General features: G+C 37.1%; 4 protein-coding genes across 5 annotated transcripts; 2 read left to right on the top strand and 2 right to left on the bottom strand.

Moving 5' to 3' along the window:
* Window positions 1–65914: 65914 nt before the first annotated feature.
* Window positions 65915–87951, bottom strand: LOC134541334 (splicing factor U2AF 35 kDa subunit). Of its 2 annotated transcripts, none has more exons than XM_063384751.1 (8): window positions 87777–87951; window positions 82280–82367; window positions 81474–81540; window positions 81257–81357; window positions 81078–81149; window positions 79460–79593; window positions 69720–69818; window positions 65915–68806 (listed from the first exon to the last, which is right to left on the bottom strand). In XM_063384751.1, exons 1-8 carry the CDS (start codon window positions 87818–87820, stop codon window positions 68608–68610), a joined length of 804 nt encoding a protein of 267 aa, XP_063240821.1. In that variant the 5' UTR covers window positions 87821–87951; the 3' UTR covers window positions 65915–68607. The 2 variants fall into 2 exon arrangements, with proteins under 2 accessions (XP_063240821.1, XP_063240822.1); XM_063384752.1 differs by having other exon boundaries at window positions 81257–81339.
* A 2968-nt stretch (window positions 87952–90919) lies between these two features.
* On the top strand, window positions 90920–106141 carry LOC134541424 (acylglycerol kinase, mitochondrial). The gene is made up of 8 exons (XM_063384866.1): window positions 90920–91049; window positions 92945–93064; window positions 94148–94319; window positions 97338–97553; window positions 98243–98549; window positions 102079–102240; window positions 104935–105071; window positions 105735–106141. The coding sequence occupies exons 1-8, from the start codon at window positions 90940–90942 to the stop codon at window positions 105843–105845; spliced, it is 1335 nt and encodes a 444-aa protein (XP_063240936.1). The 5' UTR covers window positions 90920–90939; the 3' UTR covers window positions 105846–106141.
* Window positions 106142–107762: 1621 nt separating this feature from the next.
* LOC134541423 (coiled-coil domain-containing protein 134-like) lies at window positions 107763–121054 on the bottom strand. The gene is made up of 5 exons (XM_063384865.1): window positions 120514–121054; window positions 117954–118075; window positions 115593–115680; window positions 110780–110958; window positions 107763–108026 (listed from the first exon to the last, which is right to left on the bottom strand). Exons 1-5 carry the CDS (start codon window positions 120635–120637, stop codon window positions 107850–107852), a joined length of 690 nt encoding a protein of 229 aa, XP_063240935.1. The 5' UTR covers window positions 120638–121054; the 3' UTR covers window positions 107763–107849.
* Window positions 121055–121073: 19 nt separating this feature from the next.
* LOC134541422 (protein YIPF6) lies at window positions 121074–140795 on the top strand. The gene is made up of 7 exons (XM_063384864.1): window positions 121074–121260; window positions 123783–123902; window positions 124990–125068; window positions 126354–126396; window positions 129264–129392; window positions 131587–131744; window positions 136666–140795. Exons 1-7 carry the CDS (start codon window positions 121231–121233, stop codon window positions 136776–136778), a joined length of 672 nt encoding a protein of 223 aa, XP_063240934.1. The 5' UTR covers window positions 121074–121230; the 3' UTR covers window positions 136779–140795.
* Window positions 140796–144179: the final 3384 nt, after the last annotated feature.

Here is a 144179-nt window from a genome sequence, read left to right as displayed (position 1 = left end):
TCAATTTTTATCCACTTATCGACGTCCGAATGTGTTGAAATTTTGCATACACGTAAAGGACCTCTGACAATACAATATTTTGATAACTTTAGACCTTAGTGTTAAGGGGGGAGTAGGGTCAGAGGGTAAAACAAAAACACTAATTTCGAACAATGGGTAAATAACCAGGCTTTTTGTATATCCATGAGGTCGGGACATGGTGGGAACTTTCCCCGGGGTCAACTGTTATCCTGGGGGGGGGGGGGGGGGATGTTAAAAAAAATTCAAAAATTTGAAAAAATAATGCTTTTTTCGATTTGGTTTGTTTCCGATCCAAAAGGTCGTGTTATGGTGGGAAAATGTGCCCGGGGTTCGTTGATGTCAATATACAGAATTAGAACAACTCATCCAACCTCAAGAGTGTTTTTAAATTCGTTTCATAAGCAGAAAGCATTCAGGATTACGTTGAGCGGTTTTCAAATCAGATTGTTTCATCTGAAGATCTGCACACAGAGTGTGTGTGTGTGTTTGTGTGTGTGTGTTGGTGTCAGTGTTTGTTTGTGCCCGGGCCTTATATTTCGGGGGGGAAATAAGGGTGATTAAGGATCCCGAACTTACGTCAACAGCTCATCCAAGCTTTCCCCCCCCCCCCCCCCCCACCACTTGAATGGATCGCACACAAAAACAAGGTGACGTCGTAATTAAAACCGCCTTGTTTCTTTCCACGTCGCTTTAAATTGACGTTCCCTAGGTGGGTTGTGGGGGGGGGGGGGAAGTGGGGTGATGATTACGAAGCCGGTGGATGATAAAAATTAACCCGCTCTGCCGTAGCTCATAATGCTGCGTAATTAACGCCCGTTCGGATACCCGCGTTGATGGCAAAGCTTAAGCTCGTCACTAATTAATCGCCTCCTCGCGGAAAATAAAAATAAACTCTGGAACAATGGCTCCAACGAAAGCTGTTTTCACCTGGGGAACAAACTGGAAACAAGTTGCAAGGCAGAGGAATAATGCTTTGCTGGCGAGGGAAATTTATTATTCCGAGCCTGCTACGCAGCAGAAAATAAAAAACGTGAATTTTCTATGAAATTTTTCGAAAATATGTTTGCCAAAAAAAAATTTTTTTCCTTACTTTCATGTGGGACATATAACTATACATACCGTAAATCAATTTTCGTCATAATTTTTGGGACTACAATAAACGCTTGATTTCATCAATAAACAGATACGTTAGCTGAAAATATGACATTTGCGTACTACTTTCCTCTGCCTAGTACGAAATTAATTTTTTGGATTGAAAGTTTTTAATATTGAAATTAGTGCTTCTTTAGTAATTGGTTAATTTTTTTTTCATACACATTCAGATACCATTCATAACAATATTTGTTTGCGATTTTTTTTATAGTATAGTACCCGGCGTTGCCCGGGCTGAACACAGGATGATATATTGTCCGCGAGTTAAAGCAAAAAAATGGATAGCGCTGTATGACAGTGTGGTGCACGTATAGAAATGAAACACAGTTGCTGTTTGTATGTCTATAGCCTATGATCGGTTGAACAGTGTAGAAGTTGCTGCGCTGCAGCGCCATCTAGCGGCGAATTACCAAAAAAAAATGGATAGCGTAAAAAACCTTCACCATGAAAAAAAAACCTTCTACATGCCAATTTTCATGGTGATCGGTCAAACGGTGTCGGAGTTTATCGACGTCATACATACACACAAACGTCCTATTACATTGTTACGAACGCAGACAGGACCGCGACTCGCGCCAGGTTCGGAGCTGGCTGGCGGCCCCGCACGGCCACTGACGTCACGCGTCGTCCGCTGACGTAAGGCATGCCACGCGTGCCTGGCCGGATTACGAGGGTCGTCGCAACCCCCTTCCCCCCCCCCCCTTTCCGCGCCCCGCGCATCGTCCTTACCCGGCGCTTTTATCTATCGCTGAGCGGCCTTGAGAATTCCGCGGGGCCGCCGCGCGGAGTGGCGCGAATGGACGCCGCCCTTCTGGACTGTTCTAGCGTCGGGTCGCCCCCGGGATTCACGCGACTTGTTCACAGCCGCTCTCGTCGGTTCTGGAAAGACGACCCACTGGTACTTAAGCAGCGACGTTGGCCTCCGTGGGTGGTTCCGAGCGAGTTCGGAGAGTTCCCGCGAGTGAAGGGAAGTGCGACATCGGCGAAGAGGTGAGAGACCACCTCCTCGAGAGTGGCGCGACGCGGAGTTCGACGGGACCTTGAGAGTGCGACTGAGTGGTGCGAGACCGTGTGTGTGAGGACAGGCGCGAGGTGAGGGGCGAACCACTGTAGAGCCTGGTTCCAGTGAGGAGTGCGAACTGCGGGAACTTGACAAGACATTGAGTGATTTGCAATTAACATTTCAGAACGTTGATGCCCTAAAAGGTAGGTGTGTATGTATATTATTTTACAGGTTGGCTGAAAGAAAACATTGTAAAATATCCAGTGAAACATGTTTCCAACAACATTGATTTTTAGAGTTCATGGTTAACAATCGTACGTAAAACAAAAGGCTCAACCATTTTTTTTTTTTTTTCAAAAAGGCTTCGATGATTATTTTTCATGCAACATGCGTTCATGCCACGTGTTCGCTGACGAAATTCTGTGTGAGCGAATAAACGTTAACGCTTCGGTGCCGAACACGTATCGTTTATTGCCCGTTCGCGTTTCTGCGTCTCCATCCACAGTGATTACAACCCACACATATGTGTGTACATATATATACACAGTATACATATGTCCTCTCTAAGTGCATCTGCACCGACGAAATTGACGACATCGCGTGGATGAAATGCAAACGATATCGTAGAAAACTTATTGTAAAAAAAAAAAATTCGTTGTCTGTAAAGTCGGTTTACGGACGATAGTTTAACGTGACAACGTCATAACAAAACATTGATGAAATGATTGCATACTTTTATGAATAAAATTGAATAGTTTTTATTGAATTATCACTATTTTGTATGGATACAAAGGAGTGAAATGAAATCTACAATTTAATTGATAAATTTACATTTATTTGCACTCATCAATTCAAATATGTTTATTACTTTAACGAACAGATTATTTCCACTATAACTTTTATAAATGTTTGCTATTTAACTTCTTCCAATCTGTGTTATTCTGTTAAGGATATGACGATGATAGGAAATATAGGAAACTAATGGGAGTGTTTCAAGTTTAATGTGCCTCGAAAAAGTCAAATCGAAGGTTGTTCCAATCGACTGAAAGAGAGATAGATGCGATTTCGCGATAGGCTAAAATACAAATAGTAATACCTCAGTGCTGCCTCTGCTATTGGCTCGCAACTCACCTGGATGACTCTGGGCCAGTGAGAAACACCTGACCAAAGCTTTATCTAATCACAGGCTGCTACGATGGGACTTCTCACAAGACAGCAGCCAATGAGTGGGTCACATTTGACCGAGTGTACGTAGAACTATGGAGTTCATCCTAGAGGTCACTGATCCCGCGAATTTTTCCGGTCCCTACAAATAACTTACTTTGAAGGAGTTGGGGATCCGCCAAAAGAAAATTCAATCATAGGGTTCCCTGGCCGAAAGAAAAAAAAATTAGAACCGCTACGCTATAGACTAATACCGGAACAGCTCTCTACTAACAACACCGGCGATAGTGTGAAAAATAACCTAGCAGCAAGAGGTGAGACTACAAAAATTGTTTATGGATAAATCTTTAAATTATGTATTATATTTTCCGGTATCAAACGATTCACTTCTTTTTGAGAAATTTTAAGCTCTGGAGGTTTAACTCCCCCTTAATAATTATTATTTTTTTAATAAGGATTTTTGTCATGATATTGGTACCATACCTACTACAGTAGAAAACTGCTCCCTGATGATGGTGACTGCAATGTGGACCAAAAGGTCGGTGAATTATTCGCTAAGGACACGGCTACAACCCAGAAGCCAAGCTACTTCATATATATATATATATATATATATATATATATATATATAGAGAGAGAGAGAGAGAGAGAGAGAGAGAGAGAGTGTGGTGAAACTTGTTGCTGTTTGTCCATTATCATACTTCCAACAGCATCTGACAACCTGCAACGTCACCACGTACCACTAGTGGTTTACGCGCAACCACCGGTTGGTAACCCTGCGGTCCGGCGTGGTTTGACGCGGGTGACGTCATCGTGACGTGTCGGACATGTGAGGGCGGTAGCTCGCTAACCGTGACGACCCGACCGTGGGAAGACGAAGAGGCCGGAAGTGGATGAGAGCCTTGCACGGACAAGCCCGCTGGAAAGCATTGAAGTCCGTGTGAAGATTGGGGGAGGGGGAGGGGGGGGGAAGAAAGACAGTTTTTTGTTTCTGGAAAGCACATCATCTGCGCGGTTCCTTGGTAGCGTTTTATTTATTTATATTTATTTTACTGCAGTGACCTACACCGTGATTTTCTTTTTCCGTTTCTTTTGTGTATGTATATATATATGTATGTGTGTGTGTGTGTGTGTGTGTGTATCTTTTGTGCGTGTGTATGTCACTGACCTCCTCCTAGACGGCTGGACCGATTTTGATGAAATTTTTTGTGTGAGTTCACGGGGATTCGAGGATGGTTTAGATTCACAATTTGGTCCACTGGAAAATGTTTATTTAATTAATTTTTTATTTATAAATTGTTGTTGATCTTTGAATGGCTTAGGTTTACAGTATATATATTTGTGTGTGTTGTGTATTTATTTATGTGTTGTTTTTAATCTTTGGATGGATTTTATGAATTGTTGTTATTACATTAAAATTAAAATAGAATTGGTTATTGAGATTATTATATTATTATTTATTGAAATAACATTTTAAAGTGTAATTAAAAATATAGGTGCAAATTTGTGAGGTGCAGTATTGAAGTGAGTATTTTACATGATTTTTCGTGATTTTAATTATGTATACACGTGAATTCAATACCAATCAACTTAACCTCCAAATTTAAATTGTCAGTTCTCATTTTATTCTACATATTAAATAATGTAATAAAAAATATACATTGTGCAAAATATGTAAGGTGCAGTATCAAAGTGAGTATTTAACACGATTTTTCATTACTTTTAATTATGTATAGACGTGCAAGTAGTAGTATATAATAGGGCATACTGGCACAGGATTCAGGTTGTGGAGCCTGTGGAGCTAGACGCTCGAAAAAATGTCACGTTCCGGCGGCCATCTTGGACGAGTGTAACGGGACACAGCGTAACGGGACATAACGTAACGGGACAAGTAGATCACGGCGGCCATTTTGGATCCGCCATCTTGGATCCGCCATTTTGGATCCGCCATCTTGGATGACGTCATTTTGTTTTCTCGAACATTCCAGCATTTTGTTTTCCGCCATCTTGGATTATGACGTCACCGTTGCAATTTCCGTTACGTCCGCCATCTTTAACTTTTTTATTTATTATCCGATTTTAATGAAAATTTTTTTAAAATTTATAAAAAAAAATTAAATAATAAAATTTTAATATATTTTTTTAAAAAATTGTACTTTTTAGACACGGAGTTCGGAGTCCTCGGTTCGAACCCGACGGGTGCAAAAAAAATTAAAAATGGCAACAGGCTCCTTCCCCCGCGGTGGCTGCTGGCAGACTGACTTACCCCCACCACTTTTTTCAAAGCATATATATCGACAGTGAGCATGACGTCATGTCCGCCATCTTGTCTTCGATGTTGGAAACCATCATCATTGTATCGGCGGCGAGAGTGCGCTGACGCCTAGTTAGTTTGATTCTTACCCGCTAGAGTGCAGTAATCATTAATTACTGTGACACCCACCATCTTGAAATTTGGCCACCATCTTGAAAATCCGTAATTTTAATGCTAGAGATTCGGGGAAAAGTTCAAAATCCATTAAATAAATTTGTAATCTATATACTGATTGATTAGATCGACTAAGGTCCTTGGTTTGATCCCTGGCCGATACAAAACAACTTTAATTTAAAAAATACCACAAAAGTGACAGGATTGAGAAAATAAAAAACACCGCAAGTACTTTTAAAAAACATTTATTACATAAATTCAATACACTACTACAAGTACAAAAAATAATACACAGACATAGAACTAAAGTCTTGTGGATTTCTCGATTCAAACAGTCTTCTTATTGTATGGACTAAGTCCTTTACATGTTCGTAAATGTCTATTCAGTCTATCAGGTCGACATAATGGTACACCACAATTTTCACACAAAACCGAATTATCGACTTCATTAAAAGGACAGTGATATATTTCGTGTCGTTTTGCAATTTGAATATTTGCTAATGTTTTGTTACAAAATATACAGCTTGATTCTGATGAATGTACAGACAGTCTATCACAATTCCTGAGGTGACGTTTTAATCTTCCATAACGTTTAAACTTGCTTAAACACCTGTTGCACTGATATTTAATGCGTTCAGAGTTATTATTACAATTGTGTATTACATAATCACGTAATTTCAAGTTTTTGATCTTGTCACAGTACGTACAGTTGGGCGATGGAACACTGTTGGATGCTCCTTCCTTTATCAATGACACTGGAACTGTTGACAACCATTGTAACACTGCTGTCATGTTAACTTCTGAAGCCGTTGAGGTCTGCTCTGCAGAAGATGTTGCACGCGTCGAAATCTCCTGCTGTGCGGAGAGAGCAGGTGTAGCTGTAGACGACGTAGTCATCGTGGTCTGCACTGATGATGGTAGACCTTCGATCCAGGTCGGTGTTGATACTGGTAAAGACGCCATCGAGGTCTCAAGAACAGCTAGATACTGGTCTATTTTTCAAGGCTGACTACCCGATGCGTTCATCACCGCAGCCAGAGACGGACTAAATGTTCATATCACCAGGGTCTCACTTATATATATTCTCATCAGCTGGTACAACACATGAGTCAAAACAATAACCATGTTCATTATACTTGCACTTAACTGTCTCGGAGCATTTTATATAATGACGATGTAAGCTGTCGAGGCGTGAAATTAGTTTATTACACTTATTGCACTGAAATTGTATTCGTTTCAGTAAATTATTCGGACAACTGCTTCTTTCATGTCTGCGAGCGCTTGAAGTTCTAGTAAATGATGCGACACAGTATTTGCACTGATTCGAAGTACGCTCTTCATTAATTGAAGTCTCCTCTGCAGTCGGTATCGAGATCTCCGCAGCTGTCGACAACGCAGGCATTGAGTTCTCCGCTGTCGTGGTCTCCTCTGCATCCGGTATCGGAATCTCCGACTCCATCATCATTGCTGTCATCGAGGTCCCCGCTGCTGACGGTAAACAGTCTATCCCGGTCGACATTGGAGCAGTAACTACGAAATTTACTGAAGAGAGCAGGTCCGTACTGCACCGCGGCCAGAGGTATACTGAGGCTCCACTCGTCTGAACTTCGCTTATATACCCGCAGTCTACTGGAATACTACATTAGTCAAAATATTGTCTGTATTTAAAATTAATTTTTATTGGGCACCTAAAAATTGTAGAAATAAAAAACATACACAAGTTCAGGTTTTACACATTTATTTATAAAAATTACACAAATGCATGTTAGGTTAAGGAATTAAGCATTTTCGCAAGCAAAGTCTTTAATGCCGCACGAACTGCCTCTTCGACTCCGGTTCCAACTGGTTCGCAGGTCACGGGATCAGGAACACAGGTTTCCAGCTGGTCATCTTCTGCGATGTCGTCATCTCGAGCGAGACATGGTCGATGGCGTCTGTGACCACGTCTGCGCCTTGGCTCTACTGCAGTGCTAGTTGGGACAGATTCACTGCCTGAACTTCGACGACGAGACGAACGTCGTTTGGACGTCTGCGTAGAAGCATCACAGGTAGCAACAGGTTGCAACACGCTCATGTTTGGTGTTGCACGTGCAGACGAGGCGACTACCTCATCGATGCTAGCAGGAAGGATTGTGTACGGTCTCATGTGATAGACGGCACAGTTTCCAGGTTCGCAACAGTCTAATAGCTGCTGGGTGGGTTTGTAGGACACAGGAAAGTGCGCAAACCGCCAATGCTGAGCACCTCCATCACAGGTTTCTGTATATGTACGTAGATACCCGGAATCCCAGTAGCTGTACTCGACACTGCTGAAGCTAGGTCTTGCGCTCACGTACACGTTAGCAGGATGAAACGTAAACATCTTCTTGCAGGTCGAACGTCAACTGAAGACACGTACATAGGTACGACATTTATATATGCAGACTCCTACTAACACTTTGTGTGCCATTTCTGCATTAACTGCGAGTTTGTACAGGCACAGACACGTTCAAACTTGTCACGTGGCTGCACGTCGTATATTGCACTAAGCTTGCGCAGGGAAGGACAGCCGTAGTCGGTCTGTAAGTCTACAATTTCAGCTGCTCCGTCGTCACACAACTTGCTCAGCCATTTTTTCTGTTCAGATCCGGCAACGTATATTGTTTCGTTTTGAACTAGTAAATCTTGAAGTGTGTTTTTCACTTGGTGGTATGGGATTTTTCCTTCGTCCCACTCTAGTCCGTGATAATATTTGCATAGCCATTCGTTCGAACGTTTACTTTTTTCGTCTAGTAGTTTCCAAGGATACGGAGGTCGGAAGCTGCGGGTTCGAGTCTTGTCTCCGGAGGTGACGGCAATTTCTTTGAGAACAAAGCCGTTTTGACTCTGGAAACCTTGCAGGTTGCAGTACATCTTGTCGCTAGCAATGCTCGATCGTAACTGAATTATTATCGCAAACGAAACAGTATTTAAGTCAGAATTTTCACAAGTTTGTCTCGACAATTGTATGATGCAAGCCGATCGTGAAGTATCAGACAAAAAGCATAGGTGTTTGGTGGAATATTTCCGCTAGTCGATATCTCGATCCTACAGTCGATGATGTTTGAATTTAATCGATCATCCTGTTTGGAAACGTCAAACACCATTAACGGAGCCTTGTTCTTGAAACTGTCGGGACTCAGTATCGGTGACTGTCTCCGCCCATAGTAAGCTTGCTGAAACTTGGCATACATTTGATATGCGAGAAGAAATCTTCCACTTTCAAAGTCCATGTTCATATCAACGTACGGATAACTTTCGCTGTTTAAAAATATTTTTACATTACGTAATTGACAGTTATCGAATAAGGAACGACTTACTCCTGCATTGAGCTGTCTTCCGGTCTGAAGCCCGACGATGATGTATCTTGGTTTTTCCGTAGCGAAGCTGGACTTTACTATCCAATTGATACGCTGACTATGAGACAAGCCAGGATAAGTTTCCAGGCTCCAGGATCGGAATGGCACATCGAAGGTCTTGCCATTTTCTATGTTCTTCAACATCTTGACTCGTTCAACGGTGCTCACTTGGATGTGGGGCAGCATCCACTCGATAGACTGTAGTGTTAGCGAGACATCTTGAGGGTTTTCTGCAGCGACGACAATTGCATTAATGTGCGTGTTGGCTAGAAGCAGTATGAGCTCTTGTTTCGAATTAATGATTATATGCCTCTAGTCCTCAGCGAATCCAAGAAGCATGGACAGAGGAACACAAACTTCGAACTTTCCTTCGGCATAAACCGGAAGCTTATATTCATCCTCGAGAGCCCAACCGGCCATCTTTGCAGCAGTCAGTTCATTTGGCGTGAGCGAAAGGTAATTTTTCATAGCAGATGTTATGCCTACATCTCTTGTCTGGTCTACCTCGACGCCATTGAGTACATAAGTAATGCGCTCGATGAGGTGAAGAATACCATTGCAGGATATTGACGTCGTTGTCGGATGCGTACCATCCGCCTTTGTAAGCATGCCTCTTATACGTAGAAATGACTGTGAAGGTAAAGTACAAATATCTTGGTGCTGTACAGCAATGCGTACTTCCGATGGAAGTGCGTACGGTCCGAGCAGGAAAGGCTGGTACTCGTGCAATTCCATTTTCGTAATGCTGTCATCAAAAATGACCGGATCTTCCACGTTGAGGATTTCGTCTTCCATATTTATTCGGCACTTGACCAATACTAAGAAGATACTTTATGTTGTCAGGTGTTAATGCACCGATGTCTGGTAGAGAACTGTTCTTATTCACGTCAATACGACTTCTTTTATAACTGTTCGGTGTTACGAACTTTATGCCCATCGCTTCAAGTGCAACCGTAATGTAATTTCTTCGTCTTGAAAATTCACCAATCGTCCTCGCTGGTCAACGATTCTGACGACGACTTCGTGTGCACACTTCACGACGACTGGAACGTAAATGATACATTGTGGTACTTCGACCAGTTTATATCCTGGCGGGACCATCGGCGAAAATTCGTGCAGCATGTTGCTTAGTCTTCCGTTGAGATACGTTCCACTGGCCAAATTACAGTTTATTCTTATGACATTCACAGGCAAAATGTTTACTGCGCGCGTAGATTTGTACGTTCTTCCTGCTTCATACACCTTTGATTCGAATCCTAACATCGAACCTATGGACCCAGGTTTCGTAAAGTCGACAATTTCACTGCATGTTAGAATGCTTTTTTGAGTGGATTTCCACGCAGTTGAAAGTCTACATCCTGTGGTAACATATCCCTGATGTAATTTGCAATGTCGTCAATTTCGTAAGATCCAACAGGTAACTGTATTTCATGAGCGGTCCCATCGCTTTTCAGGAAGCAGATCTTGCAGTTTTCTTCGTCGATATTCGGTATGGCATTATACGTTTGAAAATCTACGAGTCCGATACACCATTCTCCGTCTAAATCCAGAGGCGGGAAATGAACCGCCCGCAGCTCAGATGCGTGACCTGTCAAGGTAAGTGTTATCGACATGACTAATAAATTATCATCACTGCACAACCTTTAAGTAGCAATTTTTATTTGTCAGCTAAATTATTTTTTTAGTTAAAAAGCGAAGACACAAGTGTCCGCAGTTTGTTTGATTAGGCCTCTGTTCCGTTTCGTAATTGTAGAACAGTGTAGTGGTCCGGCCCAGGTACCGCCTAAGTTCAGGCGGAGGTCTCAAATTACCGAAACTGTCGTAGTAAGTAGCTTTTTTTCCAGACTTTATATACGCTACCCAGTGCGTGCCGCGACCTGCAGTCGTGTCTAAATTAATTATGGCGCGTTCGTTGGTTTTTGGTTTGCTGGGTAAAGTGTCTCGCATAAACACGCCGCGGAAATTTGGTATTTTCAATTTGCGTGCGTACTTTATTAAATCTACGTTGGTGAGCGGTCGTTTCGGCAGAGAACTTAGGATTTTCGTTTCTTTTTCATGCCTCGGCCTGATTTGTGAGGACGTAAGTACAGTCCTGCGCCGTTTTTTTTTACCTATGGCAATGGCTTCCATGCTTGCATTATGTCGCTGTGCTTCTTTTAACTGCTTTCGCTCATTCTTCGAAGTGTTGACTGCCCGCACTATACCGCTCGTTGCACCGATGAGGCCGCCGAGAGCACCCAATGCAGGCAAAAGCAAAGGAAGAAATCCTCCTATAATCTTCTTGTCGAGAGTCTGTAATTTTTGCTTGGCTTTTTGTATGCCTGCTCCAGTCTTGCGTTTGGTCTTGCGTGAGTTAGTCTTTGACTTGATGGAGCTGGGTCGACGAGCACCCAGTCCTAATTTGGTCTTTGCCTTCATGATTTTAGATACGCCCCAGGCCGCGATTTTTTCTCCTAGACCCGCGTGCGACGATTTACTAATATATTCAGCTTCCTGTGCCAATATCTCGTCGGCCTGGTGCCTGGATTCTAGATCCTTGCTGAGGGAATACGCAATATCGTGCTGCTTGCACTTTTCGTCGAGAGAATTAATGCCCACGTCACCGCGAGCTAACCTTTTCGCTAGTTTGGTGCCGGGGCCGCAAAATCTGAATCCGGGAATGTGTAGCTCGAATGGCAGATTGTTTATCAGCGAGTTCACGAGTCCTGCACCGCTGTGTTTTTTATTCTTACCTCTTCGAGTCATTACGCGCAACTGACCAGAAAGTATAAATGTGTTTGATTATATACAATTTATTTAGTACAATGCAGGTCGTCAAGCAAGATGTTTGTTTGCCCGTGCGCATTACGCAAAACGATGAAACTAGCGGTCGCGAATCGCGACATGGCTTACTGTTGCCTTCTGCTGTACGATGCATAATGGCGGGACCGTCAAACTGTGGCAAGACGTGCGTTCTACTGAGTTTACTGGAGGAGCCAAACGGTCTTCGGTTCGAGAACGTTTACTTGTATTCCAAGTCGTTGCAACAGCCAAAGTACCAGCGCCTAGCAACTTTTCTACGCTCGGTGGAAGGACTGGAGTATTTTCCGTTTAGCGATAATACCGATGTGGTGTCTACCGACGAAGCAAAGCCTAATTCCGTGTTTGTGTTCGACGATGTAATGTGCGAGAAGCAGGGTATTATACAAGAGTACTTTTCCATGGGCAGGCACGTCAAGGTAGACTGCGTATACCTGTGTCAGACGTACAGTCGTATTCCAAAACATCTCCTACGAGATAATGCGAATGTTATAGTGCTTTTTCGCATGGACGAACTTAATTTACGTCACGCCTACGACGACCACGTAAACACCGACATGTCGTTTCAGGAATTCAAAGACATGTGTTCCTTGTGTTGGAAAGACGAGCAGGGATTCATAGTCATCGTAAAGGACTGGCCTCTATATAAGGGCAGGTTCAGACGAGGTTTCGATCAGTTTATCGTCAAACATGAGTCATAGCATTTCCAAATTCGGACGCAGCAGCAGACATACTGTATGCCACGACTCTGATATCCGCAAATACATTATACTGCTGGCTCAAAAAGTAGAAAGTGTGAAAAACGAAATAATAGAGTATCTCGTTGCCATCGACCTGCGTGTGGAAGCCTCGGATTCTCGCATTCGCGACATGATCGACGTATCGAATGCACAAAGACGTGACGATTTGAGGACTTTTCAAAGTAGTCTGAAAGCATCACTATCGCACTTGACAACTAATTAAGATTTTGCCACACACAAGAAAGAAGTTTCTGCGAATGAATAAAAAAGTATATAAAGAGGACTTGCAATAAGTTTTCAGCCAGTACAATGTCAGACCTGGCCAGTGACCTTCATCGAGCTATACAGTCTGTTCGTGAAAAATATTTACTTGCTAGACGAACCAGACTTGCACGTGAGATGGAAAATGAGGAGATATTTAAACCAATCACTAGTCGCCTCGACGAACTTAAAAACATGGAAGAACCAGCTATCATTGTGAAGACAGAAGTTGAAAATGAAATGCCAACTGTAAAGAAGAGAAAGTATGAACCAGATCGAGAAGAAGAAGACTTAACAAGTACAGAGACCATGCACAAGAAAAAAATACCGAAAAAGGGACATCAAGTGAATGCAATGGTCCGACCATACCTGATATCGTTTACGAGTCGGAATAATGACACGACCTACGGAGTGTACAGAAAACATAATAAGTGGTTCCTCGGTGCTAAAGAAATAGACTTTCTACCAGGAAATATCGTTCGCGTAGAAGAGTTCAAAACGCGCGGGACTCCTGGTCTGTACGAATTGCTGTTTCGCAGGGAGCCTAAAGGATATTCTCACAAAGACTTACAAGAGTACAAAAAACTGCTAGAGCTAACCAATGCACATTTTCGCGATAACGATCCAGATAGTGGTGTATATAAAGACGTAGATCATGAAAAAATCGACATTCTCGCTAATCTCTTCAGTGAACTAACAATACATGGCGAAGGTTTAAAAAAGCTAGAAAGTGGTCAGATATTTGACTATGTATATTGGGACGATCCTAATGAATTAGTTGATCGCCTTAGAATTCTACATGCTTCGCTTAGCGTAGGAAACTATTCGCACATCAACGAAATAGTCTCCATACTTGAAGAACTGAGGGAAGCCGGCTACATACAATGAGTCGAACCGGAATCGCTCACGAACTTCATGCTCCTGCTAGACGAAAATACCTTCGTCGCAAAGTCATAGTTCGTGGAATTGATGATTTATTCCAGGCGGACCTTGTTGAGATGATACCGTATTCCCGATTGAATAAAGGTTTCAAGTACATGTTGACAGTCATCGATGTTTATAGCAAGTTCTCTTGGGCTAGACCTTTCAAATCAAAGACTGCAACTGAAGTAGCCAAGGCCATGAACAATATTTTGCGTGATGGGCGTGTACCGTCGCACCTGCAAACGGACCTCGGGAAAGAATTCTACAATGCAACCTTCAAGGCTTTGATGAAGAAGTATGGCATCAAACACTACTCTACATTTAGTAACGTCAAAGCCTCCGTTGTCGAAAGGTTTAACAGAACTTTGCGTTCCAAGATGTGGCGGCAGTTTACGGCTAACGGAAATTACAAGTGGCTTGACATCTTGCCGAAACTAATAAACGAGTATAATTCCGCGGTGCATTCTACCACGAAAATGAAGCCAAAGGACGTAAGGGACAATCGCCTGCTTCGAACAGTGTTTTCCAACATGAAGAAGAAAGATCCACGAAAGCGTAAAGCTAACGTCGGTGACATTGTGCGAATCTCCAAGCAGAAAGGTATCTTCGAGAAAGGTTTCACTGCGAACTGGAGTCCCGAACTTTTCCGTGTGACACATGTTCGTGAATCAGAGCCTAGGACCTACTACCTCGAAGATTTGGACCACAAACCTATCCGTGGCGGCTTCTATGCCGAAGAGATTCAGCCTACGTTGTATCCTGATATGTACTTGGTGGAGAAGATTATAAAACGAAGAAACGGACTGTCCTACGTCAAGTGGTGGGGCTTTCCACCTCGCTTTAATTCGTGGGTGGCAGATGCAGACATCGAGAAATCCACAAGACTTTAGTTCTATGTCTGTGTATTATTTTTTGTACTTGTAGTAGTGTATTGAATTTATGTAATAAATGTTTTTTAAAAGTACTTGCGGTGTTTTTTATTTTCTCAATCCTGTCACTTTTGTGGTATTTTTTAAATTAAAGTTGTTTTGTATCGGCCAGGGATCAAACCAAGGACCTTAGTCGATCTAATCAATCAGTATATAGATTACAAATTTATTTAATGGATTTTGAACTTTTCCCCGAATCTCTAGCATTAAAATTACGGATTTTCAAGATGGCGGCCAAATTTCAAGATGGCGGGTGTCACAGTAATAAATGATTACTGCACTCTAGCGGGTAAGAATCAAACTAACTAGGCGTCAGCGCACTCTCGCCGCCGATACAATGATGATGGTTTCCAACATCGAAGACAAGATGGCGGACATGACGTCATGCTCACTGTCGATATATATGCTTTGAAAAAAGTGGTGGGGGTAAGTCAGTCTGCCAGCAGCCACCGCGGGGGAAGGAGCCTGTTGCCATTTCTAATTTTTTTTTGCACCCGTCGGGTTCGAACCGAGGACTCCGAACTCCGTGTCTAAAAAGTACAATTTTTAAAAAAAAAATATTAAAATTTTATTATTTAATTTTTTTTTATAAATTTTAAAAAAATTTTCATTAAAATCGGATAATAAATAAAAAAGTTAAAGATGGCGGACGTAACGGAAATTGCAACGGTGACGTCATAATCCAAGATGGCGGAAAACAAAATGCTGGAATGTTCGAGAAAACAAAATGACGTCATCCAAGATGGCGGATCCAAAATGGCGGATCCAAAATGGCCGCCGTGATCTACTTGTCCCGTTACGTTATGTCCCGTTACGCTGTGTCCCGTTACACTCGTCCAAGATGGCCGCCGGAACGTGACATTTTTTCGAGCGTCTAGCTCCACAGGCTCCACAACCTGAATCCTGTGCCAGTATGCCCTATTATATACTACTCGTGCATTCAATAACAATCAACTTAAACTACAATTTTAAATTAGTTCTCATTTTATTCTATGCAACTTATGACGTATTGATGTATCTTTGAAAATAAAAATATAAGTTTGTAAAATAACATTTATAGTATCTTATAGTAATTATAGTAATTTCAGTTCGACCCGGCAGATGACGCTGCGATTAGATTCAGGGAAATTTCCTATAAATTATCGAATTTAAAACGTTTAAACAGAACAACGTCTGTTGGGTCCGCTAGTATATATATATATATATATATATATATATATATATATATATATATATATAAAATAGTTGAGTGAAGCTCGATTGAACATCGAATGAGCGTTGGTATATTTATTGGGATAAACATTTGGGTAGCACATGTACGTATTTTGGTAAAATGGGTATTTTGATAACATTGTATTCTTACAAATTAAAAATGAAGTAGACTAGGTATATTCGGGTAGTTGGGTTTCCTATTATTGGCATAGTTATTTGGGTAGTATAATTTATGCATGTGCTTTACCGTAAGGGTCATAATGTGCCTATAAGCAGATGTATTCATGGCAGATATCGTTCCTATAGGCCTATTTTTAAGCAACACTTTTTTTAATTATTTGAAAATATGTAATTTTTTTAGTTGAATGCAAAAACAAGAGTCAAATTCGTACCTTGAAATGTCAACCGTACAAATTTATTTCCAGCTATTAATTATTTTTCTCCACTAAAAGGAAACTAAGCCCCGCCAAATGAATGATATTATTTTTAGGAATATTTCTCTCATAAAAAAATTCTTCCTCAAAAATGGATATATATATATTTTTTTTTGGAAAGGTTTATAAGCAAATTGGGGCCAAAAATGGGAAATTTTAACGTTAAATATGGCAGCGCCAACTTTTATATCTGACTCTAAAACTAATACAACAACACAGAAAAATGTTCTAGGACACACTCAATTATACTACTATTATAACTTACCATTTGCAACGAACTCATTATTTTCATCGTAGATTCTGACAGTAACTTTAAGTCTCAAGAAACCTGCTATTGATACTTTTAGTTCGATTTCGGAGTCACACATCTGTTTCTCTCTCTCTCTCTCTCTCTCTCTCTCTCTCTCTCTCTCTCTCTCTCTCTCTCTCTCTCTCTTTCCTTCTGGTATAGGAATCGAAAGACGCCATATTTTTTTCAAAAAAAATATACCATAACAATGTTTTAGCTTTTAATATTAAAGTTTTGCCTTCGTTAAGGCATTAGTAGTGTATAAAGAAAGTAACATCTCAACTATTTACAAGGTCGTTATCTACAGTTTTAGTAATTCACAAACAAAATTAATTCACATGGGAAACTATCTGTAGAAGCCAGTCAGTCATAACACCGAAAACTACATTAAATTACAAACTGTGCTTTAAATGACGGGGGGAAAGAAAAAGGTTGTATAAAAACTGTTTGAAAATCAAAATGGCGCCTTTCTGTTCGTATCTTTTCCCCTCTTGACTGACGGCGCAGAAATCATCAACTTCCTTATCTCGCTCGCACATCCTCATATAATATATAAATTATCCGTGTTTCGGTGATAGGGGATGAAGAAAAAAAAAAAGGTGGTGGGGGGATATTACAAAGGCCTTGTCGAAGTCAACGAACCAATGGTGTGCAAGCCACTGAGCAGAACAAGGGGAAACAGACGCTAGTCCCCCCCCCCTTTTTTTTTATCGTGTACCACATTACTTCTCCTTCATATCTCGACCCGGCTAGTTTATTGTTTGACTGGCAACTTCCTAATGCGTTATCTCTTCGCGCACAATGTGTACCATGATGTTACAGGATGAGTCGAAATTCGAACAATAATTTTTCGGCAGAAAATACATTGCAAAAAAAAAAGGATTGGTTGTCTGTAAAGTCGGTTTACGGACGATAGTTTAACGTGACAACGTCATTACAAAACATTGAAGAAATGATTGCATACTTATATGAATAAAATTGAATCATTTTTCTTTTAATAATAAAAGAATAAATACTTGAAATTATACTAGTAATCAAATTTTTAAAATGCAAGAATAATTAACCTTTATTGCCGAAATGGTTGTTGTAATAAGCAATGAAAACCACATTAACTTTTCACTTCACTTTATAAACAGTCGACGAAACAGTTCACGTGTAGATGTAAGTTGTGTGTTGCCTCTGTCTTTCTTCTCCTCGGACACATAGGCCAATCGAGTGGAAGAGATAGATGCGGTGCAAGCGTACAATGTGCGTAACGGGACACAGCGCAACGGGACAATGTGCGTAACGGGACACTTTTTCGTGTGTGTAGCCGGCGTTCATCGATTTATTAGACGTCACGTCAAAAATTAAGTTGAAAACATATAAGAGCCGGCGACTTATAGTCTAAAATACTTCTCAAGGCTGGAATACGTCTTTGAAGTTTGACGTTCCTTTTTGTTGCACACAACTAAGAAAGTAATTAATATGGAATACTGGGCGTCTAAATAATGTGTGGAAAATAATGGCGATCACCCCCTGAATATTGCAATTAAATACCTAATATTGCGACAACTTTTTTTTTAAATTTTACGATGTTTGTACAGTTATTTGTTTCTTAAACACCAGCGAGTGCGCGGCATGCGTTGCTATGCCACTCAAAAAAAAAAGTTTGTGTTTTGATTCGGTTTTTTGAATTTCAATTGGATATTTTTTTTTAAATTTTTGTACTAATTCAAAAAACCTTCGCGGGGCGTGCGCACAACAAACCAGTTTCATCGCAATTGGATGAATGGTATAGGAACGCATACGCACAAACAAAGAAACATTCGTTTATATATACCTATATAGGCCTATTATCCACACATTCAATTTTCCATTTTTAGTACTTTATCTATTATTTGTAACAAATAAATTATTCAGCTCCCAACTTCAAAGGCATTTAGCAGCCATTGAAAGTTGTTTTAGACCATAAGTGATAAAAAAATGTTTTGATCCTTTTTTTTCCCCTCTCCCGTGTTGAACCTTGTAGGTCGAATTCAGACTCATCCTGTATTTTTTTTTCCTTCCCCCTGTCGCGTATAAAATTGCGTGATGTGCTCACAATGTGAATGGAATACCACTGAGAACTTTTATTTTACGCAAGGTAATTTCCACTTTATGTCCCTCGTAAAGGGAATGTCTTTGTTTGTGGTAGTAAAAAAAAAAAATTCACGAAAATACGACCATGGGGGAGAGATCAAAGTCACTGTGAATGTGATAGGCCATTAGAATTTCCAGTTTGGAAGCCTTGGTAAAGATTTTTCTATTTTACTTTTTTCCTTTTGAAAGCAAGATTTATCACTTTCTAAGACTACATTTTTATTTTTGGGCTAGTATTTCATATTCTTCTTCTCATGCTCATCGGAAATGCGTGATAGGTTTCTTTACCAATAAAATAATAAATCATATTACCATTTCCGAAAACAAATTAAGACGAATCATTTTAGTTCATGAAACTGGTTTGTTGACTTTTAGACCTTCATGAGTGGTAAGTAAGCCATAATGTGATGAATGAGTAGAAAAAGTTCTAAATCAGTAGGACTCGTAAATATATTTCTTATAAACTAAATTGTCTTTTGAGTGTGAGATCCTTCGAGTTTGGTAGATTTTTGCCGATGTTTCGGTATGCGCTGTAGAAGACATCTACAGGTTTGAGGAATCAATAGCTCATACCTTGTACCTCCCTTGGCTCTTTCCCACTTTTGTCCTAATAATTATTTATTTATTTACAATTTAAGTGCTGCCAACAGGCACATAACAAATAATACAATAAAATACATCATTAACATTACATTTATAAACTCAGCATAACATAAAAATGCAGCACACCACAGGGGAAAAAACATGACAGCCAAAGACATGAAAAAATACAAGGGAAACAGTACAACAGAATGAAAAAAACACAGAAAAAGACAGATATAATTGTTAAATTTTCATTATATATATTACTTAAAACTATTAATTTTAATATCCCCACTATACAAAAGAAATCATTATGTCTTTCATTAAACATTTTTTTAGTAAAAGGTCGAACACGCAACTCACTCTCTCGCCTTTTCGGAACTCCCGTGGAGGTCGGCGTCGCCGCTTTTATACCCGTGGTCCGTCTTTCTGGAACCGACTGGAGTGGTTGTGACGTGTCGCGTCTCTTCCCGGGTCCCCGACCCGACGATCGAAGCATCCAGAATAGCGGCGCGTCATCCGCGCCACTCCACGCCGGCGGCCTCTGTAAAGCCCGCGGGATTCCCAGGTCACCAAGGGATGGATGACACGTAGCCGAGGAACGTGGGCGCTCAGTCAGGGCAGGGGGTTGGTGAGGCCGGGGATGCTCTAATACCCGAAGGTATGCGCGCGTGATGTCATGTTATTTATTTATATATATATATATAAATGTATATGCAATGTCATGCGAGAGGCTGGAGAAGTGACGTGCGGGCGTCTCGGCGGCGAACTTGCTCGGGGAAGAAGGGGGGGGGGGACTTGAATCGAAACGGGCGTACCTTCATTTCACACATACTGCATACGATATGTATTTCGAAACCCTCGCCTGTGTACCTTACTTCTTACTGCCACTGTGCGTACCGTACTTCCGGCATAACGTACCATACTTCCACTATAACGTAGCATAACTAACGGGAGACCTTCCAAAGAACACAAATTTTTTACAGTTCGTTCAGAAGTTGTGTAAATGTTTTTTTTTTAAGTGAAACATTATTACGACTGATAGTGTGATATCAGAATCACGGGGCAGTGGAAGTGAGTAGGTAATGGAGCTAATGTATGCAACATATGTAATGAATATTGCTCAATGGCATGTTGTTTGAAAAATTGAAATGAATTGAAAAAATTTTTCAGTAGGTTAGAGAGGGCAGAAGCAGCTCATGATCTTGTAAACATTTACATACTTTCTTATATTTTTACATACTTTTGCGTACCTATGCATACTTCTTCATGCTTTTGCATACTCTTTACATGTGCATACTTTGGCATACTATCTCATACCTTTGCATACGTTACATACTTTTGCAACTCGTAGTTCGCAACTCTCAAATCTCAACTTTGAGTTTGAATCAGGTGTTAGCATTAGAATTGTGACAATTAACAATAGGGTTATTTATCATATTTTATCTATCAATTCATTCTTATTTTCCATTGAAAACATGGATATACACTAACATATAAAGGTATATTTCCAACGTTTAATTACGCACATTTCAAATGTTAAAGTAAGGTAAAAAAAAAAATCCTATCCCTCTTATCTGTGAATTTTTGACTTCTAACGTGTGTGGCGTGCACGCATGATTTTTTTTTTTACTCCTTATATTCAAACCCTTCGCTCCGCTTAACCCAGGGCTGCGATTTTTGTCTGCAAGGCATGCCCTTTGGTGCGACTTCAGCTGAAGATTTCGCACTCGGTACCTTTCCCTCCCTCCCTCCCTCCCTCCCTCTCGTGATACTTTCCCCGGCAGGCAACAACCGGAGAGACCCGCTGCATTTGTATTCAGACGCACGGCCCTCGCACCCTGGAATGAGATCCCGATATCGCCCTGCGTTGTAGCGCTTCGGAGAAACAAATGCACGAGCGTCGAGGGCTCAAAGAAAGAAAAAAACAAAAGCTACGCGATGGTGCGATTTTCCTTTTCCCTTCGATCGCGCAAGAAAACCACCCCACACACACCCCCCCCCCCCCCCAACCCACCATATTTCCCCACCATCTCATCGAACGTAACTTGCCGGGAGATGCCATCTTGTTTTCGATAATCTTTGATGAGTAACGTCTTAGCACCCGGTACTGAAATGTGCGAAACACGGTGCTGCCATCTGTGGCGGATGGTGCGAACCAAAATCCACAAAGTAACATGAAAACTTTATAGTATCAACTGGTCCAAAATAGGGTTCTTGAAATTTTTTTTCCAAAGTCTTATTCGTTTTAATTGAAGCCGTTTTTCATCGACTGATTCGATAGTCGACGTAGCTGTTCCGGCAGCGAATTCTAGCGGCGGTTGCGGAAAGTACACGTGATCCGCGTCCAGAAATGTAGTTGAAAACATAATTTGCGTAAATTAATTAAGCTCGGCATAATTTTAAAGAAATCTGCGTTAATTTTCGTGTCCAAGTTTCGTAGTGCAAGTTTATTTGCATCATGAGCAACACATGAGTTTGCTCGTTACTGAGGTTAGATGTTACACATCACTAGCGAGTTCTAAAAGACTTGCTTACAATTTGTTTTAAAATTTAATTCGTTTTGGCGAATGACTACAGCTGCATTAATACTGGCAATGGACATTACCTCAGTCTTAGCAAAGGCAAATTTTGAATACTTCACAGTAGCATGAAATAGGGAAAGCCAGCGCAATGTTATTCTTATGGGACTATGGCTTGGTGGCTTACTCAGTTGTGGCTTACCAATCGTTAGGATTCGGCTATGTTCGGGCGTTTCCGTCAGTAAATTAATGAGATTTTTTTTTATGAACTTTGGAATTTTTTTTACAAATTTCTAGCTAAATAATTACAGATTTCCAAGATGGTGGAAAACAAAATGGTGGACGTAACGTCTTCTAATATGGTCGACAAGGTCCCCATCCCCGTGATCATAGGCAACACGAGCGGCGGACACGTCCGAACATTGACGAAACCGTACGATCGTCAAGCCACAACTGAGTAAGCTACCAAGCCATGGTCCCACAAGAATAGCATTGCGCCAGATTTCCCTGTTTCATACTACTCTTTACTATGATTTATTTTTTTCTGATACAAAACCTGTTGAAACCAATATGGCGTATTTCATTTCCTACACCTCCTCCTTAACATAAAAAATATTAACTTCGCTAGGAAGACGTGAAAATAGCATAAAATTACTTCTCTTTGTTAACACGTGCCATTAATCTAAAAATCAGTCTGTAATTTCCTGAAACAACGACTGTTTTCTAAAAAATAAAAAGATAATAATTAATACAAATGACATCCAAACTGTAAATAATTCAAAAACGTTCGCACCTCGGCCGGGGGAGGAAAAAAAAAACACGCCCCGGCGGGAACAGTCGTAACTCACGCAGTTAAATCGCGTCTCGGTGTAATTGATTTAACCCGGGAATAACCCGTGGGCGACAGAACGTGAATAATTAATGGTGTTAACAACGAAACAAAGCGCGTGACGGGAATCGCGAATAACGTTAAAAAAAAAAAAAAAAAAAGTAGGAGGAGAAACTGCAGGGGAGCCAACATAAAAAAAATGATACCGTGTAAATAAAATGGCAATCCGTGGACGGAAGGGATGTGTAGGGCATTCATCTGCAGTCGCGCGGATACAGAAATCCGTTTAGCGAGAGTAGTCGAGTGGAGTGTGTCTAGGGGGTTGGCAACAGTGTTTAAGAGGCACGGGGAGGGAATGAAATACATCGGTAGGGTGGAAATTTCCCTGCTTTGCCCAAGGAGTAAAAAAAAAAAATTACGTCCCTCCTTCCTCACGTACCCCGGGGGCAGGAAAATCCGACGTCATTTCGATATAATTCCGTTCCCCCCCAGGAGGCCATTTCATCAATTTTCACACACTGGGAGCTGTCGCCAATGAGATTAAGTTTTTTTTTTTTCCTGCCATCATAAGATCGCTCGGACGTTCGCGTCAGGAGAAAGAGCTTAACTTCCAAGCAGCAGTGCAGAAAAATTTCAAAACTTGTGATAAGAAACACAGAGCTAGATCCATTTTAGAGAATACCATAACATATTTACAGTATTTAATTTATTTATTTATACTTTTGTTTGGCGCAGTTCAAGGCGTGTACGCACTCTCTTACACTGAACCATGAGACGTAAGCAACGTATAATAGTTATGTCTAGGATTCAAACATAAAATTACATAACAACAATTTACAGTAATTACTGATTAATCATCTACCAATTTAAAAATTAAGGTTAGTACTGATATAAACCATATAAAATAATGTATTAAATATGAAAAAAAAAATAGTTATAACCAAATACAAACCTAAAACATACTAAATATTGCTTTCAAATACTAAAATATAATTCAATACTAACCTAAAACATATTAAATAAGCTTTATTAAATAGAAAAAAAATTAAATTGTAATTAAAATTCTTATTACGATGATGTCATTCTCTCGCACACAAAAAGACACACATAATCATTTATTCAATATTCTTTTGGTTACGAGTCTGTGAATTTAGCCAATTTATTTTAGTAAGATTTTTTTAATATCTTGGTAGACCTTTGATAAGTTACATCCAGCCATAACTCATAAGTAGTGACAAGATTATATGGTGAATTGAGATAAAACCGAAATAATGCCTAAACGCATCAATGTAACATAAAACACCGAAATGCATGTAGGTCAATAAGCCATTTAGCACCGCAATAAAACTAAAAACGTGAACTCAATCAGCAATTTTACACAACTTAACTCAAATAACAAAAAAAATGTTTATTTTGAGTATGGAAAATTTTTCTAATGTTATTAATTTCTCATGAATTTTGCATCAAAATTATGTACTACGTGGTTTGGATAAAAAAATAATATTATGTTGTTTGATCTTTCTTCTCATTTGTTACATGATATTGCATTAATGATATTTGTAGTTACAGTATGTTCTAGACATGCTTATTAATAATGATTTTATTGTTTAAGTGCATAGTGTCAGTCAAAATGAGTATATTTTAGTTTCATATCTGATGAATAATGCACTATTTTTATGAATTAAGACAATGTGTGAAAATAAATCAATTAAATCGAATTATCCTGTTTGAAAAAATAAATTGGCCTAAAAAAACATAAAATATTGTCCCTACTCATAAGAAAATGTATTGTACCCACAGTATAAATTTGTTGTATGAAAATGTAACCAATTATTTCTTTATCACATTAAATGTTTTTAACATATAATTATTTGCGTTTCCATCGGGTGAAAGCCTAATTTTCAAATAATTGTACACTCGAATGATCCTTGCCTTTTTTTTTTTTTTTTACAATGTCACTTTCAAACAAAGTCCTGCGTTTCAAAGACAGGAACTTGGCTATAAAATAAAAAATAAAACTAATAAAATAGCTTCCTTCACAGCCTACAGGCGTAAATGGATTTCGAGGTACTTACTTATTTTGGAAATATTTTAGCAACTTCTATATACTTCCGAAACATTTTAAGAACTTAATGTACATAAATTTATGTTCTCCAATATTACAAAATTACCCGATTACATATATGCTCATTTTACATGCAGCGTAATATTTTGAACTCAGTGTATCCAGCATTGAATAGCTTAGAAGAATTTCGTATTATATTATGTCAACTAATTTAGCTTTTTTTTTACCTTCAAACGCTATTGTTTTCCTCTCCTGCAGTAATAACGTGGTTATATAAAAATTTGCTTTGCACCAAGGTTTAACATAATATTAAAATGGTTTAAAATAAATTCTAACAAATTTGAACTAAGAAAGTTTTGAATTTTTTTTTCAATTTTAACCCCTGTTTTAAGGTAATAATAATTCGTTTCACTAAAAAAAATTTCAGTCAAAGTTTGGATGAAGTTTAGGATCCATACAATAAATTATAATGGATTTGATAGTATGTATATTAAAAAAGTAATTATTAGTTTATTTTTTTACTTTCAAACCTTGTTATTTCCACCATTTTCATTAATAGTTGGTTATATCAAAATTTATTTTAACAGCAGTTTTATACAATATTTAGTATGTTAAACAAAAATAAGAATGAATTTGATATTGTACATAGCGGAGAAGTTTTTATTTATTTTCTTATTACAAACCCAGGTTTTTTCAACCTCTTGCAATAATTCTTTGTATTATCAAGATTTTTTTCGTACAAAAGTTTTAAATAAAAACTGTAAGTTTTACAAACAATTTGAACGGATTTGATAGTGTACCCACTAAAGGAATTATAAACTGTTTTCATTAAACCCCTGTTTATTTCGCCCATTACAGTCAAGGTAGAACGTATAAAAAATTATTCCAGACAAAAGTTTTAGAAATTAATTCAAGGTTTCACAGTAAATTAGAACGAATTTGATAGTGTACATGGTACGGAAATTATTATTTTTTTAAATTCTACCCTTGTGTTTTTCAGCCCCTGCAGCAATGGCTCATCCTATCAAAAAATTGTTTCAGACAAACATTGTAGATAAAAAATTATAAGATTTACAAACAATTCGAACGGATTCGATTGTATCCTTACTAAGGGAGTTATGGATTTTTTTTTGTCTTCCAACCCTTGTTTTTTCCACTCCTTGCAGTTATGGCTGGTCGTATTAAAAATTGTTTCAGACAAAAGTTTTAGATAATATTTATACGGTTTACATACAATTTGAACGTATTTAATAGTTTGCAATTTTAGAGGGTTATGAATTTTTTTCTTTCAAACCCTTTTTATTTTACACCCCTTGCAGTAATGGTTGGTCATAGAAAAAAATAATTTCGGACGAAATGTTATAACTTCGAACTGTATAGAAAAATTAGAACTTTCAAAATTTTGAAACACGATGCTTAGAACGTGTTTCTAAGTCAAGTTTGGTTCTAATTCACGTGTTTCTAAGTCACGTGTTTCTAAGTCACGTGTTTCTAAGTCACGTGCTTCTAAGTCACGTGTTTCTAAGTCACGTGCTTCTAAGTCACGTGTTTCTAAGTCACGTGTTTCTAAGTCACGTGTTTCTAAGTCACGTGTTTCTAAGGTGCGTGTTTCTAAGCTGTGTGTTTATAAGTTATGACAGCACACCGATCTCCCCCTCCCCCTCCTTTTAAAAGTAAGAAAGCGTGCAAGCTATAATAACTAAAGTAAACCGAATGCTGATAGGTCGTCTCGGAGTTGCCGCGTTATCAAAAGACATCTTATTCAATCCGAGCAGACGCCTTATGATCAAAAGCGCTTCTATGATCTGTTCGCAATGTGCAAGCAGAAAGACTTGTCTCTCCCGCTGGAAGGGAGAGGGGGGCTGATGAAGATGGGAAGGACAGACAGAAACTGAAAATTCGGCAGGCGACGAAGGCTGGGTTGGGAACGATGAGTAGTGGGAAACGGTCTGTCCGGGTACACGAAGAGGCATGTACTTATGTTGCCACGGCAACGTTCGTTTCTGTTGTTTTAGGCAGATTTCGACAGGCAGATGGCCACGCCTGCGTGATTACATTGTAGCCGGCTGAAGCCGCTTTCTTTCCAGCTCATAGTCTACGCCATGTTGGCTCAAATCTATATTGTTTACATTGTGGAAGCAGTTTTAAATTATCATATTTTATTTAAATGACAGTGTTAATGACGGAGGTTCTAATTAATATTACTAACCATCATTGGACGTAGTCTAACACTTTTACCGAAATGGTTTGGGCGTTACAATATGGCGATGGCGAGGTAAAACAAAAAAAAAGAACTTCAACTAAGTCTACGTCATGCCGTCTCCTGGCGTTACCTGGACGTGGGGGATTTGTTTTTTTTTTTCCCCCGCTCGTGGAATAAATTTCCCTTCCCAGTTCCAGTAATGTGCGTCGCGTTGCCTTCGGCAACCTCCGTACAATTGCGGAAGGCGACGGCAAAACACGGCAGCATCATCTCGCCTAGAGCACCGATGGTCATCTGTCAGTAGAGACGAGTTTGCACGGTTACAATTTGAAGGCTGATTTCGTTTTTTTTTTGTTTTTTTTAATAGTATATTATGGTTGTTATCTAATTTTACTCATAGCATATTCAATTGTGTTTTAACGTTAAATACTGAAATAAAGCAAGACTTTGAATGTGTCTTTGTGATACGAAACTGTACAATAACCAATATTATTATTTTTTTAAATTTTATTTTGAAGGTATGCATTATAAAGCTTTGATGTAAACTGGATACGCAATAATGAACAATTACCCGGTGTTATTGGTTTTTTATTGAACAAAATATATGCTACTTAAATGGTTCATAATAAATATTTCATAAAAATACATTTTCATTTTAACTTATAAATGATACACTTCCACAACATATAATAAGCATGTGTCCAACTACACGGAACAACAACAAAAAATCAACTTATTTTTTTTTATATTTGAAAAATTTTCCAACATCGAACTGTATAAATGAGTAACTAATAACTTGCATGATCAAAAATTTTCCTATATATTTAGTACACACATTTTGGTACAAACTACGTGCTTAATAAATTACATTCTTCGACTGTGCTATTGTATGTGATTCGAGTTAATTATTTAATTAAAATGCTTATTAGTTTCATGGTTTTATCTGCATTTCGTTACTTTTGGGTGTATCATTATGCATTTCGGTGTTTACAAGGTGCATTGACGTGATTTTCGGGGTAATCGCAATTCGCCATGTAATTTTTTTTTTTTCCCCCATATCCGTCAGTTGCATTTCGGTGCTTAAAATAGTGCATCAAATTGCATTTCTTCGTCGAATGGTGTGTTGACATGTTTTTCGACGTGACAACCTCTAATAAATCGATGAACGCCGGCTGCACGCACGAAAAAGTGTCCCGTTACGCACATTGTTCCGTTACGCTGTCGGCGAGTGCAGTAATAATAGGTTATGTTACAATTGACTAAAAAATTATGGTGATTCGTATAATTGATGATATATATTTGAGAACAACTTTATTTATATGAAAACTTGTTCATAATTATATTTAAACTTTATAGCTAAACGCCAGTTTTTAAAATTAATTACAAGTCATCTACACATGAACTGTTTCGTCGACTGTTTATAAAGTGAAGTGAAAAGTTAATGTGATTTTCATTGCTTATTACAACAACAATTTCGGCAATAAAGGTTAATTATTCTTGCATTTTAAAAATCTGATTACTAGTATAATTTCAAGTATTTATTATTTTATTATTAAAATAAAAAATGATTAAATTTTATTCATACAAGTATACAATCATTTCATCAATGTTTTGTCATGACGTCACGTTAAACTATCGTCCGTAAACTGACTTTACAGACAACCAATTTTTATTTTTATTTTTCGGTATCGTCGTAAAAATGGCCTGAGCAAGCACACCAAAACAGTGGGGAGAAAAGAGGGGTGGTGGTAAATGGCCGAAACAGCAATACCGTTGGGGATGGGTGTCGTGGGCAGGGAACACACCAGCGCAAGGGGTCACGTTTCCTGGTAATGCCCTTCACTCATCGTGCGTTGGACGCCATTTGTCCGACGGATACAGTCGTTAGTTACCGCTGACCAACAACGCGTTCCCCCTCCCCCCCCCCCATTCATTCGCAAACTTTTTTACCCCCACTCCCCCCCTACTACAAACCGTCTTCGGGCCGGCAGACATGCGTTGCGAATAGCCCCAAAGCGGATTTCGCAGTAGGGGCTTAGCCCGTACCAAACAACGAAAAGCCGGAAAACAGAGTTTGGTACGGAAATCGGTGAAGGAGGGGAGGTTGAGGGGGATCGGAATGGGAGGGGAAACAGTGTTGCCAAAGCTACGAACCCCTCCCCCCCCGCCCCCCCCCAGCAAACCCTTGGACACGATCGCAAAAAAAAAGAGTTGCAATTTAAGCCGGCTAGATTGGCAGCACACGAGAGCACTCGTAACGCGAATCGCCACGTTGCGTTGGTAGCCGGTCTAAACCCCGTGTTTGGATGCGAGGCCGGGGAGTTTTCGACTAATCGATTCCTACCCACCGGAAAGTCGATACGTCCAGCTGGGCGAGCGTAAACATCTGACCTCGGGGGAAACGAGCGCAAATCCACGTGTTCTCGGTGTTGCAAATGCACTTGTAGTGCGAAAATCAAGCAAGAAATTTAACGTGCACGTAGTTTCCGAAACCCGCCGCTAGAATTCGCTGCCGGAGCAGCTGCGTCAACTATTAAATCATTCCATTTTCAGACCGGTGTTTCAAACAACGCAATGAAACGGCTCCGATAAAAGCGAAAAAAAAAAAAAAAAAAAAAAAAAAAAAAAAAATCTTTGGACGGCTTTGGACCTGATTTTCGACAAGGAATTTTATTTAAATACTGCCCGTCTTGTTAAAAAAAAAAAATTAACCGTTAATACTTTAAAGATTTAATTTGGCTTTGAGAGCTTTTGGTTCGCGCCAACTAGCCACAGTATGCAGCACCGTAGTTACGTATTTTCCGTTCCACGCGACTTCCGTTCCATTCACGAAATTGCTCCGGAAGCCTAAGATGTACATCAAGTTCTGTTCCTGCCCGAACACGCCTGAATATTCACCTTCGGCCAACCTCGGGTTCATTTATATATATTTATATTTCTCTGTTTATTTTAATGTAGCTGTACTAACCTAACTAACCGTCCATAGTGTTTTAAAGTGTTTTAATGTAGCTAACCTAACCGACCACTTTTAATATTTGAATTCATTTTTCCTGCGCGAAAATAAAACAAATCCCGAGGTTGGTCGAAGGTGAATTATTCGGGCGTGTTCGGGCAGGGACAGAACTTGATGGACATCTTAGGCTTCTCGAAATTACTCCTGCCAAATGCCGTGTGCCAAGATCCAAGCTGTCACACATCAAAAGAACACAAGCGAGTGCATGGCTGGCCAGAATTCACACGTCTGTCCACAAAAACCTGTGCGCAAATCCGGTTCACGATTGATTTCTCGTGCGTTAATTTAAGCCAATTAAAATTTCGCGATAGATTTAACATCTGTTGGTGGTGTTAAGTAGATCAGTAATTAAACTGTGACCTCCCACCATAGCTGACCATCAGTTTACAAAACACTAGTTTACAACACACAGTTTATTCTAGGTTTTGATACGCAATTAAAAAAATATTAAGGAATAATATCTGTAATGATCATAATAAAACATTTTTAGTACTTTTTAAATACTTAAATCGCAAGTAATGTATTTAGATAATCACGATTATTGTTAAATGAGGACGTTATATCTCAACACTATATAGTCACCTCATGTTAGATACGCCCTAAGCATAAACAGTTCCTAAATCACGCCAAATACAAACCAAATTTAGAGCTCTATTCTTGACGTACGTTATAGATGATTCCTCTAGAGTAATGATTTCAGTCCGACAGAAATTGGCTGAACTCTATCCTTGAACACTCAATAGGTGAATTAGGTATCGGAATAATGTCACAAACAGTCGGAATTTTTTCCGCCATTTCTTTTGCTAGCGGGATCTCAATTCCTCTTAGAGAGTTTAGTTTATTGCTTTTTTTAAATTTGATTTTGGTATAAAAAAATTAATGCTTCTTTGCGGTTCCGAAATGATTTAACTCTTGTAAACAGTAAATTAGTTTAGCTACATTAAAAATTCTTAAAATTTAATAAAGTGTCCAACAGGACTGTTCATTTCGACGCGCGCTTTTGTGGAGCATGTACCTGCCGCCACAGAGGAGGAATTAGGCTACGGATAGTAAAAATCACAATATATCAATTTTCATAGCTGCAGTACCCGGCGTTGTCCGGGCTGAACACATTGTGATGCATTGTCCGCGAGTTAAAGCAAAAATGGATAGCTCTATATGAAAGTGTGATGTACACAGAGAAATGACACACAATTGCTATTTTTATGTCTATGACCTATGATTTTCTGTTTACCCATGGCGATCGGTTTTAAACGGTTTAGAAGTTGATGGCACTGCAGCACCATCTAGCGTAGAAGTTATGGCAAAATGGATATCAGGAAAATATATTCCGTGTTCAAATATCTACGTATACAAATTTTCATGGCGATCGGTTGAACGGTTTAGAAGTTGATGCTCTGCAGCAAGTTTAAAAAAAATGGATAGTATAAACCTTCTCCATGAAAAAAAAAATACACTTCGATGTGCCAACTTTAGTGGTGATCGGACAAAACGGTGTCGAAGTTTATCAACGCTATACATAACAACATCCCATTTTATATGCAGATAGATAAACGAACTGTAAATTACAAATCTTTCACCTTTGTAAAACAGGTCCCTAGTGACGATTTCCGTCAGCAAACCCATTAAACCCTGGCTTCGTGATTGTGATATTTTTTTTTTCCTTCCAAACTTGCACGCAGGGTCGTATTACGTCGCCAACTCACGCTTGAATGCACGTGATTTACCGTCGTTCTAAAACGAGCACAAGGTGGTTTCAAGAACCTCGTAGTGTTTACAGTCACGCCAAAATTTTTCATAGCGCTAACTGGGAGTGTGGGAGGTGTTGTGTGACGGGAAAACCAGACCCCCAAAAATCAACTAGGTCAGAAAAACCTCGCACGTGTACAGCCTTTAAGGCCCCCGCCCACCCGGGCACACACGCGGTGCGCAGAGCTTCAGGGAAAACAACGCTATTTCAAAACAACACAAGATATCCGAGTGGGGTCTGCTTACGGAAAGCATTTAAGATTTCGCTGATGACCGAAAAGTACTTTTGATTCCGGATTAAGTTTTTTAGCTGTATTTTTAGAAGAGTTAATATGGCTAAAACGCATGTTTTCAAAGTAATTTAAAGGGAAAACAACCGGTACCGATTCTTGAAAGCACTTTAAGGGGCTTGCTTGCATTACACATTTATCTTCATTTCTCCGCCGTGTAATGTTACGGTCACCGCTCATGTGCACGACGAGAAGACTGCGCGCCAGTCCAGAGGAGACACCGCGCTAGAAGCACCAGCGAGCGTCGCGCTTATCATCCCGCATCGCTAGCACCGATACAGCCCTGACTAGAATATCAGTTACTTTCTCGGTGCACACGATGTTTTTACATGCTTTATATTAGCTTCACCTGTATGTTTGTCTGTCCGTCTGTAACTCTGTCTGTCCGTCTGTAACTCTTTCGACTAAGAGTGAGTGTATCATCACTGTTAAATGGCCCACCCATTTCATTACGTTCGTTAGCCGAGTGGTCTACGGCGCGCGACTTCTGTAGCGTCAGCTTTCAGATACAGCGATCGTGGGTTCTACTCACGGCTACGCCGAAAAAAAAACTATTTTCTTTTTTTTTCCAGTAAATTCTAAGATTATATCCATACATCTAACTGTAAATGATTCGGAGAGACTTTACCATTTCTTTATGACGTTGCAACTCCAAATAGTTATCTCAGATGGTAATAGGTAGTGTCGGTAACTCATTTCCCTATGATAATTATACATAAATATACTTTAAAAAACTAAAAAACATGCTTTTAAAGAATATCAAACTAAAAAGTTAAAAATAAATATAGTTTAAAAAACTAAAAAACCATGCTTTTAAAGAATATCAAACTAAAAAGTTAAAAATAAATATAGTTTAAAAAACTAAAGAAACATGCTTTTAAAGATTATCAAACTAAAAAGTTAAAAATAATTTTAAAATTTAATTTATGACAATAGTATATAAGCAATACTAGTATAAACGAGAAAAAAGCATGGGGCGCTTAATATACAAAAAATATGGCACAAAGCGCCTCAAGCTTTTTTCTCGTTTATACTAGTATTGCTTATATACTATTGTCATAAATTAAATTTTAAAATTATTTTTAACTTTTTAGTTTGATAATCTTTAAAAGCATGTTTCTTTAGTTTTTTAAACTATATTTATTTATTAAGTATCCCCACATAAAAGAATACCATTTCGTGTGACCTCGTGTGACAGAGAGGCTAAAACGTCGCATGCCGCAGGGAGTTCAAGTGTGGCTACGAGACTACGCTGTTCACCACTTTGGGTCCATTTTACTCACGCGTTTTCATGCTCGAACACTGTTGACAGCAGCTGTGGTGACGTTAAAAATTTTTTTTAATTTCCTAACCTAACTAAAAACTAAGTGTATTCGGGAGGGGTCCGGGTTAGGGGAGGGACCTAGTTGCGTCTCAGGCCGAAGCCTATACGCCTAGTCATGCTGGGATTAGCCATGCAGGGAGAGGGTCGCATGCATCATGTGCTAGGAGGGGATTGGCCAGCCATGGCAGCGATTGATGCCATGACTAACTACCCTGACTCATAAATCTAGACTATAACTAGAGACAGGTTGGGCTCAGGTAAAACCTGCATAGACACAAGGGAAAACCCCTGGGCACTGCCATGCGGGGTGCAAACTTGCATGCACTAAGTGTAGGAGAATACAGGAGACAGAAGTATGGTCTGGATGAAGAGTTGGACAGAGTAGAAAAGAGTCTACCATGCGGGGGGGTTGGGCACTTGGACTCGTGGTCCGCTTTGTATCTTATCCAGGGCTGGATTTAGTGACCAGGGACGCAAGCGCCCCTGGTGGTGAGTGGTTGCACTGACCACTCACTCCGCTGCCAGTCAGCACCTAAAACTAGAGAAGTAAAGTTAATAACACAAAAATATGTTAAAATAAAATAAACATGCCGCCGTGCAGGGCGGAAGCAAATGGCTTATTACATTCTAGGTGATGTTTCTTCTAATGCAGTGAAATTAAACACACTTGAGACTAACACCGGACTGCTCCAAGAGTTTTTTTTAGTGAAAACCTGGCGTTGGTTTCACATGAATCCGGTAGATGGCACACGGTATGCCTGATATGAACAATGTATCTGTTAAACACTTGTAGTACCAACATTATAACAACAAAATTTACTTTCTCTTCTCTTGAATTTTTTTTTATAATCATACATTTTTTATGGGAGACACAAACATACAGTTCTTTTAGTTTTTTTTTAAAAAAAGACGTTACTATTGTTTGATACCAGATAATATCATACATAATTTGACAGTTTATCTATAAAATATTGTTTTATTCACACCTTATTTTTCCCGCTGGGTTATTTTTCACACTCTCACCTGTGTTGTTATTATAGAGCTGTCCGGGTATGTCTTAAATTCCCACGTTTTTAAACAGTCTTTAAAGACGTTATTCCAAATACACGGCTTCAATTTTATCTCGTTAAATAAAACATTTGATCGTCAAATGTACCGATTTCGCACCAACTTACTTCTCGGTACGAGTCCACTCCAGACAAAAAAGCACAAATGAAACTGTTGGACGGTTATTTGGGGGAGGGGAGTGAAAAATTATTTTTTTTTTGTTTATTGGCTACCCTGCACGGGTGATCGCAGCGCTGCGAATAAAAGTACGCCATAGAAAAACACAAGTGTTGTTGGGAAACGCTCAAGCTCTGTACTCATCGTAACTACCGGCGTTCCTGTTTTTCGAAACGCGGCGTTTGCTAATAATGGATAAAAAAAAAAAAGACTCGTTCTAACCAGTGTGGTTTCGAAAAACGCGGCATTCGAGTAAACGCGGACAGGAACGAGTGAATATACCGGGTGTCCGTGCGGAGATGCGCGCTACTGGGCAAGGACCATTCGACAGAAGGCTCAGTTTGAGTTGTGGTAGGCCGAACTGAAATAGGGTGTTTTTATTTATTTTACTAGCTATTGTCCGGGCATGCATTGCAAAGCCTCAATCAACTTTTTTTTTTTTTGTAATTTCTTTGAAGTAGGTAGCTACACATACACACAGCATATCTAACTCTCTCTCTCTCTCTCTCTCTCTCTCTTTCTCGCTAATTATCTATATCTATTTATACCTCTATTTCTTCTATCTCTATATATCTACCTATATATATACATCTCTCTTTCAAAATATATCTATACATCTCTCCTCTACACACCGATATATATATATCACTCTATAGCAATTTTTATGTCACAGGTGTGACATAGGTATGAAAAAAAACACGTGCGTATTCGAATGCAAAGTTGTTTCAAAAATTTCAAAGCAATCGTTGGAGAACTTTCGGACATGTAAAGGTTTTTTTTTTGATCGAACGTTTGTATATTTCTTTATATAGATTTTTTCGGCTTTTGTAATACATAAACAACGTGTAGATAATATGTTATATATCTCAGAATCAATCATGAAATTAAATACTAACAAATTATAGCAATTACATACTGATTAACCATATTTCAATTTAACATCCAAGTTTAGTACAAACATAAAACATTATTGAAATATAATCAAGTACTAACTAAAACATATTAAATGATTAAATATGTTTGGAATTTGTACTATGATATTGTCATTCTCTAACACACCCACACATACATACATTCATTATACCCTTGTTTACGTGTCTATGAATTAAGATAGTCCTTTTTTTTTTGTTGAGATTATTTTGAATACCTCGGTAGACCGTTGGTGTCTAGCATCATGCAGTTACTGTGAAGAAAATGGTGACGGTTGCATCCACGAGAGAGAAAAACTCCAGATGACCGAAATCGGAATCGGTGGCTAAAACAGTTCGTGTAAACTGGTAGTGTTGAGAATATAAAATTTTTTGGCCGAGCAAAACCATCTGAGGATCAGTGGATCGACTAACGCAATCCTGTCCAAAGAAATTAATTGTTCGTGGGAATTTTAATATTGGGATTTTCAAATCGAAATGTTGGAGCAAACGCTTACAAAATTCAGCTGCTACATTAAATTAAACCGAAATGCGGTCTTTTTTTCCGGGTGCTCTGTTGCCAGACATACGCCATAGAGCACAAACGATTTAGAACGCAACAATGAAATGGAATTTTTTTTTTAATATCTCTGTACCATTGGGTTTTTTTAAAAGTAAATGCTGGAATAAGAATTGTGGAAATATATTTATTTGTAATATTTCATCAAGCAAAACATTGGACCATATTTATTTCTATTTGGAAGGAGACGTAATTGAAAGACGCCATCTTGGTTTCAACAGTTTTTCTCAAATATTTTAATATCTTTAAATATATATATTTTTAAATGCTATTTTGAACATATGACAAATCGTTTCTCCTGTTTAGCACTGAATTATTCTTGTTTCAGTATGACTACAACTCTAAATGTGTCAAAAGACACTGATTTATGGTTTAAGAAAAATAAAAATAAATCGTACAATCTAAAAATAAAATTCGGGTGTACATATGTGGGCGCGTTAGAATTATTTAATTTATTTTTATTTGAACATTGAACTATTTTGAATTTTTTTTAATAAAAATAAATTCAATAACCAGTATCCAATACCAATATAAACACATGTATAATATCAATTGTTTCTTTCGTTTTACAATAATAATCCATTGTTATATCATATGCGTTTGTAATTTCAAGAATCTGTTGATGCACTAAATTAAAACAGAAAGCATCATGTACCACAGGATCATTTCATCAGGATCAGGGGATGTACTTGAATATGTGATATGGAACTATTAACATATAATCTTTACCAAAAATTTACTAAAATTGTACGTAAATACGCAGAATAATAACAAAAACACGTAGTTTATAAACCCGGGTACAAATTTATTGCCAACACCGGTCACAGGTGGCACTCTATACAATCCATACATGTTGCACACGCATCGTAAAAATTCACTCTCATAATTTTATCAATAACGTACCTAAAGAAATATAATTTCAAAAATATATTAAAACTTAATATAAATAACGAAAGTATACAAAATTATATTGTTTAATGTTAACAAGCCAGGTGGAATCAATCTGACAACAGTGATCGCCAATTACTCTGTACTGCAATCTAAGCGTGAGACCAGCTGTAGACAAGCTTTCCAACGTCAACCTCCAAGAGACTCCTCCTGTACTGCAGTCTAAGCGTGAGACAGGCTATAGAGGAGATTTCCAACGTCACCCTCCAAGAGACTCCTCCTGTACTGCAGTCTAAGCGTGAGACAGGCTATAGAGGAGGTTTCCGACGTCAACCTCCAAGAGACTCCTCCTGTACTGCAGTCTAAGCGTGAGACAGGCTATAGAGGAGGCTTCCAACGTCAACCTCCAAGAGACTCATCCTGTACTGCAGTCTAAGCGTGAGACAGGCTGTAGAGTAGGTTTCCAACGTCACCCTCCAAGAGACTCCTCCTGTACTGCAGTCTAAGCGTGAGACAGGCTATAGAGGAGGTTTCCGACGTCAACCTCCAAGAGACTCCTCCTGTACTGCAGTCTAAGCGTGAGACAGGCTATAGAGGAGATTTCCAACGTCACCCTCCAAGAGACTCCTCCTGTACTGCAGTCTAAGCGTGAGACAGGCTATAGAGGAGATTTCCGACGTCACCCTCCAAGAGACTCCTCCTGTACTGCAGTCTAAGCGTGAGACAGGCTGTAGAGTAGGTTTCTGACGTCAACCTCCAAGAGACTCCTCCTGTACTGCAGTCTAAGCGTGAGACAGGCTATAGAGGAGGCTTCCAACGTCAACCTCCAAGAGACTCCTCCTGTACTGCAGTCTAAGCGTGAGACAGGCTGTAGAGTAGGTTTCCAACGTCAACCTCCAAGAGACTCCTCCTGTACTGCAGTCTAAGCGTGAGACAGGTTATAGAGGAGGCTTCCAACGTCAACCTCCAAGAGACTCCTCCTGTACTGCAGTCTAAGCGTGAGACAGGCTATAGAGGAGGCTTCCAACGTCAATCCTCCAAGAGACTCCTCCTGTACTGCAGTCTAAGCGTGAGACAGGCTATAGAGGAGGCTTCCAACGTCAACCTCCAAGAGACTCCTCCTGTACTGCAGTCTAAGCGTGAGACAGGCTGTAGAGTAGGTTTCCAACGTCAACCTCCAAGAGACTCCTCCTGTACTGCAGTCTAAGCGTGAGACAGGCTGTAGAGGAGGCTTCCAACGTCAACCTCCAAGAGACTCCTCCTGTACTGCAGTCTAAGCGTGAGACAGGCTGTAGAGTAGGTTTCCAGCGTCAACCTCCAAGAGACTCCTCCTGTACTGCAGTCTAAGCGTGAGACAGGCTGTAGAGGAGGTTTCCAACGCCAACCTCCAAGAGACTCCTCCTGTACTGCAGTCTAAGCGTGAGACAGGCTATAGAGGAGATTTCCAACGTCACCCTCCAAGAGACTCCTCCTGTACTGCAGTCTAAGCGTGAGACAGGCTATAGAGGAGGCTTCCAACGTCAACCTCCAAGAGACTCCTCCTGTACTGCAGTCTAAGCGTGAGACAGGCTGTAGAGTAGGTTTCCAACGTCACCCTCCAAGAGACTCCTCCTGTACTGCAGTCTAAGCGTGAGACAGGCTGTAGAGGAGATTTCTGACGTCAACCTCCAAGAGACTCCTCCTGTACTGCAGTCTAAGCGTGAGACAGGCTATAGAGGAGATTTCCAACGTCACCCTCCAAGAGACTCCTCCTGTACTGCAGTCTAAGCGTGAGACAGGCTATAGAGGAGATTTCCGACGTCAACCTCCAAGAGACTCCTCCTGTACTGCAGTCTAAGCGTGAGACAGGCTATAGAGGAGATTTCCGACGTCACCCTCCAAGAGACTCCTCCTGTACTGCAGTCTAAGCGTGAGACAGGCTATAGAGGAGATTTCCGACGTCAACCTCCAAGAGACTCCTCCTGTACTGCAGTCTAAGCGTGAGACAGGCTATAGAGGAGATTTCCAACGTCACCCTCCAAGAGACTCCTCCTGTACTGCAGTCTAAGCGTGAGACAGGCTATAGAGGAGGCTTCCGACGTCACCCTCCAAGAGACTCCTCCTGTAGTGCAGTCTAAGCGTGAGACAGGCTGTAGAGTAGGTTTCCAACGTCACCCTCCAAGAGACTCCTCCTGTACTGCAGTCTAAGCGTGAGACAGGCTATAGAGGAGATTTCCAACGTCACCCTCCAAGAGACTCCTCCTGTACAGCAGTCTAAGCGTGAGACAGGCTGTAGAGTAGGTTTCTGACGTCAACCTCCAAGAGACTCCTCCTGTACTGCAGTCTAAGCGTGAGACAGGCTATAGAGGAGATTTCCAACGTCACCCTCCAAGAGACTCCTCCTGTACTGCAGTCTAAGCGTGAGACAGGCTATAGAGGAGATTTCCGACGTCAACCTCCAAGAGACTCCTCCTGTACTGCAGTCTAAGCGTGAGACAGGCTATAGAGGAGATTTCCGACGTCACCCTCCAAGAGACTCCTCCTGTACTGCAGTCTAAGCGTGAGACAGGCTATAGAGGAGATTTCCGACGTCAACCTCCAAGAGACTCCTCCTGTACTGCAGTCTAAGCGTGAGACAGGCTATAGAGGAGATTTCCGACGTCACCCTCCAAGAGACTCCTCCTGTACTGCAGTCTAAGCGTGAGACAGGCTATAGAGGAGATTTCCGACGTCACCCTCCAAGAGACTCCTCCTGTACTGCAGTCTAACCGTGAGACAGGCTGTAGAGTAGGTTTCCAGCGTCAACCTCCAAGAGTCTCCTCCTGTACTGCAGTCTAAGCGTGAGACAGGCTATAGAGGAGATTTCCGACGTCAACCTCCAAGAGTCTCCTCCTGTACTGCAGTCTAAGCGTGAGACAGGCTATAGAGGAGATTTCCGACGTCAACCTCCAAGAGACTCCTCCTGTACTGCAGTCTAAGCGTGAGACAGGCTATAGAGGAGATTTCCGACGTCACCCTCCAAGAGACTCCTCCTGTACTGCAGTCTAAGCGTGAGACAGGCTATAGAGGAGATTTCCGACGTCACCCTCCAAGAGACTCCTCCTGTACTGCAGTCTAAGCGTGAGACAGGCTATAGAGAAGATTTCCGACGTCAACCTCCAAGAGTCTCCTCCTGTACTGCAGTCTAAGCGTGAGACAGGCTATAGAGGAGATTTCCGACGTCACCCTCCAAGAGACTCCTCCTGTACTGCAGTCTAAGCGTGAGACAGGCTATAGAGGAGATTTCCGACGTCACCCTCCAAGAGACTCCTCCTGTACTGCAGTCTAAGCGTGAGACAAGCTATAGAGGAGATTTCCGACGTCACCCTCCAAGAGACTCCTCCTGTACTGCAGTCTAAGCGTGAGACAGGCTATAGAGGAGATTTCCGACGTCAACCTCCAAGAGACTCCTCCTGTACTGCAGTCTAAGCGTGAGACAGGCTATAGAGGAGATTTCCGACGTCACCCTCCAAGAGACTCCTCCTGTACTGCAGTCTAAGCGTGAGACAGGCTATAGAGGAGATTTCCGACGTCACCCTCCAAGAGACTCCTCCTGTACTGCAGTCTAAGCGTGAGACAGGCTATAGAGGAGATTTCCGACGTCACCCTCCAAGAGACTCCTCCTGTACTGCAGTCTAAGCGTGAGACAGGCTGTAGAGTAGGTTTCCAGCGTCAACCTCCAAGAGTCTCCTCCTGTACTGCAGTCTAAGCGTGAGACAGGCTATAGAGGAGATTTCCGACGTCAACCTCCAAGAGTCTCCTCCTGTACTGCAGTCTAAGCGTGAGACAGGCTATAGAGGAGATTTCCGACGTCAACCTCCAAGAGACTCCTCCTGTACTGCAGTCTAAGCGTGAGACAGGCTATAGAGGAGATTTCCGACGTCACCCTCCAAGAGACTCCTCCTGTACTGCAGTCTAAGCGTGAGACAGGCTATAGAGGAGATTTCCGACGTCACCCTCCAAGAGACTCCTCCTGTACTGCAGTCTAAGCGTGAGACAGGCTATAGAGGAGATTTCCGACGTCAACCTCCAAGAGTCTCCTCCTGTACTGCAGTCTAAGCGTGAGACAGGCTATAGAGGAGATTTCCGACGTCACCCTCCAAGAGACTCCTCCTGTACTGCAGTCTAAGCGTGAGACAGGCTATAGAGGAGATTTCCGACGTCACCCTCCAAGAGACTCCTCCTGTACTGCAGTCTAAGCGTGAGACAGGCTATAGAGGAGATTTCCGACGTCACCCTCCAAGAGACTCCTCCTGTACTGCAGTCTAAGCGTGAGACAGGCTATAGAGGAGATTTCCGACGTCACCCTCCAAGAGACTCCTCCTGTACTGCAGTCTAAGCGTGAGACAGGCTATAGAGGAGATTTCCGACGTCAACCTCCAAGAGACTCCTCCTGTACTGCAGTCTAAGCGTGAGACAGGCTATAGAGGAGATTTCCGACGTCACCCTCCAAGAGACTCCTCCTGTACTGCAGTCTAAGCGTGAGACAGGCTATAGAGGAGATTTCCGACGTCACCCTCCAAGAGACTCCTCCTGTACTGCAGTCTAAGCGTGAGACAGGCTATAGAGGAGGTTTCCGACGTCAACCTCCAAGAGACTCCTCCTGTACTGCAGTCTAAGCGTGAGACAGGCTATAGAGGAGATTTCCGACGTCAACCTCCAAGAGTCTCCTCCTGTACTGCAGTCTAAGCGTGAGACAGGCTATAGAGGAGGTTTCCGACGTCACCCTCCAAGAGACTCCTCCTGTACTGCAGTCTAAGCGTGAGACAGGCTATAGAGGAGGCTTCCAACGTCAACCTCCAAGAGACTCCTCCTGTACTGCAGTCTAAGCGTGAGACAGGCTATAGAGGAGGCTTCCGACGTCAACCTCCAAGAGACTCCTCCTGTACTGCAGTCTAAGCGTGAGACAGGCTATAGAGGAGGTTTCCGACGTCAACCTCCAAGAGACTCCTCCTGTACTGCAGTCTAAGCGTGAGACAGGCTATAGAGGAGATTTCCGACGTCAACCTCCAAGAGACTCCTCCTGTACTGCAGTCTAAGCGTGAGACAGGCTATAGAGGAGATTTCCGACGTCAACCTCCAAGAGACTCCTCCTGTACTGCAGTCTAAGCGTGAGACAGGCTATAGAGGAGATTTCCGACGTCAACCTCCAAGAGACTCCTCCTGTACTGCAGTCTAAGCGTGAGACAGGCTGTAGAGGAGATTTCCGACGTCACCCTCCAAGAGACTCCTCCTGTACTGCAGTCTAAGCGTGAGACAGGCTATAGAGGAGGTTTCCGACGTCACCCTCCAAGAGACTCCTCCTGTACTGCAGTCTAAGCGTGAGACAGGCTGTAGAGGAGGTTTCCAACGCCAACCTCCAAGAGACTCCTCCTGTACTGCAGTCTAAGCGTGAGACAGGCTGTAGAGGAGGTTTCCAACGCCAACCTCCAAGAGACTCTTCCTGTACTGCAGTCTAAGCGTGAGACAGGCTGTAGAGGAGGTTTCCGACGCCAACCTCCAAGAGACTTCTCCGCGGGGCTTGTCCCGCCAAGACTTGGCGCTCTCGCGCGCTAATTAACTAACGCCCAATTACCGTAATTAGTTTCCAGTCGCGGCAGCTGCGCTACGCCTCTCAGGACTGACAAACTCGCAGCGAAGAGGTGAATAGCTTAGCGGAGGTGAGGACTGGCTCAGGTGAAAATCGGAAGGCTTAGAGGCTGTTTGACGATAGATAACTTTAAAAAAATGAATGAATCGACACATGCTAAAAGGGTCTCAGTCACAAAAATTGGCAAAGTGAGTTAAGCATGAAAATCGCATGTTATAGGATAAAATTTAATAATTTTTATTGAATTATCACTATTTTGTATGGATACAAAGAAGGAGTAAAATGAAATCTACAATTTAATTGATAAATTTACTTTATTTGCACTCATTAATTCAAATATGTTTATTAATTTAACGAAGTGATTATTTTAACTATACCTAAGGTTTATACATGTTTGCTATTTAACTTCTTCCAATCCGTGTTATTCTGTTAAGGATGGGACGATGATGGGAAAAGTAGGAAACGAATGAGAGTGTTTCAAGTTTAATGTGCCTCGAAAAAGTCAAATCGATGGTTGTTTCAATCGAGTGGCAGAGAGATAAATGCGGCGCAAGCGTACAATGAGCGTAACGGGACACTTTTTCGTGCGTGCAGCCGGCGTTCATCAATTTATTAGACGTTGTCACGTCAAAAAAATATACACATTTATTTGTTGTACTTAGCTGTCAAATTCCTCGCAAATTGAAAAAAAATATATATTAGTAATGCTAATGAAAAAAAATCAAATTATATCATTAAGTAGCCAGTATCATTGCCTTAAAGCATAAAAATCCATTTGATTATCATCATAAGTATAACCAATAAAGGTACATATCCTAACTTTAGTTGTTAATTACGGAATAAGTATGCGATGTATAAATGTATTTTTATTTTATTTTATGAAATTTAAGAATCTCAAAATGTCTACTAGTTAAAATATGTTTAACTTAAATAAAATTCTCCGAAATAGAACACACAAGCTTAGCGTAGTTTAATTATGTCATTAAATTCAAACCCGATAAATGATCACTAATGTGTCACAGCAATTCACACTATTTATTTTTAAAAAAAAATAAAGTACGAAAAACGCCCACAATTGAGTAACTTTAGTAAAAAAAAAAGTGAATTTAGCTTAATTAAGAAAGAATGTTATTTGGCATGTGCATAATACGTCGAGTAAACAGGAACTCCTACAGCATTAAAAAAAAATGGAATATGATGTGGATAACATTCAAGATGAGTGTGTTACAAGGCAATTCCCTGAAGACAAAACAATATAAATGAAACGATTGTTGCGCTAGTTACAACAATTTTGCAGATAAAAAATTTAAAAAGAAAAAAAGTAGTTCATACGAAACACAAGCTCGCTAAGAGGGGGGGGGGGGAAACATTTTTCTTCATAAATGTTTGTGTTCTTTGAAGCGCCGACAGCAGGTTGTCATATTTACTTAAGGGTTGTCATATTTACTTAAGGGTTGATTCCAAGCACGTGCCTCGCAAGATGGTAGGACGGAGAAGAGATTTTTTTTTGTTGACGTTGGCACACCTGCGTCAACCGAAAGTGGAAGAGGTTGCAGGGGGAGGGGATCCGAAAGGTTCACCAGTTTTTTTTTCTCTCTCTCTCTCTCTTTCTCTCCCTCTCTCTTTCGACGGCAGAGAGCAGCATTTAAATAAATAATAAAAACTTGCAGGAGAAACTTTTATGTGCAGAAGGTAAACAGGAAAGGTAGGTTCGTAGAATTTTCACATCGCTTCTAACTTGAAGACAAACGTGTGGAAAAATTAGTACCTACTCGTGCGGGCGGTTTATACGTCCATTAGTCCATTTTTTTTTTCTAACCCGCGCGTGCGTAAACATTGGTATATTAACTTGGAGAGAAAGAGAAGGGAGTGAAAATGAAAATGTAATTTTTTTTTTACATTTCAGAACACGCGCATTCACTTATACGCGAGTTAAATTTCACGTAAGCGTCTGTGTCATATATAACTTGTCCCAAATAACACGTTTCTTGGAAATAACACCAGTGGCACCCCCATTTACAAACTGTCACTTGCAAAGAAACACGTTGCGTTTGTTTATTTATTCGCAAGCACTGTTGACAGTGGCGGAAGGATACATTTACCATCGGCACCACTTCAGAGACGTGAAAAACATAAACAAGTTACGTGACACAGACTCCACAAACAGATGTGAGCGGGTCTTGCAGTAATCGCCAGAGATGTGTAACATCTAACCTCGGTAACGAGAAAATGCATGTGTTCTCATGGTGCAAATAAACTTATAATATGAAACTCGGACATAATATTATTATTTTTAATAATTCTGAGCGTAATAAATATACGCAAAATTGTTTTCAACTACATTTATCGACGCGAATCACACGTAGTTTCCGCACCCGCCGCTAGAATTCGCTGCCGGAGCAGCCAAGTAGACTATCGAATCATTGGATTTGCAGAGTAAAAGGTTAGACTATGTAATGAAACGGCTCCAATAAACGCGAAAAATACTTTTTTTTAATACTAAGCCCGGCGTTGTGTGTTTATAATTAACGTGTTTCTATATTACGGCCGCTCTAAGTTGTGTGATTTTTACGTGTTCCTAAGTTGTAGCGGTTATAATTTGTGTGTTTCTAAGTTGTCAGGATTTTAATTCATGGTTTTCTAGGTTACGACGTTTCTAAGTTGTGTGGTACGGTGTTATATGTTTACATCTAATATTTTATGGTTCTAAGTTACGTGGATTTTTTTTTTCGAGAGTTGTAAGTTACGAATTTTCTAACTTGTGTGTCTCTAAGTGGAGCCCGTCTCAAACTACCGTGCCTGTGTGCCTGTCGTGAGATTTTTTTTTTCCTAACCTAACTTAGGCTACACAATTTGTGCTGATTTGAAAGGGATCCGGGTTAGGGAAGACCCTACGTGCACCTAATTTCTAAGCCTTAACATGCGTGTTTTCAACCATGCTGGTTTTGTGATTGGTCAGCCATGGCAGCGAATGATGCCATTACTAACTCACCTTTTGAATGGGGATTGGACCTCCCCATCTTGCAAAATTTCGAAACCGCTTGGGATGAATGGGATGCCTAAGATGTACATCAAGTTCTGTCCCTGCCCGAACACGCTCGAATATTCACCTAAGATTGATTGACGTGCAGATGTAAATTAACCAGATCGCGAGCCGGTGAAATGGGCCTCGCTCCGTAGAGGATAAAGTCGTCCGGGGAATGCCATCATCTGCGGTCGAGATCCGCTCAGCGCGGAATTACCGGTGTGTCCTCCACCCGACAGAGACCGCAGGCCACAGAAACATCGACCAGGGCTTACTTTGGGGGGGGGGGGGGGGAGGGCTGGGACTGTGGGTCAGCGGTGTTAACGGTTCCATCAGACTGACGATCGCTTGGAGCAGACTCCAAGGGCTCCCTAGCCCGATGCGGAGTCGACATGGTGAGCGACGACACAGCTCCAGTAACTAGCCTGGACTTCTAGCAGAGGTTTGGATAGGACCTCCACCGGACCACGGGTTCAGGTTCACTGGGTGTTTTGAGGGGTTCCAGTGTGATAGTGGGAATTGGGGGAGGCGCAAGCAGTGCTAATAAAGTCTTGGGGCTCAGGACACAGCCAACTGTCTGGTCAGCTGAGCGAGGTACATGGCTGGGTTGGTGGCCCCCAGACGCTGGTCATTGCCGAAGCTCTAATACCTTCCCGATCGAACAAAAGGGAGTTATCCCTCACAGCTCTGTTCCTTTAAAATAGCTCTGGAATGTTTTATAAAAGGACACTGGAATGTTACTCCCACCCCACCCTATTAGGGCGCATATGTGGGAGGGGAACGTGAGAATGCCGGCCGCAAGGTCGGAATGATCTGCCGATAACGCGCACAGATCGCCGAATGCTAAGTTGTGAGATGGTGTTCGGCAGCAAACGTTGCCCAAAAAAAGGTCATAAGATGGTCAGAGGATGAACATTTCATTTGTAGGAGGGTGCGTCTCAGGCCGGAGCATATACGTCTAGCCATGCATCGTGTGCTTTGCGCGGGGATTGGCCAGCCACGGAAGCGTTTGGTTTCATGAGTAACTCCACCTATCTTAAAACTATGGTAAAACCTGCATGGACACAGGGTAAACCCTGGGCACAGACATGCGGGATGAATTAATTGCGTAGGAGTTTACAGGAAACAGGTATGAGTAGTATAGCCCTATATTGATATGTCCGGCGGCTAGCCACTGGCTGTGGTGCCTTTGGTTCCGACCGCCATCTCGGATTCTGACGTCAGGTGGCCATTTTCGATGACCTTGACCTGCAACATTTACCAAAAAAAAAAACCTAAAAAGTCTCAAAATTTGCCGAACATTCGCCAAAATTCGTCAAAATTTCCCGTTTTTAGGAAAAACACCCAAAAAAATCTCAACCAATCGAAAAATTAAAAAGTTCGCTATTTCGAGGGAAAAGGTCCCGTTTCGAAGGCAAATACCACATTTTAATTCCTGAAAAACACCAACGGCTTGAAAATTCCCTAAAAGCGGCTTACTACTCTTAAACGCAAGCCGTCTTAAGCCGCTGATATCAGGATATTGACCTCGAGCGTCATCGTTGCACATTTCGTTACGACCACCATTTTGAAATTCCGTAATTTTTATGTTAGAAATTCGGAGAAAAATTTAAAATTAATTAAAAAAATATTTATAAAATATTAATATAAAAAACTTTCGCCATATTGAAAATTGTCTGCCATCGTCCCAGTGATCTTCGAAAGCTTTATCAGAATAATTTATTTTATCACGATACTTCCATCGTTTGGGTCTCAGGACTTCATCACAGCCTTCGATCTTGCCAGCTTTAGGTGCTTCATCATAGTGTTTGATCTTGTCACCCGCCTCAAAGTCACTATCGCCACTATCATATAAGTCAGCGTCTTCACCAGGATTACTGAAAGAATTCGAAATCGATAACGTCGAAGCTTCTTCGTTGTCTAAAGGCTTCCTTTTTAAGTGTCCATCATTATTCTAAAGTATGGAGGATCTATTTGTAATGGGCTTGAATGTTTCCTCACTTTTCACGGTGATGATACTTCCATTGGTTTCAGTCTTCCTTAAACCATCAGCAATCCTTCAAATTAATTGCTTTGTCGAGATCAGGAGAGCTCAATGATCAATACAAGGAAAATTATTTTCATTATGCAACACGCTCATCCTTAGTGTAGCGTCAGTGAACTTGTCTTTAAAAGTTCTGCCGTGTATTTTTAAGCTATCAATTCGTGTAAACAACCTGTTACAACGATCACAGATTAACATTTTGCGTTGTGAGTTTTTAATACAATCATTTTTCTCGTGACGTCCTTCTCAACACTTAAGTTTGTGTTTTTAAGGTTGTACATTACTTAATTCCTGATTCTTTTGACATGTATATTCGGATTCGAGACATTCTTTTAAGAATAGATTTCGAGATTTTATTTTAAGAAAAAAAAAGTGGATTCTACTCATTACGGGTGAAAATTGCTAAAAGAATGTCATCTGAAGCATTATAAATCAGATTTTTTTTATCCGTTATCATTTATTTAGTTGTTAAGGCTCAGTCGCACACGGAATATAGAATTTTTTTTTAAATTTTCTCAGTATTACTATTATTTAGAGACACTTTCTAAAATTTTAACATCCCTTGTTTTGTCACTAACATTTTCAACAGATAATCCTTTAATATAATATCACGAATGTAAACAGTCACGCAATTTTTATTAATTATTATCACTCGACTGACTTCTTACACCCATTAAATTATTTTCATCGTACACCTGTTGTAAAACTCCTGCGGATATTTACAATAAATATAGTTTAAAAAACTAAAGAAACATGCTTTTAAAGATTATCAAACTAAAAAGTAAAAAATAATTTTAAAATTTAATTTATGACAATAGTATATAAGCAATACTAGTATAAATGAGAAAAAAGCTTGAGGTGCTTTGTGCCATATTTTTTGTATATTAAGCGCCCCATGCTTTTTTCTCATTTATACTAGTATTGCTTATATACTATTGTCATAAATTAAATTTTAAAATTATTTTTTACTTTTTAGTTTGATAATCTTTAAAAGCATGTTTCTTTAGTTTTTTAAACTATATTTATTTTTAACGTTTTAGTTTGATTATCTTTAAAAGCATGTTTTTTTAGTTTTTTAAACTATATTTATTTTTAACTTTTTAGTTTGATATTATTTAAAAGCATGTTTTTTTAGTTTTTTAAACTATATTTATGTATAATTATCATAGGGAAATGAGTTACCGACACTACCTATTACCATCTGAGATAACTATTTGGAGTTGCAACGTCACAAATAAATGGTAAAGTCTCTCCGAATCATTTACAGTTAGATGTATGGATATAATATTAGTATTTACCGGGGGGGGGGGGGGGAAACATTTTTTTCTTTCGGCGTGGCCGGGAGTAGAACCCACGATCACTGAATCCGAAAGCTCACGTCATAGATTTCGCGCGCCTTAGACCGCTCGGCTAACGAACGTAATGAAAATGGTGGGACATTTTATAGTGATAAGCCACTCACTCTTAGTCGAAAGAGTTACAGACGGACAGACAAACATACAGGTGAAGCTAATATAAAGCATGTAAAAAATGAATTACTGACTGGATGACAACAATATTCAAAAGAAAGAGAAAAACAATGTGTTCAATCAACACGTAATTATTTAAATAATCTTTCACGGAGATTTAATCAAACAAAAAGATTTAATATTTTATCCGCGAAGAATGGGAGGTTGGGTCTGTATTTCAAAAACCACCAGTTAGAGGCGGGGATCATTTAAATCTCTCCAGCACAATTCGAATTTTTTTTTCTTTACTTCTTTTCATGTCGTGCATCTGTTCCGTTGAAGAAAGGGGAAAGAAAGCCATGAAAAGAGGGGGAGAGAGACAGAAAAGACTGTATTCTAACCACACCAGTGGGTTTTCTGCTCACGGTCGTATGTGCCGTCCTATACGAACGACGTCACCCTACTGTCTTTTGTTTACTTTTTTTTTATTATTCGCGACTCACAATCACCATATCCCCTGCCAACACCCCCTTTCCCCGCCCCGAACCTATCCCCATTTCCTAACAGCGGTGATACTCACTTGCAGAACTGTGCTGGGAGTTCACAGTGGATGCACCGAGTGTCCGTCAGCAAGGGGTGTCCATTCCAGCGCGCCAGATGTGGCATCCATGGGGTTACAGGATGAGGAGACGCGGTAGTAGGCCGAAAATCACTAGGCCGAAAATCACTAGACCGACAGTTATTTAGCCGAAAATCACTAGGCCGACAGACATTTAGCCGAAAATCACTAGTCCGACAGACATTTAGCCAAAAATCACTAGGCCGAAAAGCACTAGGCCGACAGTCATTTAGCCGAAAGGCACGAGGTCGAAAAGCACTAGGAACGGATGTCATGGAACGGAAATGTGTAATATCGGTGCTGCCATCTATGGCGGATGCGAGAAACCAAGATTCACAAAACCAAAATAGTGCACGTAATGCGATCATTGACAATCCCGGTTATATATATATATATATATATATATATATATATATATATATATATAACCTGAATAAACATAATCTTTCAATATAAATTCATGTTCCTTAATTTAAGGAATTAAAGAGGGAGATTAAATTTTTTGAAAATATTACAGAGAACTGCTTTATATAATTTCACATATAACATACAATTTCCAATTAAATCAAAGTACCCGCCTCGATAAACATTTTGAAACAAATAAGAATTTTTATGAAACCATTTAGATATTCTTGTTCGATGTTTTCCACCCGCAAAATGTCGTTATTTCTTATCATCTCAATTATTCTCAAAATATGTCTTTAGTTATTAAAAAAAAAAAATTAGCCAGTCTTTCAGTTCTCGCCAGTGATATGTAAACGTCTAACACCGGTAACAAGAAAATTCATGTGCTCTCATGTTGTTCATGTTGCGAATAAACTTATAATACGAAACTCGAACATAAAAAAATTAAAATTATTCTTTAAAATAACGCCGAGCGTGATAAATGCATCCATCAACAAAATATTCCATTTTCCAGTACCAGAATTGATAGACGCGAATCACTCTTAACTTTCGACGCCCGCCGCCAGAAAAACGCTGCCTGAGTCGTAAATGTTGCTTGCTGCGATCACTCACAAACAGAAGCACGAAACCGCGGTAAATTTCAAACTATTACAAATGTCTCCGATAAAAGCGAAAAAGACTTGAAAAAAAAATCCTAAACCCTGACTTTGGACCTGACTTGCGACAATATATTTTGTTTAAAATACAAATACTGCCCATCTTGTTAATTCGCTAAACAGTTAATACTATAAAGTTTTCGCAAACGTTAGATTTTTATACTTATATGTAATTACGAAAATATTAACCTGAAACGTTTTAAAACACAAAGTACGTATATGTTTGCATATTTGTTTTTACCAAAACGACTGAGATCAGTCGGTAAATAATTACTGCAAATCAAACGTTAAACTTATGAGCTGATTCAACATTATTATTATATTATATAATATTGTTATTAAAGAAAGTAACAAAAATATTCAAGTAACGAGACTTGAACTATGTTCCTGGACGTTTGAAAGTAGGCGCTCTGCCGCTGTCGTAACAAGCCCGTTTACATATTGTAAGGAGAATATGCATTATAATCGGTGAATTACCAGTTTTCATATGTATTTTTAAATTCAATATTACTTTTTACTACGACTATTTTAGTTTACCAAAAATATTTCAGGGTATTTTCACTGCCATAAGTTTTTTTTTTACGTGACAACTTCTAATAAATCGATGAACGCCGGCTGCACGCACGAATAAGTGTCCCGTAACGCACATTGTCCCGTTATGCTGGTTCCCGTTATGCTCATTGTACGCTTGCGCCGCATCTATCTCTCTTCCACTCGATTGGAACAACCATCGATTTGACTTTTTCGAGGCACATCAAACTTGAAACACTCCCATTCGTTTCCTACTTTTCCTATCATCGTCCTATCCTTAACAGAATAACACAGATTGGAAGAAGTTAAATAGCAAACATGTATAAAAGTTATAGTTAAAATAATCTCTTCGTTAAAGTAATAAACATATTTGAATTAATGAGTGCGAATAAAAGTAAATTTATCAATTAAATTGTAGATTTAATTTCACTCCTTCTTTGTATCCATACGAAATAGTAATGAAATAAAAATGATTCAATTTTATTCATAAAAGTATGCAATAATTTCATCAATGTTTTGTTATGACGTTGTCACGTTAAACTATCGTCCGTAAACCGACTTTACAGACAACCAAATGTTTTTTTTTTTGGCACACCAATACATTTGGTATGTACCTTAATGTTTACGAAAGTGACTATATACATGTTTATGTTTCTACACGTGGGTCCGCCATCTTTGTGTCACATTCCCCTTCATCCACTTCCATTCCACTTTCACGAAATTACTCCTACCAAATGGCATATACCGAAAATCTCACAAAATCACATCAAAAATCTCCAATTTAATTATTTATCTGAAATATCATAGTGGTTTTTTTTTTCATAAAATTATGAATGTTTAGACAGCATGTTAGACAAACAATAATAATAATAGGTAATAAATTGATTTTGCAAAGAAACTGCATATGTGTGTTTATGTTAGTACCTATATTTTGTTTCCGAATTCATAATAATACATAAAATATTAACTTACAATGGTGTACATTAAAAGAGAACACAATTCTACAAAATTAAAATTAAAAATTTTAAAAAGCAGATGATATTTTCGCTATTCGTCGCTACCATGATTAGCACAACATTTAGGTCAATTGCTAAATGGGTGCGTGTACTTATGTACGCGTATTAGAAGTTATACTTATGTACTTGGCGTAATAAAAAATAATTTTAATTTTGAATGCAAAATAACTAATAGAAATAAAATATTAAAATGACTGGAGTGATATTACAAATACAATTGGTAAAGTATAAATTCAATCAAATTAAAAAAAAATTAATACTCAGTATTCAATATTATTATATACATAGGTATAAAACCAAATATTTAATTTAGTTAAATAATCGAGATAAATTTTAATCAATAATGAAAATTTTAAATGTGCTTATTCATCTTTATAATTTATGTATAATTTTAAATGTTGTGCAATATTCCAATTAAACTTTTGTTTTACCTGCAGAGAAAAGTAACAGTATAAAAAAACAGTTTTCCAAGAGTTCAAAAACTTAACTGTGTAACAGCACAACGGTATTGGTTAGGAAGAATATTTTTTTACACCAAGCTCAAATTTAAATAAAAAAATTTAAAAGATAAAAAAAATCATAGAAAAAAATCTGTTAGTGCGGCACAAGGAAGATTTTGCGTTCTCTGTTCTTGAAATATATATTTTTACTTAACTAAGTTTATTGTCATGAAATTTCTTTCCGAGGAAAATGTTGCGGAGTCGAAACGTAATTTTATACCCCCCCCCCCCCTTCGCCCTTCCCAAAACCCCCTTCCACCAACCCTTCCCGTGGCACACGTGTTAATTTGGAAGGGGTGGGAGGGATATTCACGCTGGTCCGACGTCCCTGCATAATTGCAACAAATGAACGTGTGCCGACAGCAAAACCAGACGCGAACCACACGGTGATTGATTACCAGGGAATAATGGATATGAGACGTCAGTAGTCGCGTCAGATGTGGAACAGGATATTCTTTTTTTGACGTGACAACGTCTAATAAATCGATGAACGCCGGCTGCACGCACTAAAAAGTGTCCCGTTACGCACATTGTCCCGTTACGCTCATTGTACGCTTGCGCCGCATCTATCTCTCTCCCTCTCGATTGGAACAACCAACGATTTGACTTTTTTCGAGGCACATTAAAACTTGAAACACTCCCATTCGTTTCCTACTCTTCCTATCATCGTCCTATCCTTAACAGAATAACACAGATTGGAAGAAGTTAAATAGCAAACATGTATAAAAGTTATAGTTAAAATAATCTCTTCGTTAAAGTAATAAACATATTTGAATTAATGAGTGCAAATAAAAGTAGATTAATCAATTAAATTGTAGATTTCATTTAAATCCTTCTTTGTATCCATACAAAATAGTGATAATTCAATAAAAATGATTCAATTTTATTCATAAAACTATGCAATCATTTCATCAATGTTTTGTTATGACGTTGTCACGTTAAACTATCGTCCGTAAACCGACTTTACAGACAATCATTTTTTTTTTACTATCCTGAAATTTAACAACCTTTTGGGTTTTCAATGTTGATTGTAACATCCAACACAATAACTTTAATTTCAAGGTTATTTTAAAAGTGTTTTTCAAAATGAATTATATGTGATAGCAACGCTAACTTCATACCATATGACTTTTTTTTATATAGGCCTGATTCTAGAGCAGTGGTTCCCAACCTTTTTTTGATCAGGGACCACTTTAATTTTATTATTATTAGCAGGGACCACAAGGTTAAAAAATAATCTGTATCAATCTAAAAATAAAATAATCGTTCAATGTTAATCGAAACGTTTAACATAAGCAATCTAAAAAACCAAAATAAACATTAATTAACAGTGTTATGATTGAAAACATATATTTTTATTACACAATTCAGTTTGCATCAATGAGATTTTTGAGCTTGCATCTTCTGTACAAGATCTTGAATTCTTGGGGTAATATTTTTGCTCAAAGCTACACGCATATCATCACTCACTTTCAGTCGATTCCTGGATTTGTTTTTAATTACCAGTAATGCAGAAAATCCTTGTTCGCATAAATAAATTATTGAGAAAAACATAAGATAGCGCAAAGCGATTTCTTGAATTTTAGTTTATGAAATTGCTTTCTTACACCAAAACGTCTCCAAAGAATCAGATTCAAAAGCGTCCTTACAGTTCCTGTCATTTTGTAATTCAATAAGTTCTTCTTGGATTTCTTCTGCAACTTCTCTAGCGTTAGTGCCAAAAGGGTTGCGTATCAGTTTTTGGTCCACATTTGCTTCTGTATTGTTATATTCTGAGAAGTAACGGTTGAATTCATCAACCAACATTTGCAAATGACATTTGCTGTTTTTTTGTATGCTTTCCCTAAACATAACATACTTTTTGTCATCAAGGAGTGCCTTCAATGTTGCAAACGCACTATAATTTCCCTCACCAACTTGACTAATCTATAACTTAAGATTGCAAATAAAAGCACGAAGTTTATCTTCAAAATTAAAAATATTTGCAACGCCTTCTAATTGTCTGTTTCCTGAACCTTGCATTTGCAAGTTTAACTTATTTAAGTGTGTAAAAATATCCACAAGATATGCCAAATGCATCTGGGATGACAAATCAGAAAACTGTACTACTAAGTCTTCCATTTTTTTCTCACCTAGAAACAACTCAATCTCTCCTCTCAGCTCGTATAATCTTTCCAGCATATTGCCTTTCGACAACCAACGAACCTCTTTATGAAAGAGGAGGTTCTCATGGTTGGAGTCCATTTCATTGCACAGTTTTTTTAAAAAGGCGTGAATTTAAGGCACTGCTTTTAATGACATTTACTACTTTTATGGCCAATTTCATTGTATCATTAAGGCATTTAGGAAGAGTCTTGGAAGCTGACGCCTGGCAATGAAAGATACAATGCGATGTTTATGTTGACGGATTCCTCTGTTTGATTAACGTTGCTAGACCGGAATGTGATCCTAACATCGCAGGAGCACCATCCGTACAGAAACCGACTAGTTTTTCCCACATAATGCCATATTTCTGGAAATATCCAGTTATTATATTCATGACGTCGATATCTCTTGATGTCATTTCCAGTTCCTGAGAAAACAACAGTTCTTCTTTTATTATGTTGTCGTCGTCTAAAAAGCGGACAAAAACAAGCAACTGAGCACAATTAGAAATGTCAGTGGATTCATCGCACTGTAAAGTGATCAATGGCGACATTTTAATTCTTGAAACAAGTTGCTCCTCGATATCATTTGACATGAGTTCAATTCTAGCTTTCACCGTATTGTTCGACAATGATATATCTTGTATTTTTTTTTCTTCTAACCCTAAAACTTCTTCGACGGCTTCAATCAAACAAGGTTTCACAAGAGTTTCTCCTATTGTGTGAGGCTTTTTTGATTGTGCTATTAATTTCGATATCTCAAACGATGCTACTAATTTTTTTTTTTAGATGATGCATACCTTGTACCACTAGGCCCGAGTTTCCTTTTTTTAAATACTCTAATTTTCCTTGAAATAACTCTGGTGGTCGGTCAGAAAAATTTGTATGAATCGTTTCTAAGTGACGTTTTAATTTCGCTGGCTTTAAGGCTTCGTTCGCGAGAACAGTTGCGCATATAACACATTGTGGTTTTATTTCTCCATTACTTTCTATTGAAGTAAATCCAAATTTAATGTAACTATTATCATATTTTCTTATAGGCGGCATTTTCTGAAAACAAAACCAAAATGCAATAGAATGTACACTGTTATGCTTATATAATGTTTTATGCCAAGTAAAAGAATAAAAAAGAATATAGCTAATTTTTTTCATAATTCATAAAATAAATCATTAAATAAATAAATATAAACTGGCTTCCAAAAAATTCTAACCTCGCTATTATTATTTTACAAACTTAAATATTTACTACACAATTTAAATAATTATGTTGTCTAATCGTTAAAAACAAAGGTCTTGGTAGGTACCTTAAATTTCTCTTAACCCTCTTGGTGTCAGCCTCAAATTGTCTAATTCTATGACGGTTATACTTAAAGTGCCAAGTCATTTTTAAATCAATTACATATCTGGAGTTAAAAATTAATAACTTTTTTACTTTTATTAACTTTTTACTTTTAATTACTTTTTTACCTTTAATAACGTTTTACCTTTAAGTATGAAAGTATAAATTTTTTACATCTTATAAATAAATTATTCTTTGTCAATTTTTTAAGATTAAATAAAAACATATAATGCATTTGATATTTATTTCATTTTAAAGTTCTCGTGAAAAAGTCATATTATTTTTAATGTATTGGCGTGCGAATAGAGCAAGGTTATTAAAGTAATATTCTTGGCCCTAAGAATTACGTGGGAAAATATAATCACTACACCTATTACAAAAATGATTTTCAACGCACAATAAACAACAATAAATAATAGCTGGCAATTTATAATATCCAAGAAACTGCTTATTATTTTTTGATAGAGCAACTTAATTATTTGTTTGCCAGAAATATATAACTTTTGTAAATATTTGCAAAATAAATTTTTATAAGCAGAAACACATACTTATGTAGAAAATAATTAACACTTATAATTTACAAAAGAATCAAAATATAATTTTTTAAAAATAAAAGTTGAATTTCTCACAACGGAAAGTTAAATTCAAAACGAAGTAATGCGCACATACGCAGTACCAATCTGTTTCACATGCTGTTCGAAAACAGTATGAGAACCCTGCTCTCTATCAGGGAAGGAAGACAGAAGCGTGACAGCTCTACTCTCTATTTTGAGAAAAAGCAACTCAATAGTAGGGCGAGTCAAACAGACAACGGTAGAGTGCGCTGCAAGTGACGAAAATGCATTTTTTAAAAGAAAAAAAAAAATTCAGTCCGATTTTTCGATCCTCCAATTTTTCGTACGACACAGAAAAGGCGATCTATCCGACTTTGGCATTAAAAGAGTAAACGGTGTTTTTATTTCGTTATGAAAAACCTAAAACAGCATAATATCAATTCAACAATCTTATAGCATATTTTTAAGAATTTTTGTGGCTGGCTCCACTTTTAATTTGGGAGGCCAGTGTTCTTTTACCATCTTAATTTTTAATTTCAAATCGGTTTGTTTTAATATAATTAGGTTTTCAACTAACTGTACCTAACTGTTGTGAACATTTGTAATACATAAAAACAAGACTCGTACGTAAACTAACGTCCACATTCTGTTTTGTAATTGCATGTTTTTATTAAAAAAGTTTAACAGAGAAAAATGCGTAGCCTACTTACCCTGTTCATATTTTATAAAAATATCCATAAGAATATCGAGGAGTTACAGATGTTGACCCACTAAACAGCTAAACAGAATCACACAACACTGCTGAGCAAAACAAAAGAAAACGTACGATTGACTGACCGGCTTGCGCCATAATGTTTAGTCAGTTGCTTGCCCTTCCCCCGGTCGCCTGCGCGCCGCGCTCGCTTTTGTTCACCGACGCGCGTTCATTCAAAGTTTGAAATCTTTCACGGACCATATTTTAGCTCTCGCAGACCACTGATGGTCCGCGGACCACTGGTTGGGAACCACTGTCTAGAGGATGTTGGATTTTGACGGAAATAGAATCGTGCCCAAATCTGGAATAGCCTTTATTTCCGCCTCAACGAATCGTTAAAATGGTGAAGGACATATGAGAGATCAAAAGTAAGTGATCCACCTATAGCTCTTAAATATTGCAGAACATCGTTTTATTGTATAGCGATTAATAATGTGATTAAAATTACAGATTAAAATTACAAAATCAAAACAAGTTTACATTTTTTTCTAGACTTGAATTTATATTGAAAATAATATCAGTTAAGCAGACCAAACATTACGTATACACAATTGACAGGATTTAAAACATGTTTGAGGTTATGGAGAAATTGTAAGCCATAAATCGATCGTTTTTTATCACTCGAACTTCGTTGTCAAACGTAGTCGGGAGACGAAAAATTTGACAGTGTTGCCAACAGGGCCGCTAACAATGCAAATGATCCAATTTCGCGCGTGCGGGGTCGGTAAGCGCTAACATGTTTCCCACCCCTGTTTTCTGTCTATAACAGTCAACCTCGCGTTTCCACTCTCTCCCGCCTGGCGGCAGCACGCGTCGGTCTGCTCGGTTCATCTCGTCTCTCTCTCTCTCTCTCTCTCTCTCTCGCACGCGCGCGCTCAGCTGCTCGTCACTGCTGCCAACTGCTTGCAGCTGCCCGCCAGCGCTGCCAACGGCCGTCGACCAACCGTCCACAAACCCCGGCGCGTCGCAGGAGTTGTCAACGGTCGTTTGAAAACTGGAATTTCGCTACAGCTGTTCGTCTGGAGCGAACCTGGTACGCACCGGACGTGTCAAAAGACCGGATATTTTTTGCCCAGCCTTTTAACCACTCATGTTTTTAAACTGCATCACTAACTAATGGTGTTTGTCTTTTTCCGACAGCGGTTTTTATGGGATATAATATGTATAGTGTAAAAAAAATGAATTTCATACTAATCCAGCAGATGTTCATGCAAACAAATATCTTGTCACTTATTTTCTGCGTGGTAATAATTATAAAGGCTTTCAGCTGTTTATATTTTAAAATAAAACTCTAAATAGGTATTATAATAGCATTTTTACTTTACATCAACATCTCTGATGTTTTTCGCACACTTTTACTTCGTGGCATACTGACATGCATTAAAAAAAGGGGTACAAAACTGTTATAACATTATTGATGATCAATGATAAATTAAATGGTACTCGATGGTGTGTCTTTTTAAACTTATATTCTGTATATTCTAGGTTAGTTTCAACGGTTAAATGTGGCGTATAAAATTACTCACCAACAAGTAGTGATTCAAGTGTAAGTAATTAAAAATACTTAGCACAAATGTATTACTATCTCCAATTGGAAACTTATTTTCTATGTTCAAAAAATAAAAGCATTGTTAGACTGTCAAACTTACGCTTCCAGCACCTTCCAGTATGTTGAGTCAAGTAATGTTTAACGGTTATGACGTCACCGATGACGTCACTAGCACAGCCATGCTTGTACAACCATTAGGATAACTTGAGTGTCCATTAAATACGTTGTTTATAGGCCTTGTCACACAGTCAAATTTTTATATACGACTATATTTGTCGATAGAGTTGGATGGGGTAATATTGGATGAAATATAGCTTCCAATTTTCTGCATCAAATGAATTTCGACAGATAACCTCAGATATATTTTACATCATGCAACAATTTAAATTTTATTTTTGTTCCAAGCAATTTCAAACTAATCATACTTGTGCTACTTAAAGTTTAATAATGCTAATGCATCACAGTGCTGCATGGAATTTTTAACTTGTTTTATTAACTCCCATTAATGCCCGTAACATTATAAAATTAATGTTCAGTATTTTTTTTAAGTTAAAGACACGTAATTGTCTTTATAAATATTAAATTATTTTGAATTTAACACTCATAATAACACAATTTTAGTTATTTCACCTTTATAACTTCTTTCTTCGCCCATGGTTTTTCGCCATTTTAAAGATACTTTTCTCGGAAACTGGCGCTATTTTCGTTTTCGCTAGGCAGGAATGTTGGCTCATTCCGTCCAACATCCAACATTTTTAGAATCCGTCCCATATGCAAAATATTTGACGGAAACAAGTCTCCCAACTTCACCAATGACGTTTTCGGCGAAGTCATAACCCTCCAACATTATTTGACAATACATTTGGAAGGCGTTGGAAGCGAGAAAGTTTGACGTTATGAAAGGGCCTAAATGGTTCTAAAATATGTTGGAACCTGATAGGTACAACAAAAAAATTTACGATAAAAAACTGAAATCATTTGATTCAGTTTTTATTAGGGATGGGCCAATAAAATACCCAAATCCTCAAATACCATCATAACATTAGTGCCTATTCGAATGATTCGATGTTCGAGTAAAAAGATTAAAAGAAAAATATTACAGGAACTACAGTAATTCAACACTGATTACTTCTGAAGTTTACTAGGCCAGTTTTTTTTCTTCATAAATTTATCGTTACCACTCCCATAGATAGCGTAATTTTAAAATGACATTATATAAATAAAATTACATTGTGCTATTGATTCTGAAAACTTGGTTTGTGAAACAACCATTCGAAGGGTAGAATTTTTGCAACAACATAGTTAATATTTTTTTCATTTTTTGTGCATTTTTTTTATTTTTGTTCCTTGACACCTAGATTCGGATTCGAGGGATACACTCAAGCTACTCTCTGGAATTCGAATTCGACATTCGGATTCGAGAAAATTGGCATTTTACCCATCACAAGTTTTTTTATACAATGATTACTCTTCTTTTATTGATTTAAAGTCCGAAACTAGAGTTTTGTTGATGTTTCGAACGGAACAGTAGGTTTATTAAAATAAATAATTTAACGGCATTCCTTTTTGCAAGGACGTATCTATCTGCCTGCGTGCTCAGCCGGCGGAGATGATCTGAGGTTAGTGGCCCTACAAGAGATCCCCACATGACTTAGAAAGTCATAACTTAAAACGGTCATAAATTAGAATTATTGAACTAAAAAAACACATAAATTTAAGAACTGTCATAAGTTAGAACGATCATAACTTAGAAACAAATAGCTTAGTAACACCCAAATTAGAAATAACTTAGAACTATCTCAACTTAGAAACACACAGCTCAGAACTGCCATAACTTAGAAACACACAACGCCGAAACACACAAATAAGAAACATCATAACTTATAACTGTCATAACTTAGGCAACTCTGTCTCGTGTGTTTCTAAGTTATGGCAGCAACCCGCCCTACAAAGGCCATCTCCGAGGTGAGAATGGTGGAACCCGTAGGCATAGCCCTCCGAGGGGATGACAACGAATTGGCATTACTGGTCTAAAAAGATGTGAGACTTGGAAATTGGAAACTCTGGATCCGAGGCTTTGAACCCCACTGCGAAACAAAGGGCAATGCAGTCATTAAAAAAGATGGTTGTCTGTAAAGTCGGTTTACGGACGATAGTTTAACGTGACAACGTCATAACAAAACATTGATGAAATGATTGATCCAGAAGAAAAGGAAATATCATATTCGGCCTGAGACTGAGCCGTAATAGGTTTTTGCAACCAAACCATTTAGGCATTAAAAATATTATATACTTTGAGGAAGTTTTTTTTTTATTTTTCAATCTTTTGCATGATAAAATCTACCTCTGCATACTTTTATGAATAAAATTGAATCATTTTTGTTGAATTATCACTATTTTGTATGGATAAAAAGGAGTGAAATGAAATGTGCAATTGAATTAATAAATTTACTTTTATTTGCATTCATTAATTCAAATATGTTTATAACTTTTGAAATGTTGCGTGAGCCATATTTATTTTTACAAGTACAAAAAAAATTCCGCAGCTGCCAGGTTTCGAACCGACAACCTTTAGTACGCTAACCACATGCCCACGAGGCCATACCTTTGAATATATATACTGTATAGAAGTCGCGAGTGGATAGGATTTACTCTACGTTTTTCAGAAGCGTATTATGAGCAGCTTGGGAACTTCACCGCTGCAGTGCGCTGCCGTAACGCCCTGTATCGTCTTAGTTGTTATTTACACGTTAGAGCGCAGCCCTGTCGCCCGCTGTCATTCCCCGCACCCCTCATCGTTCATTCACTGCAGCTCAACGTCGTACAACAGGAGGGGGAAGGGGTGTTTGAAGAGTTCGACACTTGTCCGCTAGGGACCATCACAAGTCGATGCCCTAGAGATGGTGGCGATTGCGGCGGTGAATTAACCAACTACCTCAAAACCGTATTAGAAATTTTAATCTGGGCTGGCGACTTATATACAGTTAATATTCATATATATTTATAAAAACTTTGTTCACGGTAGAGGTATAATAATAACACGATTATATAACAAATACGCATCCCAAATACACCAAACTTATTTATAATGTGTTACAATATTTTTTAAAACATTGTGCAAAAGATCCCGGGTGTAATTTGAATTATTATGTGTAACTGTAAAACACCATTGTTGGTTCAAAACGTATTTGAATTTTCAACATTACTTTTAAATAACCGTACCGATTGTGCTGAAAATCGGTGGACGATCGTTAAATTACATAATATTAATAATTCAAACGACGAAAATATGATTGAAAAGTCAAATCGATGGTTGTTCCAATCGAGTGGAAGAGAGATGCCACGCATGCGTACAATGAGCGAACAGAACACATCCGTAGTGGGACACTTTTTCGTGAGTGCAGCCGACGTTCATCGATTTATTAGACGTAGTCACGTCAAAAAAAAAAGATAACCGTTAAAACAGTTACGGGAAAATGTTAAGACAATAACGGGTTTTAAAATAGATTGGAAGAATCCACTTAACCACTGTGGGGAGAAATATTGAATGCACGTCATCGGAGCACTGTAGCAGCCAAAACAATTAGTAGAAGAATGGTCGCACAATCAACGAGGAAAAAACATAATAATTACTATTACCTTTGAATATATATACTGTATAGAAGTCGCCAGCCCAGGTTAAAATTTCTAATACGGTTTTGAGGTAGTTGGTTAATTCACCTCTGCAATCGCCACCATCTCTAGGGTATCGACTTGTGGTGGTCCCTAGCGGACAAGTGTCGAACTCTTCAAACACCCCTTCCCCTCCTGTTGAACGACCTTGAGCTGCAGTGAATGTGATGGGGGGTGCGGGGAATGACAGCAGGCGACAGTGCTGCACTCTAACGTGTAAATAACAACTAAGATGATACAGGGCGTTACGGCAGCGCACTGCAGCGGTGAAGTTCCCAAGCTGCTCATCATACGCTTCTGAAAAACGTAGAGTAAATCCTATCCACTCGCGGCTTCTATACAGTATATACGTATATTCAAAGCTAGTATTTTCACGTGATGTGAACGCGTCTTTCAGTACTCACTTGTTCTCATATTGCAAATACACTTATAATACGGAAATCTGGCCGAAAATGAACGTAGAATAATAAAAAAATTGGTTGTCTGTAAAGTCGGTTTACGGACAATAGTTTAACGTGATGTCATAACAAAACATTGATGAAATGATTGCATACTTTATGAATAAAATTTAATCATTTTATTTTATCAATAAAAGAATAAATACTTGGAATTTTTATTGAATTATCACTATTTTGCATGGATACAAAGGAGTGAAATGAAATCTACAATATAATTGTTAAATTTACTTTTATTCGCACTCATTAATTCAAATAGCCTATGTTTATTACTTTAACGAACAGATTATTTTAACTATAACTTTTATACATGTTTGCTGTTTAACTTCTTCCAGTCTGTGTTATTCTGTTAAGGATAGGACGATGATAGGAAAAGTCGGAAATGAATGGGAGTGTTTCAAGTTTAATGTGCCTCGAAAAAGTCAAATCGATGGTTGTTCCAATCCAGCGGAAGAGATATATGTGCGGCGTAAGCGTACAATGAGCGTAACGGGACAATGAGTCATCCTTTTTCGTGCGTGCAGCCGACGTTCATCGATTTATTAGACGTTGTCACGTCAAAAATAGAACAATATACACTTACCTCCATCAATAGTCCTTTGATCCATTTAGCAGCACGCCATTCCAAAGCGCTGCACGAACCTGTTTTGCCCATGTTTTACAATTAGATGCTTATTGTTGTCCCACAGTGGCGTAGCCAGGATTTGTGAATGTATGGGGGGTGTTAAGAAGTATGGCCTCCCCTTCCCCTGTATTAAAGCGGGGGGTCCTCCCCCGGGAAAATTTGGATTTTAAGGTGTAAAATAGTGCTATTTTAGCAGTTTTCGGTACTTAAATTTAAATATTGTAATGGTAAAAATGTTATTAATTTTAATATGAAATTTGTTTGAGTGATGAATAATAAATTAATTAAAGATTTGGTGCTAAGAAGGGGGGGGGGGGGGGGGGGGAAGGTTTGAACCACTAACCCCCCCCCCCCCCCCCCCCCCCCCCCGGCCCCACAGGCAGCACATATTGCATTGCAACAGATTCTCAGTTATAATTTAGCTAGTGAAGGGAATGGATGACAAATGCAGTAATTTCTGAACAAGAAGTCATCGGCATTGTACTTCATCTTATCTTGTCTGCAACAGTTTCAGATCCATTTGATAGGATTGGATTTAAATGATATAACAGTTCTAAAACCAAAAATAAAAAAAATGCACGATAGTTTTCACTGCAGTGAAAGGAAATACGGTTTTATTTACAACCATATAGCCAGGTTCATGCTTAGTTTCTTAACTACTGCTCTGTTTAGATTTTTCACTTCATTAAACTAAAATTACCCCACTCAGACTTTAGGGGTGAAATTTAAAATAATGGTAAAATAAAGTTTGTAACTATTTCATATTTCATGTAATGCAAACAATAACCTAACTTTTGGTTGATTATCTTTGGAGCTATAATTAATTACTGTAACATACTACTCTTTTAGCATCATTTTAGGGGTGTAATTTTATTATTACATAATGTGTTTAAGGTAACAAAGTTCTAACAAATCCATACAGCAGGAAATGGTGTAACCATGGGCACACACTTTTGCTGTTGCTTAGTAACTTTTGTTTTTGGAAAAAATTCTAGATTTTGACCTTCATTAAAAACTGAAACATGTTTACTAAAAGATATGTAGCAGGCAAAAAATACTGATCAATATCTATTACTTCAATTTGAAAATGAATATTAAAAAAAAAAAAGGGAGGGGGGGAGGGTGCAAATATGGGCCCTCCCCAAAAAATATTCACAAAAATCATTTTAAATGTTTTTAAACTGGATAAAACAATGTATGAGGGACGTTTCAAAAGAAAGTTTCATCATTTGTTGAACGAGCAGATGAAACAACAGGTAAAAACCCCCCAATATTGCCATAAGAATACACACCCATTGCTGATTCAAGGATGGAAGCAGCGTCGGCAGAGGAATGACGCATGCGCAGAGCGCCGAAGAAGAGAGTGTGGCAACAGACACGAGTGCCCGAGGTCATCCGAGTACAGATCACGAGGCGGACAGACGTGGTCGCCAATGGAAGTGCGAGCTGTTTATCCCTACATTGTAAGCCGCACTCTCAAGACAATGCTGAGGTAGAGAGCAGACTGTGCATCACAGGACACACAGTTTCACCAGTGTTGCTTCTTCAAACTGACTGCACTCCACGACAAAGATCTCAATGTCGGTGGTGACTACGTCTAAAAAAAATGCAAGGTGTATAGTTCATAATGCCATGGTGTATTTTTTTTGCTATAAAGTTTCTGTGTAAGAAAAAATTACAAAACTTCCTTTCGGAACGTCCCTCGTATTTGTTTACCTTTCCCACAGGATAAATCATTTGTCGACACTACAGATCACAAAATAACAGAAACATACAAAAATACCTGGATGTGAAACTGAAGGTTTCAAAAAGACTTTATTTAAAAAGGGACTTAAACCAGAACAGAAAAAACACAGACCTCGTATTTAGTTTGCAAATGTTCCATTGGTGTGTTCCTTCAATCTGGGAAAATAAGAAATGGTAAAAAAAAAATTCTGAACACTGTAGCTACATTTTTATTGAATGAGTACACTCTCACATATCAGGCATTTTAAAGTCACCTCAAATCTTATGCACAGGGTACACTTAATTTTTCCCAAACAAATTTGAATAATTTTTTTCTCTCTCGCTATTAACAATACACAAAGTACCTCAACAAAAGATAATTGTAAAAATGGTAAATGTTGGAAATCTCCATTTTTTTCTAAACCAACCTACAAAATAATTAATTTGATATTTCTTTGTTCTTTAGCAAGGCAGTGTGTTACATCAAGTATTTTCTTTTCTGTATTGAAGATTTAATTTCCCTTGCCTTGGTTTGTATAGTGGTTCAATTACAATACTTCCATGGTAATATCAGGGACATATGCAGGGAGAAAATGAGTGAATACCTATTATCTCTTAAGAATATTGAAAATGATTTCAATTAAATTTTAAAAAAAAACTTGTGAAACTATGTTTTACTCATACCACAGGAGACCAAGAAAAATTGATGAAAAATACAGTAAAATGAAAAAGAGAGGAATATATACATCACAATCAGAAACAAATCAAAATATCTGAATAAATTTTCTTGGCTTCATACATGTCACACTATTTTTCATTTAAAATTTTTCTTGAATGAGTCCCACTTGCTGTATCTATCAGTAACAAATAATAATGACAAAATTTAATTGACATCTTGAACCATGTATCAAGTTACTTTATTTAAACCATTGAACTAAACAAATTATTCAACTTGAATAAACACCTGATGATGATAAATTCAAACGAACCCACAAAAATGCTGATGGGCGCACAATCGAAAAGCACAAGCGAGTGCCCAGCAGACCATGTGCACGACTTGTGCAAATTTGGTTCACAATTAACATCTGTTAATTTCAGCCAATGAAATTTCGCGATGTATCCGACCTCAGTTGGTATTGTTAGTAAATAACTATAATAACTACCAAACGATTATCCCATGACATTAGACCAGTATTTTTTGAACACAGATTTTCAACATATTAATTAATTCGGGTTATGTAAAATATAAAATTACTAGTTAACCATTCTAGCCATGAAAGATTTAAATTTATTGCTGGTGACTTTTTGTGCATAATAGCAATTCATTCATATTTAAAGCAGGAATTACATACACCTGAGCATTGTAATATCTCGACAATTTCTTGCCACAATTATATGATTGATAAATTAAAACAGTTCTCAAGTCCCATCAAAATGGTAGCATACTCTATTCTCATTGGCTGTTGCACCATGCATCTGCAACAAAAATAAAATATATTCATTTCCCTCCCGTGCACATAACCGTCCTACGTGCTATTGTGAATCTATAGGTTTAAAAACACGGAGTGCGCACATGACCTGTAACATATTTTTGAATTGTGCACCCAGCTTTAGACAGTTTTTTGTTCCAGGTGTCGATCTTTTAATAACAATTGGCAATTTAAGAAGAACGATACTATAATATAAAATAAGTGAAAACATACATTAGAAAAAAATTACATTAATCCACTTTAGGTGCTGCTGAAGAAATATTAAGTCAAACTTGCTGGCATTGTACAGATATTCATATGCCTGATTTAAATTAATTTACACATTGCTTCCTGTAATATTACATCTGCATTCTTTGGAAACATTTCTTTGTTGAAAAGGCTGGTGCGTGAATGTTAATAGATGTATTAAAACAGGCAGCATCAAGTGTTAACAAGTTGATATCAGTTACACCTCATTATTTTGCTCTCACACAACACAAATGAGATTACATCAAATCCATACATGAATATCCTTTGTAAACATGCAAGAACGTAAGATATGTAAAGATTCATAGGTTAATAACAGACTGCAACATTACAAAATCCCACTGCAAAATAACAATGTTGTAAGAAAATGAAAAAATAAAATCATTTGTTGGTTATTTCACCAAAACAATTGGAAAAGGAGGGACTTTCAAACACTTACTGTGGAAATGAAATAAATATTGCAATGAAGATGACTTAACTTAAATGTCAAGAAAACATATCTGTAAAAAAAAACTGCTTTTTTTAAAAACAAAATACCAATTTACAATCATTTGTAGCTAATTAAAAAATATAATTACATATATAGCAAAAACGAAAATCCAAACCACCTGATACGTAATTTTATGGCGTGTACAACTATGCACTAAAACACTATTTTAATTTTTTTTTTAATTCAGGGTGATTACAGACTTTAGCATTAAATTTTCTCCTCACTAAGGAATGTTCTTGACTTTCCAGGATGTCAAGTAAATACTCTGACCAAAACACTTCCTGATTTTTCCAGCAAGTGGACTTTGTGTTAAACGAACAAGGCTAAAGAAGTTGACAGTTTTCACTATTTTTAGTACAGTTAAGTTTTATCTAAACCAGAACAGGATATTCTAAATAACTTTCCTAGAAATTGAACCCCATTTTATGACTGTTACAAATTACGTTCAACACCTGAACAACAACATTCAGAGTAAAAATCTTCTAAAACTTTTTGTAAGTACAGAGATAAAACTAGTCAATTAAAGATTGCAGTACTCATACAAACGAAAATTGATAAGTCTCAACACTGGAAAATGCCCAACTGCTAACTTCTGTTCGACACAAATGCCGAGCACTGGTACAAATTACACACATCCGCAGTCTCTGGAACAGGGGGCGAATAAAAACAATGCGACGGCCGCTAGTATCGGCCGGAGCGGCCCTCTCTCTCCTTGTCGCGTCGCTCGCCCTTGCTGCGACGGCGGTCTCTGTCGCGGTCTCCCCCGCCGCCCCCTCCACCACCACCGCCGCGGCGGTCGCGTGGGGAGCGGGACCGCGAACGACGGTAGCCGGCAATCCTCTCACCGTCACGGTCGCGGCTGCGAGATCGCGAGCGCGTCCTGCGAAGCATATCCCCCATTACCTCACAAACAACCATGAGCACATCACAAATAACTCCACAAGCATGTCAAAAATAACCACAACCACGAGCATGTCACAAATAACTCCACAAGCATGTCAAAAATAACCATGAACAGTCACAGCAACCACAAGCAAGTCACAAACAACCACGAGGATTTCACAAATATCTTTTCTTCACGTCAAATAATCCCAAAGCAAAGAATGAACCAATTAATGAAGAGGTACATTCAAATGTGCAATTTTCACCCTTAAATAAGTTGCGGAAAAACAAAGGAATAAACATATGATAAGTGTACGTGGAGTCCCGACACAAAATTACATTGTACAGTTGTTAAAACTATGACATGAATTCAGTAACTATTATGGTTGCTTCATTTTTAATATTAAAGCTATATTATAACAATTATAATCATCTTTTAAAAGTGGAAATGCAATGAAACATTAAGATTTTCTTCAATGGATTGTCTTCAAAAGACATCTCCCTAAATAAAACCTACCGGCTCACTCTAACATCTACTATGGTATCCATTTGAGAAAAAATAAATAAATAAATAAATTGGCATTCCACCTGTTTGGGAATCGAAACCCTGATTGCCTCAGCAGGAGGCCAATCCGTCGCATTCGACTCCATTTGACTCTGTTTATTTTTCAGACTGGAAAGTAGTGATGTGTTGGACCCGCATGCATAACTTGCAACAGTTGTGATGTGGTAATACCATCATATATATTTTTTTAATATAATTTACTTAATGTCTTGTTAAGAGTATCTTTGGTGCTAATGGAAATTGTGTGAAGGATAACATAGAATTGAGAATAGAAACCAGGGAAGGGAGGGGGGAACTGACACATAATTACTCGAAACACTGTTAATCAAAAAGCTCTTTGGCTTACCTCCTGCCCCGCCTCCGGCGACTGTACAAGTACCGACGCAACTCTCGAGATATTGGCTTCAAGTGCATGAAGTTGCAGAACCCGCTACGCGTGCACTCCCTGAAATAATAACAATAAAAAAATAGCATCCTTAAAACTCACAATGAAGATCACGTGCCCAATCAGCAGGCACAGAGAAAACAACTACCTCACGATCTAGATGAGAGTGCTCGTTTGAGGTAATGGGAGCACTGACAAATTGAAAAAGGCAGTACCCCGACTAAAAACCCACCGGCCCACGGCCAAGTCGTCATTCCTGGTGAACCAATTGACAAGGACATTTTCAGGACATCAAATGTAATTTTCTTAAAATTTTCAAATATAATTTTCTTTTCTTTTTATATCACAGGGTAAATTTTGTTTATAATAAGCCAAATTCGAAAACATAATACTAAATATATCTGTCATTTGCAGGAACATGCCGAGTTTGTTACGGCTATTCCGATACCTATTCCCAATACCTCCATACCACTAAGATATAACTTTATATGCCTTATACTACAATCAACTTTACAATTATTGGCCACACTTTATAGATAAAAAAATTGAAAAAATATATATATTTATAAATATGTTTGAGAATGTAATTATTTTTAAATTTTAATTCATAGCAAGTTTATTAACAAAATGTGCATCACATCTTCATTTCTATTTACTTGTTAAACAAAGTCTAAATTATTAATTTAAATGATTTGCTTTTAAAACTGTATTTAAAACAATTCAATAAAGATAAAACTGTTAGAGATGGGCAGAGACTCGAAAAACCAAGCAGAGTAGAGCTAAAGCTCGACTCAAAAGTCAAGTTGGTTGTACTCGACAGGACAAGATTCTACGTTCTTTTTCTTTTATCTCGATACATATTTGACATGTGCAACGAGGATACAATCATGTACCATTTTTTGCAAACACTTCACACCATTATTTCATATTTACATTCTCACAGTTTTCTTGAAGTATGGTGAATTTTACATAATTACACTGCCTGAAAAACATAAAACATATATTTTGCTATTTACATTTCAAAACACTGAAAGTCAGCATTTTGGAATAGCTTGCTGTACGTCAGTAATAAAACTAACAAACTAACAAACTAAAAAAAAAAAAAAAAATATATATATATATAGTTTGTAAGGTTTTTCTTCTACAATGTTAACCAGTAGTATCATGTATCATTCCGATACCTATTCCCAATACCTCCATACCACTACGATATAACTACATATGCCTTATACTACAATCAACTTTACAATTATTGGCCACACTTTATAGATAAATAATTGAAAAAAAAATTTATAAATATGTGATACAGTGATATGTGATACAAGTGATACAGCGATATGTGATACAAGTGATACAGCGTGTATCTTCATATCTTTGACTATATAGTAAAAATGGCAGACAGCTTTATTTTCGCTACAATTTAATTATATATTTTACACATCTTTAATTTTAGGACATCCGTTCTGTGGGAGAGCGTGGCTTGGGTTTAAGGCTAAGATCCTGAGTTTCTCCCGAGCGCGCAAAGAAAGAATACAACACATGTAGTTCCAAAATCCTCGATAGAGAGCACTAGCTGTACGGATGAGCTATGGTAGGATGAGGGTGGGTGGGGGTGGAGGAGTAGGAGGAAAGAGCGCGCTTTTCTTAGAATTCCTTATCGCCCAGCGGGGTGTCATGTTCTTCAACGAGCTTGAAAGGGGGGTGGGAAAGCCAGCCAACTGCCTGCCTCGAAGAGAGGTAAGATTTCCGCTCGGTTTTCTCTGCCAATTCTCCCCAGACTTCTTCGACCGCTCGACCCTCAGCGCGTAAGAGGATAAATATTACTATTTGCAGTACAATTCAGTTCTAAACCCGTAAGTAACCGTATGCAACCCAGCAGAATTATAATAAATATTAATTTTGTGCATACATATGCAAACAAATATAAAGAACACTTCACTTATACGATAAACATATTGTACATTTTACCGCGGTGGGTTGGTGGCGAAACTCTCAGATTTGGTCTCTTCAGCAAGTTATGCACACAGCTGACCACTACAATCAGTGAGGTTGGCCAGTAATGCAGTTTTCCTTCCCGTAAAAAAAATATTGTTATATACTGTACGAAAAAGGGTTTGAGTTTTTATGGGTTTTCTTCCTTTACACATTTTGCCACAGATATATGATTGAACATCTAATTACGCGACTTTCTGTTGTAAAGTGATATTTTTGGGTATATGATTAAAATTTATAGTTTTCTGTACGACGATATAAAAATGACCTTTTTATACAATCAATTTATATTTGTAGTTGAATATATGTCCACAAAATATTGCCGCTTATTGCACTAATTTTAGTTGTTTGAATGTATTATGCATGTAAGTATGTATAGATGAGGATAGAGCTGAAGCATTTTTTGGTTTGCTTTAGCCTACCTGCAGCTTGTGGCTTTCGATGACCCCTTCATTTTTATTTATCATGTATGATGTTTGAAATCTATGTCATTAGTTGCTCAATGACCCTGGCATTCGTCAAAAAAATTTCTTTTAAAAATACGTAATTAAAATTTACAAAATATGGTATCGTGTAGTAATTTATAATTGCAACATAAATATTGGCGGTCGCGTCTGACAAAATTGAGAGCACCTTCATGCTATCCCTACGGGTGACGTCAACCATCACCGGTGGTTCTCCTTGTAGGTATTTATGTACTGCAGGTTGGACAGGCATGAAATAACATATGTTGTAATTAATAATTAATATTTCTATAATTAAAATTTAACTCTGAAAGGGTCACATACCTTTACCACAAACCGCCTGAATGAACGTATGTAGGGAGTAGGCTATTCGTCGTAGGTAACAAAATAATATTTCAGAGGTGGCTAGATAAAGTGATACGCGAAGAGTAGTAATTCTCCCCTTCCCAAACCGTAAAAAAAAAAAAAAATTGACACGTTACCACATGCAAAACACTGCTTCAGATCTGGACCTGGATCAGGTAAGTAGAAAAAAGGCGTGCATAAATTACGACCACTGATGTAATACACGGAAATCAACCAGAGTCTAAGTGATTAGGAGCGAGGAATACTAGTACAATAAATATAAGTCATGGACGTAGTTTTATAGTAATTTATACTCACGTTTTAGAAATTGTAATTGCTGCATACCAAATTTACATTTTAAAATTGCATAATAAAGAAAAATTGAGAAAAAGTAAAAATTAGTAAGCTTAGTATATAATTAAATGTCTTTGGACAAATGAAAATAAAACAATTAGAGGACAAATTATTTATTAAATAGCAATGTATTAGACAAATTTTGTAGTAAAATAATTACACATCCATTGCAAATTAATGAGAAAAATTATATTTTTTCTTATATATACAAGTATCATTACATTACATTTTCCGCAACTGGTACACATAATTATGCTATGGGCCCTGTCAATTATACATTGTCACTTTTTAATCAAGAATATATAAGGGCATAAACGTATGAGACCGATTGCTCTGACGCCACGGCGGCCATTTTTAGTGTCAAAATTCCTCAAAAATGACTCAAAATTCCTTTTAAAAAAATTCCTAATTCGAGGGAAAAATTCCCGTTTGAGGAAAAATTTCCCGTTTTAGTCATCAAAAATGTCAACGGCTTGTAAATTCCTAAAAGCGGCTTAAATTCCTTAGCGTCAAGCCGCTCTAAACTGCCGAAGTCATGACCTTGTCAATTAGGATGACATCACCGCCATTGTGAATTATGTCGTAACTGTTGCAATTATCAGTACGCCTACTATTTTGAAAATACGTAATTTTTATGCTATAAAATCGGCAAAAAATTTAAAATTTATTAAATAATTTAATCAACAAAATTTAAATAAAAAATATTTAAACACACCGTTGCACATATCGTTACGGCCACCATCTTGGATTCCAGAACTGTTGCATGTTTCGTTATGCCCGCAATAATGGATGTGTATAACGCCATCATTTCACTTTTCTTTACGCCCGCCATCTTGAATTATAGATCTTTGCAATTTTCGTTACGGCCGCCATCTTGAAAAACAGTAATTATTGTCCAAAAAATGCATTAACGTTATTAAAATTTATAAAACATAAAAATTTAAATAATATCACTTCGCCATCTTGGATTATGAGATCACTACCACCATCTTGAGAATCCGTATTTATTTTCAGATTTTAATAAGAAAAGATTCAAAATTTATAAAAAATTTAATCAATATTTAATAAAGTATTATTTAAAAACGCACTTACAAAATGAAGTTCGGAGTCCTCGGTTCTAACCCGGTGAGTGCAAAAAATTAAAAAAATGGCGACCCATCCTTCCTCCATGTAAGCTGCCATCAGAATGACTTCCCGCCACTAATGCTAAAGTGTATATATATATGTATATATATGTATGTATGTATGTGTATATATATATATATATATATATATATATATATATATATACTAGCTGCCCGATCCGGCTTCGCACGGTTGTATTAATGGGGGGGGGGGGGGGAGGGGGAAATGAGACCAAATCTCTTATTTACAGTTATAATAAATGAAATAAAATGAAAATTAATTAATTTTGACAAAAACTTAATACAATGCTTTGTAATGTACCCAAGAAAAAACGAATAGCACAGATGGTTTCCCGACTCTCAAGCACGCAACGTTGTCATGGAGACGAAGTGCCCACTGTTTCCCGGGCTTAAACACCAATCAACATTGATGATCAGTTTATTATTAATAATAAATTTTTAAGACCATTGATCGAAATAAAAACTACCCTATCTCTCAAGTTGGAAAAAATTACACATAAATGCCCATTTTCATCGAAATCAGTTGACTTGGTGAAGGGGACCTTTTTAGAAATCAGATGTAGTTAGTAATTGTCTTCTTAATTTGAATAATTTATATCACTTTCAAATCCCGACCGACTTTGTTCTACCAGTGTATAGTTATTTACCTGTATATATCTAAAAATTGGTGGTCTGTATTTAATGAGTGATGAGGACTACACTAACAATGAAATAGTCGTTGCCATGGAGACGAATGAAGCATCAACAATGCTACAGCCGTTGCCGTGGTGATTTTCTGCCAACTCATACATACATCACATTAGAAAACTCTAAAATTATAAGATTAAGACCATTAATCGAAATAAAAACTATCCTATCTCTCAAGTTGGAAAATATTACACCTAAATGCCAATTTCCATCGAAATCGGTTAAGTGGTTTAGGAGTCCATTGAGGACAAACATTGTGACACGAGATTTATATATATTAAGATATATATATATATATATATATATATATATATATATATATATATATATATATATATATATAACCCGCTAGTATGACGTCACGCCCACCATCTTGGATTACGACATCACAGTCGTCATCTTGTTTACGTTTGCTAGAGTGCGCTACAGCCAGTTAGTTTAATTTTTATACACACAATAATTGCAACAGTTACGAGACAATTAAAAATTGCGGTGATGTCATCCTAATTGTCAAGGTCATGACCTCGACGGCTTAGCACGGCTTGACGCTAAGAATTTAAGCCACTTTTAGGAATTTTAAAGCCGTTGACAGTTTTGATAACTAAAACGAGAAATTTTCCCTCAAAACGGGAATTTTTCCCTCCAAATATGAATTTTTTTTTTGGGGAATTTTGACACCAAATATTGCCACCGTAACGCCAGATCAATAGGTCATTGACCCCATCCTCAATCCTCAGCCTGAAGCCTGGGCTCGGAGCAACCAAACTATAATACTACTACTAACATGTTTATTTAGGCCGATCCGAACTCAAGTTATGTAGTTATGAGCTTGCAACCTTGCGTACTTCACTTGCCCTTGACGAATCTGGACAGGTTCAATGTTTGGCCTTTTCACATGGTAATATCTAGCCAAAAAGGATGTTTACATTTTATTTTTGCACACAATTTTTATTGAGAAAATTTTTTTTAGCCGGAAATAGTCATATAACACTTAATTACTGTCCTGCGAATTTATGGCAATTTAATTTATTATTTTACCTACGTTTTGTAGTTACCAACGGTAGGCTGTGCATGTGCATGTAATTGTTTAAACTTATTTGTAAACGTGTATAAATAATGTTTTCATCAAATTTATAATAAAAATTATTAATGTTTTTAAGAGATCTTAAATTTTTAAAATCAAATATAACCTAAAATCGTTTTTCAAAATGGTGACGTTTTTTCAACTGGAAGTACGTGAGAAGTACACAGATTTATTTACTTGCGTACTTGAATTTATTTAACTTTCAGTTATGCAGCCCTTGTGATTTCACTTCCAGGGACAAGTACATATAGTATTATATACTTCAGGCGAATACGGACACGGCCTTACAAACTTCAATTTATCTAGAAGAATTAATTTAATTTAATAGAGTTTAAAATTAATTTTATGAAACACGAAAGCTATTATAAGTTTAAATCCACTGCGGAAACACTTGCTAAGGCAGTATTTTTTGTGGTTCTATGCAAGTGTATTTTTTGGTTGTTTCTGGATCGATAATGAAGTTTTTTTTCCATGTTGTTTTGATATATAAAATGGATATAAAGATAAAAATATAAGGAACAGGATGAATCGTAACGATTTAAATAGTTTTCGGTAGTGACTGAAGTGGTTTATTCATTTAAATACTTACTGTTCAGTTTTTTTTGTTTAAGTTGGATTTGTTTATAACTATAAAAATTAATGCCGCAACTAATAGAGTGATTATAAAAAATGCTGTTCGTATGCAAATGTATTGGCATGAATTTGTTAGCCTTTAAATCATTGAAATAAAAGTGATCTTTTTTTTTATAGTTGGGTAGATTTCGGAGAAAGACTTCCTATTGTAGCAGTTACCACTGTGTGACTTCCGGAAAATTTCTACTAAGTTTTTCGTTACATAGTTTAGTGTCCCCAAAATCATCATCTCAAAACATTATATATGCATATATATATAACATACATAAAATTTTATGAACACGATAACTACGTAATTTTGCACGAAACATTTCCAAATTAATGAAGAAAAAAAACAATGAGAAATCTTGGTCGAGTTTGTTAATGGAAAATATCTCACCAATGGGGCAGAAATGGGGAAGGTTTATTTTTTTAAATAGGACAATTGCTATAACCCGCGCATCCGTATGAAGAGTTATTATATATCTCGTTTAATTTATACCAAAAACCTTTTGTCAAAATAACTGCAAGGTTAAATAAAAATGGCTCAGAGGACAAAAGAATTTCTTAACTTCCTTAGCAGGCACGCCATCAAATCAGTTCAAATTGTTTGTAAACTTTAGATGTGTTCTAGAAAATGTTTATAAAACTATTTTTGATAAGTCTAAAAAATTGTTGCAGGGGGTTCAAACGATTAGAATTGAAAAACAAACAAAAATTATAACATTCTTGCCACATAAAATATAAAATACATTCTTATTTTCTGCAAACTTAATAAATAGTCTCTACAACTTTAGTCTGAAATAATACTTTATACAACCAACCAATACTGTAAGGGATTGTAAAAAAACAGTGGCTAAAGAATATAACATTTCTTAACTACCATTCACTACCAAATATGATACAATTTATCGAAAATCTTCTAAATAGTATCTAAATGTTTCTCTGAAACAAACATTCGTACATTTGAGAATATTTGTTTTTTTTTTAAGGAATTGTGTTGGCGTCATCCGCAAAGCTAATGAGATACACATTTTTACTGATTCTTCCGCAACATTCACGTATTCAATAATAGGTTTGGACAATGCTTTCTTGGGCAACCCCGATATTTGTTGTTTGGATATCAGAATTGACAATGTGGACCTAATCATTCAGGCTGAGCAGAATGGGTACTATATGCTTCATGTCATTAAGATAAAACTGAAATAATTTGTGTGTTTTTAAACTATTCCCAGTTAAAATAATGTTTTTTATTCAACATTATATTTTGATTAATCGTGTCAAATCGTGTTAGATGCGTTACAAAAAATTCCTATCGATTCATCATCAATTGCCTTGTATCGGTATCTTTTATAACAAAAATCAGCAAAAGCTGTTTCAGTGCTTCTAGCTGTTGTAAATTTGATAGTATTTTGTAATTTTCATACATATAATTTCAACACATTGTTCAAATATTATTGCAAAACAAGACATAACTGCTATCAGACGTTAATTTTATATATTTGATTTATTACCTTTCTCATGCAGAGAAATAGTTATTGCAATTTGAAGATATTATGGAAAGATTCCAGTAGTAAAATATGACTTTATTATAGGAAATAAAGGAACGTATATACCATTAGAAAACCAACCAACTAAAAAAAAAAAAAATTATAAAAATTAAAAAATACTTTACTACACATAAATCACAAATTTTAAATTGCCAAAATTACAATAACATTCAAAATATTGCGTGACCTGATACCTACAGAGCGGACCATGGGGCGAAAGAGGACGCGTGTTGCTGTAAAAAGTAAAATAAAGAAAAGACATTTAATAGGTCACTTTTGATCCACGCAATATGACTATAATCATAAAAACAATAAATCTTGTCTCAATAAAAGTTTACAATTAAAGTTCTACAGAGTTTCGTTAAATCATATCTGTGGAATATTAGGATATAGATGTTTCATTGCTCAATATAGTTCGAAGGAAATGGAAGAGTTTTCAATTGGCTTATTTATATTTTCAAAACATAACGACTTACTGTCACCGAAACAAGTTTTGAAGTCGAAAGTTTAAAATAAATTTTTTTCCCTACAGAAATCCTCTGCGATAGTTGGGACATCTAGCGGGCAAACTCTAAACTCATCGTGCCTGACGTCTAGCGGCGTAAAGCTGAACTAACACATCATTCGTCCATTTCACGAGCTACACGGGTCCGATACATGACAAGTTTTAAACTAAAATTATTTAAATTCTGTACGTAATGTTTCAGTTTCGGGCTACAGGAATTGTAAAGGATACTCAATTTGATTTGTATGTAAAATAAAGACCGTGTACAGTTCTTATAAATATGAAATACGTCGTTTTAAAAATTTCTTAATTACAATTTAGTAACAAATAATTTTTTGATAAAATTTTTTCTACCACAATTGCAAAAATCAAAGCTTGATCTTATAATGCTGTAATTTACATTTTTTTTACCGACAGTGCTATTCGTGGGATAAATAATTTCCCTCGTGCTTGCAAAACTATGGATCTCGGCCTTAAGTGTTGGTTTCAGAACAACTTAACAAAGTTTCAACCAGGCATTTAGACACATAGAGACAACTCCCAGCATGGTGTCCAAGTTGTGGTTACTCACTCGAGAAGCAAGTTGTTTCCACAACAACAATGAATCACGAACATAAGTTGAATACGAAAGAAAACATTTCCTTATGACCCGACATAATTTATTCATATTGTGATATTAAAAGTTTTTGTTTGGCATGGATCTTTCGACGTAGTAAATTAAAACAGCAAGCATAATGTTCCACAGGATCAATATATACATGACCATCCGTCAGGATCAAGAAATAAACTTGTATACAAGATACGTAGTAATTACCCTACAAAGGCCAGATGGTAGAAGCATATAAATCACTGTTGTAAATGCTCCCAAGCATCAATGGTTCATAATATCGTATTTAAATTATCGCTACAGATTTGCACTCCTCCAATTGTGTCTGGAAGAATCGGCAATGATGGTTTCCTTACCCCATTTCATACTGCCGGCAGCAAGCCTCACGGAAATCCGTCACGGGACTGAGTTCGGCGTACACAGGCCGCCCTCCAAACCAACGGTTATTCAGATCGGCGACAGCTTTCTCTGCGTCTTCTTCCCGCCGGAACTTTCAACAGGAAACATAAGCTCAATTAAAAAATTTTAAAAATTCAATTAATACCTACAGTAAAACTCGATTCTTACTTCTAATATATTTTATACTAGCTGATGTATCCACGCTTTGCTTTAGACGTCTAGTCAGACCTAGCTCACACCGCTCATTAGGTCCTATACATGCCCCACAACTGCTGTATATTGAACGGAAAATAAAGCTATATCTAATTTTGATAATAAACTTAAAAAAAAATTTAGAATTAAGATTACCTGAACACACCATCTTTTTTTTTAAAGGGCCTCCTAATTCACATTTCCTTAATCAATACTGTGTCAGTATGTTGGCAAAGATGATTACAGAAATATTGGATTAAGTTCCTGACGTGAACGATGCACAAACAATGCAATAGTTATTGCCACGGAGACAAATAAAGCATCAATGATGCAATAGCAGTTGCCATGAAGATGAACAAAGCGACAACAATGTAACAAGTATTGTCATTGAGATCCGAAAAACGTCAAAAATAGCTGAAATAAAAAATAAAATTTAGAAAACAGCAAACAGACTTGCAGAATCAACAAACAAAATTCAAAGCTCTACACCTACCTGTCTCTGTGATACGTGAACTACAAACAGAATGCTATTTACGTTGATGTTTACTCTAAGTCAATTACACAGATTACAATTCAATGTTAAAAATCTCTAACACATCAATTTTGTAACTGAGATGATACATTTTTCCACTACAATGAAACTCTATATTAAAACATAATCTTTCTTAGCTAGAAGCGGAATATAAGGTGAGTATTTACTTCCATAGTTGTAAATGAACTGTTACTGTATCAATGTTAGTAAAATGTGGTTTCATAAACTCCACACATAACCGACACATGTTTTATTACTATTTTATCTTGTCTACAGCAAGGTCATTTGAGACAGTAACTAAGGATCTGTTAGTATTCAAAAAATATTTTATGTTGGTGAATAAATATTTGTGAATAGTTTTGATATTCGATAAAAAGTTAAAGTTGAATAATTATTTTTAATTATTCATTACCAATAGATACACCAAATGGAACTCAATTTACAAAACAAAATGTTTCACATAATAATATTCCAAAAATCAATAAACATGCTAATTTGATTTATATAATTACATATCAAATGTACATTATCTTGGTGACCACTAATAGAATAGGCCTAATATACTTCAGACTTATCAAAATTGCATTTTTTAATTTACTATGCACATTTCCTCCAATAATTTTATCCCTTGAATATTGAATCTTTCGAATACTGATGGTTTGACGGTATTGGAGGATATGACAGGCCCATTCCTGGTAACGAACCATAACTGCATTTGCGCGAGGTGGTTTCCGGAAACAGTGGAGAACCGGAACCAGGCACGACAGACCGGGCATCGAACCCAGGTCCTATGTAATGAGGACAGCGTCTTACCGCAGACGACATGATGTTACAAGACAAACCTGACTTACCTTAATGTAAACGTTTCCAACGAGGTGGTCTCCCAAGTTATCACACACATTCATCTCTTCAATCTCCCCGTACTAAGCAACAACAATAAACAAACGGCATGGTAAGACAAAAAAAGGGCTAAATTTAAACACGTAATGCCAAAAAAACCTCAAAATTTACCTGAATTAGTATACCATACCTTGTCCTCGCACTCCACAAACACATCCTCAAAGAAGTTATCGTAATGCTCTTGCATTTCTTCATCAGAGACATTGGCAACCACTGGCGACAGAGAATATACTGCGCGTCAATTACAATAAAGCTCGTTAATATATATCATTCTGGTTCCCTTCTGACGAACAAGCAATCAAACAGAAACTTTTGTAAATCATTAAGTTAGCGTAATAAATACTTACAGTGCGAGCCATCGGCCGACTTGGCCGAGTTCTGGGGATTCACGTACAAGTTCTGGAGCAGCACTGTCTGAGGAGGAAAAAAAACACCAAATTAACCATTATGTTTCCTACAAACCGATTCTAAACCGTTCCTCACACAGTAAATTTGAAAAATTATGGAACATTATATTAATTTTCATATTAAACTCTACGCACACAAACATAAAATCAAACAGCCAAATTTCAATCACTACAGAACCCCATACACGCACATTTTATCCATCATAACTGAACTATAAACTGCTTCGTACACTCTTGCGCACTCAAAAATTAAGGAGTTTTTAAGGGCACATTTAATTAAACGCCTTCGCCAATATCAAGAGGCAGGAAAAAAAATTTGTAACAAAGCTTGGTGTAGCCAATGACAGTCCGAGATGCAGCTGGTTATATTTTACTCCCGTAGCGAACACCGTGAACATAGCAAGCATAGCAAACCTGTGTGGGCCATTGCTTTACTGTTTATTTCGTGACTTTTTCATGACCTATTCTTATTACCTGTAAATACCCCATTTTTGAGAAGTCTTCAAGAAAAAGCACATTTCTTTCAACATGTCTCAAGACAGTCTAAACCAAAAAAAAATCAACAACTGAACATTGCCATTACATTTAGGTCACTCAATACCAAAATGCCTTCTCTCAATAAAAGCAGCAAAAAAAAAAAAAAAGTAAAAATTTTAGAAAAAACAGCACCATCCTACACATCTTCAAAACCACGAAAATTCAATAACTGTACTAGTAGGCTCAAATTCCATATTTGAGTTTACTACCTGGCTGAAAGTAGGTTTATTGTGGATTCTTGAGCAGCGATCTCCATGTCTACATGCTCCAATTTTGAAGTAAAAGGAGCAGTTTACTCTGAAATAGAAACATTCCATTTTACACCTCTTTCATCTCAAATGCCATAAAGTATGCTATGTTAAGCACCAAGTACATAATCAAGATGTTGATGAAACATTTCATGATACTAAAGTATGCAAAATATCTATACGTCTTGACTAGAAATTTGAAGAGATAATTTAAAAATAAATAAATGTGATTTAAAGTACCATTAATGCTCCTTGACTATCCTACAAAAAAATATTTTTTAATTCAAAAGTTTATTAAAAGCAGATGGAAATCGGTCTTATCTGAAGCATTTTTTCCCCACAACTTGAACATCAGGCAAACAATATGTAGCTGGTAGAAAGGTGTGCCCTTACAGAAGTGATCAATGGAAAAAACACAAGCAAGCAATAAAAACACAGTTTTTTAAAATACTATTTAAATAAAGTGCATTTGTACATTCTTGAAGCGGTCCACTGTTAGTTCTAATCGCATTCCACACACTGCAGATCTACGCACTGTGATATTACAGGCAATTTTTTACCTAGAAACCACTTTATTTCACATTGGATTATTTTTTTTATTGTACCAATACCACTACAACGAAATCCCAATAAAGTTTTAAGGCTCAATTTTCACACAATCTGTTCTCATGCAAGTTTCTAAGATTTTACATGATACTGGGTGTTGTGAATAAGAAATATAATTAAATAAAAAATATAAATAAAAAGATAAATAAAAAATAAGTAATCTCGTTATTGTTAATCATGTGAAACATAATAATTTTTATTTTCATTGTAGAGCATGATTAGATCGGTAATTAGCTTGGTTTGTAGCATTTCGGGTTCTTCTACCTAAATTGATTTGTCTAATAGGAGGCATATCTATATTATAGATTATTTTGTCACATGCAATAATTAGCTATCATAGTAAATAGGTAAATAAACATTTTTTTTTATCTGTGCTCCAACGCACACTGTTTTGATAGATATGATTGAACTTTGTACAGAGGTAATAAAGTGCAAATTGACTCTTTGACGTTAGGAACATACCTATTGTTTAAACAACAATGAGTGCTCGTTTTAATTAGAAAACTTATGTATGGGAAAAAGAAAAGGGCTGGTTTTAGGGTTTCTCCTGCAATTATTCGAATTTTTCTCGCCGTAAAAACCATCTTTGAACTTCAACGAACATTTTTAAAAAAAATTGGCCAAATTGGTCCAGGCGTTGAGTTATGCGCTTACCAACACATTTTGCGATTCATTTTTATATTATAGATGAGACACTTTGGAATTTGTATAATTATTATTTCTAGGAACTAATATTTACCAATTTTATTGTAAACATTGATTTTAGTTATTTTTTTCGTGCAAAATTTAGAAGTAATAATTTTAATTTACTTTATTTTGTAGTCACTATTTGTAACATAGCAGAAATAAGCTGGTAGCCTATTGTCTAAATTTTAATTTTGTATTTTCATAAAATGTTTAATGTTGCACTTTATAAGCTACTGATTTATGAGTTTCTATTTTAAAGTGAAAGGGAGGCTTGTCTTCGAGAGGTTGAAGCGAAGGACGAGCGAAACTCAGGGCAGAGGACTCGTGTCGTGCAACAGAAGCCATAATTTAGCATAGCTATGGATAGCTGCAACACACTAAATACATATATATAAAACCAGTTTCTTTAGTCTCTTGGAAATTCGGCCCATTCCATTATCCCATTTGGGGGAAGACGGGTTAAGTAAATTATGCATATCATTCAGGAGTTGTATTACGTATGTACACTGGGTTTGTGCAAGTTTAAACAGCAAGTAAATCAAGTGAAAAAACAGTGAGTATTATTTTAAACCTTGGTCTTGTGTACTTAGGGCACGGGTGGAGCCCAAATATCACCCAGCAGGTAAGCGTTAAGGCAGGCAGGATGCAGTGGGGCATGAATAGGTCAAGCATTGGAGATGGCCCGGCCAAATGATCCCTGAATCTTGAGATCTCTTCAAACTACCCTATCAGCACCAGAGTTAGTACTATCCGGTTTTTTTGCCATCCCGGAACCAGACGGCAGTGAGATACATTGAGGGGCATGAGCGCGTTCACACTACGAACATTGGCAGTTTCGCCGTTCAGCTGCCTGATGACTCGCTGGATTGCCACTACAATTGTCGGCCACCGGGCGGCAAAATAGCCGGATAATTGTGTAGCAGTATACTGTGCAGTATTGCTGCATTCACACTTTCCGGCACTTTAGTTCACAACAGGACTTTTTTGTGGGATAAAACATTGAAGTTTAATAAGGGCAGAAATCTCATAAGAGAAGCATGGCATCAAGTTTACAACGAGTTTGTTGAAGATTTTGACTGTAAAACACCTGCCGAAAAGAAGAGTATCGGTAACTTAATCACCATTAGTATATTTTTGAGACTGGAAATTAGAAATGATAACAGTCTTGAGATATGAAACCTATGTAACTAACTATGCATATTTTATGGTTTTAAAAATTTTAAAAATTAAGTTTTCTCAACAGTAGAACACATCTCTTCTGAGCATTGTAGTGGGTAGCACACATTTTCACAAGCTGGTATTGGTGATATCAGATATATTATAGTTTTTGTATTTTAATACATTAAAACTAAAATTTCCAACCATAAAAATAAAATGCCAACCATTTATGTTAAACAATAACGTGTAATCATTAATATAATGTACACAAGACTGAAGTTTTGCAATGATACAGTTTTTATTAATTAAAACAAACATCCAAATAGTTTTTTTCTCATTTATATTTAATGAAATTATTTTTTAATTGCTTTAAATAAATATTTTGTTTCAGAATTCTAGTATATTACTTAAAAAAATAATTTTTTTACAAAAACATGTTTTAGGGTTTTCCATGATTTTAGTTTGCAACAGTACTTAACTGAGTGATAGGTACAGCTAGCATTTATAAGGGCTGAATACAGTTCCTCAGTTCCATGTTTAATTTTGCAAATGAATGCTGAGAAGAACATGAAGTTCATCAAATGTTGTCATTGACATACGAAAATAAATTTAAAATGTCTCATCTTGTAAGTTCTTTAAAACGAAGAAACGCCCTGTTGTTTTTTTTATCTCTAAACCAAACTTAGCACAACGCATAATTTTTGTCTTTCGTCAATGGCTGCTACAATCGATGAAATCCCGGACGAATATGGTGTAGTGTGAAAGGGACGAAAAAATTTTCATTGTCCGGCAATATTGCAGTCCGGTTCCCGAAAGACAAAAAAAAACCCTGATAGTGTGATAAGGACCTTACGGCCCGTCTACAATAGTAATGTTCTAAACTGTGTCCGAAGGACACTCTTCACTGATTGGTCCACGTGACCCTCTGACGTCATGCGTCAAGTGGGCGAAGGTCCGAATCTACCTGGTCCGAAGACATTCGTCAATTTGAACTTTTTGTCCCAACCTGTGTACTTTGAACACAGAAAAAGAACAGAACACTCACGATATTTGAATTTCCGGTTCCCGTTTGAAAACGTGGTGTTTGTTTGGTAAATATTTACAATCGCAGTAGATGCAAAAAAAAATGCTAAAAATCTGAAAATACTTTTATTCTGTGCCCTTTCACTTCCTCTTTTCAAAACAACCGGCGGAGTTAAGAAATTCCAAATACTTTAGGAGATATCGAATTTTTTAATTTCATCATATGTAGAGTCGCGGTAGATGCAAAAAAAATGCTAAAAATCTGAAAATACTTTTATTCTGTGCTCTTTCACTTCCTCTTTTCAAATCAACCGGCGGAGGTAATAAATTCCAAATACTTTAGGAGATATCGAATTTTTAAATTTTCATCACAATACCTGTGAATTCAGGCGGCCACCATTGTTTCTTGTTTACGAGACGAGTATGATTTTTTTTTCCGCGACGTAGGTGAACGACTACATTGTTGCTTGTTTAGGAGTATCTATTAAAATCTGAAAATACTTTTATTATAGTTATGTTATGTTAGGTTAGCTACATTAAAACACTTTAAAACACTATGGACGGTTAGTTAGGTTAGTATAGCTACATTAAAATAAACAGGGAAATATAAATATTAATAAATAAAACCGAGGTTGGCCGAAGGTAAATGGTTCGGGTGTAATCGGGAATCGCAGAACTTTATGTGCGTCTTGATTTACCGTTCGTGAATGCCTAATTAATTAAAATGGTCGATTAGGTCAGGTCAGTTACATTATTAATACTTTCAAACTAAGCAGACATTAAAAATAATATAAATTAATTTTAATGGTTGTTTAGTTTTAAAGTATTTATAATGTAGCTGACCTGACCTAACAAACCGGGACAAAGGATGAACGGTAGGAACTCACGTAATTTTTTTACTTATTACTTGCGCAACAAATAAAACATTAAAATTTGAAACGTTAAAAACTCATACGTTAGAGGCGGGCACATTCCTTTGCCATTAGTAGAAAATGATGTAGTCGTTCTACCTACGTCGCGAAAATAAAAAATCATAAACGTAAACAAGCAACAATGGTCGGTTCACCTACGCGGAAAAAAATCATACTCGTCTCGTAAACAAGAAACAATGGTGGCCGCCTGAATTCACAGGTATTGTGATGAAAATCTAAAAATTCGATATCTCCTAAAGTATTTGGAATTTCTTATCTCCGCCGGTTTTAATGTAAAGAGGAAGTGAAAGAGCATATAATAAAAGTAATTTCAGATTTTTAGAATTATTTTTCGCAAATACCGCTACTCTACATGTTCAATATTTAAAAATTCCATATCTCCTAAAGTATTTGGAATTTCTTATCTCCGCCGGTTGATTTGAAAAGAGGAAGTGAAAAAGCATAGAATAAAAGTATTTTCGGATTTTTAGCATTTTTTTTGGCATCTACCGCGATTGTAAATATTTACCGTTTGTTTTTGTTATTGAAGGAAATGGAATGTGTTGTAAGTCACTTATAACTTACATAACTTTCATAAGTTCAATCTCGAACTACAAAGCCAAAACAATAAACAAAAACATTTGGTTTGGCAAATTTACTGCGCTCTGATGACAACTTTAGAAATCAATACATTCGGACATCGGAATTGTGGACAGGGCAGTTTTCGGTGAGACAGTGTGGGGTCACTCACATTCGGATAAGGACACGGACCACGCACAGGTTCGGACTATTGTAGACGGGCTCTTACAGTGAGCGAACGTCAAAAAAAAACATGCATTGTCAATTAAATAAGTAGCACCCAACACCACCATGAATGTTATATATAAAAAAATAAACAATTCAATAAAAGTCTAAAGCTTCAAAAATTGAATTACATAAGTGCATACAATCGATGCAAACATTACGTTACCAAACTATATGTATATATATCAAATACTTCACAAATACGGGGGTACAATTCCAATGATTAACTTTGTTATTGTAATTACTTATACATGCAATCAAAAACTCACTTGTCCTTTTCTGTTCCAAAAATTGAAGCCAAATATTCGGCCATAGCTGGGCTGTAAATCTACACCACCTTCCACAAATTTGTTTGTAAACTATGTTAAACCAGAAAATCCTATCAACCACTTCACTTCATGAAACAAACATTTACAAAATGGCGTTGTTGAAATAAAACTCCACGACGATATAACCGAAAGACTAGAAATTCAACTTTGGTTTTCTGTATCCACATACATTCGACGACTACACTGCTACCTATGAACTTACAAATTAAGTAATGTATTAGAAAGTGTGTGTCGATTGAAAAAATGTGTTGTTAACATTTAGAGCTAGCGCAGAGAAACTAGATAATTATCACTGTTACTTAGGGTAACAATTTTAATAATATTAATAATTTTTATTCCGAGGAATTGCATAATGCAAATTCTATCTAGCTATGAGCTCGATACATTTTCAGGGAAACACTTCTGTTAGAGTTGACGCCATCCCCACTACCTCCACTGGTTTTTACTTGATTTTCATATAGTTTGTGAGGTTTGGCCTTGTGGCTAGAGGTAGGGGTTAACGCAGTAGGGCCCCCCGAGCTGTTATGGCCACTCGGGATGCCTGAAGAAGAACACAAAATTACTGATTGATGCCTTATGAATTTATTACGGCACAGCCCTATACATAGTGCTGCCCGTCCTGGCCGTAACTGTTGTTCCGAATTGAATAGTCACACGCGCAGCCACTTCCTCAGTGGCGGCTCACGATTTTACTGCGCGTAAAGGACCTACTCTTGCACATGATGCGACGGTTACAGAATAAACTCTAACATGACATATTACACCCTGACGAATAAAACACTTCGATATTACACTTTACGTATTACACTGGGCTAATGACACGTAGGCCTGTAACTCCGGCGACTCTACCTGACTCGTAGACTTGTCCCAGATATTGACTCGTTAGTAAGTTTGGTGGCACGTGTCGCCTACTGGCTGCCCCGTGCGGACTGAAACTAAGTAGCTGGTCGGCTAGGTTGTCGCGTGAAGCGCCGACGTAATGTCTCGTAGACTCCCCACAGTACTTACGTATTATGCTGAACACTCGTCTTGGAGCACTGATTAGTTTAAGTGAAATACCACATGGTAAATTGAGGCTGACCACAGAACTGTACGAAAAGGATTCAGAAAGATTATGACTATGGAAACTACATGGCGGTGAAAATAAAAGTTGCTGGTTCCGTGTTGCGCGGAGCTGCCGGCCTCCCCGAGCTCCTGAAGGACACTGCTGCTCTCGCCATGCGTGACCCCCCTCCCCCACCAGCCCTCCCACAGAAAACGTGCGCTTTTAGCGGGAAACTGAACCGGCCAGGTTCGGGACCAGGCGCACAGTGAACATAATTTTTGTGACGACTGAAATATTAAATGATGAAAATATTGTCTAATAAAAACCTGTGGAAAATATACATAATTACATTTGTTGTAGTTCGGCGGATGGATATGCCACACCCGGCCTGATCCTTCCGCCGACGTAGCATTTGTTGCCTGGCGTTCGCCTTATTGCACGATCTACACTTTGGTGCGTGCATGAGCGCGTTCGGTGCACACGCCTTTGCGAGACGTTGATGAGGCATAGCGGTCTATGCGACATAGAGGAGCATTGGTGGTCGGCGTCAGAGTGTTTTGTTCTTTTAAAATGTGGACTATATTAAACTTATAATTTCATTATTCTCAGGTATCCTAGAAGCGATCAGATGATTTCGAATTGAATTGAATTGACTATTATGCTTGCAATTGGGCTTTCACTCGGTGACAAAGAGACCTCCCCTTTTCCTCACCCCCCCCCCCCCCCCCACTTATTTTTCTTTCTTTAGACTTTGCATCGTTCATCCATAGCAAATCTTCAAATCTTCATACAGCCCATTCCACTCCCTTACTGTTCTGCGAAGAAAAGCATTCCTACCTCTTCCTGTTTGACTCAATTCCCTCTGGAGCTGCCATCCATGATCGCTCCACACTTTATACCCACCACTGTCTATTCTAGTCCCCAGTGGCTCCCAGCCTCTCTCTCTCTCTCTTTCTCTCTCTCTCTCTCTTTATTACCTTATACAGCCTGACTAATCTTTCCACCCTTTTCCTCTCTAGTAATGCTTCCCACCCTAGTTCCTTAATTATCTCAGTCGGCATTCGATAGAGAACCACACAAGGTAGAGATGTTGGTGAAGGATGAGAGGGTGGTTGGCTAGGTATGAGAATTCCTGAGGGATATATGGCAGACGGTAAGGGTGGGTGAAGAAATGTCTGAAAAGAGTGGAGTAACGCTAGGAGTTCCGCAGGAGTGTGTGTTAGGCCCCTACTCTGTTCATGACAATGATGAACAATATCGGAAAGGGAATGAAGCCAGGATGAGAGTATTTGCGGATGATTGCATAGTGTACGAGGTGGTTGGGGGAAGGGGTGCGTCTGCAAGGTGACGAGCAGACTGGAAAGATGGACAGAGGAGAATGGTATCACCCTGAATGTTAAAAAGATGAAGGTGGTCACATTTACGAAGAAAAGGAATATAGCGAGGGTAGTGTATACATTGAAGGTGCAGGAGATAAAGGAGGCTGAAGAGTATAAGTATCTGGGGATGACTCGAGTCTACAAAGTAGGTACCCTGGGATGGGCAAAGCATGTTCAGACGGTGGTGAGTAAGGGTAGGAAGGCGCCGAGGCTGCTTGGCAGGACCCTACAGGGTGCAAGGAGTAGGGTAAGGGAGAAGGCATACTCCACATTGGGTCAGGCCAGTGATGGAGTATGCGGTGGTGATCTGGGATTCCTACCTAGTGACTAAGTTAAGGGAGCTGGAGAAGGTGCAGCGTAGAGCAGTGAGTTGGATGATGAGTATGTGGTAGAGAAAGGAATGGCAAGAGGGGAAACATTAACATTAAACAAATAATATTAAAATATTTTAAAAGTATTTTATCAATATTATTTTTTTAGTTAAAACATTTATTTCTCTGGTTTAAATTTCAATTAATATTTGATCATTAAAAATATGACTTTATATGAATTTAAACAGAAGTAGTTGACAGTTGCAGCGCTTGCTATTGTGCCAATTTCAAACACAACCTGAGGCAATTTAAGTTGCCACTGGCACCGCATGACCCTCATTTATATCTTTGTTAACGGTAAATTCAAGATGGCGAAAGTTGTCAATATTTTAAAAACTATCCGAAATAATTGGAAAAAATCCGTATTTGGCAGCGTATTAGTTTTTTATGGAGTAAACTATGGCAGAAATAAATATGAGTCAGTTTCTTTTATTTACATTGTGAATTGTTTTTACAGACTTGAGAAGGAAATTTAAACAATTATTTCATATTTCGAGTGAAATGCATAATTAATTCTTAATCAATTAAATAAATTTTAAACACATTTATGTAGTTGTTTCGCATATGTAATATTTTCTTAGTATAGGCGCGGAACAAGACTTTTCTTCGTATGGAATTCTTATGCGATGGAATAATTTTTTGGTTAGGGGGAGGGGGCAATTTTATGAAAATGGGTAATTCGGAGAGCCACTTTTCCGGGGAAGAAAAAATCAAAAATATTTAAAATGATTTTCTTCAATTACTTACATTTTTAAGAAATTATTTTTAAGGAGGGTGTTCGATATTTATTAAATACCACAGTTTTTCCCAAAAATCGAATGCATTTTATTACTTCTGTTAATGTTTTATAATCTTTATGTAAGATCCCATTGCATTTGAATAAGTGTTCGCTCTGATAATCATTTTAAGTAGAGATTATGTTAAGGTATCCACATGTGATAAATTGTATTTTTGATTTTAACGGTTTGGTGAAAACATTACTGTAATTACATTAATGTAAATACAGTGACTTAAATTTGTGTTGAGCATTAATAGCGTTGCTGAGACCAATTTTCCACGAGAGGTTGCACTTATTGTTGTAGCAGCCCTACTGTTTACTTGATACTAGTTACAACTTTACCCTGTGGTTTTCCTGTGATTTTTAGGAATACGATGCAGCAGAGACTGTTTAAAAAAAAAAAAAAATAATAAACAGATGTTTAATGTTAGTACGTCATGGGCAGGGCCAAGACTGTTTTCCATTTAGTTTGTTGTCTGTTACAAGTGAATATCAAATAAAATTGGCCAATGTTGAAAAAAAATTGTGTATATCATTCATAATTTCTTTTTTGTAAGAGTAACATTTCTGGAAAAATAGTTTTTTAAATACCAAAATTTTTTTCATTAATTCTGTAGGTACATAATTTTGAATCATTTTCTAAGAGTGTGATGTGATATAGATTTTGTATGCTACAAATTTTCTTCAATTTTTTAAAATACTAATGCATTTAATTACTTCCTTCGATGTCTTATAATCATTATATGAAAGTCCATTGCATTTGAAAAAGTTATTCTCCCCCATAGTAACCATTTTACGTGGAGGTTAGGTTAAGGTAGCTACATGTGAAAAATGGTATTTACTGGTTTAATAGTTTGGTGTAAAATTGTTATTATTACCTAATATAAATATAGTGATGTAAATTCATGTTGTGCTTTAATAGCATAGCTGAGACTGTTATCAATCAGAGTGTGCCCTGATTGGTTAAAAGTCTAACGTTGCGGCTTTTCCGTGAATAAAATAATAAAATTCAGAAAATGGCATTTTTCAGTACCATAAATGTTCCTGTACTTTTCCTGAAAACAGCGTTTATGAATTTATTCTGGTTTCTAAATATTTACAGCCTATAGGTTGCATTACGTAGCCTGTGCGTTGTTGCAGCCGTTGCCATTTTGTGCTTTAATTGAGTAGCTGATCCTGTGGCTCTCTAAGTATAAAAACATTTAGTATATTTTGTATTTGGATTTTGTGCACAGTGGAAGGTAAAAAAATAAAAAAATATATAATTTGTGTTTAATGTACGTTTGCGGGCTGCCCGAGTTTGTGAGTTCCTACTGTGCATTCAAACCCAAATGTCATCACTTTTCAGGTGGTTTAAAAAAAAAACTAAAAAAAAAAAAAAAAAACAATATGGAGGTGTGGAGCGTTGACTTGTTACATGAGATAGCATTTAATCTGACGTTTAAAAAAAATTATTACGTTTGAATTTTTTTTTTCAGTGAATGTGTTGAGCATTGCATTTTGAACAAGAACTAATAGCTACGTATGTCTTCCAGAATCTCGGAACTCATGCGAGAGTACTGCCAGGAGGCTGTCAAGTACGGGGAACAGCCTGCTCCGCTGGGGTCCAAGCTCCGCCAGATCATCGTGATTCTAAACCCAGCGGCTAACAAAAGGTTACCTAACAACACAATATTTAAGTGGATGGAAAATAAAAAAAGTCCGGCCAGATGAATTTTTGCAAAGAGCTTTGAGGGTATTTCTGAGAGGAAAAGAATGTTCTGTTTCTCTAGATATTTTTATTCGAGATAGTCAAACAAAACTTATTTTACATGTATTATGATACCTTAGCTATTTTTCTACATACTTGCCGTAGAAATTGCTTGGTTTGGCATTCTCTACCACCCATTAGTTTTATGCCCCACAATTTTCAAACATCCTGTATGGTAGTGGGTCTGGAAACTCATGAAAAGGTAAAATGTTAAACTGATGTTTTTACCCCTCTTTTGTCTCCCATTGTAAGTTGGAAGTTTTGTTCAACTTGAGTTCCTCTTATCACACCTTCACCCTTCCTTTCTTTCCTTTGGATGTAGGCCTGTGCGAATGTACTAGTTTTTTTTATGCGAAGCGAATATCAACATTGAATGTTTATAATATTCACAAAGTCGAATCAATTTGCGAATATTGTTCTCGGTGGAGCTGTGTTACCCTTATTTTTAAAATATAAGATTGATGATAAATAAATCGTTTAACATTTGTAATGTTTGAACTGAATAACTGATTAACCAGTTGGACGAGCTATGTATAACATCGCTTGATAAAAATTATAAAATAACCATGCTTAATATAATATTGAGCATATTTAATAGCGAATGGAGTTCTATACAGCTAACTTTATTTAAGCAAAACATATAGGACACAAAAAAAAAAACTAAATATTTTCATGAGCGAATCTTAGGCTTCCAATGTTTTAAAGCTTTGCAACAAATGCAAAGCTTTGCATCACAACTGGAGCTTGAAACAAAACAAATAGCAAATTCCTGGCGAAGTCAGATAAAATGTTTAAATTGATTGTTTCACATTGTCAAAAGCTTCGCACAGGCCTATTTGTATGTGCCTCTGACTGTACAGCTAAGTGAAAAAAAAGGAGGGGGGGGGGAAATATATAAATATATATATATTTTTTGTGAACCTGAAACCATGTACAAGTTCGGTGTGTTCGTCCGTTGTGTTCATTGTTCGATGTTGCACTGTTCTAGAAAGGCAAAGGCAAACTTTGAGAAGTTCTGTGGTCCGTTGTTGTACCTAGCGGGCATCAGTGTTACTGTGGTGCAGACGGAATCGGAAGGACAGGCGCGGGGGCTGGTCGAAAACTTGGACCAGGCCGTTGACGCCATCGTCGTGGCTGGTGGGGACGGCACTGTCTCGGAGGTATGCCAGCGTTCCAGTTTATGTGTTTTCGAAGGTGCGTTAAGTTTCCACCGGTTTAAGGCACCGTAGCTAAAAACCTTTTTCCCACTCGGGTGTTTTTTTACAATCTAATTTTTTTATGGGCTTCAAATTGTGAGGTATGATTTTGATTTGCGACTTTTAATATACAAATAGAATGGTGTAATAAATCTTATCTAAGTGTTAGTATCTAATCATTTCAAAAATCTAGATCACCTTTTTAAAATTTTATTTCAATTGGCTGCAAGTGTTCATTTATTTATATTTTGCAATAAATATATTTAACAACATTAATCTAACATTTTCCTTTGTTGTAGAAATTTATAGTAGTTGTAATGTAATACATTTTAAGAAGGAATTCATTTTTGATCCCCAGAAATTTGTCTGTAGTATTTCCAAATTATATGAGTGTTCTGTAGAACAGTATTATATTAGAACTACATGTGATTTGCATTTTGAATTATTTACAACTAGCTAAAGTACCCATGCTTTGGCTATGGCAATCTACAGGTGGAACACATACAGCTCATTACACACATTGCAATGAAACAATGCAATAGGCATTGTCAGGAGGCGAAGACAGCACGAACAACGCTATAGCGAACTTTCGTCTTGACTGAGAATATATGGACAACTGTTTTTTTTTTTTCCTTCGCACAAACGTTGTTTTAAGAAGCACTACGCATGGTGTTCATCTGTGCTGTCATGAATATATGTTTTGTCACGTCGCTGGGTTCTCCTGTGCGTGTCTGTGTCGTGCATTTTATCTGTTCAGTACCATAGTTGAGGGTCTTCTATTTGTTGTTGTGTCGTACAAGGTCGTCTTTTTTATTTACAGTTCTTTTTGCTACTGTCCCATTGTTGGTAGCTCACTGTGTCCATGTGTGCTGCATTAAGGTTTTGACTAATTCTTTCCACGGAATTTTCTGTGCTGCTTTTGTTTTAAATTTTTGACACCGCCTGATTTTGGCTTGTTTTCTGTGTGTCTGCATATTTATCTCTTGTTTCTGTTATTGAGGTTTCTTATGGCATGGCGTGCAATCAGCAATGGCATATGTGCATAAGATTAACCTTAACTCTATCTTACCATAACCAAAGGTTTAATATTGAAAATTTGCCTTAGGTAAGGCAGAAAGATCACACATTAAGATTCATTCAAAGACCATATATGTATATCGTTGCTGTTACTGCAAAAGGTTGTATGTCAAAAATTGAAATTTTTAAATTTTTGGCTGTTTGTGTATTTCGGAAGGCAACCTATGTTGTGGCAAAAAGTCGTTTGTCAATAACTGTAAAGTAAGAAGCATAATTATAAGAATACTACTAAAATTTCATAACATATGTAATATGATAACCCTGATGAATGAAACAGTTTTTTTTGATCTCCTGGAAAGTGAGACATTTTGACATACGACCTTTTGCAGTAACAGCGACCGATATGGTAGTGTCTGATGACAGTATTATTATAGTTCTAGTTATTTAAAAATAAAAAATGAATTGAATACTAAATGCCAATGACTTTACAGAGGGAAATATTTGTAGTAGCTAGTAAGTACTGTCTTCGTGAATTCCATTAAATAATATACTGTTCCTTAATGAAACCCAAATTCGAAAATTTAACCATAGAAAAATGTTATGGCCCAAGAACTGTGTAAGTCAAGATTTCGTACTTGGTGTTCCTATATCACTCCTTTAACGCTTAAACAATATTTTATATAGTGCTTAGTAGAATATTTAGATTTTTGTTTTGCTTACTGATTTCTCTTTATTTATTTACTATTTATTTATTTATTTATTTATTCTGATGATGATTTTATTGTGGCAGGTGCCATAAGGCTATGGAACGATTCATTTTTATGAAACAGTGTAATATTTGCTGTTTACATATTCAAAAGCATACTAAAATCCATGTGAGACACTGAGAAACTGAAATATACATTTGTAACAAATTTTAATGTACGTACATACCTTTAAAAAGATAACAAGTTTCAGAATTTTTTTTTACATTTAGTTTGTACGGATTAAAAAAAAAATTTCATTTTAGGATATACACATCCGAAACTTCGGTGAATTATCCGCCAAGGACACGGCTACAACCCAGAAGCCAAGCTACTTTATACACATCTGTTAGCAGATTACACTTGAGAATTCAAGTAAGCAAGCAAAAAACGGTTAAAAACAGCCTGAAGTGGTTTTATCGAATTAAATCAAGTACAATACAGGAAATTACTAAATACATGAAATTTAATGATCAGAACATATCGCTAAACCATCAATTCTTCTTACATATATAATTAAGGGGCCCGCCTCGTCAGGGGTGTATGTGTGTTAGTGAGGCGGGATGATAAGCGCGACGCTCGCTGGTATTTCCAGCGCGGTATAGCCTCTAAGCGCAAGTCTCTGAACTGGCGCGCATTCGTCTCGTCGGCACAGGATAACTGAAATTTGAGCGGTGACCGTAACATTATATGGCGGAGAAATGAAGATACAGGTGTAATGCAAAGTCCCTTAAGTGCTTTCAAGAATCTGTACTGATTGTTTAATGCCTAAAAATTACGCTGGAAACACGCGTTTTAGCCATTTTAACGCTTCTAAAAATACAGTTTAAAAACTTAATCCGAAATCAAAAGTACTTTTCGACCCTCAGCGAACTCTTAAATGCTATTCGTAAATAGGCCCCACCTCGGATATCTTGAGTAGTTTTGAAATCGCGTTGTTTTTCCTGAAGCTCTGCACACCGTGTGTGTGCCCAGGTAGGCGGAGCCCTTAAGTGGTTTTATCAAATTAAATCAGGTACAATACAAGAAATTACTAAATACATGAACTAACGTAAAATATCATGATCGGAACACATCGCTAAACCATCAATTCTTCTTACGTATGTAATTAAGCATTATTTACGTTATACCAAAAAAAAACCTCACAAAGTGTTAAAACTTATCACGAAACATAGTAAATGGTGGGAACTTAGCAGGACTCGAGATGTTGTGTTCTCCGCAGGTGGTGACGGGACTGCTGAGGCGGCCCGACGGGAACCAGGCGGCCCAGCGCAGGTTCCCGGTCGGGATCCTGCCGCTCGGCCAGACCAACACGGTGGCCGGCTCGCTCTTCGCCGCGGCGGACTCGAACCTCGTCAGGACCATGGCCGACGCCACGATGGCCGTCGTACGGGAGGTCACCCGGCCCCTCGACGTCGTCAGGGTCCAGGCCCTGGAGGTGAACGACGAAACATCCATCGGTTTGTCCAGCGCCGAGGGGGGGGGAAAAATAAATTAAGGATTTCTGGGGAACTCAGGGGCAGGGCCGGTGCAAGGCAAATTAATTGGCGCCCTAGGGGAAAAACTTTAATGCCGCTGCCTCCTTCCCCCGGACACCCCAAAAAAAATTTTTCCTTGCCTCAAAATACATCACGTCAAGCCTAAGATTTTGTCAACAATCAAATGTAAGCAGGCTTTTTTTATTACTTTTTTACTTATTACAAATCATATAATAAACTGGTCACCGTGGACTTTAAATAATTTACTTATATCGATATAAACATTCAAAACTGTTACAAAAAAATCCATTTTCATCTAGTTTCAATGATCGTTAAAACATGTTACATCAGCTGTTTATGTGTCGTGCTGCACTGCCCCCCGGCCACTTGGCGCCCTGGGCGGTCGCCTGGTTCGCCCGTACGGACGCGCCGGCCCCGCTCAGGGGTGAAAATATGATTTAGGCGAGGGGAATTTTTGCTACCTAATTTTTCTCAGTTGTACCCGGAGTAGACCTGTGCTCGAAGTTCCGACTGGGCGGATCGGTCGAAGCTCTTTTTTTAAATGTTAGATCTGCCTCGCCAGGAAATTTGCTGTTCGTTTTATTTGAAGTTTCGGTAGTAATGCCTTGTGTTCGTGGTGTGTTCCCAGACGGAGGACGGGCCGCCGGGGAAGCCGGTGTACTGCCTGGGCGGGGTGAGGTGGGGGGCGTACCGCGACGCCCACGCGCGCCGGGACAAGTACTGGTACTGGGACGGGCTGCGGGCGCACGTCGCGTACGTCTTCTGCGGCCTGAAGAGCGGTCTCTCGTGGCACTGCGAGGCGGGAGCCACGTACGCCCGGCCGTGCGCGGGGTGCTCCAAGTGCCGCGGCGTCGGCGGAGACGAGGCGGGGGGCCGCGTGTTGGAGGGGCGGTCCCGCCTGTGGCACGCGTTCCTGCCCTGGAGGTCCGGGACAGGTTCGTATATCGCGTCCGCCGGTACGGAAGATCATTAGGAGCATGCGTTTCCTATTGGCCTTCCTTTCACAAATTAAACTTTATCCATGAAAATTTTGCCTTAGTTAAGGCAGAGAGGATCACACATTAAGATCTACTCAGAGACCACATATGGACGCAGTTATGCAAAAAAGGGGACCAACCCACGATTTTGTTGTATTTTTTTTGAAAATTAAATTAAAACAGCACGAGGTTGGATCATACCGGTCGTTGCCATTATTACGTCGGTATTTTATTCCGGACCGTTGAAATTATACCCGCATCATGTTATCGATACGAGAATTACAATTTATGATTAACTTTAACTTTCAAAATACTCAGAATAGGTTTCACGTGGGTTGGTTCCTTTTTGCATAACTACGTCCGTATATGTTAGTGTCAGCTGTAGTTATTTACAAAAAATATGAATTGAATACTAAATTCCAATGAGTTTACAAAGGGGAAATGTTTTTAGTAGCTAGTGAGTACGGTCTTCAGGAATTCCGTCGAATAGTATACTGTTCCTTAATGATGATTTGATTTAAAGTTGTTTGTTTTCACTTCGGATAGTTTAATGAGTGAGAACCTAATGCCTGTAAATCTACTCGAGTACGTCTCTATTTTAAAACGGTTTCGAAACACTTCACTACAAAAATAAAATGTGGAAATGCAAGCCGAAACGTAAGAAATTGGTTGTTTGCTAATGCTTGCGTTACATTTTTGCATTGTGCATAATTTTTAAACGGTTAATTTAAAATGTTGTAGTTAAGCTTGTTTTGAATCTGGTGTAAGAGTGAAGATTTTAAATGTTTGCACTGAAATTCGTTAATTTTTTTAACTGACATGTTGAAGATTGAAAACCTAACATGAAATACAACGCTCTATCAAATGGTGGAATCATATTTGTTGTAGCCTCAGAATATCTGTGGTAACATAAATTTTCATACGATAAAGTAGTGAAATGTTGGGAAAAAACAAAGCATGAACCATCACGTGGACAAAAGATTTTTCAATGAATTTTTACAAGGCATTTTTGATTAAACTGATTGGCGGTCGTCTGCAAGAGAAGCCATGGTCCTATTTGGCCGGGCCATTCAGGACGCATTTGCTTCCGTGCTGGATGGCTATGATTGGTGTGCTGACGGTAGACTAGTACCTCAAATAAACCCAGCCAACAATGAAACACAGGCAATGCTACAAAGTTTTAACACACAGCTGGTCTGGAAATTTTTTTTTTTTGGAATATACATGGCTCTAAGGATTATTTATCATCGAAAATAGATACAGGAAAGCTTCACTATAAAGAACATGAAGGGACCAAAAAATAGTTGAGTTTGTTATATTGAAGTTCTTTATACTGAAACATAAGCATTGTTATAAATATGTATACCGATAAACACATGAAACACCTTAAGTGTACTAAGGTTCAGTATCTCAGTCATTAGTCTATGGCCGCTTGAAGAACCTGTTCACATACTCTCTACTGATGCTTTGTCTATGGTCAGGAGACACATTGTAGGCAGAGCTGCCAACCTCAAATCACACCCATAAGTAATGACAATTATATGGAAAAAGTACATGTAAATCATGCACGATAAATTTTTCCTGAGGAATTATGACACACACAAGATAAAATAAGGACAATAATAAGCAAAAAAAAAATGAAAAATGTAGGCCTATGCATATGAATACAATGAAAATTAATGAATCAAAGGAAAAAAAAAACGATTTGAACAATACAATCATCTGAATATGTAAGAAATGTCAATAATTTTACAGGTAATTTTCAACCTTCAATTCAAAGTATGCAAAGTTATACTTTTGAACAATTGTCTTTTTATTTGCTTCTTTTATCCTGGTTGGATAAGAACTGTCTTATAAACAAACAACAGAACTTGTAAACAATAACTCTGCGTTAGTTACTTTCGTTTCTTCAGATGTAGCGAAAAAACTACGATATGGATTTATTGCTCGTCATGACTATAAAATGTCCCGCATGTTTCTTTAATTCAATGTGCCCTCTACAGTCATCCCTTCCAACGTGTGCAATCGTAAAGTCACACGTGCATACATTACAAAACGCATGATGTTCCAAAACATTTGAAGACGACAAGCATCGTCATTCTTTTGAATAGTTAGGTCTTAAGTCGAAAGTTTTGATGAATTGCGTTATTTTTTTCTCCCCCATTTACACTTTTGTTCTGTCACACGCTTCATTTCTACAACCGGCACTGAAGAACACAACACTATTGAAAAACGTAAACAATTTCACGACGAAAACACTATGGACTGTGATGAAAAAAATGACTTTCAAAAAATAAATTAAAACACAGGTTAGCCAAAGTACCGTACAAAAATTATCGTGATGTAAGTAGCCAAAAAACGAAAAATCCGAGAATATGTACTAGTTGTATCGTACAACGGACGTAATACCATTCCAATATTATTTCAAAACACGAGAATTAATCTACTAATTTCGATAGTACGTGCGCACACATACTAGTTCCGTTATTGTTTTTGTTTACGTACTCGCTGTTACGTTTGAATAAGAAAATTAAAAATAAAGAACAAGTTTTTGGATGGTAATTTTTTTCATAATTTGCCTCAAGGTTGTTCGTTCAAGTGAATATTTTTGTTTCACAAAGAAACGGACCATTGTAAAATTCGTTAAGATGAAATAAAATTCAAGGTTATAATAGGTATACGTTTTTGGCGGGACCAAACAATGAGTTCGGTTAAGTAAAGTGTTCGTTTAACTGAAGTTCGTTGTACTGGTGCTTTCCTGTACTAGATGTAATTATGAAGTGAGATAAAACCACAATGAAGTCATATTGAATTTTTAAACATATAAAAATAATATATCAAGTAATTCTCACAACAGTATTTTAATTCACATTCCACAAATTTTATTCTTGAACAAAAACTAAACTTAATTCGGTAAATTAATTTTTAGATGTAATGTATTGATTTAGTACCTTTAACAAAAATGACTTGTATCTCACAGTTTAGTTAACAATGTTTTTTTGGTCGCACGAGTGTGGTGAAATATCTCAAATGTGGCTCTTTCCTAACCTTGGCAATGTTCAATAATAGAGACAAGAATTTATGGTTTCATTTTTAAGTCAGTTTTGTTTTTAAAATATGTACTTAGGTGATTTTGGTGTTATTTACTGTATTTATTTTAAATTCTGTTTATTATTGTAAAATATGTTTTCCCTGATACTTATTCCATTAAATTATGTCACTTTGACTAACACATGATGCAATTTTACAATAAATAATTTGTGAGAGTAATGACTTGGCCCGAAATTTTTGGAATATTAAATCGCCAACTGTTGTGTTGTTTCCTCGTTGGTAACGTAAATTTTTTTAGGTTTCTTGAGATACTTCTTAACAGAGTTTTTTTTTTACTTTATAAGTTGAGAGTACAGTTTTGTTCGTTCCCCTCCAAATTAGTTAGCTTTCATGATGAAGACTTAACAAATTTCTGCATTTCATTATGTTTGTGCAGTTAATACAAGAGATGAACTCGTAGACTACAGCAAGGTCCAGAACAGCGAGTGTGGCATGCTTCACAAGAAGGACATCTCAACGGTGGAGTTCTCTCTCACCACCGAGAACGTGCGTCCGAACTGCCACAGAGACGGGATACCTCACATGGAAATGTGTCTCGGTAAGTGCGAAAACAAATTCTCCACGTAGGTGTTCAGAAAACATTGTATCTCTTTTTGTGTGCGTTTATTTCGCTCGGTTCTAAGATGAACTTTTGTTTCTTTGATTCTGAGATTGTCTTTTTTAATTGAATTTTTTTAATGCTTGAAAATGCGGTGCTAATTCGAGCATTGAGGGATCTTTAAAAAATACGCAGACGCGGGATGCATGCTGGTAATGGAGATTCACGGAAGAGTCTCGGTGGACAGTAACGGGACTGATGTCAGTTCCCCCACCATAGCGCTCTAGGTGCGCACGGGACCTAGCCAGCATCTGGAGGCGAGCAACTTGCTGCACAGCCGTCCTGCGTGCTACCCCTATCATGTTGCTAGAAGAGGGGTGGGCCGAGCCTACCAGAGTCGCACCGATAGTCACCACTCACCCTACACCCCTCGCAGGCCAGGACGGTACAAAACGCCACGCTCTGGCAGAGTGTTCCCGGAGCAGGAAGCCCTACAGCACTCCTTTAGCTCGCACGCTGCCTATGTGCCCTGCTGCCAACTTACAGGCATACCCGTCAGCAATCACGTTTATGCATACAATGAAACACTCGTTAAACAATCACTGTTAAAAAATTTTTACGTCAGGTACTAGAAACTACAAAATAAATAACACCACTTCTACACAGTAACGAGATAGTCCACCCGCCAAGTAGGTAATTTAAAAATTTTAATCAACTGAAAAGTTAAAAGTTTCAGTATTCATATTTTTCTCAGTTACTTAACAATTGATTTACTTCCTTATTATAAGAGCTACAAGACTGATAATTGGACGTAGTTATGCAAAAAGGAACCAACCTACAATTTTGTTATATTTTATTTGAAAATAAATTAAAATAGTACAAGGTTGATCGTACCGTCGTTGCTATTATTATATCAGTATTTATAATAGACCATTAAAATTATACCCACATTATGTTATCAATACGAGAATTACAATTTATAATTAACTTTAACTTCAAAATACTCAGAATAGGTTTCATGTGGGTTGGTTCCTTTTTGCATAACTACGTCCATTTGTGGTATGAAACGCTGATTTTAAGACGTCCTTAGTTTCTGTTTTCGTAATCAATACAGTACATACCACTCCGTAGGTCCGTAAATGAACGTCTAAATTGGTAATGATTACTGAAAATCTGTAATATTTGGTAGTGCTGCGCGTGCCAGGCGTAGCCGCAGACGTCATCCGGTTGTGAGTTAAGGCCCCTTTTGGGGATTTTAGGGCGAACCTCCATGGCTAACCACAAGTAGTAAGGTTGTTGGTGGTTAGGGATTAGGTACAGTAGAACCCTGTTATAATGTTTTTCAAGGGAGCACAAGAAAAAAACATTATAAGCAGGAAATCTAAATTTAGCACTTAACAATGTTCGAGCTTTGTACCAATGGACTCACCAAGCTATGTAAACAACTTTAATGTTAAAAACAAAGTTAGTAGGTATACTTGATACATGAATTTTCTGAAACAAGCCAACAATTTTTCAACTTCGTCTTGTTCCCTGGTTAAATTTTGTTTGTCTTTAAAGATACACTGCCACATTTTTTGTAAAATTGTCTCACGATTCATGATGACAACATTAAGAGTGAGAACGTATACTCCTTCGCCACCTGAATATGTTTAATTTTGGGATTCCTACGTATGAATGAAAAAAAAAATTATTTGTAAGCAATAGAAAACACTTTTAGTTATGCCCTCGCACAATGGTTGGCAACTTAAATATCGTAGGACTATGTAGGTGCATCTGAATACCCACTGGAATGGCAAGGAAGAGAAGAGTTGACTAATGGTGCCAACTGACACGTAACTATGAACATTGTGTACCTTCAGTATATTGCATAAAATTGTATTTTAACAAACTTCATGTATTGTATGGCAGTGATTGTAAACATAAACATACATAAAGGAAACTTTTTATCGTAAGTGATGGAATAATTTGGTTTTAAAACATTCCCCCCCCCCCCCCCCCCCCCCCCCCATTTATTGAATGTTAGAAAGCAAACATTATAAGCAGGAAATTACACTATTTATGAACGTTATATGCAGGAAATAAATACATTGTCCTAATGGGGGAAATATTGGGACTTTAAAAATATGACATTATAAGCAGGAAAACATTATATGCAGGAACATTATAACAGGGTTCTACTGTATTACCTCTGCACAGTTACCATCACGTTATTAAAACAATAGGGGAAAACATAAACTCAGAATTTACCACTCACTTGGTAGAGCAAAACAAAAAACAAGCAGCGAGAGATTAAATCTGTGCCGACAGGATCATACGTTTTGTCGTCTTATACAGGTAGTTTCCTAATCTAAGGTCTGATATTAAATAAAATAACTTAACACTAATTTTAAACCAAATATATTTATTTTTAAGAAGTTTTCGAGAATTTATTTCAAATATGTGATAAAGGTTTCCCGTCTAATGTTGGCCAATTGCGGTTTTTTCTACCTGTTGGCTGGCTTCCCTTCAGGTGCTACCTGTCTGCTCTTGGTGCCTACCGGAAGATGGTGCCATGTACTTGCACTGATTGCATTGTCTTATGTATCTATGTATGTATGTGTCGTGTCCCTCGAGTGTTAGTGGGCATTTGACAAATCACATAAATAATAAATAAATAAATGAATGTTAGTTGCTGTTGTCATGTTGTCACAGGACCGCCAACCGTGAGCTACACGGGCTTTGTTTCGGAAGGCTGGCGACGCGTGAACGGCCAGGAGCCTCAAGTCGCTGAGAAGTTACAGATCAGGGAGATTGTGCTTCGACCTGTTATTCCTCAGGATTCTTCGAAGGTTGGTGCCACAATCGCACTCACCTAGCATTTGAAAAACAAAACTTGAGCGACTATTTTGATTCTCACCAGAGATTTGCAACTTCTAACCTCGGTAACAAGCGAATTCACGTGTCCTCATGTTGCAAATACATTTATAATATGAAACTCTGGCACGTAATTTAACGTACATAAAGGTATGGTTTACGTCGCAGTGTCAGGGGTGGAGGCTTAATGCAAATACTGACGGCAAGAAAGTAGGGATGTATAAATGGTCCATAAATTAGTTACCTAACAAGTTGACTTACGACTTGCCGATTTAACTGTCCAAATGTGCGAGTGTAAACAGCGGCACTTTCACTTGTCTACAAATATTGTAACCTGTAGTAACAACGTGCATATTTTTAAATTATTGAATTTGTAGTAAATATTTTAATACAGCCTACTTGTAGCAAAAAGAAAAAAAAAATATTTCATTTCTTTCTGCAGTGAAATCAGTACATGCAAAATTTTAGGAGATCTTACAACCTTCACAATGTGCCAACTGCATTAGTACTCTAAAGATAACAGTTTTTAGTGTAGCTGTGCTTTTTGTAAATTGTGTATTCGTGTGATGTTTATGTTGTAATTTTTTTTTTACATTTTGCAGTACATAAAACCTAGAGTAAATTAATTTTCATTGCAGGACAAAGAACGCTGGATTTCCATAGACAACGAGGACTATGAGCTGAAGCCTATCCATGTTACGTTACTCCCGAAGAAAATTCACGTTTTTTGTACAAGTAACGTTGCGTAGTTTTGTGTGCATTTTGTCTTGAACACTAGTATCAACTTCAGAAGTCCAGAAGTCAAGCTAAGTATAGTTAGATTAAGAGTAGATTCAATTTTATATTTATGTAGCCATCACTTTTGTTAATTTTTTTTTGGAAACTTTTATACACATTTGTAAATAATATATGTGCTGCTAATGTGTATTACACGAAAGAACATTGTCAAGCATCATTTAGTGCTACATGCTGATGAATCAGTCATATATTTTTAATTGTGTTTGCTAGAGTTTTGTGAAAATATAATAAAAAGATGTTAACATTATTTTGATCCATCTTTTTTTTCTTTTTTAGTTATTGTTTTATAATTTTTCATTAATACCCAGTTTATACACACTGTTGAATAGTTTGGCCTCATTGATAAAAATATCTTGCTTGAACACACACCACTTATGTTATCAATTATACATTCCTTACAATCAATATGATAATCACCAAATTACTTTTTTTTAAAGTGTGTATTCTTCAATCAGTAACAATATTGCATCAAAGTTCTTTCTAATTTGATATTTTATCACAAAGATGGTTACTGGTAAATTCAGTTTTGTTACCCAAAAGGTGTAATTAGAATTCTTACGACATTATCAGAGCGTGCAAGCATTACAGCTAAAATGAGAAGTGTTAGTTATTACAGTTTTTGTACAACTCCATATGAACTTGTACCTCAAATGTTTTTTTACTGTGTATAAATGATGGTGTAAGTCTTTAAGTTCACTACAGGTGAGCCTTTTTGTGAAAAACAATGTGGATCATTATGCATAACTTATCTCAGAGGACAGAAGGGATAAATAGGCATTTCATACTAGACCAAATGTCCACAAAATTGAATTGCTGTTTGCATTTTTGACGCTGACGCATTAGTTTATATCGAATTATGTATTTTTTAAAAAAAAAAAAAAAAAAAGATAGGCTAATAAAATTCTAAAATACCTTCTGAACCTCTGCAAACTGTATGTGTCCAGGTAGGTGTGGGCCTTAAATATAAGTACTATAGTTAGAGACTGTCCACTAAAATCTTGGGGAAATTATCTCTCAAAAGGTTTTAGCTCTAAATTTTGTAAATAGTGTATCTGATTGTAGCTAATAATGCCTTACCACAGTTAAATTCGGATATCATTGCAATTTTCCTGATACAATTTGCTGTTATAACATTTTTATTGCTGATGTTTTCAGTGTAACACAATCCCTCCTGACTACTCCTTTGCTAGCACGCCACTATGGGGACACGCTCGGGAGATAGTTTACGAAGGCTCAGAAGAAACCACGCCGGGTGGGGTTTTTAGGAGAGTGAAAATGGCTAAAACGCGTGTTATAAGCACAATAATTAGGTGCGAAAGTCTCTCTGAAGATTCACGAAAGCACTAAAGGGACTTGCATTACACCTTTATCTTCATTGTTTTGCCATACATATAATGTTATGGTTACCACTAAAATGTTGCCTCGTGCCAAGATGCAATCCCGCGACTTTTGATTCAGGTGTTGCACCACATTCCAGTGAACATAAGAAGTTGTATAAATAGATGTTCAATGTCGCTGAAACAAGTGCTGCATCACGTGTCAATATCAACAGTTATACAAATTCTAGCAAAGGGTACGTAAGGTATAGAGCAAAACCAGTTTGACTTTTCGACACTGACAGGTAAGAAAAACAAACACGGGAAAATAAGATTTGTGTTCCAGAGATAATTCTGACCAACAAAATAATTTTTTGTGCATTAACTATTTAACATATGTAGTTATTTTCTTGAGGTATTTTTTGATGTTACAAAAAATTTTTACCGCTTTATAAGGGCAAAGACGATGTAGTATAGAGCTCCTCAAAAACTAATTGCCCAAGAGGGTACAAATTATGAAACAGTTAAAACCCGTGGAAAAAAATCCACAAAGACATTATTGACTTTTTAATAAACAACAACCACAACAACATATGTATCACAGCATTGCCTGTCCGTATTATTTACACAGAGCACTGATCATAACTCTCCCAATGTGATTCTCGGACCTCTCTTTCTTTTCTTCTCCTTTGCTTTCTTATCACTTTTTCGTTTCTTCTCTTCACTGCTGTCAAGTTTCTCTTGTTTTTTCTGCTGTTTCCTGTACGGGTTGATGTAGTTTGGACTGCGTTCTGTAATATTTAGTTCCTGCTCCACCTGAAATAACATTTGAAGCTTTAAAAAATTTAGGTTCAAAATCTTTTCCAAGAGGTTTCCACATAATCACTTAAGGCTACCATATAAAACAGATTAAAAAAAAATTCTGAGCCATGAAACTTAAGACCCTGCTACAATGGAGGTTGCCGGTGTGTTGCTAGTCCCAAAGTGTTTTAATACTCCAATAGATAATTGGATGGTGAGGTTAGTTCCACATCCTCATATAGGTGGCAGTGTTATTGTATTTACCAGAAAATAAGTCGACCCTGAACGTAACACGACCCACAATTATACACGTCAAGGTTCCAAGAAAAAATATTAACTCACCTGTTTCCTTTACCTGTTTAGTATGAACGTATGAAGTCATTGCACAGAAACATCCACCAAAAAAAAAAGTAAACAATTTTTTTTTATTCTCTTGCCCCAAATCTCGGTTAGAATTAAAAATGCTTTGACTAAAATGTAATAAGTTCTTTAAATTATTCATGCAATCGGGAATCATGATTTAATACAACTTTCTGGACATACATATCTGCAATGGCGTTTGTCCAAAAAATTGTATGAAATTAATATTTAATGTATTTAATGATGCTTCTACTTAATAAAAAAAATTAATTTAAATTTTGTAATTTTTAAACAATATATAAATATATATTTTTTTCAAAATTTTTACAATACAACTGGTAATAATTTCCCCCATCACTATCACACTAAAGATGATCATTCTCACTGCTGACATTTTCTTGATTACACAGCATGTCATCATTGGTACCATCCATGGCATAGCAATTTGCACGCTTCCATATTGTGATGTGTTTTGCAGTTCTGTTAACAAAGCACCTCTAACCTACATGGTTGTTCAAATACAGTATGTCCATAAAAGAAGGACCCAGTTTCAATAGTATATTATAACGGTTTAATTTAGACTATTTACAACAAATCAAAATCATACATCAAACTGAAGGTAAACTAACCTAGGTTTTTTTTTTTTTTTTTTTTTTTACAAATGTTCAATATATGCATCTTTAGTTATATGGCACACAGCCAACTTAAAGCCAAATCTTCCCACAGTTTGGTTAACAGAGTACTGAGTAATGGAAGCAATAGCCTCTTTAATTCTGTGTCTCAACTCTGAAAAATTATTAGGTAGCGCAGAACGTAGACACAATCTTTTAAAAAGTTCGAAAGGAGAAAATCGCATAGCGTTATGTCAGGTGAACGTGAAGGCCAGCGAAAAAGTGCTCAGTCGTCTCAACCATCACGAAAAATCCAACGGTCACTGGGACTTTGACATTCAACCACTATTGTACAAAGAGATTCCAACAGGCTCCATCCTGTTGTGAAATAAAGTTTACAGGTACACCCTCAACTAATCAAGGATTATGAAGTCCCATTAAAAATTAAAAAAAAGGTATTTAATACCGCACAAATGAGTTTATCTCATCAGTGAACACTGGTATATAACAAACTCACAAGGTACACTATGTCAAGTATTCGTAAGCAAACGAATATTAGTTATTTCGAAGTATTAGTATTCGAGGTCAAATTGAATACGAATAGTTTATTATTCGTATTCGAAAATTCGAATATTCACACAGGCCTACTTATTAGTTCCATTTTTTTACATAATCCCATTGGAACATTTTACTAACACTCAAAAATTTACAGATTTATTTATATTTTGCTTAGTTCTTTTCTAGACATGATCATTACAAGTTATTTTATTGTACAAGTTCATAATACGTCCATACAAATGAGACTAATTTGGTGAAATAAGTAATAAGAAATTTTTAGTTCCATACAGGTATTATTTTGATTCTAGTTATAACCTAGTCTTTTAATTTTTACTTTGTTCGCTCTTGTTGGTGCCTGCTTATGTTAGCATCAAAATAATAATGATTTTTTTTGCGTGTTTTTTATGTCTGTTTTGTTTTTTTTGTCTTTGTAATTAGCATTTTCTCACTATTTGTTATTTCAATTTGTTATAATATTGTTGTGTTTTTGTTTGTATGTCTTAAAGCCTGCTACCAAGGTTTTGCTACTGTTAGTAGGCATGTGACAAATCTTAAATAAATATTTGTTAAATAATGCACCATTTTTATGAATAAGAAATAAAATGTAAAAAATTAAAAAACAGTATCACTGAAATGTTCTGTTTTGTACACGAAACTGATAAAAAAAAATTAAACCACAAAATCACATCCCCCAGCTGTAGAGCAACACAAAATCACATCCCCCAGCTGTAGAGCAACACAAAATCACATCCCGCAGCTGTAGAGAAACACAAAATCACGTCCTGCAGCTGTAGAGCAACACAAAATCACATCCCTCCAGCTGTAGAGCGACACAAAATCGCGTCCCCCAGCTGTAGAGCGACACAAAATCGCGTCCCCCAGCTGTAGAGCGACACAAAATCATGTCCCCCAGCTGTAGAGCGACACAAAATCGCGTCCCCCAGCTGTAGAGCGATACAAAATCACGTCCCCCAGCTGCAGAGCGACACAAAATCACGTCCCCCAGCTGTAGAGCTACACAAAATCACGTCCCCCAGCTGCAGAGCGACACAAAATCACGTCCCCCCAGCTGTAGAGCTACACTAAATCACGTCCCCCAGCTGTAGAGAAACACAAAATCACGTCCCCCAGCTGCAGAGTGACACAAAATCACGTCCCCCCAGCTGTAGAGCAAACCAAAATCACGTCCCCCCAGCTGCAGAGCAACACAAAATCACGTCAAGTGAGGGAGACGCTCACCAGGTGGACGAGTTTGCGCGTCGCGGTGTCCAGCAGCGACGTCTGGCTGGAGAAGCTCAGGCTCCAGTGGTACAGCACCTCCCACTCGTGCCGCGAGCGCAGGACCTGCGCCGCCGCGCCGGGCAGACGCAGCACCAGGTCCCCGAACAGCGCCGTGTTCTCCAGGACCTTGGCCAGCGCTGCGGCCGATCACCAGCGTTTTTCTGAGTCTTTCAGTCGGTCGGTGAGCGAGTCTTTCAGTTCTAGCCATCCAGGGCCGGATTTAGAGGTCTGGAGGCCTCGGGGCAACAGAGGAGCGGAGGGCCCCCCTGGCCACCAAATTATTTTCCAAATAAAATGAACAATTTTTTTTTTTTCGGTCAAGTTTTTCCAATTAAATAATTTATTGTGAAATCAAGTAGATTCTCTTAGTATTAAAAAAAAAACATACATAGATATAATCGGAGACAAAGAATTATGTGAAATTAAATTTTTTTTTGGTGTTACTGAATGTTTCTGTTGATATTTAACAATGATATAATCATGCACGTACAAAGTACTGTAGGTAAAGGTAAAACAGAGAAGAAAGAATATCAAAGGAAAAGATGTTTATTAGTGTTTACTTGTCGGAATTTGAAAGATTTTTTTTTTCCGAAGTCTCTATTGTGGGGGGCCCTTCCGTTTGTGGGGGCCCTCCGTTTGTGGAGACCCCGGGGCTTTCGCCCTAAATCCGGACCTGGTAATGTCCGACCTCAGTAACAAACTCATGTTTGAAAAACACTTACGAAACTCTGACACAAAACTTTAAAGTAGAATTCTTTAAAATAACGCATAGTGTGATAAATAAACGCAAATTGTGTTTTTCAACTACGTACATTTCTGGACGCGAAAGACACGTAAGTTTCTGCCGGAGCAGCTACGTCGACTATTGAATCGTTCCCTTTTGCAGACCGAAATTTTAAACTATTAAATGAAACAGGTCCGATGAGAGCAAATAAAACTTGAAAAAAAAAAAAAATACTAAACCCCGGCTTTGGACCTGATTATCGAAAAGGAATTTGATGAATTTGATTAAAATACTGGCCATCTTTTTAAAATTAATTTAACAGTTAATACTATGATGTTTCCCGTTCGTCTTTGTGTATTTTGGTTCGCCCCATCAGACACAGATGGCAGCACCCGGTTACACATTTATGTTCCACGTGACTTCCGTCGCATTCACAAAATATCTCTCTCCAAATGCTGTATACTGAGAGCTAAGATTGTGCACATCAAAAACTCGCGAACTGTGCATCCGAAACATTGCTTGCCGTCAGAGTCTTAAACAAAAGCATAATAAAATCCACAAGACAATGTGCGTTAATGTGAGTCAAATAAAAATTTTACTAAGTGAATTTACAGGACTTCTTATTTAATATCAGTTTAAGGCTCCTTAAGCAAAAAAAATATCAAAACCAAGGGCTTTTTAAGGACCTTAAGTAGGGGTCAATTAACAGCAATAAAAATATTATGGGCCAATTGGTACCCTGCTAAGCGGTTTTTAGTATCAAAAACTGATTTTACGGCATTTTGGTTTGTGATGTAATTTAACCACAAGTAACTGAGCATTATGCCATCTTATAACATGTTGTCTTGTTTCATTTAATTTTTTTTTTTTGCAGTTAAGTAGTAATTTCCTGTCAGTGTGGGTGGCGGTGGGTTTCCGAGCCTTGACGAGACGAAAAATGGCCCGTTGGTCGACCACTGCTAATCCTGAGGATTTCTTTAAAAAAAAAAAAAATTAGCTTTGAAAAGTTTTCAACACAATTATTTGAGAACAAATAGTACAAATAGTACAAATAGTATAGTTTACGTGATCCCTACTATGTACTTCCCTAGGCAGGGTTTCCACACTTCTACTTAAACAGGATGGCTAGCAAAACCTGTCCTCTTTCAGGGGCTTGGAAAAATATTTTCCTTCACCACCGATATTATTTAGTTGCCAACAACTATTAATAATTAAAATTAAAATTTGCAACGCGTTGGCACACCATACCTCACTATAACAGCCCGAAGCTGTAAATTATTTTATTGCATGGCTGAAGACGCTGAATTTCTCAAGAGCAAAAAAAGGATGAAAGGAAAATGTTTCGTAACATATACAGGTTTTGGAAGGAGGAAGAAAGGATGTGTGGTGGAAATAGTACAAATAAAAATAATTATCTGCTATAAAATTAATTTTTCAATAAGTTCATCATTAAAAATAGTCGTTTAAGCTTCCCTGACTACCTAGGAAACACCCTGATATTTTTCCTGACTTTGCCCTGTTGCTGAAAATCCCCCCGATTTCTCCAGATTTTTTTCTGTTCCTAGCCACCCTGTTTAAATAAAAAAATTGCCACCAGTTTTCCCTTTCTGACCAAATATATTTTTACTCTCATCAATCAACATTGCAAGCTGACATTAATACAGTAAAACAGTGATTAACTGTCACAGACCAGTAACAAGATTTCACTGGGGGCTTGGAACAAAAATGAAAATAAAATCCTTTAAAAGTAAATAATACATACACATTGCACTTATTTTTACAAAACAATCAACATAAACTTCAATACATGTAGGAGCAGTACCGTACAGAAAGAAGTCTGTCTGTTTCTCAGTTTGTTGACACACATATTTTTTTTAAATGATGACAGACAACAGAATATGATGATTACGAATGACAGTTAATCACAGTTTTACTGTATATCAAAATACAACCACTTATCATAATGCACTATAACCACACACATCATGTCAATTTGACTTTAATACATTTTTGCTTGCAACCAGCTGAGTAACAATCAACATTATATTGTTCTTAAAATCTGAGGGCGTACCGGTGTTGAGGTGAGAATATCGGTGGAAATTAATGGGCGCCACCACGTGAGTGGGCACGTGGACCCGGCTGAAAGACTCTAACTCAGGGCGTTACGTGGCCCGTGTGCGGCGAGATATTAGCCCTCCAGATGTTTTACGCAGCTCCTGTCCCTAACTAAGCCCGCTCTCAGCGTCGGGCACGCTCCTAATTGTCGCAGTGGGCTCTCAGGGCGTCCCACACGCCGCTGACCAGGTTAAGGACCCACGTGGCCCCCCGAACACAAAACACGTGACACAGTTAATTGGTTTTTATTCTACTCACGGTACACATCCTTACACGATCCTCCGTTGATACAACTATAAAACGTCTGAGGCACGAATCATATTAGGTGAGGAGGCGAACCACGCACGTGGCCGCCTCAAGCCGTTACTTAATACGCAGATGAAATAAAAACTCCGAAGAGTGAATAATTATTACTAATGCAGTCTCTCCGACCGAGAGAGGCCCCGAGGATGAAAAGAAAACGATTTGGATAAATTAATTTACAGAACTACTACTCGGTGAACCAACGGTGATGTCCTCGGGGTGTCTGCAGAGACGTCCGCTCTCGGCCGGCTTTAGAAGGAGACTGGGATGAGCTCATGGCTTGCGGGAGGCAACATGGCGCCCTTCGCGCCCAACACAATTACCGTTACAACTTAGCTGTGGCGTGCCCCGGGTTACTATTAAAAAATACATCAATCCTTTTACAAAAATTATTAAATTACTTCCATGTCCAGACCGTCTGTAATAATTACTTATAAGAATAAAACATGGTTCAAATGAGTTGCATGCTAGTTCCTCCGTCGCCCGCTAGGGAGCGTCCTTGTTTGTGCTTGCACTTATTAAATAACAAAACATCATGAATTCGTTAATTAAAAGATACTCACATGAATAGCCATCGTTACACTGTTTTGGGGCGGAAAGAAAAAGGATTACAATATTTATTAATATATATTAGGGGTGCGGCGCACTGCATCTAAGCGCCCTCTTGCTGTAGTTCGTGTCGCGCAGTTTGAATCTCACATGACTACGTGCGTCACGACACAAATGTTGGGCAGGAAAGGTGGTGGGAAAGGGAACGGAGGATGATCAGGCTCGTGGGGCGGAGCCCCGGCTGACGTCAAATCCTTAAATCAATGAACAGTTAATTCTTTGATTTAAATAAAGACTGGTTTTAAGACATTATAGGAATACACTAAAATTGAAAATTACAGTAAAACCTACTAGTTTATTCGGCCCTTGATCCGGATCTCCGAATAATCTATATCAGATTTGGAGACATTTTATTTAATGTTCACATAAAATTTTTTTAACTACGTCAGCAAGAACGTAATTAAAAGTACGCCAAATGTTCACTTTTTAGGTAGATTTGATGTACATTTCCTGCACAGATGGCAGAATTATGGTGATAAAATACTTTTTGTTGAGTTTAAGAAAAGCGCACAAGCTGACAAACATCGTCAGCCCGACATTGTTCCAGCTGAACTCCAGCTGAGTGTTTATGTAACCACGCTTCATTCGAAAGCCATATATTTTGAAACAGAAGAAACTGCACGAATTCTTTGCTAAGAAATTATGTAAAAAGCTATCTTTATATTTTTTTTTAATGTCTCTTTAAACAATATAGAGCACGTGTGCTAGGTATTTGAGTTACAAAACTTAATTTTTTTTATTGTAATAAACAGTAAGTCTGCTCATTGCCAATATTACCAGGATTATCCGGATTGCCTTTGGTCCCAGTTAGTCCGAATAAACGAGATCTAACTGTACAACCAAATGTTTGTTCGATTTCCTTTTTTTTTTCCCCCTCCAGATTCTGATGACAACTCTTTGATTCCTCAAGTTTTCCTTGTTTTACATGTTTCTTCTCCTGTCCACTGGAACCCCGCTAACCGACTTGACTTGGAGCAGACTGCAGCAACAATATCGCCAGGGTGTGTTCCAACAACTCACCATCTCTAGTATTTTCTTCCTCCGGAAAGGCGCTGCTTCCCGGAATGTAGCCAGACCCTTCAAGAACGGCTCGACTGCTCTGTATAGTCTGCGGGTCAGAAAATATTTGATTACTCACAGTGAACGCTCTTCAAACCACCATCAGACTGTTGGCTGCAAATATCCAGGTGAATAAACTTCAAGACTTTTTTTTAGGACATTTTAATTCACTTTTCTAACAACTTTTTTTATATCATAGAATAATTTTTATAAACATGTAATAAGAGAAATTAACAATATACAAAATACAGTTACATTATGCTTTACTATTTGCGGAAAACATGTTGATTTTTATGTTGAAAAGTTTATATATAAGTTGTAACATGTGAGCAGTGAGCCAAGGTAGTGGGCACCGGACATCAAAAACACACAAAAATAAAATGGTTGTCTGTAAAGTTGGTTTACGGACAATAGTTTAACGTGACGTCATAACAAAACATTGATGAAATGATTGCATACTTTTATGAATAAAATTGAATAATTTTTATTGAATTATCACTATTTTGTAGGGATAAAAGAAGGAGTGAAATGAAATCTACAATTTAATTGATAAATTTACTTTTATTTGCACTCATTAATTCAAATATGTTGATTACTTTAACGAAGAGATTATTTTAACTATAACTTTTATACATGTTTGCTATTTAACTACTTCCAATCTGTGTTATTCTGTTAAGGATAGGACGATGATAGGAAAAGTAGGAAACGAATGGGAGTGTTTCAAGTTTAATGTGCCTCGAAAAAGTTAAATCAATGGTTGTTCCAATCGAGTGGAAGAGAGATAGATGCGGCGGAAGCGTACAATGAGTGTAACGGGACACGGCGTAACGGGACAATGTGCGTAAGTGGACACTTTTTTGTGCGTGCTGCCGGCGTTCATCGATTTATTAGACGTCACGTCAAAAGTACGGAAATGTAAAACAACTTTGACAAAACAGGAAATACATTGTCAAAAAAGACATTCAACATAAAGCAAATCATAGTGTGAATAATTAAAACAATATGAAACACAATGCACTACAATGCAATAAATATATTACCTATCTACTTTTACAATGAGTGTTACTTTTTGAAAAAAGAAAAAAAAAATATTATATTTGATATATTTTTTTTTTCCAGTTCAGAACCTATGTTAAGAAATTAAAATTTTATAAATTTCAACATGTTTCACAAAATTATTATTAACATAATAATCGATTTACAAAGATACAGGTTTAAAGATAAGCATGTTTCATTGTTAAAAGTTGTACAATCTGTCTAATGTTCAGAGTTAGGTAAGTTTTCACGATCTTTAAATAAATATATATTTTTTTTTTAGATTATGAAAACTTTGTTTCAATTACGAGAACACTGTATTCATACAAATATATGGAGTGAAAATTCATAAATCAACCAAGGACAAGATTTCAAACGACGAGAGAAAATCTGTGCCGAGAACGCCAGTTGTAGTACAAGGGAATTTGAATTTCGTGGGCGATCTTCGGGCTGAGCCGCTAGGAACATCGCCAGCGTTCGCCATGTTAAAAGACTCGAGTTTCCTATATTGTCCTACTACAATACTTGGTTAAACACTTTCTCTGTTATTTACAATTAAAATAAAAATTTGTTTGGCTCCAACTTCAAAGACGTATACCAGCCTTGGCAAGAGCTTTAGACCGAAAGTCGTGGAGATGTTTTTTTCAACTTATTAAGTCGTGATTATGGATGGGCGTTATTTAAACGTAGCTGTTATATTTTAACCGTTATCAAACAATAACAGTTACATTATTGTATAATATTTTGTAAATATTATTTTTTTAAGATAATCTCCCTATTTTAATTAAAATGTGCGTACTTAGTTAAGTCATTTATATATTAAATATTACAGCATTAAACACTCGATGTTTAGTAAGAACAAATCTTCGTCTGGTTATAACACCATGACAGCATTCACTTTTAATACGTATGAGTTCTCCCAGAATTCTCAAATAAAAGTTATTCAATAACGGTTTAAATGTCCTGTTATTCACTAAGGACTGTTACGGAAATAACTGTTACAGAATAATAACCGTTTAGATTACCACTAGTCGTGATGAGCAGTAGCGGATCCAGAGGGAGGGGGGGGGCTAAGGGGCTCAAGCCCCCTCCAAAAGCATCTGGGTCCACTATTGTTTTAGTGTTTGCCTTGATAAAGCCTAGCCTCAGCTGGGTCAAGCCCCTCCCAAACCAAAATCCTGGATCCGCCACTGGTGATGAGCCTACAGCCAAAATTTGTCTGTCAAAGTCAGACCCACCCTGCAGACACCCCTGAAAGCGGGAGGGGGGGGGGGGGAAAGCACTCACGCTGAACACCTTCTCCGCAATGAGCGTCACCATCTTGTGCTGATTGTCGCTGCGTTCCAAGGCCACCAGTCTCTTCACCGCATCCAGCTGCTCTGCCCGCTTGTGCTTGAACAACCGAGTGACTGACAGGACGTTAAGTTCAAAAGCATTCACAAAAGGCTCATACCTTTTTTTTCATACCTAAAAATTAAGGAGTTTTTTAAAGATCATAATGACTTCAGATGTATGTACGTGAATATCAATAAATTTATTATTTTTCCTCACAGAAGCCAAAATGTATTTCACGATATACCGCCATAAGTTTTAACGTCTACATACATCATTTCTAGAGACCTGCAAAAATTCGCGGTTTCGATGGCCTTCAGGATAGACTGCACATACCCCATGTACACTCGGGCAAATAACGCAAGTTCATTGGCTGCCGACTTGTAAGTCGTCTCAGCTGGTTTTTCTGTGATTCGATCCTTGAGGGTTTATAACTGGTTGAGATTCGTCCAGATGAACAGTAAGCCAATAGCAAAATTATCTAAGAGGTGTATATGTGTTTGAATTCTAGCCTATCACCGAATGAATCCGCGAATTTTGCAGGTCTTTAATCATTTCTTTCATAATGAAATATCAGTATCACAAAATAGACTAATCTAGACTATACTCTAGTTCACTATACCAAAAAAAAAATATATATTCAAAAAATAAAATATATATGAAAAAAACAGTGTTTATTGTTCTCGGCTCAAAACCCCCATACTCCAGCGCTTTTCCTGTAAGAAAGTAGGGATGGTAATGACATACACGATGCCATCTTGGTGACATCATCAGTAGTGTTATAGAATCAGGGTGGGGGTAACAGGTGTACTACAAGAAAACCCACCAACTCTTAAGTAAGGTCCGCCATATTTCCCACTTGCGAAAAATCTGGGTTTCACCTCGCCGGGACTCGAACCTGTATCACTTTGGTGGAAAGCAAGTGGCTCCTTCCTTAAAAAAAAAAATTTGTTAAAGTTTTTTAAACAATGTACGGTTGGTTCAAAGTTAAATAAGCAATTTTGAACATGTGCTCAGCATTATTGCCCCGTCAAAACATTCAGACACCAAACTCCGGTCTCAATAAGTTGGCAAAAGAAAATAGCTCTAACCAAGTCAAATTTTATGTGGTTGTGTCTTGTATGATTTTCAGTGCTTTTTTTGGTTATTATAAATTTTAAAAAAAAGAAAGCATCAAAGGATGGTTATTTAATGTGATATATAGATTTCTGTGAATTCTTCTGCCATTAGTAGGCAACTATATGAAATACGTAGATTTTATTTTATTTTATCGATTCATTACATTTGACTTGAAAGTGGGCTTTCATCCGGTGGAAAGGAGTTCTCTCCATACGCACTCTCCTCCCGCCTTTAGTCTTCCCCTCGCCCTGTTGTCACTAGGGAGGCATGCTTGCCTATTTCTGTTCACCTCCGTTCCCTCCGAAGCTTCCACCCGTGTCACACCAACCCTAGTTCTCAGCTACCACCAGCCCCCTCTCTCCCTTAATCCCCCAATATAGCCTAACCTTTTCAACCTCCTCCACCCCTGCAATGCTTCCCACCCCAACTTCTTAATCATCTCAGACAGACTCAGACTCAGACGCAAAGAGCACCGCAGTTGCGGCGGTGTCCAGATCTTCCCCACGGACCTTGAAAATCTGGGAGAGGGCCACGCGGAGCATTCGCGCCGGTTCGTACCCATATCCCCAGCAGGTCTCCAAGGTCAAGAGCCTCTAGCCGATAGACTAATGTAGGTAAGGGAAGTCGGCAAATTGGATCCGTAACTTCGGGATAAGGATTGGCTCTGAGGACCGGGGTGTTTCGGGCTTGGTCGGGAAGTGGGTTCGCGCTAACGTGCCGGGCCTGGGCGAGGTGATTATGGTGAAGTTCTGTCTTGTGCAGGATGAATCCTTCAGGATCCGAGCTCGGTCCCGTGCCTTGGCCGCCCGCGGATCTTCCTTGCTGCGAGGTGGTCCTGCCGCAGCTTTCGGGCCCCGGTGGTTCCCCTCTTCGGCCGCCATTAAACGGTCGACTCAGAACTGGCACGGACCCCTTCCTTTCACCACGTACCCATCACCCACCTCGCTGCTCTACGCTGCACCTCGGTCACTAGGTTGAAGTTCCCAGATCACAGCCGCACACTCCCATCGTTGGAGTATGCCTTCTTCCTGTCCCTCCTCCATGCCCCCAGTGCCTTACTCTCAACTCTTGCCACCTGCTGAACCTGTTTAGCAGACACTCTGCTCTTCCATGTAATGTTTTTTTGTCTCTTATAAAAGTTTTTTTTTTTTTGCGGATGCTTAAAATAGAAGTGTTCACTTGAAATACACCCCTATTAAAGAAATTTGAGTATGTGTAGGGCTAATCAATATAACAGTTTAAGCATTTTATGATAAAAAAAAATTGTCAAATTTGTAGCCAAAAAGTTGATAAATAAAACCTCTTGAAAAGGATTTACAACACTTTGCAACTGTTATTTTTTGTTTGCAACTGTACGCTACTGTCCAAGGCAAATTGTAATTTTAATAAAGGATACAGAGTTGCTCTGCTGATTTAGATCCTTCGTTAACATCTTCGCTTTCTTTGGCTGTCTTATCAAATTCTGAGATGACGAGGGTAAAACAGCAAAATGATACGGCCAAAGGAATACGGTATTCCATTACATTAATATCATACAGAAAAAATATACAAGCCCACTACATAAGTATTGCTTCTAGTTACTCAAAAATTAAAATATTTTTCGAAATATTCCATTCGCATGTGCATTAACATAAGGAATTGCACCTAACCTTTACTAGTTTATGTCAACGTATTGTAAAATAAACACGTGTTGATGCGTACAAGCTTACCACTCGTACACCATTTATTAAAGTTTTTTCACTCGGAGGTTTTTCGCATTATTTTTTCAAAAACCCGGTTTAAATTCATTTTATATAGTAATATTGTCATATCGTAATTATGAATTATTGAAGTACTAATGAAGAAAGAAAAAACGTATAAAGCACAAACATATTGTCACAACAATCTAGATCTATTATCATTTTCGCTTTTGTTTTTACGTTATTTACCTTGGGAACACTGTATCGTGTATTGCATACCATTTGTTTTCTGTTGCGGTTTTCAGCTAGTTTGCCAACATTACAGGAATTGTAAACGAGGCTAGACTCAGCTGAATTGTTTATTCAACGAATACTGTGGAATAGTGTTATTTAGATTATCTAGTGCATGTGGATTAGATTTGTTACTCATTAAAATGGATCCAGGAAGAGGAGTAAAACTTGATGTAAGACTTCAGTTTTTGAATGTTGTTATAGTAGGAACATTATGAAGTTTCGTTTTGTAGTCACATTTTCCTTAAAGATGCTGGGTGTTGCTACTATTTCATTTGAAAACGTAGTACTGTTACTGCCCTTGTGTTGTTAAAGAGAGCTTTATTTTGATTTGGTTAAAGCTCTGGAAGCTGCTTTGAGTGGGCGAATGACACATACTCAGAGGTACACAAGGGAGAAACATTTAAAAAAAAAAAAAAAAAGGAAACTCACTTATAAGAGGAAGCAGTAAACAGTCACCTTAAAACCTTAAATTGAGCATGCAGATAATTATAATGATGTGAGGGGTCCTCTTGTGACACCAGCAGTTGTTAATTGAAATAAAGAGAGATATATGCTGTTTCTGAATATTTGGGATATTCCATTACTTATGCACCCTTAACCAAAGGATCCTTTGATGTAAAATTTGTATTAAGTAGTGAGAAACTAGTTGTGAAAGAATGTCCAAATTCTTTTGATGCTAACACAACCTGGTGTCTCGAAAATTAAACATATTTTCGGCAGTCATTTGTTTGTTTTTAAAGATTTTACACACTATTTTCAAGTCATTATTTTTACACATTCAAGTAAATTATTTGAAAGTAATAAATACAATTAAGTAGAAGATAGCAGAACTTAAATAATTACACAACAGTATCATTGAGTTTTCACACAAAGCATTATCTTAAAGACTTCAAACATTAAAACATAATAGAGTCCTTTTTTTTGTATTTATTACATTTGCTTGCTGTTAATAATCCATATATGATTTTTACTATCATTAATTAAACTTAAGGAAGATAAAAAATTGTGTATTAGTTTGAAGCATAATCTAATATCTATATTCTTTTAACCGATCACAATTAATAATGCATGTCTCGAAAGTTTGATCAAATACATGAACATTAGTTAACCATTTCAGACTTGAGTGTTGGTTACTTAGTTGGAAATTATAACACTGTAAACTGTTTATAATTCAGGAAAACATTTTATAGTTGATACTGCATGTTACATATGTTTTTTTGTTGTGATCATGTATATTATCTTGCAATATTGATCAATGAGAAAGGAAAAATTTACTGTTACAAGTGGAAAAACAGGTTCAGAAATGATAGCCCAAATAATTAAATTCAGTTTTTATTTGCTAACTACTATTTACACTGTCAGTTAAATTAACACTTAAAACATCTGTTCACTATTAAATCAGTATTTTGTCCAGTCCGCATTTTACTCTCCCTCCACTAGATCTCGACACGACAGTGGCTGTCTCTACTGCTAGTCTCTTATGTCTGGCCTCTGTCCCGACACACTGCCTCACACTACTCACTCCTCCGTCGCACCCAGCACAGTCTCAATGTACCCGTCTCTCATCACTCACAAGGGGTTCGCTCGCCCTCTTCACTGGCTGGCATCGCCACTTTTGTACCCGTCGGCTGTTTTTCTGGAATGGCCTCGCACATCTTTGACTTGTTGCGTCGTCCGGGTCGATCCGACGCCCGAAGCACCCGGAACAGTGGCGTCCCTCGATCGGCCCAAATGTACCACTATCCTTCGTCTCCTCTTTCGTCTCTTGGATGCGGTAGACCACAATATTTAGCCGCTTCAACACTTCATATGAACCTTCCCACGCCGCTTTAACCTAACCAATATAAAGTATTAAGCTGTCAAGATAAAAAGAAATTTAAGGTTAATGTAAAGAAATTATTACATAAGAATTGTTTTTATAATATCAATGAATATTTTAACTCATGTAGTTCTTTTAAAAATCATTTATAATTTATATAGGTAGTTGTTATTCAATATGGTGTGGTATGTTTTCATTTTGTATCATGTTTGTATCGTGATTATGATTTGTTAATATGTCGTATTTGTTTTTATCAATTTGTAATCTTTGTTATAATTTATATGTGCAATTATTGACGTTCTCTATACCCCAATTGTATTACATACACGTATAGGTTTCAACAGAGAGATGTAATTAAATAAAATAAAATAAAAACTACCTTGTGTGTGAACGTGGACGACGATCCACGGGTGTATCGGGACTGTGCACGTGCGACGGACGACTGAGTGTTGGATGGAGGAGCGAGGTCAGAGACGAGCGGCGGAAACAGCCACTGTCGAGCCGAGCCGAGCTCCGGCGGGGAGAGAGAATTGTGAACTGGACCGAATATTGAATAGTTTATTGAACAGACGTTTTGAGTGAAGTAAGTTTAGTCAAGAGTGTAAAATATTAGAAATAAAATTGTGTTCAATTAATTGGGCTATTCCTTTACCGACCCTGTTTCTCCTCTCGTTAACAATGTTTAGATGGCACAAGGGGAGGGAAAAAAAAAAAGGGAAAATTTGGCAGAAGTAAGAGCGTAGGTTTCCTGATTTGTGTAAGCTGGTGTTGTTAATGTCGTGATCAGTTTTCAGGAAGTCAGCTAGTGTGTGTGAAGTTGCTAACCATGGCTGAAGCATATAATTATATATATATATATTTTTTGTGTTGTAGATGTTTGATGATTTCGGGGGCTCGGTGGAGGGTGAAATGACGGTGCCGAACCAACAACGAAGTCAGCAGCAAGGGACGCCAGAATTCAACACACTGGACGAACCCATAAGAGACACTGTGGTTGGTATTGTTATTCCTTCAATACATTAACTTCATTTGTTTTAGTTTTATTTTTATATTAACTTAGGTAATTTATCAAGTTATTTTGATTCCTTTGGCATTTTCTACAATGACACGGAAGGGGAGACGGGTCACGTAGGCGGAGACGTATCTCACGGAAAAGAGTATCTGCAATGGTACGCATGCGAGCATGGACCCGTACGGATTAGCTCGGCAATGCTCAGCTCTTCCGTTTATGCTATTTTGTGTGACTCATAGAAGCCAAGTATTTGGCAGCGATGGTGGTAGTCATGTTTGTTTACATTTTACATACGTCAAAAATTGTTTCAAGTACAAGCATATCTGGCATTCTATCTTTACTTGTAGTTTATTATTATTATATACGTAAATCCTGGACATGTTATGTTCTCGAAGTAAAAAATTTTTTTAGTTAGATAAGTTTTTCCTTAGCATGTAATTTAATCTCATTGGTTGTCATTTGTTACATTCCTGTGCATTATTAAAAACAGCAGATTTGATAAAAGTATAGTAATGTTCTGGAAAATTCATCTCTGTGATCCATCTCAATTTCTGTGGCATTGCAGAACATGCCATATGTAGCATATTCTCTAGCATCTCATGGTTAATGGAAAAACTTGGAAAAGTCAGGAAATTTGGAAATCTCGAAAAGTCAGGAAAATAAATTTTTGGTCAGGGAATCAAAATGAAATTATTGTTGTTTGTTTGTATTTACTATTCTTGTTTCAACTGTCTTATCTTTATAAGCCCACTTGTGTTTGTCTGTTATGTAGTTTATTTATTTATTGAAGGTTTATTTTTCTGATTAATCACCTTTCATGGAATTTTCTGTTCTGTCTGGGCATGTATTCATCTTGGTTGTTCGATTTTGAGGTTTTTCTATGAAATTGTTTTAAATCAATTGATAAGGAATCAAATTGCCACTATTCTCGGTTTGCAGTACACATCTATTCAAAGCTTTTTTTTTTTTCCCCCACAGTTTGTGTCATAAACTTCTTAGTATTTTAGGAGTACATGTATGTCATGTGTCATATATATTTATATTTATGTGTTTTTTCTTTCTTTCCAGTTACGAGACCTGAAAGCTGTTGGCACCAAATTTTTTCACGTCCTCTACCCCAAAGAAAAGAAAAGTTTACTGAAAGAATGTGAGTTTGTGAGTTAACACCATCTACTTCTGATCTATGCTTGAATATTTTCCTCGAGTAGGATGGACAGGAACAAAAAGATGCCATCTTGGTTTTTGTTAAAGAATAGTAGTATATAATTTAGAGAAATCCTAGAAGTTTATGATAACTATAAATAGTTTCGCCTGAGAAGTCATTACAATTTAGTATTGAATTCATTTTTTTTTTTTTTTAAATGACTACAACAGTATACATTATAATACTGTCACTCGGCACTGTTATTTGCTGTGTAAATATCTTAATGTGTGGTATTTGCCTTAACAAAGAAAAAATTTCAATATTAAATGATAAAGAAATTTTGAGCAAGTTTTTAAGTACTCGTCAGAGATGAGTAATATATAGAGACCTGCAAAATTTGCGGATTCAATGACCTCCAGGATAGACTCTACTACACTCTACACACTCTGGCAAATGCCAACTGCTCATTGGCTGCTGACTTGTGAGTCGTCTCGACTGGGTGGCCTGTGATTCGACACTTCTATGAGTGAGGGTCTCTAATTGGCCCTCAGTCCTCCAGATTAACAGTGAACCAATGACAGAAGCAGCACTAAGGTATAATTATTTGAATTGTAGCATATCACGAAATGAATCCGCGAATTTTGCAGGTCTCTAGTAATATATAATCTGGCAACGAGCAGATTTCATGTTTACGCATGTTGCAAATACACTTATAATACGAAAATCAGACACAAAATTTAACTTAGAATTCTTTAAAATAATGCAGAGCATGATAAATTTACGAAAATTGTGTTTTTCGAGTACATTTCTTGGTCCGAATCATACGTAGTTTCTGCACCAGCTCCTATAAATTTGTTGCCAGAGCAGCTGCATCGAGTATTGAATAATTTAATATTGCAGAATCATGAAATGGCTCTGATTAAAGTGAAAAAAGACTTGAAAAAAATACTATAACCCAGGTTTTGACCTGATTTTCGATATGGGATTTTATTTAAAATACTGCCCATCAAGTTAAAATTCATTAAATGTTTTAATACAAAGTTTCCCTTTGGCTTTGTGAACTTTGGTTCGCGCCATCCGCCGCAGTTGGCAGCACCGTGGTTACACGTTTCCGTTCCGTGCTACTTCCGTTCCATTCACACAATTTCTCCGTGTACCGAAATCTGAGATGTCGCACATCGGAAATTGTTCCACCATCAAGGCTGTAGCAACCACTATGGTGGCATTTCCATCCCTACCCCACCTTTGGAGTGTTCAGGTGTACAGAACGGTAATGTGTTTGTTTCAGGGGACCTTTGGGGACCGCTAGTGCTGTGCACGCTGATGGCCATGTAAGTCTGCCACGTAAGAACTGAGCTCTTGTGTCCTGTAACTTAAGGAGAAGATATATTATCTGATAAACATTATTGACGTGACGTCTAATAAATCGAAGAAAGCCGGCTGCATGCACGAAAAATTGTCCCGTTATGCACATTGTCACATTACGCTGTGTCCCGTTACGCTCATTGTACGCTTGTGCCACATCTATCTCTCTTCAACTCGATTGGAACAACCATCGATTTGACTTTTTTGAGGCACATTAAACTTGAAACACTCCCATTCGTTTCCTACTTTTCCTATCATCGTCCTATCCTTAACAGAATAACACAGATTGGAAGAAGTTAAATAGCAAACATGTATAAAAGTTATAGTTAAAATAATCTCTTCGTTAAAGTAATCAACATATTTGAATTAATGAGTGCAAATAAAAGTAAATTTATCAATTAAATTGTAGATTTCATTTCACTCCTTCTTTGTATGCATACAAAATAGTGATAGTTCAATAAAAATTATTCAATTTTATTCATAAAAGTATGCAATCATTTCATCAATGTTTTGTTATGACGTCATGTTAAACTATCGTCCGTAAACCGACTTTACAGACAACCAATTTTTTTTAAGGCTAATTTTTTTTTGTGACAGATTTTTACTTTTTTTTTTAAATTACACCTTTATCATGTAGTCGAATATCCAAAATCAAAGGTAATTAATTGGCTGCGACTAGTTTTCTGCAAATATTATTTTTTTCATTCATTCAAGTATCTAATATCACAATATTCATCACTAATGACTGTTTTTGAAATCAAATTTTAACATACATTGATATTTTGGGTGCGTTGGGAATAAAATTTCAAGGCTGAATAATAATGCAACATTTTGGTGAATAAATTGTAGTGAAACATTTCTGACGCGAAAAGCGCAGAGAATGCGTACTTGGCCAAAGAGATATAAAGTTAGTTACCAGAAAGCTATAATATCAACATTAGTGTAAATATTGAGGAAATAAATTCAAAACATTAGCTGATATTTTGGCTGTAATATTTCATTTTGTTCTTTTAAATACTTTCTTTAAATCCTATTAATCCTGTAAGGTTTTTTTTTTTTTTTTTTGAAAAGTGTCTTCTTTCTCTCTTTTTCTCTCTCTGCCGTTTTACCCCTCACAATGTACTTATGAGTCGAGGTTTGAATTGCCAAAGAAGTTTCACTTGTATCACGTGTACTGAGCTAAGCATGCTCTTTTTTTTCACACTTCACTCAGGAGTCCAAGATAAATTGTTCCAAAATACAGTAAAATTATATAGAGAGGAATATACATGAAAACATAGAGGTGTAAAATGTAGGGAAAAAAAACCCAAAATACAGTAAAATGTTAAGTTTCAAATTGGTTTTATTTATATAACTTACATACATAAAATAGAGTACTATATATAATTTAAAATCATAATTGCCTATTTGTTTAATATAAAAATAATGCGTAGATAATGTTACAGAAAACAGATCTATTTCTCAATAAATCATCTCACATAGACTTTTTCCCCCCCCTCGAAAATTTGTTTTTGTGCATGAGTCCCACAAGGTGTAAGAATATATTGGTCACAAATGAATTTATATATGTGTGTGTATGCACATACATAAATACATAATAGATATACACGTGCACACAATTTGAATTAAAAAAATTACTCGTGAATATCAGATTTCAAATTATTGGCGAATACTTAATATTTTTCAAGTACTTGCACATCCTTACCTGCAACCACTATTTTCTGTGAAACGTTCTTCCTTCAATGGGGCTAGAAGGTACAAGCCAAGCATCTTCTGATATTTAGTTGCCCACAAAGTTTTTTTTTTTTTTTTTTTTTTCCAAAATTTCTTTTGAAAAGTTTTTATATAGGTAATATTGTTTTTAAATCATACAACATATTATTAAAATATTATATTTTTGATAGTGTTTTCAACTCGTGGTGATTGAAAAATAGCTTGTAAAATTTTTATAATGTATTTGTTCCTTCGGACAGGACCTGTTAAGAGTACAGTAGAGTCAATCCCCAGATCATTAGCTGTGTTAGCATCCAACATCTTGTCGCCCATCTTGACGGCTATGTTGATAATCTGTAATTATTAACTTAGAAATTTTGGAGGAAAAAAAATTACATATTAATATATTGATTGATTTATTTGATGTCTCTTCATGGTTAGATCCTTGACCAATGCAAAAAATTGGTTGCATACTTTTATGAATAAAATTGAATCATTTTTATTGAATTATCACTATTTTGTATGGATACAAAGAAGGAGTGAAATTAAATCTACAATCATATTGATAAATTTACTTTTATTTGCACTCATTAATTCAAATACATATGTTTATTACTTTAACGAAGAGATTATTTTAACTATAACTTTTATACATGTTTGCTATTTAACTTGTTCCAATCTGTGTTATTCTTTTAAGGATAGGACGATGATAGGAAAAGTAGGAAACGAATGGGAGTGTTTCAAGTTTAATGTGCCTCGAAAAAGTCAAATAAATGGTTGTTACAATCAAGTGGAAGAGAGATAGATGCGGCGCAAGCGTACAATGAGCGTAACGGGACACAGCGTAATGTGACAACATGCATAACGGGACACTTTTTCATGCGTGCAGCTGGCGTTCATCGATTTATTAGACGTCGTCACATCAAAAAAAATTATTTTGGGCTCAAAAATATATATTGTTAATACATTTTGACTTCAGTTTTATTTGGATTCTGGAATTTTATTGACCTCTGCGTTAATTAGACCAGTTTTTTTTAAATGAAACAAGTTGTCTGATGCCATAAGTTTTATCAAATACTATTTCCTTATTCAGTAAGTTTATTTGCTGGTTTGTTCCCAGGATCATTCAGGGATCGTCTGGATCTGACAACACAAACGATGGCGGTCCCGAGTTTGCGGAAGTTTTCGTCATCGTTTGGATCGGGTCGATGGTGGTCACGTTAAACTCCAAACTTTTGGGAGGAAACATGTACGTACTTAATTTTGGAGGGAAAAAAAAGTTACTGTTTTTTATGTCTGATAACACCTTACTATAGACATTGTGGTGAAATAGTGATTTCAAGTTGGACTCAAATTTTTGAAAGTGGGTTATTTAATCATGGTCGCCATGGGCTAGACAGCTGCTGTAAAAATAAATTTCTATATCGAAATTACTAAACAAAAAATTGGTAACTGCAGCCTGGCCTAGACCAGCCATTGTTAAAATTACTCTGCACTGCTTTGTATCAAAATAAATTTGTGAGCCGCAAAGTGATGTGAACTGTTGGTGCTACTGTCGTGTGACCACTGCAGTGCTGCCAAGTGTTACTGATTTTCCGTATATGTTGCTAATTTATACCTTCAGTTGTAGGATTAAAAAGTGGTATTTTCTATTATGGAAAGAGAATCTTGGTATGGCAGAAATATTATATCAGTGTTTCGTACAACAAATCTCGAGCTTATAGCTGGATTTGTGTTGGTTGCATTGATACCACTCACCACCTCCGGCTAGCTCAAAATTAGGCGATGAGTGGAACATATAGGTTATGTAGCAGGTCATGAAGAAATTATTACTCAATGTTCGATGCATTACCTTTTTTTTATTCATGTAAAAATCACATCATATTCCGTACAACAGAGCACACAAAAAAATTAAACTGTACCTCTAGAAAGGAGAGAAAAGAAACATAGATTCTTAATACAAATTACATTATATTTTCCGGATCAGTTCCGGGCAGCGACGGCTGGACGAAACCCTTTTGTCGCCTCGCTGTGGGCTTTTCCTACGACTACGGTCAAAAAATTTCTAATTAATTAAAATGTCTGAAGGAAAAAAAAAAACAAAAGGTTGTTAGGCGTCGCCCGGACCGTAGCCACAAAGTTTTACTTTAATAAAACTACAATATTACGCGAGCCATCGCCAGACCACGATCTGTTGTCACGGTGCTCGAACAATGACTAAACTTTACAGCCTTCCTTTCCTTTGTGCGGACAGTAACCTGTGCTCGCTGATGTAATTTTCAGCCATTCACGGCACATGGCAACAGAGGCTTTCACGAAATGCTTGCTTCTGTTCCCACGACGCAGCGATTTTGTCTCTTTCTCACACTCCCGTGACCGTGACTCACACGCCTAGCGTGTGAAACAAAGCCTCGGTCGTGGAAAGACGAAGAATAATCACATGAGCGCGCCTTCCCACACAAAGAAGTCCGCAAAAAAAATAAAATACTAGAAAAATAAATTTATGAATTTTAAAAATAAAAACAATAAACTCAGTGAAATACTTTACGTCTAACCTGAACTATGACCAAAATTTATAACAAATGAATATTACTGGATTGCATGAGAAAGGCTGTAATCTGGGTTGTTACAGCATTTAAAACACAATAATTTTAGTCAAATTTGATAACACCCAGCTCAGCTTATTATGTGTGCTATAAATAGTATTTATCCTCAAAAAGATTCAAGAATCCATTGTTATCAAATTTAAATTATAACAAAGACATTTTGAAATGAACTTAACATAAATTTAACTCCTAAATATAATTTTTTTAGTTTTTTAATGTTACTTTTTTTTGTATCTGTGTGTATTTTAAATTATTTAATATATGGAATGACTCATTACTATAAATGCCTTAGTTATATTGTACAGCCTAGTATTTGGCTTGAACTTTGATTACATTTTCTTTATGTGTGTTTTATTGCATGCGTAAATATGATTACTGATGGGTGTGCCTAGCAGTTGGCATCACTGCCTCAACATGACTGCTTCCACTCCCCGGGTGCGGAAAGTGGTCAGGTGGCACGAGAAACTAACCAATCGCAACTCAGCCTTATAACTAGATCTCCTCTACTAAAGGCTGAGCTTGGTAAACCTTTGAAATTTCTGTGATTTTCCATACAAATGTTCTTAACTACTGCACAATTTATTCTCTACGACTGGTCGATTACGTTCCACCGAACTTTCTTCTACAGATCAATTGTATAACTGCATCACTTGCCATTTTTTTCCCTCACAGTACCTTAATGTTGAAAATGTCTGAAACACAACCATGGTCTAAAAATTATTAAATGAAATTTAAATAAAATAAAATGCCAGAAATTATATCCATAAATGTGTTGACCTAGCCAACAAGTCGAAAACAAACCGTACCGAAGATGTTACGTGCTCTCTCTTGTTTCAGATCGTTCTTCCAGAGCGTGTGCGTGCTCGGCTACTGCCTGCTCCCGACGACGCTGGCGCTCATCATCTGCCGGATAATCCTGCTCGTGGAGCAGAACACTTTCCTGTTCGCGCTCAGGTTCGCGATAACCGTGATAGGCTTCGCCTGGGCGACGTTCGGTGAGTCGGTTTTTATATGTAGTGGTGATTGGTAGGGCCATGAAAATTTCGCGAAAAGATCCCGAGACTAGCTGTAAGTTAAAACACTGTAGCATCATCTGTGTTTCGTGATTGGGTGAGTTACTTTGAGGTGCATGTCGATTGTTACAACAACCAATCACACTAATTCGGTGTGGAAGCAAACTCGTCCTTAGTGGCTCGTGCAAACAAGGCAACGACTTCTCTCGCAGACGGCCGCCAATCACAAGGAAGAAACCGCTGGTGTGGGTATACCTTGTTGCAGTGTAGTAGGCGTTCAGATTTATTCGCGAAAATTTTCTGCCCCTAGGTATGGGTCAAATCCCAATTTTCTCAAATTCCATTCCCAAAGAGCACCTCGAATACACCCATCAAATCCGAATCTTGATCTCAAGTGTCGGAAATAAAATAATATTCATGAAATTAATAATATTAACTACAATGTTGAAGTATTCAACCCTTTAAATTTATATATGTATATATGTATTACATGTTAAAAGTACAATATGTTTTGGTATGGAAAAAGATAAAATTTCACCTAGTAAACTTCAGGGGCTATCAGTGTTGAGTTTTTTTATTTTACTTTATTTACTCCAATATTTTTCTTCGAATCTTTGTCCTTGAATATTCAATCCTTCGAATACTAAGGGTTTTATGGTATTTGAGGTTTTGAGAATTTTTTTTGACCCATTTCTGCATGTAAATGAACATTCTTGAATCAGGCATTTTTCAAAGGTGTCTTGCAATTCACAAAAGTCACGAAAAAGTAATGAAACTGAAGGACAGGTCACAAAGTGTTTGGAAGTGACGAAACATTAATTTCCAGGCCCTTTTGTTAACTTTTTTTTTAATGCTAGACTTCCATTGTAAGACACACATTAAATGAAAATAATTGGAGACTGTCCTCATGAATTTTATGGAAATTATCTCTGTAAGGGATTTATCTTTCTTGCATAACAATCAACAAATTCCTGCGAATTTGATATTCATTTAGTGTTACGTTTGATTTGGCATGTTACATGCAAACATGACACTTTAATTTATAAAAAAAAAATTTCAAATAAAATAATTAAAAGTTTCTGAAATTGGCTCACAGGGTATTTGTAGACACCCTGTGTTCCGTTCAGCACATTCTTTGATCCAGCGCCGATCCAGCTACTTCCGTTCAGAGTGGATTCAGGCAGTGACCTTCTTTGGTATTTCAGCTGAAACTATATTTACATTATATAACCTGTGCAAAATCGCTGATTCGGCCCGGCTGCAATCCCTAAATGTGGACTCAAAATTATCCGTTACCTATCCATCCACTGTCTGTCCATCCGTCCGTCAGATAATTTTCCATTTTAATCTTGCCAACTGATTATAAAGCTGAAATAGTGGTAAAAATTATCTTGAATTGGTTGACAATCATTAAAATTAAGCACTTATAAATTATTAAACTAATTTTTTTTTTCACTCTGACGATATTTATTAATACATTTTTAGTTTTACCATAAGTAATTTTATACACTTACGTGTCTCACAAAATTTTTGTATCAAACTTTAAAAAAATGTGTTCAGACGTAAGACAATAAAATTTAATGGCAAAAGCTTAATTAACGAACTTAAAAAACTTTTTAAGATATTAAAGGTTGCCTGCAATAAGTACCTTGCTAACATTTGGGAAGTTATTTCATCCGTCCTTCCGTTGAAAGTTGGGTTAAAACTTGGTAAGGTTTTGACGGACGGGTGGAATTTTCCAGGTCTCGTGATTGACGGACGGGCGGGTGACGGATCATTTTGAATCCAGCTCAACGTGGCGAATTAAAGAGCCTTTATTGTAATTGGCATTTATGTAAAACCGTAAGCATCGTAGGCGGTGGGGTCAGTGCCCACGGTGGTTTGGTGGTCACGTCGTTAGTCATCTTGCAGCCAGGAGTCAGTCCAGTTCGATTGCTGCCGGGGCATTTTCCTGTGGATGCTGCCGTTTTCCCAGCCCGTACATTCCCTCGCTCGCTGGTCCATCACAAATTTCCTCTCTTTATCTGTGTACGGTAGGCCTGTGCAAATATTCAAAAACTCCAACTATTTAAAAAAAAAATATTTTTTTTTATTGTCTTATTGATTCAATTACAAATAATTGCACTTAAGAGAGGAGGAGAGAAAAAAAAATTCAGTTGTATTCTAAATATTGTGATGTTGCACATAATTTCCTGTAACTATCAAAATAAAAGTTAAGATTAATTTTCTTATGGTTGAAATATGTACATAACCAGTTTCAGATATTCCTTGTGTGTGTATGTATTAAAAAAAATTGTTTTTTAACCTTCATTTATAAAATATTTTATTCATACCCTTATTCATTAAATTTTTCATTTGTGCTCTTGTTCATTCATCCTCTCATGCATTCATTTATTTATTTACCAGCAAAACTGTATTGTGCACTGGATAATTGTTTCCATTGTGGTCTTATATTTCAAGTGTGGTAAGATGTAGTACATAAGTACATATGTAAGTAAGTAGCTCTGTATACTGACAATGACGGGAAAGTTGCAGCAATAACAGCAAATACAGATTAAAAAAAACTTTGGACAACACATCAACAGACAAAGAAACTCAGCGATGATACTAAATAGATATTCAAGACCTGGAAATTCTTCTGTTTTTGTCTATGCTATGAAAATGTTCCAACTAATTCCTTTCACAAAATTCTCTGTTTTGTCTTTACATTTAAAATTTCTGTGTGATTGTGTATTTATCTTTCTTTGTCCATTCTTATAGTTTTCTCTATGACATACAGTTCAAACTAGCAATGGCATAAGTCCAAAATAATGATTTAAATTGAAATATTACTTGCTTGGAATGGATTATATTTAGGGCATTGAAATATGAAATTAGTTTTTTCTATCAGCTCCACTTTTTTAGATAAGTGTGAAAAAAGATGTAAAACTGCCTGCTTGACTCAAGCCACTTCGTAACAAGGATACCCCATTTCAACGCTTCAACTAAATTTGAAGTCAATATGTGAGTTTTAGCTGTGCAGGATGGATCGAAGTTGATAAAAAATGAGTTCCAGTAGAAGAAGTTGTGTAAATCATTCTGGTTTTTTTTTTTTCTACATATTCGGAGAATACACATTAAAAGATAACAGAAAGACTGTTAGTGACCTTGTAAAGAGAGCATATCATGGATACTTTGGTGTTAAGCTCGGTGATCGGGATAAATCCTGGGCACCTCATCAGGTTTGTAAAATTTGTACAGAACATTTACGCCAGTGGACCAGCAGGAAAAGAAAAAAATTTTGAAATTCGGCGTAACGATGGTTTGGAAAACACCCAAAAACCACATAGACGACTGTTATTTCTGTCCAGTGAATATAACTGGAGTCAGTCGAAACAACCGTAGCAAGTGGACTTATCCTGATTTAGTCTGCAAGATACCCGGTCCCTGACTCACTGGTAAACAATATGCTTAAAAATTTCAAATCCCTTTGGTGCAACATGAGTATTAAGGTGCACTATTTACACAGCCACCTGGACCATTTTCCTGAAAATTTAGGAGACAGCAGTGAGGAGCAAGGTGAAAGATTTCATCAAGATATTAAAATTACGGAGGACCGCTATCAAGGAAGATGGGATACGCACATGATGGCAGATTGTTACTGGAGTTTAAAAAGGGACTGTCCAAGATACATTCAAGAAGTTTACGAAAAAGGAGCTTCCAAAGTATTGAGCGACTAGTTGCTTCCATCGATGACTTGGTACTATCTTTGTATATATAATAATATTAGTATATACTAATAATATTTGCATAATATAATTATATTTATATAATATTTGTTTGATTTAATAATAAGAATTACATGTTTTAATTTTTAGATTTGATTAATAGATTTAACCTAAAATAACATAAAATGTACATTTCACTAAAACGTAGCAAAAACTAATGCCAAATTTGAATTCAGGGCACCAAATTCATATGAAATCAGCTCCAAATACCCTGGCACCAAAACTATTGTTGGCCTATGAATCAGTTTGATCAACAAACATTAAAATTTTGCTGATTTAAGAAAATGCATTTGTTTTTATGTTCGCTCATTTTACATACCTCTGTTTAGTTTTCATACATATTTCACTCTTTTTCTTTTTACTGTATTTTTGACTACTTTTTCTTGGACTACAGTGAGGTATGAAAAAGAAAAAATATTCAAAAATATTTTGTATTCGTGAATAATTTGAAGTTCAGAGGCAACATTATATGGTGAATAGCGATAAAACCAAAATAACATCAAAATTAAGTTTGTAACACCGCATAACACAAACTGCAGGGAAATTCGCTTCAATCACTCTTTATAACAATTAAAATACACAGTTTATTTCGTAAATTTTTTGTTTAGGTGTTTCTTTAAAAACCTAAAATGTTACATATGAAGTAAAAAAAAAACATAATTTAGTTTATCTCTATGATTTTTTCAAAGTAAATAAAAGCAGCCTATATCTTATACCATAGTCATGTATAAAGGCCTATAGAGAAACGTCACATTAAAATGCACATGTGTATCAATTTTGGACTTTTAATATTTCATATTATTATTATTATTGAATGTTTTAGTTGCAAATATTTAACTTACTCTTATCAATATACGTATGTAGTAGTATTGTTTAATGTACACTTTTGAAGCGTCTTACCACAATTTGTTGAAGCAGTTGATAAATGTAATTGTGCCTGACATGTACTTATTATTACATGTGTTTTAATTTTCAATGGCAATAAAGACAAAATCCGTTTTTTTTAGTGGTAAAATTTACTTTTATAACATCATGACGTCTTGGCTATAGATATTCGTTTTGAAATTTGATTCGGATTAAAAACAACAGTATTTGCGGAAGACTACACCTTACAGATATTATTTTTTTTCCCCCAGCTTCGGTGGTGTTTCTCGGCGACAGCCAGCCGGCAGGAAGAAAAGCCCTTGCGGTGTACCCGATTTTCCTCTTCTACTTCGTGATATCGTGGCTCGTGATATCTCACACGTGATACCTACGCCTGTTCTCTGCCACCTGGCAGCCAGCGAGACTGGCGAGGCATTTCTTTAACGTCTGTCATATGGTTTGCACAAGCCTGGTCTCCTGCTTACGTTTTTAAATGAAGCTCTTTATTTTATGATATATGTGATGTGTTAAGACATGTATGTACAAGGTTTATGTTTGTGTGTGAGTCATCATAAGTGTATTGTTTTTAAATGTACATAAAGAAGAAGAAAATGTTTTCCTTTCCAGTTTTTTTTTGTGTATAAAATTAATGCTTGTTTCAATTATTATTATGAACTATAGCTTTTGTAAATACATATTGTTAATTTATTTACTTTGAATATAGCTGTATTTGTTGGCAAAATATCTGTTTTGTACTGATATTTTTTAATCCTTAATTTTACTTCCATGCTGTTTTTTTCAACATTAAAAAATTAAATAAGTACTAGTCCATGTGTCTACCACCTCCATATTATAGCTAAACTCATTAAGGAAATTTTTTGATGGTGTTGTATCTCTTGTACATATTTCAGGAACATCATGTTTTCCTGTGGTTTATTTCGGTGTAATGTCCTTGCCATGGTCGTGTTACTGGATCTAGTGACAATAATGTATCCTACTTGTTTCCGATACTCCACATGAAAAATTATGTATTGACACATGTAGCCTATGTAAGGTTATCATTACTTATGTATTATGTCAGTCAAGGCTTTTATTCAGATTGCTAATTTAGTGATGCATTTCCAGCAGGAATTTGATTTCAGTTTGAAATTGCAATTTCTAAATATTTTATTATTTTATATGAAAACATATGTAGTATATACTATAGAGCCCCACCACCGAATGCTGTGAGTGAAAAACCTGTAATGTTTAAGTTGTTAGTTTGTTTACTTGCTGTCATTTCAGATTATTAGCCAAACCTGTGTACCAATGCAAGATCTACAGAAAGTTTTGTTACAGTTACATAAATTTATTTATTAAAAAAATTGAACTTAGAATTTTTCTGTAATGTATTTTTTATGAGTTGCATCCAGTAGAACCCTTTCTTTACTCACGGAATCACAGTTTGTGTCTTTTAGCTTGTCTTAGATTTGACATTTCTCAAAAGTAGTACCAGCTGTCTACGTATCCTTCCACTACTGTTGTTCTGTTGATAGTGTTTGTAAACAACTTTGCATGGTTCTCATTGTTCCTTAAGGGGCCCGCCTCGTCAGGGGTGTATGTGTGTCGGCGAGGCGGGATGATAAGCGCGACGCTCGCTGGTGCTTCTAGCGCGGTGTCTCCTCTGGACTGGCGCGCAGTCTTCTCGTCGTGCACATGAGCGGTGACCGTAACATTATATGGCCGAGAAATGAAGATAAAGGTGTATTGCAAGTCCCTTAAGTGCTTTAAAGAATCTGTACCGGTTGTTTTACGCCTAAAAATTACTCTGAAAACATGCGTTTAAGCCATTTTAACTCTTTTAGAAATACAGTTTAAAAACTTAATCCAACATCAAAAGTACTTTTCGGCCCTCAGCGAACCCTTAAATGCTTTTCGTAAGCAGACCCCCCACTCGGATATCTTGAGTAGTTTGAAATCGTGTTGTTTTTCCTGAGCTCTGCACACCGTATGTGTGTCCGGGTAGGCGGGCCCCTTAAGAATCATTGTGTGATTTCTTTGCAAGTGACGTTTAATGGGTAGGGACAACATTATACGGTGAGTTGCGATAAAACCGAAACAACTCCGAAAAGCTATTCAGTACACCATATAACACATACATGCTTGTTAATAACATGTTTTATCGCATAATTGCCACACGTTTTATACTAAAATAAAGTTTGGAAAGTAGGAGGTGTGATTTTTATGCGAAAAAGAATTTTTTGCTGGGTAAAGTTATTCATTAAAACAAAACCTGTTCTTGGAAAGTACATTTGTTTAAAAATTATTGTATACAAAAGCACGTGAAACCATTTAATTTAATGAGTCGTGCAACAAAAGCATTTTGTTCAACTTTAAAATATAAAAATTGAAATCGGTGACTCGAATGTGAACCGGAACTAACGCACAAGTATATCAAGTATTGTCGTAGTACACACTTCCAATGAAAGAGTGCAGGCTATCAAATGTAGTTAACTCGGAAACTAGACAGAGCGCGCTCGTTGCATGCAATCAGTGAGCTATCGAATCGATATTCGACTGCATGCGCATGCTCTATGCGGCAATCAACATAACCAAACATGAATAAGCAGTGCACAGTGGCAACGAAGAAGAACAAATAATGATTATAACGTTTTAAAAGTCTTTAAAAGAAAAAAAAAGGATTTGCACATCAGAAAACTTTGTATTTGTGTTAATTAAATAATTTACTGGATAATATTTAAAAGAATATTAGATTTAAACTTTAAAATACATTGTTTTATATGGGCAAACTACCTACACACAGTGCTCGGAATTTAACAGCAGGACCAAAAACAACATGCGACGTTTATGTGAGAATTTTCCTTCACCAAATTTTCGCACCCTAAAATAATGGTATGATTATACGATAAAACACGGTACATCATAAAGCACTGAAATGCAACCAAAAATCATTAAATTAATCTGCATATTTAATCAAAACTCAATCCAAATTACAAATATGTAATCTTTTCAATGTATTAAATTCAATAATTATAAATTATTTAGCATGGAGTTTGTACCAAAATCGTGTTGTATTTGTTGAAAAATGTGCTAGCTTTATGAATAAACATAGTTTATAAAAAATCAAAACAATAACATTAATTAATAACCCCTCTTTTAAAAACAAAACTGTTCCAAAATTAAATCCGTAATATATTTTCTCTATTAATGGGTAAAACGGATACTTCTGTTGGGAACTGTCATGCTTAAGACAAGTTGCATGGCACAGACTATATAGTATGATAATGCGAATGGCAGGAAAGTGTTCAAAGGAAAATCCATTATTATTGGTGCAATATGGGACCACAGTGTTAATTTACAGGGGTAATAAAAAGGTTCTACTGTAGTCGTTATTTTAAAAGTAAGTTTTGTTTGTACACATATTTGTAAAAAAAAAATATATATATACATTTAATGAGAAAAAAAAATCAGTTTTATTTTCAGAGAAACTAGTTTTATTGAGAGAAAAAATCTGTAAAAACCTGGAAAAATCTTTTGTTTTGCATTTCTTTGAAGTGCTACATATCTCTCGTACTGTTAACAATAAGTAGTTTGAGACCTTTATGAAGTGGCGTAGGTTTTTTTTTTATAAACACTGACCTTTCTGAAAACAATATTACAATGTATATGATGTGTGATTTATTTTATGCGCACAAGTTTTTTCCATTTTGGAAAAAAAATAGTAAATGTGCTTCATTGTGATGAATAAAGGAAAATAATAAAAGTACTAGATACTGAATGCAAAACATGTAGATATCTTAGATAAAGTATTCTGTTACTTAATTCCGCTGCAGTGAATTAAATGTCCGGTTAAATACTAAAAGGCTAAAAAAAATTTTTTTTTATGTTTTTAAAGTTTTTTACTTAATTCTTTTGCAGTGACTGCAAACTGCATATAACAGTCCTGACTGTGCGGGCTAACATAAAAATCAGTTACTGTTATGTACAAGTGACCAGTAAACACGTCAAAGTTTTCTGGGATCTGAGAAATGTTTGAGTACGAAATTATAGCTCTTGGTGATTTACCAGAAAATTTTGATAATAGGGTTTAAAAATGAAGGTTTTTGGGGTTTATTATTTCCTTTAACTAAAATGCAAGATGACTCCGTTTACTAACGAAATAGTCGCTTGGAAGCAAACGGTGAACGTTCAGTGTTACTTTATAACGGAAAAAAACCATAATTACATGCTACAGTCACATTTGATCTCAGGCGAAGACGAAGGCACAAAAAAGCTTTTCCACAAAGGTTTATGCTGCTGCCTGTGGTCGAAATTTCTAGTTCAAAACATCCGAGCAAAAGTTAACAGCATGGCCCGGACCAGTGGCGTAGCCAGGATTTGTATATGGGGGGTGTTAAAAAGCATGCCCCCCCCCCCCCCCCCCCCCCCGTATTAAAGCGGGTGGTCCGGGGGTCCTCCCCCGGGAAAATTTGGATTTTAAGGTGTAAAATAGTGCTATTTTAGCAGTTTTTGGTACTTAAATTTAAATATTGTAATGGTAAAAATGTTATTAATTTTAATATGAAATTTGTTTGAGTGATGAATAAGAAATTAATTAAATATTTGGTGCTAAGGGGGGGGTTTGAACCCCTAAAACCCCCCCCTGGCTACGCCCCTGGCCCGGACTGCAATGTGAAATTTGTCTATGAAAATTTTACATTTTGGCGAATTGTCTTGTGACACATTAGACCTGTTGTGAAGTGAATATCAAATGTAGTGTTTAAAACGTTTGCTAAGGCGACTCGAATTGTGAATATTATTCTCGGAGAAGATGTATTACACTTATATAAAATATACAATTGAAGTTAATAATATAATGGTTTAATATTTGTACCGTTGAACCTAATTTATTAACCAATTGGGCCCACAAAATATAACATAACTTAATAAAAAAAAATTAAAAATAACACTCATACTATATTAACCTTCTAAATAATATCTTAACCTTTGTGTAAAATTATTTTTTTTTTTATGCAATTACTTACTAGCGTAAGGGAATACATATAGCCTAATGTAAAAAAAAAGACAGCAAATAAATAAATACCTTAGTAGGTGTAGTATGAAATTCGTTCTAAATTATTCAATGGTGGTATTGAGTTAAAAACATTTGAAACATTTTTGCTGCATTATATAGAACTAGATGCAGGGCAACGTGAAAGGTTAAATAAGGAAGAAGAAAACTGATCATACGTGTTCTCAAATGTGAGATAAATGTACAAAAAATCTCGAGCGCAAGTGAGTCGTTATACTATACTATGTAACGTGTCCTCGGACACTAAAATATAAAGGTCAAATTTAGTCTGGCCCGGGAAACCTGCACTGCACCACTGAAGTCATGCGTGCATACCTTCGGGAATTATAGTGGGCCGGCCTCGTGGACACCCCCCCCCTTTCCCCCGTGCCCTCATTCCTCTGCGCTGTTATCTATCACTTTGCATCCTGGGAATCTTTCTTGGAGTGGCTTTAATAAGCGCTGTTATTCTGGAAGCTTTTGAGTGTCGGGTCAGCCAGTTGGTTCCCGAAAGACTGCCAAGGGCATGGAGCGGCTACACCAGGCCTCCGCAGGAGTTCTTAGACTTTGTACAAGTGAATTAAGTAAAGTGCGTGTTCGGCGAGGGGGACGAGAGATCTCTCCTTCCCCCCCCCCCCCCCCCCCCCCCACGCAAGCAGCGCAGTGTGGAATGACGGGACCGTGCGAGTGCTGTCGAGTGGCGCGAGACTGTGTGTGAGGACAGGTGCGTAGTAAGGGGGCGAACCACCGTTGAGCCTGGCTCCAGTGAGGATTGCGAACTGTGGACTGGACAGGTAATTAGTGATATGAGAATAAACAATTTTAAGTGCGAGTGATTTGTGGACAGACATTAAGTGTGGTGATTCAATTAATAATGTAAATATTAGTACCTAGTAAATAAAACTGTATAAAAATAAACGGGGCTAACCTTAAGAACCTGTTTTCCCCACTCGTAACTCTCTCTCTATCTCTCTCTCCCATTTCTCTCTCTTTCTCTCTTTCTCTCTCTCTTTATCTCTCTCTCTCTCTCTGTGTGTGTTTGTGTGTGTATCCGTGTGTGAGAGAGAGAGGTAATGTTTCATTGATCATTTTGGAATATTGGAGAACATATGTGATGTTCTGTACATTAAGATCTCAAACTTATACTGATGTTTTTAGAATATTCTAGTAGTTTCCAAAACATTTACGAAGGCATGGGTATCTACTTTGAAAGGAATTTTTGTTGTTTCTGTGAGACTTCCAATAGAGTTCGCTGTCGACAGTAATACCTATTAAATCTGTCTGATGTTCTTCTTTTACCAATTCATCATTAAGGCTTAATTGTATAGACTGGCCTTTATTCTTTGATTTAAAATTTAATCTATTTAGAGTGTTTAAAACAGATTTTCTTAGGTTTGAGAATATTTGATTTTAATAATTATTCTGGATTCATCTGCAAAGCCAAAGAGAGACTTATTTTGTACTGCTTCTTCCACATCATTCATTTGTAACATTAATTAATAGGACAGATCATTTAATGCTTCCTTGGGCAACCCCGATAGTCGTTATTTGGATACTATAATTGAAAATGTGGACCCAATTATTCAGGCTGTGCTAAATGGACACAATATGCTTCCTTTCATTAAGATAAGGCTACAATAATTTGTGTGCATTTTATACTATTCACAGTTTAGTTAATTTATTCAACAATATACAATGATTAAATGGATCAAACGTTTTTGATGCTCTACGAAAAAATTCCAAGTGATTCATAATCCGTGTCCTGATATATGTATCTTTTCTATAAAATCAGCAATAGCTGTTACATACAGTGTTTCTAGCTTAAGTAAAATAATGTTGTAAATTTGAGAGTATTTTATACTTATAATTTTGTACAGTGTTGAAATATTTCTATGAAATTAGATGTAATTGCTATCTGACGATTATTTTCTATGTTGATTTTACTACATTTGTTATGCAGGATACTCATTTTTGTAGTTTTGAGTTATTCTGGAAAGGTTCCAGTAGTGAAAGATAGCCTAATTATATGAAATGAAGAAGCTTCTACACTATTAGCAAAACCACAATTTCAAAATTATAAAAATTTCTATATTAGTTTACTGCATATAAATTACAGATTTTAAATTGCCAAAATTACAATAAAATTCAAAGTATTACGTGACCTGATATTCACAGAGCAGGCCATGGAATGAGAACATTTGTTGCTGTAAAAAGTAAAATAAATAAAATACACTTCTGCGGCTTTAACCAAATAAATAAAAATTTTCAGCAATCACTGCACACTTGTAAGCATACAACTGCTATATTGGTATGGCACATTTTGCTTGTACATATTTCAGATTCCTAACCACATAATTTGACAGATTTTCATAACTAGGTACCTATCATTTCCTCCCTTATATATGAGGACATGATTGGTTCACACTTGACTAGTTGCTCATTTAATCATTCATCTATCAGAGAATGTTTTTATGTAATCATTAATAAAATTGTATGCATTTAATATCAGCTACTGGCTTTCTATTTTTTATAAGATATATAAGGTTAATGAAAAAAAAAATTGGTTGTCTGTAAAGTCGGTTTATGGACGATAGTTTAATGTGACGTCATAACAAAACATTAATGAAATGATTGCATACTTTTATGAATAAAATTGAATCATTTTTATTTTAATAATAAAAGAATAAATACTTGAAATTATACTAGTAATCAGATTTTTAAAATGCAAGAATAATT

This window comes from Bacillus rossius, chromosome 18 (assembly GCF_032445375.1).
Source record: "Bacillus rossius redtenbacheri isolate Brsri chromosome 18, Brsri_v3, whole genome shotgun sequence".
NCBI lineage: Eukaryota > Metazoa > Arthropoda > Insecta > Phasmatodea > Bacillidae > Bacillus > Bacillus rossius.
The sequence above is the reverse complement of the archived record's forward strand: the minus strand, read 5'-3'. Positions and strand labels throughout refer to the sequence as shown.

Bases quoted from the DNA above. Each gene is read 5' to 3' on its own strand.
- LOC134541334 (XM_063384751.1), bottom strand. From the start codon at position 87,820: ATGGCCGAATATTTGGCTTCAATTTTTGGAACAGAAAAGGACAA. The intron at 82,368-87,776 runs GTGAGTTTTTGA...TTTCTATTTCAG, and splicing joins TTTGGAACAGAAAAGGACAA to AGTAAACTGCTCCTTTTACT. The intron at 69,819-79,459 runs GTAAGGAAACCA...TTATTATTTCAG, and splicing joins TGCCGGCAGTATGAAATGGG to GGAGTGCACGCGTAGCGGGT.
- LOC134541422 (XM_063384864.1), top strand. From the start codon at position 121,231: ATGGATCCAGGAAGAGGAGTAAAACTTGAT. The intron at 123,903-124,989 runs GTTGGTATTGTT...CTTTCTTTCCAG, and splicing joins AACCCATAAGAGACACTGTG to TTACGAGACCTGAAAGCTGT. The intron at 131,745-136,665 runs GTGAGTCGGTTT...TTTTTCCCCCAG, and splicing joins CTTCGCCTGGGCGACGTTCG to CTTCGGTGGTGTTTCTCGGC.
- LOC134541424 (XM_063384866.1), top strand. From the start codon at position 90,940: ATGGCGAAAGTTGTCAATATTTTAAAAACTATCCGAAATAATTGGAAA. The intron at 97,554-98,242 runs GTGAACGACGAA...GTGTGTTCCCAG, and splicing joins TCAGGGTCCAGGCCCTGGAG to ACGGAGGACGGGCCGCCGGG. The intron at 98,550-102,078 runs GTTCGTATATCG...ATGTTTGTGCAG, and splicing joins GCCCTGGAGGTCCGGGACAG to TTAATACAAGAGATGAACTC.
- LOC134541423 (XM_063384865.1), bottom strand. From the start codon at position 120,637: ATGGAATACCGTATTCCTTTGGCCGTATCATTTTGCTGTTTTACCCTC. The intron at 118,076-120,513 runs GTATCCTTTATT...ACGTCCTGTCAG, and splicing joins TAAATCAGCAGAGCAACTCT to TCACTCGGTTGTTCAAGCAC. The intron at 108,027-110,779 runs GTGAGCGTCTCC...ATGTTATTTCAG, and splicing joins CGCGCAAACTCGTCCACCTG to GTGGAGCAGGAACTAAATAT.